Source organism: Mesoplodon mirus (assembly GCF_964341445.2).
Source record: "Mesoplodon mirus genome assembly, chromosome: 4".
NCBI lineage: Eukaryota > Metazoa > Chordata > Mammalia > Artiodactyla > Ziphiidae > Mesoplodon > Mesoplodon mirus.
In genome coordinates, this window is record NC_138979.1 from 25,888,329 (window position 1) to 26,001,859 (window position 113,531).

The 113,531-nt window shown below is 42.4% G+C and overlaps 3 protein-coding genes across 4 annotated transcripts; 1 reads left to right on the top strand and 2 right to left on the bottom strand.

Moving 5' to 3' along the window:
• Positions 1–22,453: 22,453 nt before the first annotated feature.
• NET1 (neuroepithelial cell transforming 1) lies at positions 22,454–77,275 on the bottom strand. Of its 2 annotated transcripts, XM_082617072.1 has the most exons (12): positions 76,989–77,275; positions 61,579–61,645; positions 56,947–57,006; positions 29,485–29,592; positions 28,908–29,075; positions 28,443–28,505; positions 28,015–28,111; positions 27,579–27,655; positions 26,482–26,739; positions 25,871–26,041; positions 24,695–24,881; positions 22,454–24,388 (listed from the first exon to the last, which is right to left on the bottom strand). In XM_082617072.1, the coding sequence occupies exons 1-12, from the start codon at positions 77,114–77,116 to the stop codon at positions 23,982–23,984; spliced, it is 1,791 nt and encodes a 596-aa protein (XP_082473198.1). In that variant the 5' UTR covers positions 77,117–77,275; the 3' UTR covers positions 22,454–23,981. The 2 variants fall into 2 exon arrangements, with proteins under 2 accessions (XP_082473198.1, XP_082473199.1); XM_082617073.1 differs by lacking the exons at positions 56,947–57,006; positions 61,579–61,645; positions 76,989–77,275 and adding an exon at positions 34,824–35,077 and having other exon boundaries at positions 22,455–24,388.
• Positions 77,276–90,044: 12,769 nt separating this feature from the next.
• Positions 90,045–98,817, top strand: TUBAL3 (tubulin alpha like 3; the record flags this gene model as incomplete). The annotated part of the gene is made up of 3 exons (XM_082619062.1): positions 90,045–90,342; positions 96,316–96,468; positions 97,877–98,817. Exons 1-3 carry the CDS (start codon positions 90,249–90,251, stop codon positions 98,815–98,817), a joined length of 1,188 nt encoding a protein of 395 aa, XP_082475188.1. The 5' UTR covers positions 90,045–90,248.
• A 7,620-nt stretch (positions 98,818–106,437) lies between these two features.
• UCN3 (urocortin 3) lies at positions 106,438–106,938 on the bottom strand (the record flags this gene model as incomplete). The annotated part of the gene is made up of 1 exon (XM_082618994.1): positions 106,438–106,938. One exon carries the CDS (start codon positions 106,936–106,938, stop codon positions 106,438–106,440), a length of 501 nt encoding a protein of 166 aa, XP_082475120.1.
• Between the last annotated feature and the right edge of the window lie 6,593 nt (positions 106,939–113,531).

Sequence of the window (113,531 nt, forward strand, 5' to 3'; positions counted from 1 at the left end):
GGATCTTCTACAGTAAAGGTGGCAGCCCCGGAGGACCGGCCCTGCCCCAGCTGAAGGAGGGCAGGACAGTCGGGAATGGGAAGGATAGAGGTGCTGTGATGGGTAAAGGGCAGGGGCTGCACTGGGGGGCGTTTCCCAGTCAGATCTGAGGAGGACCCGGCTCAGGGAGGAAGGGGCCCCCCAGACCTTTTGGCTGCAGCCTCTCAGGGCCTTTCTGTGGTGGGGGGCTCTGAAGTGGCTCCCAGGCTGGGGAGCGCCCATAGAGGAGCTGGGGGGGAGTCCAGACATGGAGATGGGAGACGAGGGTCTGCCTGCAGCACCCACCCCCCCATGTCAAGCTGAGGTGCCATTTGAACTTGGGTTTCTGTGCTGTTGCTCTGTGTTTTTTAAAAACTATCTTAGCCGGGGAATTCCCTGGCAGTCCAGTGGTTAGGACTCTGTGCTTTCATTACCCAGGGTATGGGTTTGATACCTGGTCGGGGAACTAAGATCCTTCAAGCCATGCAGCACGGCCAAAAGAAAAACAACAACAACAAAACACAAACCCCCAAAAAAACAGCAACAAAAACTCTCCTAGCCAGAGCCAAGGCAAAGGTTCTCAGCGCAGGGTGGGGAGAGGCAGAACCCGCTTACCTGAGGAGTTATTGCCAAGTACCTGCCCGGCCCTTTACCGCCCGCCTCATTCCGGCACGTGGGCGGGTGAGTGACAGCACTGTCCCAGTGCAGTGGGAGCGGGATCAGGCCACCCAGGTGCAGCAATGGTATCGATGAAGTTGTTCCATTTGGGGACAGTTTCAGTGGGTCACTCAGTCTCCCGTGACCACACACAGGGCTGCCGCGTCCATCCTAGCCCTGACTCAGGGTCTGGCCGAAGTCGTTTCCTCAGGCCTGGGTTGGAGGGTGGGAAGACAGAGAAGAAAGGCAGGAGGCTCCTGTCCCTGAGGGTTCCGAGGTGGGGGAGGGACTGTAGCATCTGGAGGAGATAAGATGGGAGACAAGAAGTGGGGCACAGAGCGGAGGAGGACGGCAGCAGCAGGCACCCATCCTGGATGGGGGTGGTTCCCCCCCCCAAGAAAGTCCCCATCCTCTTAGGGACACAGCTCATAGAAGTTAGTTTCTAAATGAGAGGTTCCTAAATGCCAGGCTGGTCCAAGAGGAAGTGTTCCAGGCTCTGTGTGGAAACGAGAAAAATAAAGACGTTTTGACGAACCTAATATATTCAGTTTTTTAAATTCTGAGAATATGCTCTTTCTATAGTTTCTGTGTTAAATGTCCTTTCTTTCATGAAGCGACTATGATGGTAGGTGATAATTTTGTGAGTTTTCTTTTTTCTTTTATGTACTTCCTCTGCAGTGTGGGAAATTCCACAAGTGCCCAACATTGAATTTTGACATCTTACTGTCCCATGAGACCCAAAGTTCTGAGGACAATGGCTCAAGTCTGTGGAGTATAAAACTGGTTTTCTTTCCTTAAAAACACTATTCAGTAAACTCCAAGTTTAGGACTAGTGCTTCCACTGGAGGAGGAGGAGGAGGAGGGATCCGGGAGGCTCTCGATCAATGCCTCAAGGTTTTGTTTCCTAGGCTGCCTGGTTCTAGGATGCTAATACAGGGATGCTATTTTATTCTCCATATTCTCGTGTGTGTAAAATATGTTCTACTGAGAACAATGCAAGCACTTCATGGACGGTTAGAACTTAAAGAGGGAAGGAGAGAGGTAAAGCCACCAGCAGCCCAGAGAAGTGGGGGTCAGGTTGGGGTGAGAGGCGGGACCCCTGAGGCTCATCCCTGCCGAGCTGTTGCCGAAAAGGGTTCAATGGGGCCACAAGGCAGGAAGAAAGCAGCAGAAATACCTCTTCATCTATTGCCTGGGGAACAGAACGGGAATCTGGGGGTCTGGGAGAGAAAGTGACTTATTTCAGGCCTCGGATGAGAGAAAGACCTTGATGGACCGCAGGACTCCACCTGCACAGCTGCTTTCCAGGGGGCGTCCCGGTGGGCCCACCCTTGGAGGGAGGAGCCCTGGGGAGGGGTCTGGTGGGGACCAGGGCTTCACCGTCTTCTTAAATCTGCCGGCCTGTGTTTTAGTGACTTTCTCTTTACACCTGACACTGCAGGGGACAGAAAAAGAGCTTCACATTGGCTCCAGGTGGCCTGGATGACCTTGGTGGGGTGTGGGTGTGTGTGTGTGCCAGGTTACCCAGCCTCTAGTCCTGAAGCTTCCCTGCCGAGAGGATAAGGAGAGCAAGCTAGAAGCCTCCCAGGAGCCAGTGTGGCTCGAGGCCACATCAGGAAACCGGGGGCTCTGAAAGCCACCTCTCTGAAAATCCATTTGCTGAGACTAGTTCTGCAAATGGTCCGCTTGCTGGTATTTCCCAATTTCCCAAAAAATTATTTCTAAAGACACTTCCTAGGATTACAGAGATTCACATTGGATAAGATGTTCTTAGCCTTTGCTGAATATTTCTCTGAAGTTTTGTTTAGTTTGATATTTTAGTTTTTAGTTGGACTGTGGCTTGGAAATTGTTTGAGTTGCTGTCAGTTCACCTAAACATTGAACGATAACCTGACAGAGATGAACAGTCTTTTTTTTTTTTTTTGGTGGGGGGGAGGGTCTGATTTTGGGGAAGGGGAACCAATTCATTTCAAGACGGAGTAGTTAAACCCTTGGAATCAGAGATGTGTGTAAGGATTATAGATGGGGTGGGTTTCTCTCCTCTAATAGATTTTCAACACAGACTGCTGCTTTGTCACTTCTTTCAATTCACAGATTTGTTAACTGGCTCCATCAAAGGGATATTTTTTGCATGGGTTTTAAGTATTTGGTAAATATACCAAAGTGCCTGGAATGTGAATCACACACAAAACTGACATTTGGCTGAGCAGAACTGAACTGATACATTTACGGGAACTGGTTGGGGTGAAACCACTTTGGTGAAAACAAAACTAATCTCAACTAAAGCAAAAATTCCTCCAAATCCTTCCAGGCATTAATTTTAATGAATTATGCTACCTCCGGTCAAAACAGATGTTTCAAATTCTATATACTAAATAATACATTTTCTTCACTGAATTGCCCCTGTATCTTCTAAATCTTAATTTAAATCTGTTCCTGACAGGCCTTCTGAGGGCCATATCAAATGCCTCCTCCTCCAGGAAGCCCTCCCGAATAGGACCTAGCATATTGTGGATCCTTAACATATACCCTTGGAGTGAATGACTAAACATCTCCCTCATAGTATGAGTCTCTCAAGGTGCATCTCGTATTGTAATTCCTTGTGAACAAGGCCAAGTCTCCTTCCTCAGGACCCCACATAACACAGTAAAACTCATCAACATTTACCCTACATTGTAAACCCATTGAGCTCAGGGCGTGTGGGTTTCTGGATTGGGGTTGGTTTAGCACAAACCCTCCCACCATCTGCACTAGATGCCAGGAGACCTGGCAGGCTCCCTCCCACGTGAGGCATGACCTCTGCAGGGAGGAGGTGGCTCCCGTGCTGCCGATGGGGTGAAAAGAAATCTCTACAACTTCACACTCGACGGGAAGATGTGTGACTGGAGAGAGAGGGCACCTTATGCCCCGGCTTCTAAGAACCATGAAGACAGTCTGCATAGGATCATAACATCCCAGCTGTTCTGTATTCGGGTTCTCCAGAGAAACAGAGCCACAGAACCGGTAGGGTCTGTAGAGACACAAGGAGATTTGTTATAGGAATCAGCTCATGCATTACGGAGGAGGCGGAGAAGCCTCAGGACCTGCGTGCTGTGGGTGGAGACCCAGGAGACCTGGGGACATAGTTCAGTCCAAACCAAAGCCTGAACCTCGGGAGCTGACAGGGTAAATCCTGATCTTAGTCTGAAGGCTCAAACCAGACCCGTGTCTGAGGGCAGGAGAAGGTGGATGTCTCAGCTCAAACCAGGGAGTGAACTTGCCCTTCCTCTCCCTTTTTGTTCTGTTTGGGACCCTCAGTGGATTGGATAATGCCTACCCACAATGGGGAGAGAAATCTGCTGAAGCTGGTCACATGCTCACGGCTGCTGGACACACCCTCACACACACACCCATTAACACTGTTTCCCCAGCTCTCTGGGCATCGTTTAGCCCAGCCAAGATGACACATTAAAGTCAACCATCACAAAGTTCTTTCCCTCTCGGTGTAGGAGGGAAATAGATTCCAGGGCAGGTAACTGGTAGGACAGACAATGATTTAGATGTCAGGCCACTTGTACCAATTGATAAGATTTCAGATCAATGCTTCTCTCTTCACAGTACCCCAACCCCCCCCCAAAAAAAGTTGTTAAGAGTATGTTCTCAATAGATACAGGCTATGCCCTAGATTCTCAGGAACAATCTAGATAAATTATCCAGCCCCATTTTCTGTGAACCTGTTCGGGTTCTGAGTTCCGGGGTCATGAATACGGCTGCTCTACCCCTCCCCGTCACCAGGACTCTGCTGGGTGGTCACGCTCCGGAGGGAGCAGCCCATGCCTGGGAAACCAGGGCCTGCCTCCCCACCCCCCTCCCCCGGCATTGCCCAGCACAGGTGACCTCACCTGCCCCTCCTGTGCTCTGCTCTGGCATTACCACAACTTGGGAAAGGGCCCGAGTGCCTCTGCAAGCTCTGTCTTGCTCACCTGCCGCTGTTTGCTATCTCGGGCGCTTGGGTCTCTTTCCCACTCAGATGACCCCGCCCTAGCGCGCCAGCACGGGCTTCCTGCGTCACCTCTGCCGTTCCAGCCGGAGCCTTACGTTATAAGCTGTGATTCTCGCTCCTGGTTGCCAACTAAAGCACTGGAGAGCTTTTGAGAAAGGCCACGTGTGGGCCTCCCCCTCCATGATGCTCTCACCCTCTCCTTGGTCCAGGGGTCCCAGGCTAAGCCACCTGCTTCATGCTCCCAGGGGCTTGTGTGGCCAAGGTTGAGAAGCCAAGAAGAGCATGAAGCCCTTAACCTGCCCCGAAGCCACGGTTCTGCCCAGTGCCCCAGGCCTGAGCCTCCTCTGGCCCGCTGGGCAGGGGGCGCAGTGCTGGGTGGCCGAGCGGGGCGGCAAGCACAGGCTCTGCAGCCCACACTGGGAGGCTGCTGTCGCCCAAATCCAGTCTGAGTCACTTTGGGAACAGACGGTGCTCTGCTGGGTGACCCATGTCCCCCCACCTGCTTTGCCCCCAAGAACCAACATGGAGCCCCCGCCTTTCTGACCTTTGGCTCAGACGGAAGTCAGTTCTCGGGGAGGGGGTGCCAGTGCTCTCGAGGAGTCTGGTTTTCCTGCATCCAGACCCGTGGGGTCACGACAGCGTGGTGGTGATGGCGGTGACATTCACTCACTCATTCATTCCTTCCACGGTGTTTCCTTGAGCCCCATGCCTCCCCGTGGGCCTGTGAGGATGGGGGGAAGGTCACAGCAGGCTCAGGGGGAGATGGGAGCCGCCCGAGTGTGCAAACAGGAGCCGACACTCCCCCCGAGAGCCGGGCTCTTGCTGGAGCTCAGGGATTCCTCTGTCCTTGCATCTTCCCCTCCTTCCCTCTTTTCTTCCTTCACCGTTATTTCCTGACACAGTGTCAGGCGCTGGTGATGCAAGAAAGCCTCCACTTTGAAAGCTCCCTGTATCGGGGACCAACGCGGGCACAGACGATCGCTGTTGGGGAGCTGGTACCCCCTGGAATGGGGACTCATCCTGCCAGGGGCAGAGGCAGCTGGACATGACGTCTCAGCTGGGTCTCTCAGTGTCCAGGACTTTGAAGACCACGTGGGTAGTGGGCATTTCAGGCCCGGGGAGAGTTCGGGGTTCACTGGAGCCGGGGCTGCAGAGCCTCCCTTTTAGGCACCCTCTGTGCCCACCTTTGGGCTCATGGTTCATCCTGCTCAGAAGCAGCCTCATACCTTTGGGGAGGGCACCAAACACCCGGACCCCGTGCTTGTCCAGAGAAGTGTGGGCTGCCTATACTGCTATATAATCCTCTCTCCTTGAAGCCACTGAAATTCTGGAATCTCTGTCTTTAAGGAGGAGCCTCCTTCCCAGGGCGATGACCTTGGGTGGCCCCGCACTGGCTGAGCTGCCCCTGGGCTGGCCCTGCTTCAGAGGCACCTGAAGTCTGGAGAGAGAAAGGAACCGGTGGGGCCTTTAGGAAGGGGGTGCGCAGGAGGGGGGCTCTGCTACCTTAGGGACTTTGCCTGAGCTGCTATCCTTGTCATTGGATCTCAGCCCAGAGCGCCTGCCTCACTATTGACGGTCGTGCTTCCACTCCAGGGAGCAGGCTCTGCTCTGGCCCTTGCTTGTCCCTCTGCACCCACCATTCCTCCCCGCCCCCCCCCCCGCCCCCGCCAGCTGGAACATGAGCGTCAGGACCACTGGACTCCATGTGTCCTGCTCACTGCTGTTATCCCAGCGGTGGGGCTGATTTCATAGGATGGATGAACAGCATGGACACGGCCATCGCTTTCATTTCCGGGCTCCTCACTTCTCAGTGAAGGGTAGAGATGGACTGGAAACTGCCCAGAGAAGGGTGACGAGGAAGACACTGCAGGGGGGCGTTCAGCCCGGAGCAGGAAGACCCAAACAGTGGCTGCTGTACAGCTGAAGAGCCGCCCCTGGAAAGGGATTTGGACCTGCTCCAAGCGGCCCCAGGGCCGGCATGTGTGCTGGGGACAGGGGGTGAGGTTGGGTGGGGAGCCGGACGGTAGCTCTGCAGGACGACGCTCCCAGACCTCAGGGCCACCTGAGGGGTCTGGGGCTGCCTCGGGAGACGGGGGACAGAGGCGTTCCCAAAGATGCTCGGGAAACATTTGGGAAGGACCGTGGAGGAGTCTCACCCATCCCGTGGGTCCTGGGCTGGATGGACGTTGATGTTCCTCCCGTTTCTGAAGTTCAACGGTTCTGTAGTTTGGGAATCGTTTACGAAGGTGGGTCTAAAGATCCTTGTTTTACTGGAAATACTGAGTGTTACGGGCTGCATTTTGTGTCCCCCCCCCCAGATTTATGTGTTGAACTCTAACGATGTGTGAATTTTTCTCTGGGAAACAGACCCTGGACAGAGTGGGGAAGGCCAGGGATGGAAGGGTTGCTGCTACAAGCCAGGTGTGCCGAGGATGCTAACAGCCACCAGCACCCCGAGAGGCGAGGAGGAGACTCTCCCCGGAGCCTCATGCCAGGGACCAGCCCCGCCTGCCCACAGACACCTGGCCTCCAGCTCTGTGAGTACAGAGCCACCAGGCTTGCGGTCACTTGTTCCAGCAGCTACAAGAGACAAATATAAGTGGGTAAAAAGTGTCCAGCACTTGCTCACAAATGCAGGTCGAGGAAGGAGCTCCCAGGCTCTCCAGGGCATCACCCAGCAGAGCCAGCAAGGTTCTCCTGATGCTTAGGGACGTCTGAGCAGCTCCGCCCATCCTTGATCACATCTGGAAAACAAATGATGCAGCAACTGTGGTTTGTTTGGTAAAAACACAGTTTGGGGAGTAACAGGGGTCCGGGGTGAGAGAAAAGTTGGGAGGCATCGGATGCGAGATTCTCGAAGATGCTCCACTGCGAGGCCACTGCAGTGGGGAGGACAGAAGCCTCCCAGGCTGTGGGGCAGCCACACGCCAGGCCCTGGAAATGAGAGCCAGGGGTTTGAGAAGGGCTGGGGGTGGTGGTCTTCACCCCCCCCACCCAAGGCCGAGCCCTGTTTGCCCTGGGCAGAGGGGTTGGGTGGCAGGTGGTCTTTGACGCGAGGACCCAACCCTGTAACTGGGGCCCAGCTGTTCCCTGGGGCTATGCCCCAGGCAAGGACGGGGGTCACGGTCCCTGATGGGAGAGAAGGCAGGACAGGGCTCCCCGTCACCAGGACAGGAGGCCCAAGGAAGTCTGTGGGCATGGCGGGGCGGGCTGGGGGCACCAGGGCAGAGGCCGACCCAGGCTCTCCCCCTGCAGCTCCTCAGAACCCACGAGTGGCCTCGGGGTTCTAGAAGGAAGGGCAATACATTTGGTGAGGACTTACTCATGCCCACTGTGGGTAGGGGAGCGAAGCTGACCTTGTTAGATCTCTGGCAGAGCTTTGGCCCTGGTTTTCTCGTTTACAAAATGGAGGTAGCAACAGCTCTTCCTCTGTGGGTTTTATCAAGTGGTAGTTGGACTCCAAACCAGCTCAGATCTGGTAAAACATGGTGCAGAGGCAACCGCACGGGGCCTCGGTTGTGTGTGTGTCTTGTCGCAGGCTCCCGGGTCCCTGCAAGTATGTGCAGAGCCCGTGGGCTTCCGGGCCCGAGAAGATGGTCTGGTTTCACTCCGACAACTTGGGGTGGAGCCTGAACAGTCCTCGGGGCTCCACTTCCTCCTCTGGGTTTTCCATGAGGCAGAGGGGATTTCCTGGCAGGAACCACCACGGTATCTGTCAGGGCCAGTGGGCAGAGATATTGGAAACACAGCCTGTTATCGCTCCCCAGACAATGCTGGTGTCTTGCTCCGTGGCTGGTACTAGCAAAAAAAGCGAAAAAACAAAAACACTTTTTTGGCATATGCATTTTTAGACCAGAGGATTGTGTTTGCATGTGTTATGATTATTACTGGGGGGGGGTGTGGAAGAGAGGGGAGGAAGAAACAGAAAAGTAACTGGTAGATTTTTTCTTTTAATTTTTTGGCCACGCTGTGTGGCACGTGGAATCTTAGTTCCCTGACCAGGGATCGAACCCGCACCCCCTGCAGTGGAAGCGTGGAGTCTTAACCACGGGACTACCAGGGAAGTCCTAAACTGGTAGATCTGAAAGGGAATCCGTTGTTGACCAAAGTTTGGGGCCTGATGGTACCTGAGATGATTTTAGGACTTAACCTGGCAGAGAGTAACAAAGGAGAGAGGTGACCTCCCTTTCCAGGCAAGAGTGTCTCGGGCAGGACTTACCGTGTTGCTTTCAGGATGCTGATTGTTATTGTTTCCTTCTGGTTATAGCGAGGGAAGCTGGTTTTCCACTTATAATCACCATCTTTTAAATACATTTACTAAATGCAGAATGTGTCGATTAAAGAATAATGGGTAGAGAATGGTTAAAAAAAAGCAGAATTGTGACTGTGGCTCTAAATGACTGGGCCTTGGAGACACGGATGTGCTCCAAACCTTCCATTATACTGAGGATGGGCTGAGGCCACGGAAGGGGTGGGCTTGAGCCGAGTCCCAAGAGGGAAAGATGGGTGGGGGGATGGTGTGTGAGTGCCTTGGAGAATGAGAGAGACAGAGGATAAGTGACAATGAGGGATGCGGGAGAGAACTTCACCTACACAGACTCTTCCGGGGGAGCCGGGGGCAGGGCAGGCACAGGTGGAGGCAGAGGAGCCCTGGGCCTCGAGCTCCTGCAGGTGCAGCCAGCCTGCCTACCTTGGCTCTCCCTCTGGGGAGGGGGCACAGCACAGGCACCTCCTGACCCTTTCTCAAGACCAGAGGGAGCTCAGGACTCAAGCCAGGGGCCAAAATCTGGCTGCAGCCACGAGGGGACCTTTCTAAAGATTCAGCTTTCAAAACTTCTGATTCATTTCCAAAGCTTTGCAAAAACTCCCCGAGGTCTCAGAACTTGTTTTTGCTCATCAAGAAGAGCACCAGGAACCACTTCCTACCTCGTGACCTGTAGGTTTCCATCCAACCCAAAGGGAGGTGGAGAAGCAGGGGCTGGGAGGGGGATGGGCACTGTTTGGCCTGAAGTGAGGAGAGAAGAGAGAGGGCTTGTTCTTCAGGTCCAGGGGAGGCGGAGAACGAAGGGCTGGTTCAGTAACTCCAGGAGGGAGTTCGGAAGGCATCCAGAAAATGTTCTCAATACGAATGAATAGGTGACAGCCGGCAGGTCATCTGGTAAACCTGCCCAAGCTCTGAAGCCAGGGACTCAGCCAAGTCACTGCTGGAAGCTTCTAGTGTACACAGAAGTCTGGATGGAAGTGTAGTGTGGAGGTACAGAGAGAGAGAGAGCCTTCCTGAGACTGCCGTGCAGGCTCTCCTCTGCATCTCAGTCTCCTGCTGGGCCTCCCAGCACGATGGTGACATGGCTGCAGAGCCTGGGAGACAGCCCTGCTTCGGAGGAAAGGGTCTCTCCAGAGACTGAAGAAAGGACGTCTCCAGGGACTGGGTGGCGAGGGTCCTGCCCGGGCCTGGGGGTGGGTGGGAAGCTGTGTAGCTGAGTTTAAGGGGTCCCTTGGGGAACACCAGATAGAACCTGGGGGAGATTGCAGACACCACCCAGGCTGGATGTTGAGTTACCTCCGCAATGAGGTGCAAGAGCCACCAGAAGCGTGAAGGACAGGCCGTTGGGGGAGTGACTACCGTCCTGTCCAGTAGGCAGGGGCAGGTGAGGCGTGGGTGAGGGAGGCGGTCAGCCTTGAAGCCAGTCCGTGGGGAAGTGCAGCCCGGAGCAGCTCGGCTGGAGTCAGAGGAACGGGGCGCAGCTCTCAACCCCGCGGACAAGTCAGTCCTCCGCTGTAAAGTCAAGAGATTGAGTAAGACTGGGGCTTTCAAGGTCAGCTTGTTTGCCTTGTCCAGTGGGATGTAGGATTCAGGGACAGAGGGCAGCAGGCCTTAGACCACAGCTACGTCTGGTTGATGTTTATGACCTACTCCCCTGTTTGGGGCCCCGGGAGATGAGCCTTGGTTTCTCTTCCTGAGGTTTGCACTAACTTGCTCTCTCTGGTTTGGTCCTAAACCCCAGGGCCTATGAGCCCCCTCGGACCGGGCTGTCCCCAAATCTCCCCATGACAGCTCCAACCCGCTATCAGGGTCTGTACTTACCTATCACTACGATAAGAAATTCCATAAAAACTGTTACTAAACCAGGCTCAGTTTGCGTAGCAGCCAGACACCGAGGCACTGAGGTTTGCAGCCGAGAAAGGGCAGAGACAGCCAGGCGAGGAGACCGGAGAAAAAAAGCTCAAATCTACCTCCCTGAAGGCGAGGGCCTGGGGTATTTATCGGGTAAGGAAGCAGCGTGGTCTGAGGCATGGGGCGTGGCGGAAAGGTGATTGGAAATAAGAAAAAGGTGAGTTTCATTGTTGTTCTGAGCAGGTGTTAAGCTGCAGGCTTTTCCACGGGAGCTGGTTCAGAAGATGGAGGAGTTAGCAGTTCTGAAGGTGGCGTTTTGGGCTCCTGATGACAAAAGGTTACCAAGCAGATACTTGTGCATGCCCAGTCGGAGGGTCAGTGGTCCTAAGCAGCCTTAGGTGGCTGGGGCTTGAACTAGACACAGCTGACTCCAAGTTCCTGGAAAACAGCTCGGGCAAACATCTTATTGTTTGGGCTCCGTGACATGTGGAGGATGTTCAAGTCTTTCGTGGCAGCAATGAAAGTGAGCTTCATAGGTGAGGGCAGGTACAGGTGCAATGGACTTAAGTGGCCGTCACCCTCGGCTTCAAAACCTTCATCAACACACACAATCTCACGATTTCTCCAGGAGCAAATTAAAGAGTGGTTCTGGCCCAGCATCTTTGATGACGTTGCAGTCAAGAAGCCAGCGGCTGAGGCTGCATCATCCAAAGGCTTGGCTTGGGGCGCGAGGTCTGCCCCCCACCCCGTGTCTCCCGCACGCGGTGGGCAAGCTGGTGTTGGCTGTGGGCACGAGGCGTCAGTTCCTCTGCCCGCGGGCCTCTCCACAGGCCAGCGTGAGTGTCCTCACAGCATAGTGTCTGGCTCTCTCCAGGACCGAGTAAGGCAGAAGTGGCTTTAAAGTCACATGCTGTCATGTCCATCTTATTCTGTTGGTCATGCAGACCAGCTCGGATGCATTGCGGGAAGGGGCTGGAGAAGGTCTGAATTCCAGGATAGGGGCTCACTGAGGCCTGGCTGCCACAGGACCGTCACGGGGCTGGAAGTCTTCAACCAGATCGTTTCCTGTAACACTGACTCTTGCTGAGGCAAAGCTGAGATACTTTAGCCTTCCTGGTTCCTTTAGCAAACTCGTCTGAGCACTTTCTCTACGTCAGGAGAACTGGTGGGTAGGACACAAAGACCAGTAATCTTACAGACGAGTAGAGAAGGTGATGCTCACACTGGAAAGTGTTAAATGTCACAGGGGCAGCCACAGACCCCCGGTGCCCTGGGGACGCAGCGGGGGGATGGGTCTACAGGGGTGTCAGGGGCGGCTGCCTGCAACAGGGGAGGCCTAGCTGGGTCTGAAGGATCAAAACCGAGGGTGATCATTAACTAACTCCATCGCACCAGCCTTTACTAATCAAGGTGGTTTTAATTGTTGCTACAAAAAACTTGCTTGTTCTCCAGGCAGCATGGAGCCTAAACAATAAGATGTTTGCTCCAGTTTTTTTCCAGAAAGTTGGAGTCAGCTGCGTCTAGTTCAGCTGAGCAAGAGTCAGCTGTGTCCAGTTCGAACTGAGCTGGTTAAAACTGGGTGGGACCACTGACCCTTCAACTGGGCAGATGCACGTGTCCACGTGGTGGGTGACCTTTTGAACGTGCAGAGGCCTGAGCTTAGTTACCCCTGCGCAGAACGACTATCATCACACCTTTTCCCAATCAGCTCTCTCCGCGCTCCCCATGCCTCAGCCCACCCTGCTTCTTTAGTCCTCATCCCTTAAATGCCCTGGCCGCTTGCCTTTGGGGAGCCGGATTTGAGATTTGTTTTCCTATCTCCTCGCCTGGCTGCCTTGCGAAAAATCCCTCTCTTTGCTGTAAACCTTGGCGTCTCAGCATTTTGGGTTGCTGTACACGGGGCAAAACAAGCCTGATTCAGGATGAGTAGGAGGTCACTAGACAGAGGGAAAGAGAGAGATGGGGAGGGAGGGGGGAACAGCTTCCCAGGTTGGGGAGCCAGCCTGGCTGCTGCAGAGGAGGGAGGCTCAAGGTGCCGGCATTGCCGGGTTAGGGTGTCACTTTTCACTGTTCTGATTTCAGCACCTTATTTCCCATCCCTTGGACCCATGCTGTTCAGCAGGCATATGCCAACAGCTGCACTTGTTTGTTACTGCAACAAAGAAACTCACTGGGAAGTTCTCAGAGATCCAGCCCCGGAGGACCTAGCCTGTAAGTTAGAGCAGCAGAGAATGACTGCAGAAATAGTTTCCTCTTGTGGAAAAGATTGTTTCACGCCCCTGCTGTGCAGGCAAACATCATTTCGTGTTGCAGGGACTCTGCCCAGTTGCTCTCAGATGGGAGGTGCGGGAATGTGTATTTACTTGCCTGTGTGTCATTTTCCTTTGTTTTGGGTGAGTGTGCTGCCCGCTGGGATCAGGCGTGCATAGGTCTGAGGGAACACACCTGACTCAGGCCTGCCGGTCCCCGGACCGCGTGAAGGCTGTGCTGGGTTTCCAGCTACCTCTGCTGCCCTGTAAGAGGCATGTACCTTTGACGCTGCAGAAACATCACCTGCTGGCTATTCGTCTATCCCTGTGGTTTGTGACGTTTGTCCCGTGTGGGTTTCATTGCTGGCTGTCTTGGGCCACACGTTCCTTTGGGGCAGAGACTCTGTGCGAAGGTGCCCCCCGCCCCTGTCCCTTGCCTGGAGGGCACTGAGTACAGGCCCTGGAAACAGGAGAGGAGCAGGAAGAAAGTGGGGGCGAGGGCTCCACCCTACACCTCATTTGCCTGTATCTGCAGCGTCGACCTCGGGGAATCGCCTGCCCTTCCCCCCCTTCCCCATCATCACAGCTTCCACGTGTTTTCTCTGACAATTGGGTGAAAAGCCGAGGGCTGAGCATCACACCTGGAGATGGCCCGAGATGAGCATCCAGGTGGGCCCGCGGGGGTGCCTGGTAGGCAGAAGGCGGACCAGCTTGAACTCGATGCTCGACGGTTGGCGAAGGTGCGCGATGTCAGATAACAGCCTTTTTCCAGTCCTGGGGCAGTTTCTAGGAGCGGAGGGGGGCCTGGTGCCAGCCTCTCAAGTCACGTTCAACGGGCAGCTATAGCCCGAGCAGCTGGAGGGGAGAGAATTACTTCAACCAGAGGGCTGCAGCCTGCTCCTTCCTCATCCCGTCCCCCAGCGCTGCCGGGGAGGGGGCGATTGGCAGCCCTGGGCCTCTGTCCACGGGGCACGGAGGAGAGGTCCCACTCGGGCTCCAGGCAGAGAGACAGAAGAGGCAAGGGCCTCTGCCCGGGGCTGGTCCACCCCTGCTCAGCTGGAACAGAGGCGGCTCCAGCCCAGACTCAACAGGGGTGGACAAAGGGCAGTTTGGAGCCCCTCCCACCCAGACTGTGGGCGCCCCGGGCACATGCTTGCCTTCGATCCTGACCCTTCAGGAGCTGGAGGTGCGGCTGCCCTGGGTGGGCGCGGCCTGCAAGTAGAGCCTGAGACCTGGCCTCTGGGTGCACAATGTCCCCGAGCAGCCGTGGGCTGAGAGCAAGGGCTCCTGGCCCGGTCACCCAGGCAGACGGGCCTGAATCACTGTGCTCGGTGCTCGCCGGCAATGTGTGCAGAACGTGTGCTCTGTCACTCCAGTTTTGATCTCTGAAGACAGTCCTTGAAGGATGTGTGCTCCTAGTGGCACATTGGGTCTGGGTAATTTTTTTCTTTCTCTTTAAAAAAAAAAAGACTCTATTTTCTTAGAGCAGCTTTAGGTTCACGGCCAAATGAGGTGGAAAGTGTAGAGTTCCTGCATCCCTCGTCCCTCATACCCACGGCCTCCCCCACCATCACCATCCCCACCAGACGGCACATTTATTATAACTGATGAACCTGCATGGACACGTCATCCTCACCCAGAGCCTATTGTTGACATTAGGGTTCACTCTTGTGTTGTACATTCTGTGGGTTTGGACAAATGTATAATGACAAATGGATACACATTTGTATAATGTACAAATGTGTATCCATCATTACAGTATCATTCAGAGCAGTTTCACTGCCCTAAAAACCCTCTGTGCCTCACCTATTCCTCCCTCCCTCTCCGTTAACCCCTCAAAATCAATGATCTTTTTACTGTTTGCATAGTTTCGCCTTTTCCATAACATCAGTATAGTTGGAATCATACAGCATGTAGCCTTTAAGTTTCCTCCATGTCTTTTTCATGGCTTGACAGCTCATTTATTTTTAGCGTTGAATAATATTCCACTGTCTGGATGCACTGTAGTTTATTTATCCATTCATCTACTGCAGCACATCTTGGTTGTTTCCAAGTTTTGGCAATCGTGAATAAAGATGCTGTAAAAGCATCCATGTGCAAGTTTTTGTGTAGACATAAGTTTTCAACTTCTTTGGGTAAATGCCGAAAAGCATGATTGCTAGATCACGTGGTAGGTTTTGTAGTTCGGTTAGACCGCCAAAACTGTCTTCCAAAGTGGCTGCACAATTTTGCCTTCCTGCCAGCAATGAATGAAGGGTTCCTGTTGCTCCACAGCCTCGTCAGCATTTGGTGTTGTCAGTGTTTTGAACCTGGGCCATTATGATGTCGAATATCTTTTCATATGTTTGCCACCCGTGTATCTTCTTTGGTGAGGTGTCTACTCAAGTCTTTTTAAACTGGTTTGTTCATTTTCTTATTGCTGAGTTTTAAGAGGTTCTTTTTAAGAGGTTTTTTTTTGTTGTTGTTGTTTTTTATTTTTTCGGTATATTTTTGGGTAATAGTCCTTTATCAGATGTGTCTTTTACAAATACTTTCTTCCAGTCTGTGGAGCCTGTGGAGTCTGAGATGAGGGTCTTCTCATTCTCTAGAGGCAATTTCTTTTTTATACTTTCCTGAGTTATCAAAATTTTCCATGATGAAAATGTATGATTTTATTTATTTATTTATTTTAGTTTGGGCTGCGTTGGGTGTTCGTTGCTGTGCTCGGGCTTCCTCTAGTTGCGGCGAGCAGGGGCTGCTCTTCGTTGCGGTACACGGGCTTCTCATTGCGGTGGCTTCTCTTGTTGCAGAGCACGGGCTCTAGGCACGTGGGCTTCAGTAGTTGTGGCTCATGGGCTCCAGAGTGCAGGTTCAGTAGTTGTGGCGCATGGGCTTAGTTGCTCTGTGGCATGTGGGGTCTTCCCGGACCAGGGCTCGAACCCGTGTCCCCTGCACCGGCAGGCGGATTCTTAACCACTGCACCACCAGGGAAGTCCAAAAATGTATGATTTTTAACAACAGAAGAAATTATTTTTAGAGCTCTAACATTTTGCTTTGAGATAAATATATATATATATAAATATATATAATATATATATTAAAAATATATAAAAATATAAAATATATATATATAAATATATATAAATAAAAAATATATATATATATAAATATATATATATTTTTTGAAGAGCAAATATCAATTCTCAGAGGAAATAGTTAAGTCTTCTGGATTGAAATAAGGACTATGCCACTTGAAACTAAATGTGAAAACAAGAGCAAGGAGTTAAAAAAAAGAGGATGTTTGTGCCTTACAAATAAAAACCACCCAGACAGGAACGAACAGGAGAGCAAATATAAGGACTAGGATATACAGCTGGCATAGACTATCACTGACCTACTTAAGGAAGACTATTATTGTTATCTAGGGTAGAAACATGACCTTTAAATTTATTATAAGACTTAGAAGAGAGCCTTATGTAGGAAATATACAGTTCAGCCCACCTCCAATTTTCCTTTCTTCAGGTACCATTCTAGCAAGTTGCTAAGATGTTTTGAAGGTGCGTTTTAAAGGTTTCCCTTAAAGACTTAGTGTTTAGGATAATGGCCTTGTTGTTTTCATGAAGTGGAGTACACAAAACCAAGAGATTTGATAACTTATCATGATCTGATTCTTTAGAAAGATCATTCTGGTTGCTGTATGGAGGGTGCATTGAGTGGCGAGGAGTGGAATGTAGGGACCAGAGCTTACTGCAGCTCACCCTGGGTGGGATTCTGAACGTGATGTGAAGTCAAGGTGACGCGGCTCAGAGTGAGTGGTCATGGCGTGTGAGTGAATTAGAGGAATCAAGGGTGGATGGACGGTGGTGTCATCTACTGAGATGGGGGAAGGTTCAGGGTGGCGGGGGAGAAGATTAGGGGTGGACAAGCAGTGGTCCTCTTGGGTCACGTCAAACGTGAGATCTTAGATTTCCAGGTGGGCACATGGGAGAGGCTGCCATGCCAGGTGGTGAGTCTGGAGCTCACGGGAGGGGTGAGGGCTGGAGGTGTCCTTTGGGAATTGTCAGGCACTGGTGACAGTAAAGTCATGGGAATGGATCAGGTTTCCCAGGAGCATAGAAGAAGAGGTCTGGGGACCGAGCCCTGTGGCTCTCTGCCATTTCAGGTCTGGAAGAGAAGGGCCCAGAGGAGAGAAGATGTGAGGGAGGAGGACCAGGGGAATGTGCTGGCACGGTGGCTGGAGGATGAGGGCCTTCAGGAAGGAAGGTGGCGCCTGCTCCCAGGGACCGAATCTGGAGAATTAACCCAGAGGGCGAGGCCTACCGGGGACGGGAGGGATGGTGGGTTTAAGTCAGCTCTTCTTAGAGGAAGCTGAGGGGTAAGGCACATGCTGCTCAGGGCCACGTGGGCCGCAGTGCGAGCTCCAGGTGCTCAGGGCCAGCGTGAGGGGCAGACGAGGCCTCCCGGAGGGGACCCCGGACAGTGGGAGCTGTGGGGAGAGACGCATATGGTCCTCGAGCTGTGCCCGCTGGTCTGCCGGGGGCGTGGGGCTGATTTTGCAGAGTGCTCGGAGCACAGCAAGAACGAAGACTCTCAGGTCCCGTGTTTGGGATTTGGCAGAGTGGGTCGGGGGAGGCACTGGAGACACCCTCCACCAGGAGCGGCTTGTGCCCTGGAGGGAGCGGGCTGGGGGGAAGGCAGGCTGGGCAGGGGCGGGCGGGCACCAGGCAGCAAGTTGGGCCTGTATTCAGAGGGACGAAGGAGCCACCTGATCACATAGGTTGTGGGTAACACAGCGGATGACACCAGGCGCTGGTCAAACCTGAGGGTGCGGGTCTCTAAACATGCAGAGAAGCCGGTGTTTGAGGGGAAAGAAAGGGAGACGGAATGTCCAGTTAAGCCTCTGCTTCCTAGTTCGGGGGGGGGCAGCACCCTGGTTGGAGGGCTGGGACCAACAGGCCTTGAGGCCTCGGCACAAGCAGAGAGCTCAGAGGCCAGGGCCGTGGAGCCCAGGTCAATCCACCCCCCATTTTCTAAACCAGAGAAACAGGGTCACATCTTTTCTTCCCCTTCACTCCCAACACTTCTGCCAGCCCTGCGCCACCCTCTTCCCTTTCAAACTGAAAGAGCACCTGCGGCCACCTGGGTGGGGGGACACCGACAGGCCACCCTCTGCCACCCCTTCCCCACACCCCAGCTTTAACATCCCTCCACCCCCAGACCTCCTGGGACGGGAAGTTGTGAACACAGTGAGTGGAGTGAACAGCACCAGCAGTCCGAGCCCAGTTTCCAGCTCCATCTTTGTCACCTGCCAGCTATGAGGCCCTGGGTGATGCTTTGATTCTGAGCCTGCACCTGCATAACAAGGAAGATGGCACTCAGTCTGAGAAGTATAAGGCATCAAGGCTGGAGAGAGCTCTGGTTTTTGGTTTCCGATCTGAGAACAGTGTCAGCTCCTGGGAACAGAATGAAACCAGTTTCTGCAGAGCTGTGTGAAGAGGTGAACTGACCAGGGTCGTACCTGCTGCCTATTCGACCCAGAAACGAACCTCTGCTGTGGTCACTACTCATGACACACTCGTTTCCAAGGTCTGCAGAAGTCCTCCAAGGCGGGTCCTCTGAGCCTCCGTGGGCTGGCAGCAGAGGCGGCATCTTCAGGGAACACACACAGGCCGGCACAGGCCTTTAACCTCAGCTCTGTCACACACCCGCCGGGTGATCCTGGGAGAGTCATGTGATGTTTCCAGATCTCAGATGCCTCAGCCGGTGAAGAGGGGATCAGACTAAACTCTGTGAGGTTCCAGGCCTAACTTTATTATTTGTCTCTCCTGGCCCTGCCCAGAGAAGGAGGGAAACAAGACCCCCACCCCTGCCCCCAGCAGCAGCTACAGAGAAATCTGAATTCCGTGGAAGGTTAGCTGAATTCTTCAAAGGTAGCTGATTTTGTCTCACCTTCTGGGCTACTCAGCAGCACAAACATTACCAGAGACTGTAATGCTGTCTCCTCTCTTAAGGGTCAGGGATGTAGTTAACCAGCTGGCCCTTGCTAGAAATTCTCAGGGTCAGGCCGCATGGAGTGGCTTCACTGGGGACCTGGGAACATCTTTCTCACTGCCTCAGCTCAGGGTGGAAAACACGTTCGTGTGCCTGGGAAAGAGGGCAGGTGAAGGAAGCAGATGATGGTAGAGGGAGGAAAAGGCTGTGTGGATTAAACCAGAATCCAGATTAGTCCGATCCTGTTGCCAAACTGTAACAGAGGACACATATGTTGAATTTAGGCAAAAGGTTTGTGTATCTGTGAGAGGGTAGAGAGCAAATCATCTACATTTGATAAACATTCTGCCTTTATTTTGAAAAGTGAAGACTGGGGGTTCAGAGTGGGTTAAGAGATTGAGAAGTTGGAAACATTAGGATCCTGGAATTTCATTAAGTTGTTTTTCTTTTTAACTTATGCTTTTTTAGTGAAAAATTTCACTTATCTTCAAAAACATACGCAAAGAATATAATGAATTCTCATGATCTCTCATCCTGTTTAAGCAATTCTCAACTGCTGGCCAATCTGGTTTCATTTTTATCCCTAACCATGCTCCTGCCCTGTAATTTTGAAGGAAATCTCAGACCTCATACAATTTTATCGGCGCAGTGCCCACGCAGGAGACATGGGTTCGAGCCCTCGTCCGGGAAGATCCCACGGGCCGCGGAGCAACTAAGGCTGTGTGCCACAACTACTGAGCCTGCGTTCTAGAGCCCACGAGCCACAACTACTGAGCCCACACGCCTAGAGCCTGTGCTCCGCAATAAGAGAAGCCCCCGCTTGCCGCAACTAGAGAAAGCCCGCGTGCAGCAATGAAGACCCAACACAGCCAAATATAAATAAATTTATATAAACCCCCTCCCATATCTAGGGGACTTTAAATATCCAGTATATCCTGGATATTTCGGATTGTCTCATTTAAAAACAATTTGATTTAGGATCCAAGTAAGTCCATACATTGCAATGGTTTGACATGTCTCTTAAGTCATAGATACCTCCATCCTTCTCTTTCAGTTTTATCTTGTTGAAGAAACTGTCATTTGTCTTAATTTCCTGCAGATGCAACTCAGGCTGATTTTCTTGGCAAGACTACTTAGGTGCTGGGGGGCACCACTGTCAGGAGGTACGCCGTGTCTGGTGGTCTTTATTTTTTTTTTTATTTTTTTTTTTTTTTTGCGGTATGCGGGCCTCTCACTGTTGTGGCCTCTCCCGTTGCGGAGCACAGGCTCCGGACGCGCAGGCCCAGCGGCCATGGCTCACGGGCCCAGCCGCTCCACGGTATATGGGATCCTCCCAGACCGGGGCACGAACCCGTATCCCCTGCATCGGCAGGCGGACTCTCAACCACTGCGCCACCAGGGAGGCCCTGGTGGTCTTTATTAATGGCTGAAATCTAGATCCATCAATCCACCAGGGCTTACAAAATGGTGATATTCTATCATGCCTTCTTCACTGATTAGCTGGGCTACTGCTATAAAGAAAATCTTCCATTCCTCAGCTGTTCAGTTACCCTGAGATACGGTTTGTAGAGGAAAGGGCAGAATAAATGCTTGATTTTTTTTTTTTATCAGTTCTCAACGGAGTAAGTTGGTTTCATGAGATACTCCAAAGGCGATTTAAAAGGCTGTGCTTTTTCTTACAGAATCATTTTGAAGCTATGAATTTAAACATTTATTTGTTACCCTAGTGGATGCTCCGATTGTCTCAAAGCGCACATGCTAAATAAGATTACGTACCACCAGACCTGAGGAAACCACCATATCTGGTAAGTTCCTCAGACTTGCAGTTGGTTCTGGAGTTGCTCAAATATGCAAGCAAAACCCCAAACTCCTCTGATCTAGGAAGTTCTAGACTCTAGGACTGAGGGAGATTTTCTTTGCTAGGATATTCCTCTCACGGGTATTAGCTTCAATGGACAAAGGAATGCGATTCTTTCAAGGGTGTTCGCTAATGCTGATTAAGAAAAGCCCAAGTTTGCAGGCTGAGGTATCACCTACTTTGAATCCCAGGATTTCTAACCCTAACAGACAATACTACCCACCAGTTTCCCCTTTAGGGACAGGCAGGAGTTCTAATAAGGAAGAGAACTGGAGAGATGCCCACTTTGGTCTGTATCTCAGTCATCAAGACTGACAGATGGTAGCCTTAGCCAGGCATTTGCAGATGGCTGTAAAATGAATTCAGTAACATTAGCGTTAGCCATACATATACTGTAGAAAACCAAGTACTGTGCTGGGTCTGCACGTTTACTCAAGCACTAAACATAAAGTAGAGCTAAGCCAGCACAAGAGTGGCCAGTCGCCTCCTGGATCAGCTGAGGAAATGCCAGTCTTAATAGATTCAAGGGTGATTTAGTGACACTGGTGTCCCACTGGCTGACAGTTAATCCAGATACCCGAGCTTCCCTTCCCACCTGTGTGCACACATCCTAGGTTGAGCCCTCAGTTTAGAGAGACTACCCTTTGCTCAAAATATACAAACACACTCATGGAAAGAAGTTAAAAGAAAAAACTGTACTTACTTCAACTCAGACTCTGAAGAGTTTAAAGGCAAACTGAGAAGCTAATAGATATATGTCAGTACTTATTATATAGCATTTACATAATGGCTACTGGCTAGACCAGTGATTACTAAGTGCTGACCCAAGGAATTCACTGTGTCAGAATCACTGGGGGGAGTGTTTACAAGTATAAATTATCAGCCCTCTACTCCCACCCCGCCAGATACTGACTCAGTGAAACAGGTGTGGGAACTGGGGGAGGGGAGCTAGGGGGTGAGGCCCAGTTACCCTTATTTTTTTCAAAGTACCCCTTGTGACTCTGATGCCCAAACAGGCTTGAGAACTACTAGGCTAAATCATCAGATGTTCTCAAATATAGATGCAATTTATGAAGAGTGTTCATTCTACACAATTATTCAGTTTCTGGGTCTTATTTTTTCCCTTGAGTGAACCCAAGGAAGCTAGAGTTTTCAGTAAAACATCATTTCATTAACAATATTAGAACTACTATTGTTTCTACAACTTGAGGCTGATCAAGGTAATTCTGGAAGAGACTGTATCTTATAGCATCTCTAGAAATGATTAGAAATCTTGCTGATTTTTCAGATCACAACCACTGGTATAATCTACACTACTGACTTTGAATTTCCAGAGTTAGAAACCTGAGATACCTAAGTTAAAATCTGAAATTAATCAAATTAATGAGGATGCTTTGCTAATAGCTTTACTATTGTATCCAGAAAGTGGCCAGATGTTCAGCTGTCTTCAATTTAACTGCTATTTCTGATTATAATGTGTTCTAAATGGTTTAATAAGATTCAAAAAACTTGACCTAATTGAATCTTTCTCTTACTTTCCAATGAATTTCAAAGGTGTAAGTATTTATGACTTTTAAAAGAACTTTGTGAGGCTTGCCATCACCTCCTTTGCTATACCAACGCATTCTGGCAAACGTCCCCCAAACATCCACCAGCCAAGAAACCTTTAAGGGTGATTATGTGTGTGACTTTCATTTTTTAATTGTATAATTCATTTATACAGAGAAATCATTTGGATGTAACTATTTACAGTCTTTTTCAATTTTCATTTCCACTGGCCAAATATAGTTCACATAATAGTCAACATTTACTTGAGCTGATCACCATTACAAATCTGCCATGACACAGGGCTTTTAGCATCCCCGCCTTAAAGACTACGATCTCATTTGAACAGAAACATTTCATAGTAAAAGATTCACCAGTCTCTTATGAATACATCTGCCAAAACTGATCTCATATGGTCAAATTTTCAACACATTTTCTTTTCAAACCCATTATTTGCAAGTATTGTAAACCAAGGCAAATACAGTTCACTTCCCTCAAGCCTTCTACAACTTACTACACACTCTCAAGTTTAGCTTTTACTATCTTTCATAAATGTCTGACACAACCAGACATTTTTTACTTTAAGACAAAACTACACTCTTTTTCCCTTTTTTTTAATACTTATTACCAGCTTCCTTCCCTCTTGCTTTTCAGACAATATTAACTTTCCATGAAATCCTTAAGGTGGTTTTCTTTCAGTAGTCCAGAATATACCGAGTCATTTCATGTATGTTCTAACCCTGAAATACTACACTTTAAAAACTGCAATTTTTTTAACTGGCTCAAAAACAGTATGGCTTGATTTCACTTGGTAAAGTTAATATGATTTAAAAATACACACACACACACACACACACACACACACACATTTTTAATCAAGGAAGAAAAACACTTTAAAGACATGCCAATTTGAAAAGGCATCAAAGTAAAAAAATAAAAGCAAATACTAAAAACTACTTTACAATGAAAAAATTAAATAATTGGCAGGTTAAATCAATGAAAAATGAGGAATGTGCAGTGAAAAACAAACTAATAAAAAGCATTCCAGTTGGTAAAATGGAAAACCTATTAAGTTTTGTTTTTCCAAGGAACTTATGTTTCAACATAAATTCTGAAATATTACAAACATATATTCCAAGTAGATCTTAGATGCCGATGTTAAAATTTCAAATTCTGCATGCAAAGTTTATCAAATAAACACTGGTAAAATCCTGGTATTTGCAAAATTTTAAGCTTTGGCCAATATTATAAATATCACAATTGGTATTAAAAAGTCATGATGAATGCAGAATGAAGAGAAAACCCATTTCATAAGTATTTCATTTGATTAAAAATACCAGACTTACATGTTCTAGATGATCTGAGGAACAAAAAAGACTGCAGTTTAACAGTAATCTGTATATATGTCTTTAGCTGCCATTAAAAAAAATTAAAAAAATAAAAAACAACCACCAAAACCCAACCAAAAACACAGAAAATGTGAAGACTGGTATTAAGTAACCCTGCAACGCTCCCATACTCACATTACAAGAAAGAACAACTGTACACAGTTATAAAGTCTCTCCCCTGGTTACCACAGAGCTTCCTTTACACCAGTGTCTCTTTCCGCTTGCCACCGACCTGGGCTTTGTCCCTGGCTTTTCGGAGGCCAGCCTGGGCTCGGGGCGCTTTCGCGCCCTTAGCATCGTCTGCTGTGTGCACCGGGGTGCCACTTTCGGAAGTGTCTCCATCAACTTCCACCTGAGTCACGCTGGATGCTGTGGACGCCCGTCTCTGGGCCCTGGCTTTGCTGGCAGGGGGGCAGTTCTCTCTGTACTCCTCGTGGGGCTCCGGCAAGCCCTGCAGCTCGGAGGGGCTGGTGGCCTGCCGGGAAGGGGCCATGGCAGCTCGGATACAATTGAACCACTGCTGCTTGTGGAACACATCATTAGCTTGTAGAGTATGGGACTGGCCTGGAGAGGGATCTTGGAAGCGAACTCGAAAGATATTTTTAGCTAGATAAAGAAAAATTAAAAAATGGAAATCAGACTTAAAAAGTTTATTCTAGATAAAGTGAATATGGGTGCTGGTATTTATACAGCATGCACATCTGTTAGATACATTACATAGTGCCTAGATGTTACTTATTAGGTACATGTGCTGGTGTCAGAGCAGCACAGCACCTGCCAACTCAAGGAGTGTTAATAGGTATAGGATGATGGAACCCATTTCATTTTTAGTTTTTTGTGTGGGGACAGAATTCTTAAAGATTAAAACTGAGTTTATGATTATTGAAACTATTTTAAAGCGTGTATTTTTACCTTTATCTGAATTGCTGAAAGCCCCTCGAAAGGACCCTCCCATCCTCACATCTCCATCCTGCAGGTCTTCCAAGACCAGCTCCTGGATTGGGATTGGCTGCCGGTAAACCTGGTAAGAGTGACGCTCGTTTCGTGTAACAGGCCGAGTCAAAACCAAGATGTCTTGAAACAGGAAAATGTAGAGTTTCTGGAGAAATGAGAAAAAAAAAATGCTTCCTAAATATGGAACTTTGTGACTTTAAGTGACTGAAATCCACTGTAAAAACAACTTGATTTGATCTTACTAATTTCATCAAATTGATTTACTAAGATCCCCCTTACAAATGACTTCATAACGATGGTGATTTAAAGCTATGCATGTTCTCCTTGGAGAGCTTTTGTCATCACAGACTATATGCAACTTTTTTATCCGTGTGTAACATTAGATTCAGCAGCAGCTGAGCAAACGCTACGCACCACAAAGACCTGACTGTCGGTGGTAACGTGACTGGAAACACCAGCACTATACACCACAGTCTTCTAACAGGGTGAGAATTTAAAAATGTAAGCTGGTAAAAATGTTAATTGTTCTGTTTTGTCCCACATAAATTTAAGCTTTTATAGAACAATGAGGCCTCATGATAGAAATCAGAGATGAAAGATTAACTCTTTTCCAAAAAAGAACCTCAGCTTACAAATTGGGCTTCTGAAAAGCACATAATGAAATAAAAATACCATCCCATGCTTATACTTAGTTCTAGCAGGTACCTTTGTAATTAAGATTTAAAAAACAAGTTTGCTCTCATTCAATCTGCTGCAAAAATTTGTTTAGTAGTGCTAAAAACTACTTCTATTACTATAAACTCTTCAAAAATTTTTTTGAAGGATATGCTTTTTTATTAAACATCATAAAACTAATAATTTAGAAAGGAACCCCTAGCCAAACAAGTTGATTTATGCTTCAAAACTAAAAAATAAATGATTACTGATTCTCCACCAAGACATTTAACTTATTCGGTAATGACAGAAACCAAATGTTTCCTTTACCAAAGGTGATAACATAAAATCCACTTACCTTCTTTCAGTATGTGATGAGTTTATTTTACAAACCTGCTTCATAATCAATGTGGAAAAAAATTAAACAGTGGGAAAAGGGCAGTAACTGCTCACTTCATGTTAGTGTCCAAATGCACTTACATGTCCATTTTTATTTTTCAGTTCCCCATGGCAAAGCAATACTTTGCTTGCTTCAATTCTAGGGTCCTTCTGCTTTTCATCCAGATACTCCAGCTTGTCAATGTAATACTGGCATTCCGATTCACCTTTCTTCAAGTTGATATCAGAGAGAACTCCTTGTATTATCAATATCTAAAAATAATCAAAAAAATTCAATGTAGCATTTTCAGCATATTAGTTTATCCTGTTTCCCTACGGGACTAAAATGTCACATTAAAATGATAAAATGTTAAAGCTTGAAGGGACTCTAGAAATTGGGTAATTCAGCCGTCCCTTCATTTTACAGCCTCAGCCAAATGGGTGATTTGCCCAAAGTCACATAGCTAGCTGATGGAAGAGGTCAGATTAGAATCCAGTCTTCTAACTAAAATATAAATATAAAATGTGTTATGTGTTACACATCTCTTTATTAGTGCACAGTGCAGTATCATACGAGAACTTAAAATGACTACAGAAAACTTCACTGTGCTGATTCAACATGCAGACAGTGTGAGAGTATCACTGTATATCTTTCTCAGGCAAGCTAATATGTAAACTTGAAAAACGTAAGAATCATTTATTGGACTACTTACAGCTTCCTCCAGAAGCTGAACATCAGAGTGGTCTTTTGGAGTGTGTCTAAGAATTTCTTTCAACAGTAAAGGGTATTTAACGAGGCGGCTTCGAGGAATATCTAGGAAGCTCCAAAGATCTAGTTTTCGACTGAAGGGAGACTCAAGACATCGCTGGAGGAAGTCTTGGACTCTTGGATCCTGTTTCTTTTGATCAAGAAGAGCTTTGGCTGCCAGCTGGTTACTGCAGTAGCCTTTGTAGGCATTCAAGCCTGGCAACTGAAGAGTAATAAGAGAAAACAAAGTATAATGAGTTCCTGTTACAATTTAGTCCATTAGTAAGACTGTGCATACAAAACACAAAACTTATAGCTATTCTTTTTTTTTGTTTTAATCAAAAGCTTATTATATGATCCTTTGAGGTTTATCACAGTAGTTCAGAATCAGTTTAACATTTGAAAAACCAACATAATTTACCAAAGAATACTTATAGCTATTCTTGAAAGTTTTAACAAGCTGTAAAAATTCTCCTGCAGGTGATAATGGGGGTTGGATAGTATTTCGGGCCAATCTGAGAATGCCCTTTTTCAACTTCCCTAATATGGCTAAATCCAAACAAAGACTCCTGCCTCCTACTTCCCCCAGCCTCAGTTACATGCCGGTCTCCTGTATTCCCAGGACACCTGAGTCCTCCTCTCTCACATTCTTCACCAGCCTTGAGACTGGTTATTTACTGACTGTTCTCTCACTTGACTATAAATGTAGAGACCATCTTTTATCACTGAATCTCTAGTCACCCCTCCTAGAACAGTGGCTGGCATCTGGAAGGCACTCAAATGTTAACTGAGAGAATAAAACAGATAATTGATGGTATATAATGTGGGAATTCTGTCTAAGGAGGAACATATTCTTAAAACAAATGAAACTGCATCATTCATGAAATATTTTTTAAACAGAGACTGTAACTTCCACAGCTATGTAAATTTGTTCAGTTTTAATGCCTTATTTATCTGATTTTAGAATCCAGTAACTGGATCAAATCAATGTGATATTGATCACAAATGACAAGTCTGGCACATCTGTATAAACCTATCTGAAGGCAACAACTTGCTACATACCCAGTTCACAAGAATGTGACCAATCTGCTCTACTGTTCCACCAGGCTTGGTTGCTTCTCCTATTCTTGCCAACAAATCTGAAGTGTAAAGAAGCAGAAATGCCAATAATAGGTTTATTTAAAAAATAATTCGGGGAGGAGCAAGATGGGGCAGGGGATTAAGAGGTACAAACTACTGTGTATAATATAAATAAGCTACAAGGATATATTGTACAGCACAGGGAATGTAGTCAATATTTTATAGTAACTTTAAATGGAGTATAATCTATTAAAAATCTTAATCACTATGCTGTACACCTGAAACTAATATAATATTGTAAATCAACTATACTTCAATAAAAGTTTTAAAAATATTCAGCACTAAGTTAGAAGTTTAGATTTAAAATTACTTGTTACTGCTGTTCAGAATCCTATGAAAATTAGGTAGCATATCTTACCTTCATGCAGGGGTATATAAGCGTCCAAATCACCAAATATCTGTGTGAGTTCCTCTTCTGACATAATAGACAACTTTAACATGGGGTCATGGTAGGCCTGTCAGAGGGGAGAAATGTGTCACACAAAGAGATCAAGCAAATAAAACACGATGAGAGATCTGTACTTGAATGCAAGCATGACCAACTATGTAAAACTAGTGTGGATTCTATTTTATACATAAAAGAAATTAAAGTATATGTTAAGCCCAAAATAGACTTACTGATATTCATATTTGAAGAGATGCATCTAATAAACCTCATCTAAAAGAAGTATTCACCAGTAGATATTCTCTACTTTTCAACTTCTAAAGGTAAGAAAATCATCCTTTAGAATTTGTGAAATGTAATTTTTAAAAACTATGGCGCATGATAGAAAGTTATTTACTGACCTTTCTTGCAAGCTTGAGATCCTCAATTAAATCCTGTTCACCTCGGGACATTTCATATATTGCCTAAAAAAAATCCAGCAAACATCATAGATCACTCCTCCCTTTGAGAAACAAAAATTATACACAACTGATATTTACCATTTAACTGATGTTTTGAACGGCACGTTTTAAAGTGACTCAGTCTAAAAACTGTAATTCAGAATGGAATCTCAAATTAGAGGATGCAGTAGGTTTCATAATTCTACCCCATCCGAGTTGTTAAACTGGATGTTAAACTGACCACCCCCCATCACAGGTGCCACTCAGCATGTGTTATGAACGGCATTCAAGTACAAAAATGCAAGTTTATCTTGCCATAGGCATTAGTTTGCTATTCCTCTGGCAAAACATATGTTTAAGAATCAGGGTCTATTTTTTTTTTAGTTTAAGCCAGTACACATGGTCTTGCTACTGAGCATGGCACACCTCCTGACGTTTGATCTCTCTGGAGGTTAAAGACTGCTTCATGCTGATGTCTAACATCTCCGACCACAGGGCACTGCTTCTCCTTTTGGTGGGCGCCGGGACTGTCGATCTGCTGGATAACTTCTGGGCAGAAGCGGGGGATCTGTTGTCACCACGAAGGGTAAATGACTGAAAAGAAAAGAAAGAGGTGAACGAGAAGAAGGTTTGGAGGATACAGGAATTATTATTTTTTTTCTTTAAAAAAAAATAGACAAATTAAAAGCAAGGTTCTGAGAATTTCTCTATGCATAAAACAATCATTTATCCAAGCTTCTATCCAGCAGTATTCTAAAATATTTATCAGTCAAAATTCTCTCTGGGAATAAAAACTATCCAAGATCTTGCTTTGATATAAGATACAAACTAATATAATGAGGTTATATAAATATTGTTCCGGCAACAATATGCCTTACCAGCATATTCCAAAAAAGGAAAGTTATGTTTAAGTATAATAGTACAAACCTGTTTGTATGACTCAAAGAAAATGCAAATTTTAGGCTTCTATAAAAAGTCCCCTCACTACATTACTTGTCCCTACCTGTATGGTTTGACCAAATCGTCTGACGGCTCCATTTCTTACAGGAGAGATTAAATTTGCCAAGGATGTGACCCGAGCTAGAGGTCGAACTCTTTTATTGCTTGGCTCCTGTGAAAACAAAAACAAGTTATACTAAATGTGTGTTTAGGTGTAATGATTTCAAACAAGTTTGGACAAAGTTAAGCCCTCTCAAAAACCAGATATTTGTACAGTATAAAATGCAGAAACATGGAACTCTGAAAATGAATGTTGTTTTTCATTGTTGAAATACAAAGAACACTAATGAATAACAGTAATTTATTAAATAATAAATGGTATAAGAAAGGCCAGTCAAATATCTGAACATCACTCTGAGAACATAACATACTATCATTAAACAGAAAAAAAACCAAAATTAAAACAAACAATTAGATTCTAAAATCCTTTAGAACCTTTTAGCTTAATATAGAGAGTAACTTTTAAAAAACACTTCCTTATTTAGAAAAATTTCAAACATACACAAAAGGGGAGCATAGCATAATGGACCTCATGTACTTATCACTCAGCTTCAACGGTTTTTAGTATAACAATTTGTTTCATCTCTGCCTCTACTGAAATATTTTAAAGCAAATGCCAGACATTCTATCATTTTACTCCTGAATACTTCAGTTAGAGAATAGCTTTTAAATGAACGCATCTGACATTGGAATGGGTCATCTCTAAAGGCAGTGAGGTAGGTCCCTGTTGTGGAGGTATTCTAGCACCGTTAGGACAGTGGTTAAGAAGACACTCAGCCTCTGGAATCACACTGACTGGGCCCAAATCCTGGTTTGGACACTTGATAGGAAACATCCTGGGTCCCAGTTTTCTCATCTGTAAAATGGGGTTAATATTAGAATTTCTCTTATAAAGGTGTTATGAAGATTAACGTATGTTTAAAGGGCTCAGAACAGTTCTTGGAGCATACTAAGTTTTAGCTATTACTAACATTCTTTTTTTTTTTTTTTCGCGGCACGCGGGCCTCCCACCGCTGTGGCCTCCCCCGTTGCGGAGCACAGGCTCCGGACGCGCAGGCTCCGGATGCGCAGGCTCAGCGGCCACGGCCCACGGGCCCAGCCGCTCCGCGGCACATGGGATCCTCCCGGACCGGGGCACGAACCCGCATCCCCCGCATCGGCAGGCGGACCCCCAACCACTGCGCCACCAGGGAGGCCCAACATTCTTTCTTAGGAATATTTCCACTTACTATGTAAACGTTGGTATTTATAAATAATTAGATCCTCTTTCATACATTTAATTAACTTCAAGGAAAAAAAATATAAAAATTCAGAAGACATATTATTTTACATGTATTGTTTTTAAAATAATAATATAGCAAACATCATTTATCATTCAAAGATCTAAAAATTTTACAAATTGCATTACTCTAATTTTACTGCTAGGAAAATGGAGGCATACCATTAGGTGACTCACACAGCTATTGAGATAAAGAAGGCCAGATCATAAAACAGGCCTATCCTTTATGATGTCTATGGAGCATAATTATTTGTTTGTATTTGGTGCCTTTGACAATTGTGGCATACTTGACAAAATAATTTTAATGAGACTTCAGAAGGATATACGATAAAAAATATATATAAAAATTACCACTTAAAAATAACAGATAAAAATTTTTTTCTCCTAAGAATTCTTTGATATGACCAATCAAAGAATTGATTGGTCATAAAAAAGAGACGAGGAAAGTGAGTAAAAATAATTCCCTAAGAATAATTTAAAAGTAAAGTGGCAGAAAGGGTTAAAATCCTCTGGAAAGAAACGTAAATGATTTGAATATTCAAAGAAGCAGTTGGACTTATTAAAGCTCCTAAAGGTATATACACATATGAGGAGGGAATGTGACCCACTAAGGTAAGGAGACTTTGTGGACAGCCAACAGAGTTCAGGCCCCTGAGTCCTTAAGAGGTGGTGCTGTAGACCAACCCTCCCCTGCCAAAATAATTAACTCCAAAGTAAAACTGTGACTATAAAGCCACTAATGTGCCAATGTTAAATGAACCGAAAAAGAAGCCTCCGGGATATGTAGTAAAATGACACACTGTGTGGCCAAGGCCATGTGTGGATGCCTTTACCAGACCCATCTGTGCGAGACTGAAGCGACACATGCATGGGCAGAAGGCGGCAGAAGGCATTCCTTTGTCTTGAGTAAAGACAGGACAAAGACGCTTCTGTTTGAATGGGGATATAATTACCTCACAAAGTAAGATATGCCAACGCCAACTAGAAACAAAGCAGTTGTCAGAAAGTTCTGTTCCATAGTTTGGAAAGAGGTTAATTCCTCTTCCTTGTTTAGAGCGTAACCAATTTGACTTCCTAGTAAATCATAAAATATTTAATTTCAATTTAAAAGTCTTTGGAAAGGTGCTCTTCCCAGTGAATTTGAAAGGAAACGTTAGTTTAGCTGGAAGGAAAAGAAATTTTGATATCTAATTTAATACATAAAATCAAAAAATTCTTATCTTTGGATCAGTACAACTATTAATTTCCTGGTAACTTAAAACTGTGATATTTAAAATTAAAACTACAGAATTTAGATTTAGATAATTAAATGTAAATATATCTAAAGCATCTTTCTGAAACTAAAACTCCGAAATGTGGATTCTGTCTCTCTGGGGTGGCAGGATATAATGCTAAGCAGTATTTTGTTATTAAATATGTTCCACAGTCCTTTAGAAACCCACCTATAGTCTCACTTCTTCACAAAGGAGATGTTAGTCTCAGGACTGTATCTAATCTAAAACGTCTGGTAAGAGCGCCTGGCTAGCTCAGTCAGTACAGCATGATACTCTTAAATCTCTCTGTACCAAAGTAGTGCTGAATCAGGAAGTACATGGGGGAGGGGGTGGGGTGGGAGGACACCTTGTACTTTTCACACAGGCTTTTAAGATCCAAGAGTAACTTTCCTGCCTTACTAAAAGTTCATATGTGATGAATGTTTGGCAGACGCAACACAAACTTTTAGCATATATATTTATTTCAAAAGTATGAAGAATTTTAATGAATAAAGTAACTCAAAAAGTATGACTGAAATGTAAAGGCATAATACTGAATATGGCTCACGACTTTCAGGATAAATACATTATTTGAAAAAAATCATACAGACAACTTTTGTGGAAAAGTGTTATGAACTACGCATTCATAGGTCACCTGTAGGGTAGGGACAAAAAATTGTCTCTTTATAGGTTAGAATTTGGTCCATGTGAGCTACAACCAAAAGCAGTTTTTCTTTAGAGGTCTAGATGAGCCACTTTATCTTGGTTTGGTGTTTTGAGAGCTGGGATTCTGCCCACCTCTGCCCCTTTGCAGACACAATGCAGGTACAGGGTTTGGAGGTAAAGAAGGAAGAGAGGAGTAGGACTCTACCTATCTTACCATCACCCAGAATAAGGCTTTCATAATGGTTTTGCTGCTGTGGTTGTTTATTTTTGTTTTGGAGCATTGTTAACAGCATTATGGTAAATACAAGAAGCTTAAAGAACGAGTACAGATACTGAAACTACACACCCTCCTCAAAAGACAATCTGAAAACCTCCGGGAATAGATAAAGAACACCAACAAGTTTTACATGCTCAAGGAACTTTCTACTGTAGGCAACCTTTCACCAGGGCTAGAGTTCACTTTACGAACTGTAATATTCATTTATGTTGTTTACTTAGGTTACCTTTTAACCACACTATCTAGTTTAGCCAGGCAATCACATGCATTGTTACAGGGAATCTGACTTGAGATCGAGTTTTTAATCAATCTATTTATTTTACTAATCCAGTTGTAGTCAGATTTTATGCCTTAAAATATTTTCTGGATATCTATAAACAGAAAATTGTTAATATCAATTTCAAGTCTTTTACTGGAATGTACCTTGCACATAAAAACAACAACATGGAAAAATTCTGTTGTGAACCCAGTTTTTTTGTAAAACCGTTTTTTTTCTCCTAATGATGTCACATAAGAGAATATATCCCAGGAGGGTCTCTTCTAGAGTCAACCAAATCAAGACACACAAAAAAACATGTGTCTGGGTTTACTCATTTGGGTTACTAGATAAATAATTTTCTCCTCTACCTGGCGAGAACTTTAAGAATGAAAAGAAAAAGTTATTTATAAAAAGATAAAGATGAGTTATCTCACAGGATGTCTTCCCTTTCCTCTTAGTAATAGAAATAGTCAAATTTAGTTATTTATTTAAGGCTGTGTTGCTAAAAACCTGACCACATTCCTGGTGTTTTTAATCTTTGGAATAAAGGTATGCCAAAACATGGCCGGTGTCTGATACCAAACAAAAAGACAAGTTCAAAAGACTAGTTCAGTTTTAGTATTTACACTGATGACCACTTTTGAGAAAACAGAAACATATAAACAAAAGCCAAAACCAAACAAATAGAAAAACAAAAACAAAGCCAAATCACACCAAATAAAAGCAAACCTTTGAAAGACGGCAGCTATTCTAACTACCAAAAGGTGTGCGTATGTATGATACACAGCTATACTGAGATATACAATACATTGCACATATTTAAAAAATATAATTAGATAATTTTGATATATGTATACAGCCACAAAGCCATCACCCCAGTGAAGATAAGAATAATATAGTATAACCATGGAGTGTATATATATTGTGGTGTGCTATATAAATAGAATGCCCACACAGTATTAAGTCAACTATCAAAATTAAATAAAATGGCATAAAAATCACTTATTTTGATAAATGTTCATAAAGACTTTAAAAAAGTACAACGACTTAGGTAATTAAAGCAAGGAGGGCAGAAGCACCTAAATAATGGTTCGTTGGCTTAAATACTTTAACACATTTTGCTTTCTTAAGAACAAAAGTCACACATAATGAACTTATTAGACGTGGAAAGAAAAATGAACACTAGGTCAGATGGCATTTTGTTCACTAGCACTAACTTGCAAGGAAGGGATTCTTATTTTCCTCTTACTCCACAAAGCAGTTCTTAAGACTTACTAGGTAATACAAATAAATGCAGGTCAAAACCCCTTCAAAACCAAAAAACCCCAACCAAACAAAAAACTGTATTAAGCATCAGAAATGTGACCAATTTAACCAAACTGAACAGCATATACATTTTAAATGTTTTTCTTTTGTATAAAAGTTTGTGTACACTCAAGCTACGCTATGCATAAATAGTTCCTAAACACATTTCAAACCTGCATGTAAATCAAAGTCATACATTTTAATACTCAGTGAGATCAAAAGTTAAGTTTAACAATATACTGTTAATAAACTGTTAAAAAGTTCCGTGGAGTCAGAAACCTTCCTTTGGCTTTTCAAGTCTCACCTCCTGCTCTCTGAAGGACTGGTTGTTCACATCGAGGACTCGTATAGTCCTTTTAATAGGTAGGAGACCTCCGACCTCATCGTGTGCCACCATGCTTTCCGAGTACCCTCACGCCCCCAGCCTGAGTCCTCCCGGAGTCGGCCGCCTGCAGGGAAGTTCCCGGCTCGGCCCGGTTCGGCTCGGCTGGGCGCTCAGCTGCCCCGCGCAGCCATCACCCAGTCTCCGGCGTAGCGTCGGCTTCTGCGGGCGCTCGAAACGCCAGCAGCACTCCAGGCTCTGTGGGCAGGGCCGGCTGGGCCGGGTCTAGTGGGCGGGCACCCGAGGGACACGTGACCGCCCTTAACTGACAGCGGGGCACACCTAGGCCTCTCCGCTTTCTCTGCCAGAGAAAGCTCTTTATCAAGAGGTTTGGAATTTCTATAGTGAGACCAGAGGGGAAAAGGAAACCGGGTTACTGTAAGGCTTTTCCTGATTTAAAAAGCATTCCCAAAGACAAATGAATTGCATATCTAGGTTACCTTTCTTAGTACTTAGCTGCACACAGGGATACTTTTTCTGTAAAACCCTATTTCCTAGAAAATAATTTAGAATGGACAACTTGACAACTTTAAGAAAATTGTAATTCAGAGTTAAATAATGTATATACTAAAGGAAAGCCTAATTATCCAGGGGCCTTGCTTTTATATTATGTAAGTGCAATTTCTAGTCTAAAGCCTTGCCTCTATGAAGCAACCCTACTTCTGTTGGTTTGGTAGGCCTGCAACAAAGCAGATTCTCTTCTTTAACAGTAAGTACTGTATTCTATTTCAAAAAGTAGGATTTCCTCTTAACCATATGCTACTATGAATGATATGATGCTGATAATTTGCAAAAACATTTCTATTCTTAGGATTTATTAGGGTCAGAGAAACCTGAGAAATCTATGTAGAAGGCACTATTCTAGATGCTATGGGTGATAGAAAAAAATAGGTTTCATATACACTCCTAAAGTGCTAACAGACCATTGTGTAAAGCTAGGCCACACGAAGAGATAAGTAATGCAAGACAGCTTTTGACAAGTCCAAAATAAGCTGTACAGCTAGCAAGGAGTTCAGGAGAAGAAACCACTTCTGGGAGATGAGATGAGGGTGGCAAAGACACTAGGGAAGAGGCTGTAACATGTTGTTTCAGTGCCTTGAAGGCCATGTTATGTTTTTCAAAGATCTGAGCAAGGGAAAAGTGCAAGGCTTTCCCAAAGGAGCACGAAAAGCGAACTCACAGCCTGAGGTCACAGGCTGTGGATAAAGACAGACGAGCAGAGGGTTTTACTGAGCACATGAGAGAGATAATGAGAGGTATGTTGTAAGGTGGTGTTTAAGATGGCTTAAAAGATGGCTGGAACCATAATGCAAAAATCACAGTCAGGGATCAAGAACTTTGCCTAAGGTAGGGCCAGCGGGAAAGGAAAAGGATATATGCAAGAGACAACATATGCAAGAAGTCAAAGATGCCAACGACTGTAAACTTAGGAAGGGTAACTGTTAATGCAAATAAAGAAATACAGAGGAATAAGCTTTGAAAGAAAATTCTGGGTTTCATTTTGATATACTGAGTCTTCGGTGGTGGAATAACATGCAAATAAAGCCACTGAGCTAGAACCTGGAAATGTTGGACAAGGACTTAAAGAGGTCAGAGGGTGGATTTAGACTGGGGAGTCAGAGACACAGGGATCAGAGGTGAAGCTTTGGAAGTGAATGAGATGCCTGGGGGAGAAAATCTGGACAAAAAGAAAAGAGGCCCAAGGATCTAACTTTGGAGAGATGCCAAGGGAAGGTGTTAGTTACAGCAAAAAGATTAAGATGGGTAAGAAAAGATTCATGGGTTTAGTGATTACAAGTTTAATGAAGACCTCAAGTGTGCTAGTTCAGCAGAATAAAGACAAAAGAGAAGCCACAGAGGTTTGAAGAGTGAATAGAGCAGAGTAACAGTGGGCATAGACTATAATGACAATCTATAAAAAACAATTTACTAAGGTTCGCAGGACAGTGTTACTTCTTGCAGGAAGGAAGAACGCTGCCCTTACATAAACACCAATGTGTTTTGCATTTGGGATGATGTTCTTAATTTGTCTTTCTGCTTTTAGACTTTTGAAAAAAGTAATGGTGATTGGTTATATTTCATCAACTATTCTTTATTACCAGGTCACACCTGGGCAACATGTGTGATGCAGTTGGCCTTAAGAGGCTGTTTGTGGTAGGTAGTTCTATGCTATACAGCATTAAAGTGGAAGAACGTTAGAGATCACGGAATCCAGTTCCGTAATTTTACAGGTAAGAACACTGATCTGCTTAAGCCCTCAGAGCTAATAAGAACCCAGTAGTCTGGTTCAGTTAGTTTCATCAGTTAAAAAATGGTTGCAAGTAAGGCCAATACTTTATGGCTACTCGCTTTCATAAGGGAATAAAGGACTTACGCAGAGTGGGAGTGAGGAAAGAAGTTGCTAGGGCATTCTCATGGTCTCTTACCTGATGTCTTTCTCCAAACTATGTTTTTCTATTTAGTTCTGATAGAGGTAAGGCCAAGGTAACCAGGGGAAAGGATATCTCTCATTTCTCTCCTTCAGTAAGGATCCGAAGGGTAAAGGTAGAAGTCTTAAATGCAGAAATAGCCTGCAAAAGCCAAGTAGGGTCTAATAGTGATAGTCCCAGTAGAAAAATCCCAGCTCACCAAACCTAAAATCTTAGTTTCATTTTGGATGTTCAGGTTTGTGGTCTAAATATAATTTAGACAACTGTAGACAGCATCTATAAAAGCAACAATGGACAAGGGATGTTCAGTTAGCACTCTGAGCCATGAGCCTGAGAGAATCTTGACTCTAACAATGCTCTATAAAATACGAGGGCTGAAAAGGTCCTTTGTGATCATTAATTCATCCTCCTCAGTTTTCTTAGGAGGAAACTGGACAGTGAGGAAAAAGAAAAAGGAAATGTGAGTCCTTACTCTGTGCCAGGAGCTTTATGCATATTATCTTATTCAACCAACTTTATGAAGTATGTATTATTACCTTCATTTTACAGATGGAGGAAACTCAGAAAGTTTAAGAAACTTGTCCCAAGTTGCATGGGTCATCAGTGGCTGGACAGGTTTGAATCTGGTCTGCTCAACTGTGGCTGCAACGTCTTTTCCCCGTGAGACAATCCATGTACCACCTTCAGCACCGGTCTGTACAGCTCAGTGCTCAGGCACTGCTAGTTGTCATTCTATGAGTTAGGAGCAGGGCTGGGTTTAAAACCCAATCTCCTAGTCCCAGGCTAGTTTTGCTAAATAACTGCCAACCACTTATAGAGAAGGAAAGCATAAAACCACAGTAGAGAGATTACTTGTATTACAGGCAGGTAAATAAAACGATAGTAACAAAATAGTTCCAGCTGCTTAAGTTTTAGAAGAGATCCTATTTCAATCAATGGTTTACTTTACTGATTACGTTATTAATAGCAATTATTTATATGACTTTCTACAATTGAAACACAGATTGGCTGAGTGTCTTTGTGTAGAAAATCTAGAGTTTATAAACTTAAAAACATAACTGTGTTATCTAAAAATAATAATGCAGCTTTGTTTAAGAAATCAAGTTTTTGATAAAATTACTGTTCTCCAAAAACCAGGTTTAGTTATAGCCTCTGTTCTTCTGTTTGTATGGAGCCTTCAATGCTTCCTTTCCTAAAATTTGAATAAGGTAAAGAGAAAGTTGTTTCCCTTCTCTACAGAAAAAGGACTATTACCCTACTTACCTTTTTTCTCCTTTTAATGTGAAATTAGAATTCTAGAATTTATAAATAAATTAAAGCTGAAGAATAATCATTACTTTTTTGGTATAGATATTTGTTTTTATTTACTTTTGTCTGGAACAATAACAAGCAATTGGAACTTAGGCTAGGAAAGCCTTATTATGGGTAAAGAAAAAACAAAAATCTAAGCTCTCTGCTGCCCTCTACAAGGGATATTGTGAAGTGCAATTGCCGACCTACTTTTTTCCACTTTATGTTTGTAAGGACCTTATATTGACAGTAAAATTTTTATCTTTAGCCCTGTGTAGCTCTCATGTTTTATATTAAATTTAATTTAAATTTAAATTAAACATATTTTTAATTAAACATATATATTTAAATTAAACATATATTTTAAAATCGTACAAGTGTATAAAAAGATTCCACAGTTCACAAGAAATATTTTAAGGACTTTTTCTAAATATAAAAAAACAATGTTCCACTTTAAAACTCTAGAGTTCAAGATTACAAATGACTACTATGTATCTCACTAAAAATAGGTTAGTTAAAAATAGAATTTCAAATCTTACTAAAAAAGGAAACACTGATTGAAATATTAACAAGATGGAACTTCTGAGGAATGAGAGTTCCAAAATATCTAGTAATGAGTTTAAAAACAACACCAAAACAGGCAGTTACATTTGGATGAGATGAGTATGAAAGAAGTTAGTAATGAAGTTATATGTGGATTTGAGTTCTTAAAAGTCATTTGGATTAAAATTTGAGCATGTCCAAGCTTTACTAAGAATTTACTTTGGGAAAAGATCAACTCAGATCAGTTAATACTATTAGAAAGACTATAAAAAGAATAGCTGACAGGCTAAGAAGCTTGGTGTTATCAAAACCATGGTTCTTTTTGCAATGATAATACAAGCAGCAAAGGAAATTGGGGATTGGTGCTGTTAGTGGTGACTTTTTATTTCAAGTACACAGGGATCTTCCAGTATCATGTAAAGATCGCTTACACTTATTTAACAAAATGTTGAGTGGGATTTTCTGCCTTTTTTCCCTGAAACTCAGCTAAGGTCAAAGCCTGAAGTCCAACAACACTGTCTCGCCCCCGGCCTCCAGTTTTCTCAGCCCATTTCTTACTCCAGTTGTTGCTGCAGCAACCAGCTCCACCTCCAACAGCTCCTGGCCTCAGCTGCGCCCCTCTTGCTTTCCACCCTGGGATTCTCGTAAGCCGAGTGTGGCATTTACACGTGTAGCCTGGAAGTGTGAGGAATTAACACCCCATGGGACAGCCATTAACTAATGGAGCACAGGAGCTAGTGGATAAAAGCCCCTCTTCAGACCCTTGAGAAGACAATTGTGTGGTGTATTTTACACGGCTCTTTAGAAGGTCCCATAATTAGACACTTCCATGAGCTGCCCCCTTGTTCCCTGGCACCACACCTGAAAACAGACTACCTGTCAATTATCTCGCGTCTCAGGCTCTGATTTCTGGAGGGAACACCGGCTAAGACACTGACACTGAGACTGGCCCTAGAGATTAGACACACCGGATGGGATTCTGGAGCTGGTCACTCATTGATAAAATGGTGATAAGGACCAAGATATGAATTGGGTACGGATGGAGCAGTGAAGCAATGACATATGTAGCAGTGGTGACAAATGAACAACATGGGGGCAACAGTAATTTTAAGGATTGCAGAATAGGCTGGCTTTTGTTAATTGCTTTAAAAGTCTGAAAAAGCAGGTGGTAACCTTTAAGTTCTCAGAGTCATTACAGAGGGAAAGGCCAAGTGGGAGCCTCCGAAATTTCGCCCCCTACACCTGGGCCAAGGTAATAAACCGAAGCAATAGAGCACACCGAGAGAAAACGCAGAGATGGCCATCAGAATTACAGCAGGTAGGAGTGGTAGTCTCTACTGTATCTCCATTCAGTTGATCTGTGTGCCTCCTACAGCGAAATGGACTGTGATGGCTAACAGTGGACCACTGAAAACTTAAGTGGTAGCTTTAATCTCAGCTGTTGTGCAAGATGTAGAACCTTTACTGGGACAGATCAACACATCTCTAGTATTTGGTATACAGCTATTAATCTAGCCTGTGTGTTCTTTTCAATAACCATTAGTAAGGAGCAAAAGTAGTTATCTTTTACGTGGTAAAGACAGCACTCTACATTTCATGTCCTGAGGCTGTTAACATTTTTGTTCTCTGTCATAGAGTCCACAAGGACCTTGACATCCCATAGAGCATCATGTTAGTCTAGAATATTGATGACATCATACTAACAGGATGTGGTGAATGGGAAATGGCAAGTATTCTGGACAGTCTAGGAAGTCAAATGCATGCCAAGAAAATTCAAGGGCTGCCATATTAGAAAAAATTTAATAGGTCCAATGGCCTGAGGCTTTCTGGGATCTCCCCTCCTAGGTAAAGGTCAAATTGTTGCACCTTGCATCCCAGCACTAAGAAAGAGGCACGGCACTAGGTTGGAGAGAGCAGATACTGCACTTGGAAATTCTGCTCTGACCCATTAGTGAGGTAATCTGAAACGCTCACAGTTTTGAGTAGGATCCAGAGCAAGAGAGGCCACTGTAGCAGGTCCAGGCTGGGTGTCAGGTGCCCTGCGGGCCATGTGAGCCAGTGTATCTGATCAAGCTTGAGATGTCTATGGTAGACAAAGATGCTGTGTGACGTCTTTGGCAAGGCCAAGAAGAGAAATTCAATGCAGATTCCTAGGGTTCTGAAGCTAGGTATGCTTTCCATGGCAGGAAACCACTTGCTGTTTGAACAGCAGCTCCTGGTGTGCTAGCAGCCTTAGTAAAGACTGAGGACCTGCCCGTGTTACATCATGTGACTAATGCAATTAGAGCTGCCCCAAATGAACAGGGCCAAGTATACCAACCGAGTCACAGGATTGGCCAGGTACCATGGAAATGGCCTATTTGGAATCAGGCCTGAGCCAGTCCAAAGGGCATAAGTAAATTACTGAACAGATTGCCATGTTACCCGGTACATTACACTGAAATTTCCCCTTCAACTCCTCATCTGTTGGTGGGGGTGGGGTGGGGTTCTCAATAATCAACTAACAGAGGAGAAAAACTTGGCCCTAGTTCACAGGTGGATTAGCTTCATCTGTTGTTTTGAGCACCATTATGGACCCATTTAGGGATAGTCCTGAAGGGGCATGGTAAAGGGAAATACCTCCAGTGGGTAGAGCTGTAAGCAGCACACGTGGCTGTGCACTTTATACAGAGGGAGAAAGGGCATGAAGTACTGATCCATACAGGCCCCTGAGAAGTGGTGAATGGTCTGGCTGATTGGTCAGGGACTTGGAAGGAGCAAAATCAGAAAGATTGAGACAAATTATTTTGGAGAAGAGGCATGCAGATGGACCTTTGGAGTGTGCACAAAGTGGGAGAATCCCTGTCTCATGTTAATGCTTATCAAGAGTATAGAGGTGCTAGTATCCTGGAGGCACTAGGTAAACAGGATGATTTATCTCGTGCATATCAGCAGGTCTCTCCCTGGGACTATCCCAGCAAAATAAGAAAAGGCCTGAGAAGTAAAGCTGTTTGTTGGTCTTTGGGGGCCTGCACTTTTCATGGAAAGAGATTATTCTCTCTTCTCCTCAAGCCCTCCTTCCTTTAGGGACTCTCAAGAGCAGAGAGGGCCAATATGGCACTGACTCCACATGAGTTTCTGGTTCTACCAGTATGAGGAACAGAGAAGAGACTGGGGAGATGGTCTTACTGGCATGGTTGCATCAGGGTAGGCAGACGCTACCCTGGGATGGTAGCATGCACTGGAAGGGCTGTTGGTATGTTGCTTGCTAAGGTCATCAAAAAGATGTGGCTAAATCTTGCAAGAGACTACCAATACCTAGGGGAGTTTCACAGAATGGATTCCTCATTAGCCATCACTCATTCTCATTGATCCCACAGAGGGAAATATAGAACAGAAGTTACAGCCAGCAATGAAAGGGATTGTAATCTCATCCAGTAAGGTAAAGAGACTATCTTATTTCCAGTCCTTTCTCCCTGCCTAACATCCTGGAGGGGACTGGGTCTTAAGGAGGTGAGGAGAGGTATTCAAACAGTAGAATACATGTCTCCCCCACAAATTTCTAGAGTCACAGACAGCTATAATCTATGCCCCCAGTAGGATGTAAGTAAGCTTCATGAGGGCAAAGACTGTTTTGCTCTCTGTGTCTGGCACATAGTAGGAGCTCCAAAATATATTGATAGAAATGAATGAGTGAATGAATGAATGAAGACCGAATATGCTGGGGAGTGGAGAAGAGCTACGAATCAAGTTTGAGATTAAAATTTTATCTTTAAGTACAGATAACAGAGGCTTAGAATGGCTATATAAGTTATAGTCAAACAACTAGTGACACACAACTGGTAAGTCCAAAAGTTAGAGTTCATAACTTCTAAACAAGCTTCACTGGCTGTAGCATAATTTCATTTGATTTATGGCTTATTTTATATTAGTTAGTAGAGCAAATAGAAGATGTTAAAAGAAATATAATTAATATCCCCAGAAAACTAATAGAGAAAATATATTAATTAAAAAAAGACTATTATGAGAAAACAAAACAAAGAACTAGAGATTGTGGAAATTAAAAAGAAATTGTCAAAATAAAAATGTCAATAGTTAGGCTAAATAGCAGAACAGACACTAATGAGAAATTAGCAAATTAAGGAATTCTCCCAGAAAATAGCACAAAAGACTAAGAGATAGAAGAATTAAAAAAAGAAAAGAAAAAATGGAAGAATAAAAGAGAGTAATAAACATATAAAGTAATTCAAGATGTTCCAGATATTCAAAAATTTTCTGAATAGGAGTTTTAGAAGCAGAGACCAGAGAATAAAAGGATGAAAATAAACTAAAAAACAAGAAAATTTCACAATGCTGAATTAAATATTAATCTTTAGATTAGGTAGGTTGGTAGGTTGTGTGTTTCTAGAAATTTGTCCACTTCATCTAGGTTATCCATTCTATTAGTGTACAATTGTTCACAGTACTCTTGTAATCCTTTTTAGTCCTGTAAATTGGTAGTAATAGCTCCACTTTCATTTCTAGATTTTAGTAATTTGAGTCTTCTTTTTTTTCCTTAGTCAGTTTACCTAAAGGTTTGTCAATTCTGATCTTTTTAAAGAAACACATTTTAGTTTCGATTTTTCTCAATTTCTCTCGACTGTTCTATTCCCTATTTTATTTAAGTCTACTCTAATCTTTATTGTTTCCTTCCTGCTGCTAGCTTTGAGTTTAGCTTGTTTGTTTTTTTCTGGTTCTTTAAGTGTGAGGTTAGGTTGTTGATCTGAGATCTTTCTTTTTTTTTAATGTGAGCATTCATAGCTATATATTTCTCTCTTAGCACTGCTTTTGCTACATCCCATTAGTTTTGGTATATTTTGCTTTCATTTTCATTTGTCTCAAGGTCTTTTCTAATTTCCCTTGTGATTTCATCTCTGACCCATCAGCTGTTTACTAGTATGTTGTTTAATTTTTACTTACTTTTGATTTTTCCAGTTTTCCTTCTGTTACTGATTTCTAGTTTCATTCCACTGTGATTGGAATAGTACTTTATATAATTTCTATCTTTTCAAATTTATTAAGACTTGTTTTGTGGCCTAAAATATGGTCTATCCTGGAGAATGCTCTATGTGCACCTGAGAAAAATATATATTCCGCTGTTTTGAGGGAAGATGTTCTGTATTTGTCTGTTAGGTCCAATTGGTTTATGGTGGTGTTCAAGTTCTCTATTTCCTTATTAATTTTCTGTCTGGTTGTCTATCACAACAATTGGAAAAAGATTTTAAATATTAATAAAATCCATGGCTAACAAGAGCATAGGGATATGTTTATTATCATAGACTGATGGAGAAGTGAAAATCTATCAAATTTTTCTGGAAGGCAAATGAACAGTATTATCAAACTGAAATTTGCAACCCAGCAATTCCACTTCTGGGTAACTGTATTAGAGACATAAGCATGGTCCCTCCTTTGTGCACAGGAAGAGGTACATTAAGCATTATTTTTAATGTGGAAAAAAAAAAAGAAAAATATACTAAAGGGCCATTCTTAAAGGACTGGTTAAGTAGACTACGGTACTTTAAAACTATGGAATACTATTTAAAAAAAAAAGCACGAGGTAGCCCTATATGTATTGATAAGATATAAATAGCAAAAGCAAGCTATAGCATAAGCACAGGATAATCATATATATGTCACCATTATACACACTGTGTGAAAGTAGGTAAATAAACAGAAAAGAACCTGGAACACATAACATAATAACTGGTTACTTCAGAAGATGGAGGTGCTAAGAGGGGACTTTGAAAAAGTTGTTTTACTTTTGTACAAGGACAATGCATTTGTGTGTTACTTTTACAATTAAAAAGCACACAAAAGTATTTAGATGCACATAGCAGTCTAGGGATGATTCATAGCTATCTAGGAATGATTAAGTTTAAGGATAAACAGCTCTGGATTAATGGCTTTTTAGAGCATTATCAGGAAAAATTGTTTTATATTTAATTTTTATATTTTAGGTTAAGAGGAAACATTTTGATATACCTTTGGTTTCTCTTAACTTTTATCACCTGTGCCAGCAGTTGGCTTTATTTTCTGGACTTTTGTCACAGAGAAACAATGTTTTATTATTTTACAGGGCAACCAGTAGAGATCACAAGTTATATCAAAATGCAAAGTGAAGGGCGGTAAGGTAGCCTTATTCATAAGTTAAGTCACCAGCTTTTGTGTGCCAGCTAGCTTCAAACTTTTCAAATCTGTGCCCCATGAAAATAACCAATTACCTGTCATAGTTATTAAGGAATAAAATACATAATTTAGTATTATGTTTAATCTAAAATTGCAGAGTACAGCAATACTCAAAATATAACACTTCAATAGGCTATTTAACTTTTAAGAAAATGAGATCCCCAAGTCTGAACGTTGAGGAAAAAAAACGAACCATTCATATATTTCAAAAGATTTCTTCTGAAGTGTTTTGGTTTGTTTTTTGATCATTGACTATCAGAGTTAAAGAACTTCAGTCATAAAAATATGGCTCAGTATTACTCATCCCAGTATTATTTCACATTAATAAAGTAAACAGTCTCTTTTGACTCTTCCTATCAGAAGAAAAAGGCAAGGTTATGGCTGCTAAGAAACAGAGCTGAGAAACACCTTTGGAAAACAAATACTGTGTTCTTTTTAAAATGAATAAACTTATACATACTGCAGTAGTAAAACAACCTGATAAAAGATAGTGCTGAAATTTTACTTAGAGACAAATTTGATAAGCAATCACAGCTTCATAGCCAATGATGCATCACATGATAATTCAATTAACATTAATATTAAATTCTTCATATAAGATATCCTAAGTCAAAATACATAACACAATGCTGTTGCATCCTTACCCAAATCCAAGGTCTTATTTCATTTATTTGACCAATATTACTTATCTTTCACTCATCAAACAGATGGCTATGAAATACAGAGGTCAATAAAGTGAATGATTTTCAGCAACAGGCATTAAATGATCATACGAACTGATTACATTTAGCTTATTACATACTAACTATTGTACTTAGATGAAAGCCCACGCAAAAAACAGGGGTTGGGGAGTTGACAGAGTATCTATTTTTGGGGGGAGGATAAGTTTAAGAATGCCATACTCTAACTCAGTATAAGTAAGAATCACCTGGACATCTTAAAAACAAACAAACAAAAAACCCAACAAATTCCCTCCTCCCCAGATGTTCCTAGGTCCCAGTGTCACCCACCCTCATTCCTTACCCCATCACCCCACTTTCACATAGTCTGGGATAAGGCCCAGCAGCACATTTCTTCCCCTAAAAGCTCCCAGGTGACTCTGACCTGCCGCCAGGGTTGGGCACCTCTGTTTTAGCCGGTCATTATTTTCAAGGTATAAATACAGCTTAATGCTACTGTGAACTTCATTGCTAACTTCTTTCCTCCTCATGGAATCCTAACTTGCTCCTTCCCCATTCACTTATCCCTACCAAGGGGCATATAGGAGAAGTAGCCACCCTAGGCGGGTGGGGGCATGAAATACACAAAGAGGGGTAAGACTCTGGGAAGGGCTCCTGGAGATAATGCCTGAATAGCAGATAAAGAGGCATAAGCCAGGTAAAGAAAGGGAATGAGGATGTGCAAAGGAAAGGGAATAGGAAGTATGATACGAAAAATTCTGGAGTAGGGAAGCTCATCATAAAGGGGTTTATATGTTAAGTGAAAGATTTGATTTTTACCTTTAAAGCAATAAACAGCTTCTGAAAGAACTCAAGCAAGGTACTAAAAAGACCAAGTTGTGGAGAAAGATCAATATGGCACCATAAAGAGGCTACAGGCAGGGAGGCCAGTTACAAACCCCTAGAAGCAACTGGATAAAAAGTTCTGAACATCAGGACTGTGATCTGGCTTAAGGATTCAGACTAGGAGTCATCAGTTTTAGACAGCAGCATCTACTGAGTGAATGAGTTCTCTGAGAAGGATTAACTAAGAAGAAAAGATTGATAAAGATGGAAGCTTAGGAATGCTGTTTTCATTTCCACAGCCATTACTCCAATTCAAGGCCTCTAGACTATACCAGACCATTACTAACCTATACCAGACCATTACTAACCTATACTTTCTATACAGATGGAAAGACTATACTTCAGAAAATCATTTCAAGAATCCAGAACGTTGTTTCTGTTGATTTTCATGGGAGATCAATAAATTCTTCAGCCTATCATTTATAGCCTTCAACTAAGTGGCCAATTAACCTTCTGTACTTCATTTCTTAGTTCTCCTATATTTCTTTGACTCTTTCCACATCATTTGTTCATCATTATTTAATTCTTGGTACTTGTAGATGCCCCTTCTCTATCTGGGCTGGTCTTCCCAAGTTTACGTTTGCTTTCATAAAAACCCAACTCCAAACCAAGACCTCTAAAATATCTTCTATTACTCTCATTCCTCCTTCTAATACCAACTGGTACTTCTGCACAGTCTATTGTAATCTATGCAGGTATGATTTTGTCAGAGGTTCTTGTTTCCTGTTTGTATATAATCTTATCTCTAAGGTCCAGTATGGTGCTTGGAACATTGTGGGTGCTCCATGAATGTTTGTGGAATTTAAAAAAAAAAAAAAAAAAAGAGGGCTTCCCTGGTGGTGCAGTGGTTAAGAATCCGCCTGCCAATGCAGGGGACATGGGTTCGAGCCCTGGTCTGGGAAGATCCCACAGGCTGCGGAGCAACTAAGCCCATGCGCCACAACTACTGATCCTGCACTCTAGAGCCTGTGAGCCACAACTACTGAGCCTGCATGCTGCAACTACTGAAGCCCACGTGCCTAACTAAAGCCTGTGCTCCGCAACAAGAGGAGACACTGCAATAAGAAGCCCGCATACTGCAACGAAGAGTTGCCCCTGCTCACCGCAACTAGAGAAAGCCCATGCACAGCAACAAAGACCCAGTGCAGCCAAAAATAAATAAATAAAAATAAATTTATAAAAATAAAATAAAATAAATAAAATTAAATTTAAAAAAGGAATAAAAGAAAGAATTTAGACCGACCCCAGTGAAATTTTGAGTATACAAAGATGATACTCAGTAAATAATTATTTCAAATTCATTCTTTCCTTATTGTAGTCGTACATGAATCCTTAGCTTTGGAAGAAACAGAGGCTGCATATCACTGCATCATTCTCTTTGCAGATGGGCATGTGTTTAATGTAACCAAAATTTTATAAGGATTTCTTTCTTTCTTTTTTTTTTTTTTTTTGCGGTATGCGGGCCTCTCACTGCTGTGGCCTCTCCCGCTGCGGAGCACAGGCTCCGGACGCGCAGCCTCAGCGGCCACGGCTCACGGGCCCAGTCACTCCGCGGCATGTGGGATCTTCCCGGACCGGGGCACGAACCCGCGTCCCCTGCATCGGCAGGCGGACTCCCAACCACTGCGCCACCGGGGAAGCCCAGGATTTCTTTCTTGAATATAATTACTCAATTTAAGGAAGTTAACAATAGTACGTGCAAAGGTACAAGGACTGCCCTAAAATGTACTAAACTTTGAAGGACAATAGAAGCCTATCTTTGCCTAGTTGATGAGTATTAGTTCATAATATAATATCTACCCTAAAAATTATAGTAACTCAAATAATTCCAGTAAATTCAATGTCAATAAAATCTGCTAAAATTACATTAGGTTTAGAAGAATGCTGAATTTGCCTTTCACCACACTGGGAACAAAATAACATGAGGCAGAATTCTGGGAATAAGGCGGTGGCAGTGGCATAGTTTTACAACTTTTCCAAATCCTTCCATAAAGACATGTAGAACAAGCACAGCAAAACCAAAACCCAAAGTCAATATGCACAGCACTCTGTAACAAGATACACATCTCCATGAATCCAAAAATACATGTTAACATGGATAAACTAACAACAACTCTAAGACCTATATGGTATTGGATGAGAAAGCAGAGAAAAATAACAAAGCATCTGTCAGATCTGAGTAGAGAAGAATCCCCAAAACTATTAACAGCTCCTCACTGCAGAGTGAGGCAAGCCATTCTGAGAATAGCAACTGAAACTGGAAAGGGTTTTATATACTCAAGGGTGACAGTAAGGAGCTTGTGACTAGAACACCTGAGCGTAATGGACTTCCAAAGCTCATTCCAGGACAAAGCCCTACACCATGGAGCAAGTTCTGGGAAGAGGTTTCAAATACAAACACAGTAGAGAAGAGCTGACAGATACAGGAAAGAAAAAGTTCAGATAAAAGTTGAGGAGAAAAACAGATCCTGGAGAACTCAGAAAGTATATCTATATATTTATCATTTCTTTCTTTTTTTTGGCCAGACTGTGCAGCTTGTGGGATCTCAGTTCCCCAACCAGGGATTGAACCTGGGCCCTGGGCAGTGAAAGTGCAGAGCCCTAACAGAAGAGGAATTTTTAGAGTCATGAAGCTCTCCTGACTCATTCCTTCTTTCTAAAACTATTTTCACATAACAATGACCAAGAAAAAGAATCATAGTCAAATCCAATACAAAGTTTTTATATTAAAAAAAGATATAGGGGAAAAAACATCCCTACAAAAAATAAAGGCATTGGGGCTTCCCTGGTGGCGCAGTGGTTAAGAATCCAACTACCAATGCAGGGGACACAGGTTCGAGCCCTGGGCCAGGAAGATCCCACATGCTGCAGAGCAACTAAGCCAGTGTGCCACAACTACTGAGCCTGTGCTCTAGAGCCCGTGAGCCACAACTACTGAAGCCCACGTGCCACAACTACTGAAGCCTGCGCACCTAGACCCTGTGCTCCGCAACAAGAGAAGCCACCGTAGTGAGAAGCCTACGCGTTGCAACGAGGAGTGGCCCCTGCTCACTGCAACTAGAGAAAGCCCGCGCACAGCAATGAAGACCCAACGCAGCCAAAAAAAAATTTTTAAAAATAAATAAATAAAGGCATGGTAGAAAAACATACTCACAAAAACTATAATATTCCAAAACTAACTATGAAGGAACATAAATCAGAATTAGAAAGGCAATAAAATTAAGGAAAGAATGAGGCAGAAAATACCAAAACTTGAAACCAGACAAAAAGGATGCCCGAATGCTTTTTCATTAGATTATCTCATTTTCTAGGGCTGTGTACCTTTTGCTTGATTCACTATTTGCTATTAAGTTTTTTTTTGTTACAACTCTGTAAGGGTAGATGTTAACTCTGTAGGGACTGATAGCAATGTAAATATATTTGGTAGGCAGACATGTAGATGAGGCTATTAATCTATTTTGTATCAAATTTAGCGATTGTACTCCACCATTCCTTCTTTCAGTGATTAGAATACTTCAGTGTTTCCTATAGTCCTTTGACCAGCTTTACCATTCTGTTGGCTTACTCATCAATACATTAATTCACTAATCTTTGACAGGTCTTCACTCTTTAAAGAAAAAGAAAAGTCAGATAGAGTGACTACCATAGCAAAACAGAAAACCCAATATACATCAAAAATGAGAGTGCTTCCCCCACACCTTTTGTTGGTCAGATGGAGGCAAACTGAACAGCTTTGAGACCCACATGGTTTCAGCATTTGTGCACAGAGAAGCAAAGGGAAGGCAACTGGACTTGTCTGATGGCCCCGAGAATAGGGGAACCCCCACAGTGGTGCACTGCGAACAGTGGCCTAAACTGGGAAGGATTCCAAGGATCAAAGCCTCACGCCACGGGCAAGAGCACTTCCAAGTAACAAGGTTTATTGGTGTTGGAGCAGTCTGGGCCACAGAAACTCTTGAAACTAACACTGCACTGAGAAAAACTTCTAGGAATAGGATCCAAATTGAGCAGAACAGGGTAACAGAAGCAAAGACAAGAAACAGTCCAGATAAAAGAGAAAGGGAGCAGAAACGAAAGATTTCAGAAAACATGAGGCCATAGTTTTTTTTAAAATAGATCTTTATGGGAGTATAGTTGCTTCACAGTACTGTGTTAGTTTCTGTTGCACAACAAAGCAAATCAGCCATATGTATACACGTCCCCATATCCCCTCTCTCTTGAGCCTCCCTCCCATCCTCGCTATCCCACCCCTCTACGTCATTGCAAAGCACGGAGCCAATCTCCCTGTGCTAATGCTGCTGCTTCCCACCAGCCAACTATTTTACATTCGGTAGTGTATATATGTCCATGCTACTCTCACTTCGTCCCAGCTTCGTCCCCCCACCCCATGTCCTCAAGTCCATTCTCTGTCTACCTCTTTATTCCTGCCTTGCAACTAGGTTCATCAGTACCATTTTTTTTTTAGATTCCATATATATGCATTAGCATATGGTATTTGTTTTCTCTTTCTGACTTACTTCACTCTGTATGACAGACTCTAGGTCCATCCAACTCACTACAAATAACTCAATTTCATTTCTTTTTATGGCTGAGTAATATTCCACTGTATATATGTGCCACATCTTCCTTATCCATTCAACTGTCAATGGACACTTAGGTTGCTTCCTTGTCCTGGCTATTATAGTGTTGCACTGAACACTGTGGTACATGCTTCTTTTTGAATTATGGTTTTCTCAGGGTATATGCCCAGTAGTGGTATTGCTGGTCATATGGTAGTTCTATTTTTAGTTTTCTAAGGACAAAGGAGGCAAGAACATACAATGGAGAAAAGACAGCCTCTTCAATAAGTGGTGCTGGGAAAACTGGGCAGCTACATGTAAAAGAATGAAATTAGAACACTACCTAACACCATACACAACAATAAACTCCAAATGGATTAAAGACTTAAATGTAAGACCAGAAACTGTAAAACGCTTAAGAGGAAAAACACCCTTTGACATAAACCACAGCAACATCTTTTCTGACCCACCTCCTAGAGTAACGGAAATAAAAAGAAAAACAAACAAATGGGACTTAATTAAACTTAAAAGCTTTTGCACAGCAAAGGAAACCATAAGACAAAGAGGCCATACTTTTAAAAATCACTTTGTGAAAACAACACAAGAGGGGCTCTAGAGTCATGAAGCTGAAAACAGGCTACCATGGCCCACTCCTCTCACCTAAAAATACAGGAAAGGAAAACTTAATGTACTTCATAAAAGAATCATGAAACCCATTTAAAACTACTATAAGAAAACAAAATGTGGAGTAGAATAATGTCTTTGTAGTCTAAAATAAATGAAAATTATAGAAGCTATGAAAGAACATAAAGTTCAGAAATTAGGTAAGTGGAGAAAGGAGGATTTGAAATGAGGTGATAGAAGGAAAGAATTAAAAATAAAATTATTTCAGAATAAAAAAAACCAATGACTAATGCATTAAGAGAAAAATAAGGTAAAAAAGGAAGATGAATTTAAAAATAAAAAAAGACAAAAAAATGTTTTGAAAGAAAGTGATAAAAAGATACAAAAAGAAGACCCAACCTAAGTATAAAGGGCAGGGAGGAGAGGCAAAAACAATAGAATAGAAAAAATAACAAAAACTATAATTCAAAAAAAAAATGCTCCTAAAACAAAAGATGACTTGAAACTATACACTTATTATAACTTTTCAACAGTGGCACTTTATACCAGAAAACAATGGAGTAAAATATTTAATATATTCAAGGAAAAAAAATATGAGCCTTAGATTTCATATTCATCCAAACTAACCTTCAAGTATAAAGGCTGCAAACAAACTGATATGAACATTCAATAACTCAGGGAATACTGCTCCCATGAACACTTCCTCTGAATTTACTCAACTCTAGAGCAGGGTCAGCAAACTTTTTCTGTAAAAAAAAAAAAACAGTAAATACTTTAGCCTTTGCAGGTCACATGGTCTCTGTCACAACTACTCAACTTCTGCCACTGTAGTGTTTTTAAAAGCAGCCATAAACAATATGTAAATAAATGGGCAGGTCAGATATGGCTTGTGGGCCACAGTTTGCTGACCCTTGTGCTAAAGAATGAGCTTCAGAAAACCAAAAATCTAAAAAGGTATAGATATAAGGACTGGTGCTGATCATTAAATATATATTTACCTGTAGAACTAAGTCTAAATGGTGGTTATCAGGGTACACAGCATAGTTTATAATGGCTCAATGTGCTGACCCTGGAGATACAGCAAAACTATTTTTTAAAAAATGGAGAATGATAAGTGTACATGAAAAGTAAAATAAACACTTATTACTTTAAATATATTAACTTAGAATAAAGAGAGATTACTTCAGTCAGAGGGGAGGAGAGGAGGGAGAAGAGGTGCTAGTTAATTAAAACAATGCTCACAGGAATGAACAAATCTACAATAGACAAAAAGAGGGAAGTGAAGGCATCAGACAAAGATAACCAATAGAACAAATAGATGGATCTTCCTAAATACTGAAAGATCTAACAAAGCTAAAACATACAAGTAAAACAAAAAGGAGAGAATAAAACAGAACACATAAGGAAAGATAACATGCTATTGTTTACCCAAGAAAGTGGGATATACAAACATATGCAATTACTTATAATTTTAAAAAGTGGAAGTATAAACCATGAAATTAATAAAAGGAAAAAAAACCATTTTGTATAGAAGAAAGAAGTAGGGTAGAAGAGCCAGGGATAGAAATAAGAATCTTGTAGAACTGACTTTGAAATTCTACACAATTTTGTTACATGGTTATAAGAAAAATTAAATTTAAAAAGCAGTAATTCTTAAAAATTGCAAATAAAGTGAGTTGGCATAATTACACATAGAAAAGAACTAGTTCAATAATTTTAAAACACAAAATTTATATATCATCACTATAACTTATATATAAAAACGAAAAATGTGAAACAAAATTTTTTCAGTAATTTTATCATTTGTAGTAATGTGGTAGTAATTTGTAATAATGTAGATTTGTCTTTGAACCAAGGGTAAATCAAGTGAGTAATTATGTCAGTGTCCCACAGAAACCAGATTTTCAGTGCAGATGAAAGAGATCTAGACAGTAAGATTAATGAGATTAAGTAAAAGATCCTTTAGAGTTGAATTTAAAATATCAGTATAAACTCATAATTTATTTTATCTTAAAAATTATATATATATATTTAGCTCTGTCCATTAAGAAGGCCTAAAAACAATGATCAACTGCTAGCAACAAGTGTTCAAAATGCCCAGATTTTAGCCTCTAAAATCAGGGCATTTAGAAATGACTGATTCCAGGTATGGAGCAGGAAAAAAAGAAATGTACAAGTTGGCTTGGAATAACCTGTCATCCAGGAAGAAAAGGAGGCCATTTAGCCTCTAGATATAAGGTGAGGGTCATGTCAAAAGGACATAGGGAATCAAAACGTTGTACACCTTAAATTTATACAATGTTATATGTCAATTATATCTTAATAAAGCTGGGGAAAAAGGACATAGGAGCCCTCCTGAGGCAGCACCCAGAGGCCAAAGATGGGAAAATTTGAGCATAGTTAAGAGTAATAACTAAAATGGATCAAAACACAAAAAATGTGTTCATATCCATGAGTTCATAATAATATTAAAAAGAAAAATCATTAGTTACTGTTAGAGCATTTTAATGAATAAAACTCATTATTCTTGAAAACTGATAAACAAAAAAGGAATCAAGCACTTGTCCTACCTTTATTATAAATCAGTACCTTTGAGTAACTAAGGCTGATGAGGGGAATTTTCTCTTTACAGAAGTATTCCAGTTAATAAACAAAGGACTGACAAAGGCACAATATACCCACTTTGCAACCTCCAATGAATAAATGGATCTAGGCAATGATAATTAATGTTGGGAACATCACAAAAAGACATTACATACCTTCTGAGGGAAGTACATAATAGCCCCAAACACTCTCTAGATCTAACTACCAATTTATCAGAAATACAGAGAAAAAAGGAACACAGGAATGATACCATGGGGATGCAGTCACAACTCTTCAGGCTGTGGAAAGCTCCCCAGGAAAAAAGACATGGTTCCCTCAACAACAACAAAAATTTGCAAGAAAACAAAGAGCTAAAGAGGAAACCTATTATTAAAAGGTACTAAAGAGATATAATCAATCTCACTGTATGGACCTTATATGAATTACAATTCAAACAGACAAAATGAACAAAAACAAAACAAAACATGTTTAAGACCATCAAGGAAAGTGAGAACAATGAATCTGATGATACAGATGAAATGATACAATGTCTAGGATTTGCTTCAAAATAATCCAGGGGAGGGTAGGTGAGTGGATAGATGATTTGAGACTGATCTGATGGTATATTAATTATTGCTGAAGCTGGGGTGAAAAAAAGGAGGATTGTCTTTAAGTAGATCTGACCATGGATTTTACTGTAGCAAACTCTTATTTCTGCGTATGATTTCATTTGAAGCATACCTAAAAATACTCAGGGTTGCCATTCACACCTTTTTCTTTCTTTGAAAACAAGATTTTAAAAATGTAACTAAAACTGTTTTGCAAAAAGCCTAACACTTAAAACACATAATTCTTCTGTAAAGACATGTACACATACCCACAAAATCTGGATTGCCAGATTTGCTAAAATGTTGATGGGCAGACTTATAAAATTTTAATTTTTAGAAAACACCTTGTCTTTAAAAAGAAGCAGGGACTTCCCTGGTGGTGCAGTGGATAAGAATCTGCCTGCCAATGTAGGGGACCCAGGTTGGATCCCTGGTCTGGGAAGATCCCACATGCCATGGAGCAACTAAGCCTGTGCGCCAAAACTACTGAGCCTGCGCTCTACAGCCCATGAGCCACAACTACTGAGCCCGCGTGCCCATGACTATTGAAGCCCGTGAGCCTAGAACCTGTGCTCCGCGACAAGAGAAGCCACCGCAAGGAGAAGCCTGCACAACACAATGAAGAGTAGCCCCCGGCTCACCGCAACTAGAGAAAGCCTGCGTGCAGCAACGAAAACCCAACACAGCCAAAAATAAATAAAAAATTAAATCTTAAAAAAAAATAAAATTTCTAACCCTTTAAAAAAGAAAATAAAAATAAAAAGCAGCAGCTGCCATCATTAAACATGATGTCAAACATTTTTTTTTTAAATCTTACTTTAAAAATGTATAACTTTTCCATAACAATCTTTTTAAAAAGGTTCCTTAAAACCAAGATGGTTCTGTAAAACTTGCCTACTGACAAAAATAAAATAAGTAATTTCAAAGATACCAGAGTTTTGGACTTAACTACAATTTTACAGAAAAGGATTATTTTTTGGGGGGGGCAGTTTTTAAAAATTATTATTACATTTTTCTTATTCTTTAAAAAAATTTTATTTGAGTATAATCGATTTACAATACATTATTAAATATAATTATTTACATAATTAAATAATTAAAAATAATTATTACAATTATTAAAAATAATTATTTTTAAGTTTGCACTGGGTTTTAGTTTATCATAGATCACACATTGGAAACCCCTGGGCTACATTTGGCTCGTAGACAAATTGTTTGGCTTGCGTGGTTTTTTAGAAAAAATTTGATCCAACATTTAAAATTTAGGAGATTTCACACAAAACCCCAGATTTGGGGGCTAGAGCACAGGAGCAGCTACCTCTCTTGAGGAGAGGCATGGTGCCCTTCTGTTCACCACAGTCCCCCACCTACTCCTTTCTCTGCATAGACTACAGAACAGGCCTGGTCTCCTTAGGCATGTGAGTCTGTGTTCACTATTATTTTGAGGGAGGTTTTCTACTTGTTCTTAACAAAGAAGTAGAACAGAAAAAGGAGGATCTGTAACAGCCAATACTATTCAGTTTTGCACTTAAAAAATGCAAAATGCAAAAATCCCAGCATTCATTATTTTTACAGCACAGAAATAAAATGCTATCTGCACACTCTTAAATGCTTTTCCTTGCCAGAGCAGTAAGGCTTACCTTCAGATCAAGGCTGCTAAGGCTTATGACATCATCATCTTTTGCTCTTCGTTTTCTTTTCTATAAAAAAGAAAAAATTTTATTCTTATATAGAAGGCATGCATGTTACTCCATTAAACAAAGACCACATACAACTAGAAAAATCAGTTTTAAAAAGTGAAGTCTTGGGCTTCCCTGGTGGCACAGTGGTTGAGGGTCCACCTGCCGATGCAGGGGACGCGGGTTTGTGCCCTGGTCCGGGAGGGTCGCGTGCCACGGAGTGGCTGGGCCTGTGGGCCGTGGCCGCTGGGCCTGCACGTCCGGAGCCTGTGCTCCGCAACGGGAGAGGCCACAGTGGTGAGAGGCCCGCGTACCGCAAAAAAAAAAAAAAGTGAAGTCTTAGGCTGTATTCATAAGAAAATTATTTTTATGAGGGATGCCCATAAATTATCGCTAGCACATACTATATACTTTCTAAAAAGTCCCCTATGACTAAATCATCCCTTGCTGTGAAGTGATTCCACCCTATTAAAAAACTTACTTATCTAAAGTTTTTCAGAACAGAACTCTTATGTAAGTCAAGTCTATACTTGTTAGAGAAAAAGTAAAATATGTTTTATATATAAAGATAATAAATCTCTTAAAAAAGGAACACATATTATTTATCCTATGGGGGGGTTGATTTCACTAGGAAAAAAATATCCTTTTCTCATGGTCCAAGTAATTAAGATTTGTTGCCTGAAGCAGGATTTATCAGGTGGAAAATGAACATGCATGTACCGGGAGTACCTTCCTGTTATCATTCATCACCTTCATTCAGCCCTACTGGTGCCAGTAGTGACAAAACTGTGTACATAGCTTTAAGTTCTGGCCCTTAATCAATACTGAAAAAGAATCCTTAAGTAACGTTTCTTCTCTTAAGCCTCAAAATAGCTTTTCAGATTACTTGTGATACAGCCTAGCTCTTGTAAACTCTCAAAACTGACAAGCCAGGGCTCCCTTCCAGGACCTGGCCCCACCCTGAGGAGAAACTGTTGAGAGCAGAATGGGGGCAACTGAGAAAAGGAAAGATAAAGTCCAGATAGAAGTGGGGGAAATATACGGAGCCTGGAAGTCTCAGAAGCAAGCCCCATGAAAACAACAAAAGAGGGAACTCTATGAAGTTAGAAAAGCTATCTGCACCAAGCCTCTTTGTAAAAGTTCAGGAAAAAAATGAACAGAAAATTCCCCAAGTCAAATTCTACACAAAATAACTGTAAGAAAAAAGAGAGAGTAAGGGGCAGAATATCATCCCTACAGGGAATGAAGTCACCTCAAAAGGAAATGCTCAAAGAAGCAGAGCAAACCTATAAAATACTATTTCAAATTTAGCTAAAAAGACATTAAGAAAATGATACAAGACATGGAAGAACAATATAAATCAGGACTGGGAAAAAATTAAAAATGAGGTGACAGAACTCAAGAAATCTCTACTGATTCTAAGGTTATATCCAGAAGATGCAGCAAAGTATGAATAATATGATCCTAATTTTGAAAAGCAAACTAAACAAAAATCCTGCTTATGTGTATCTTATCTGTGAGGTTGCGTATTTGTAAATAATTCTATGAGCAAAATATAGAGGGATACATACAGTGTTGCTGACATGGGTTAGCGTGGAACTGGGGGAATGGAAGGACTTACATGGGGAGAAGAGAGGAAAGGGGGAGGAAACTGCCAAGCAAAAAGAAGATTGTACTGAGGGAAAAAAAGCATGTACAGGATCATACTTATGTATTTATATAAAATCTATACATGTGTGGGCATATGTATAAAGAAATTTAACAGATTTTAAAACATTCTACCGTATTTTCTTTTAACTATTTTAAAGTTTCATTTTTCATATTTGTATATTCAACCCATCTAGAATTTATTTTTGTATGTATGTGGTACTAAGGTAATTTGGCCAACTGTCCCCACCCCTAACATCATTTGCTGAGAGCACCATTCTTTCATAACGCCTGTGATACAATAAGTTCTCATAAGTCGGTTTCTGGGTTCTCTATTTCATTCCAATGGTCTATTTATCTACACTTGCACCCATATTATGCTGTGTAATTTCTGTACCTTTGGAGTGAGTCTTAATAGCTTATACGCTCAGTCATAATGCTCCCTGATGGGTACACTACTTTCCCTGTCCTGGGCCTTCTATTTCTCTGCATGAATTGGGATCTATTACATTCTAATGAGATTTCTATCAGAACAGCATTGCCTTTATGAATTAATTTGGGAAGAATGTACATTTTTATGCTGTTGAGCCTTTCCTTGCATGAAATGGTATATCTGTCCATTTCATTAGGTGTCCTATGTTCTTTATTAATGCTTTCCAGTTTTCCCCATAAAATTGTCACACGTCTTTTCATAGATTTATTCCTAGTCTAAAATTTTTTTATTTCAATAAAAGCATCTTTAAAAATTACATTGGTTGGGCTTCCCTGGTGGCGCAATGGTTGAGAATCTGCCTGCCAATGCAGGGGACACGGGTTCAAGCCCTGGTCTGGGAAGATCCCACATGCTGCGGAGCAACTAGGCCCGTGAGCCACAACTACTGAGCCTGCGCGTCTGGAGCCCGTGCTCCGCAACAAGAGAGGCCGTGATAGTGAGAGACCCGCACACCGTGATGAAGAGTGGCCCCCGCTTGCCACTACTAGAGAAAGCCCTCACACAGAAACAAAGACCCAACGCAGCCAAAAATAAATAAATAAATTTTAAAAATTACATTTGTTTATTACTAATATACATACATGCTATTGATTTCTTTTTATAACTTCTATAAACTTGCTCAAACTCTTATTAGTCCTAATAGTTGCTATTAATATTCTCTTGGATATTTTATGTAGACAATCATATTGTCTCTCAGTAATGAAATCAGACTGTCTCTTCCCTTCTAATTTGTGTACCACTTGTTTTCCTGTCCTACTGTGTTGGCTAAGAGCGCTAGTACAATGCTGAATAAATATTATGACAGCATGCTTTTTTCTAAATTTAAAGGGACTGCCGCTCTCATTTTATCATTATGTATGTTGTTTGTGGTAGGTCTCAGGCTAAGGAAGTTCTATTCTATCCCTGGTTTGCCAAGAATTTTATCATGATTGGGTGTTGATTTTATTTTTTCCACTCTTACTTGTCCTCCTCTTTTCTTTGATTTACTCTATTGTTCTTTTTCTCACCTCTTGAATGCTTAATTTTTATTCTTTTCCCTTCTTAAACTATGTATTTAAAAAGTTATAAATCTCCCTCTAAGTATTCCTTAATCACATTCCAAAACTTTTAATACATGAACCGTTAGATATTTCTTTTGTCATGGAGACCCGTACAAAAGTGCTTTCCCAAGTGAGATGCAACTATCCCAGACGATATGCATGGTATCTTTCCTGGAGTACAGGAGGAAAATGTTAGAACTTCATTTTTATGTATTTCTTAATCCTTAAAAAATAAGCTTTACTAAAATTTAATACACAGATGATGAGCTCATCATCAACCACATTTAAAAATGTGAGTTAAAGATAATGGCAATCTTATCAAATCCATTTTAGAAGTCAGCCCCAAACTGAAATTATCCCAACTATTTGAAATATACATTTATGTCCACTATCATTAATCTCACCCTAAGTGGGTACTGAGCTTTGAGATATTAGCTAATAAAGTTGCTACATACCTAAAAATTATAAATAAATATATCAGGGGTAATGCTCAAAATATTTTTGCTGATAGGCTTGCAAAATCAAATTTGGAGACACTTCTCTACTAGTTTTTCTGTTTAAGTTTAGCTTCTTCAACTAGTAAGGGAACGGGACCAAGATGAAAAAAGTTTGAAAGGAAAATGTGGAACTGCATTAAAAACAGGAGACTCTTACCATGAATGCTTTACTGACCACTTAATGTATGTAAATGCTATTATTCACAGAAATCTCGAACAGGAGTCCCCAACAGAAAAACAAATTAAATACAAATGAAATGGCACATCATCAATACATGCACACATAGGTAAAGTTTGGCAAACTAGAGGCAGAATCGTTTTTGCTATTTCCCCCAAATAAGAAGAGCATAAGAATCATGTTCTATTTGTACATACTTTATTTATATGAGTATTGTGAAGTAATGAGTATTTAATTATAAAACCACCCAATTTTCTGGTGTCACTTCGCACAAGATTAGATGCCTCTGTAAAGTTTCATTCTAAAAATAATGGAGTCCCTCTATACTAAGATGACTAATAAAAGAAATGATTCATTCATTATATATATTATCTACAAGCATTTTTATATTTTTCAACCAAGAAAAAAGCTGTTAGAGTGTGTGCATAAAAATAGCCTCATGTTTCATTAATATAGTCTCTTAATTTTAACATGGGTAGGGATGAGAGAAAGAATTGCATAGAGTTAAAGATGAATAGATCTGATACTTTTCAAAATATATTTTATATTTAATTGAAATAAAAATTTCTTTCAGTTTGTTAGCAGAAAAGAATTAAATTAGGCTGCCAAAGATGGTGATAGAAACTCTGTACTTCAAGGTTTTCAGAGAAGTACAGACAACTGAGCTGTACACCAGACTGAAACACAACCCAGGAATTAACTAATGTCTTGAAATAAAAAACCTAGGTGTCTACTCACCAAAGTGAAGTCCCAATGGGGGCCAGGTGTTAAAAATGTGAAGGAGCTACCTCTCTGAAGGGAATATCTGTTAACAGAAAATTCAAACAATAAATACACTGAGAGTAACTTCAGTAAAATAAAGCACAAGACAGATAAAAAGCTATCTTCTTCATAGTTTCAAAACTGTTCAAAGTAGCCTTATTAGTCATTCAATTGTAGAAATAAGAGGAAGGATATGTAAAAAAAAAACCCCACAAAAAGTAAAAAATCAGGGTATAAGTTCTGGTCACTTTCAGAAACTTTACAAAAATGAAAGGACCTATATAAAATTAGTGAACAGATTAAGAGTACTTAAAGAAAATAATTCAAAACAAATAGAGTTTATTCTAGGAACATACACATGGCTCAATAATATGAAATATATTTATACAATATACTGCACTAATAGGTTAAATAAAAAACAGTAAATGATGCAAAAAATTACTTGATAAAATTCAGCATTCATGCTTACTATTTTAAAAATAAGAATAAAAGAATACTCTTTTTTTTTTTTTTTTTTTTTTTTTTGTGATACGCGGGCCTCTCACTGTTGTGGCCTCTCCCGTTGCGGAGCACAGGCTCCGGACGGCGCAGGCCCAGCGGCCATGGCTCACGGGCCCAACCACTCCGCGGCATGTGGGATCTTCCCAGACCGGGGCACGAACCCGTGTCCCCTGCATCGGCAGGCGGACTCTCAACCACTGCGCCACCAGGGAAGCCCTAAAAGAATACTCTTAACATAATAAAACCTAAATGCATTTATTTTGTATTTCATGTTTATATCTCTTCCATGTACTGATTTAAAAAAATTATGATTTAATAAACCAAACAAAAAGCTTTGAATAACTATATCTGAGACAAGGGTCTCAAGTAAGATTAAAATTTGACTAGGATTTTGTTCTTTACTACTAAGTTACACATTTTTATTCTGTGTCATCTTGTCATTCAATGTAAAGAAACAAAAGAATCCTTATGACAAAAATCTGTCTTCACCTTTATAAAATATAAACCTTTATGTTTATAAAACATGTAGAAAATCACAAAACATAGCTAGCATAGGAAATAAATTTTATAAACTATACTTATGAGAAAAGCAAAGGCTATTTATTCAGAGCTTGCTACGGCAAGGGAGATGGCCACCATCACTTACATAAGGCAGGCTGAGTAATGAGAAAGCTTTACAGTGGAAAACAGGGAAGGCTTCAGGTGTACCCTGACTGGCAGGGGGAAGCTGTAGGCAGGCTAACTAGGACTAGGGCATCCTATGTGATTTACTGGGTGCAGATTTGATTTGCTCTAGTTGGTTTTAAGTTGGAAGCAAGGACAAAAATTAGGGAAGCTGGCAGTTACTGATCAAGTCCTGGCCATCTGGGGCCGATTATTACAGAAGTTACTGCACTTAGCTTCCTGCGTTGTCAGGCCATTGTCCACTTGTATATTCTGTCTCTCACCCTTGACCCTCATAAGGGGTCTATAAGTTACAGAAAACCACAGATGGCTGTTATTTCTACAAATAGTTAGAAGCTTAAATCAAACACAGGGGCTTTTATACTTTTCTAAGCTAAATATAAAGCAGAAGTTTATTTGACAAGGAACACAAGTGAAAATGGCTACAAGGAGAAAGAGGATAGCAAAATGGCTTCAAAGAAGAATTAATATTAACTAATACTAAAGCTGAATCAAAGAGAAATAGCAATTAGCAAAGCATACAAGAGGGCTTTCCTGGTGGCACAGTGGTTGAGAGTCCGCCTGCCGATGCAGGGGACACGGGTTCATGCCCCGGTCCGGGAAGATCCCACATGCCGCGGAGCAGCTGGGCCCGTGGGCCACGGCCGCTGGGCCTGCGCGTCTGGAGCCTGTGCTCCGCAACGGGAGAGGCCACAACAGTGAGAGGCCCGCGTACTGCAAAAAAAAAAAAAAAAAAAAAAAAAGCAAGCATACAAGAGCCAGGAAGGCTCTGTGGGGAAAGGGAATAGTACGTGTTAAGGGGGAGTCAAATGAATTATATTCAGGAAACGGCAAGTAGTTCCTTATGTTTGAGTATCAAAGAAATAAAAAAGGGCTAGATCATGATAAAAGGCCTCACATACAATCCTTAAAGAGTATGGACTTGATCTTCAATATGTACGGCAACTGTCAGCAATTGAGTTCTAAGAAACAAGAAGGCTGGATTGGAGGAAGGCCACACTGGTCAGGTAGACAAGTTAAGAGGCAGTTCCAATATTGCTTACAACAGATAGTAAGGGGCAGAGGGACAGCAGCAAGGTGAGAGAGGAAAAGCAGACCAGAGAGAGGGCTCAATGGCATCACTGGATGGAGAATTCTCCTTTTCCTCCCTAGGCCTGTTCAGTTACTATTAAGGTTCCTGACATAGCGAAATAGGATGACACTAATAATAATTAGAAACAGATGTACAAAGATCTTAAGATATTTAAAGCAATCATTTCCTGAATAATTACTTGGAGCTCAAATAAATTTTTGAGGGCCTCTTTAGTGGAGCAGAATAACCTAAGGAACTGATGATTTCTTGCCGCTGCAGAAAAGTCAAGCAACAATGAAGAAAATAGCATGATTTTTGATAAAACACTAAGACATCAGCAATAAATTATAATTCATATGACTAAAGAATACACGGGGGGCTTCCCTGGTGGCACAATGGTTGAGAATCTGCCTGCCAGTGCAGGGGACACGGGTTCGAGCCCTGGTCCGGGAAGATACCACATGCCGCAGAGCAACTAAGCCCGTGTGCCACAACTACTGAGCCTGCGCTCTAGAGCCCACGTGCCACAACTATTGAAGCCTGCGTGCCTAGAGCCTGTGCTCCGCAACAAGAGAAGCCACCGCAATGAGAAGCCCGCGCACTACAACGAAGAGCAGCCCCGGCTCGCCGCAACTCGAGAAGAGCCCGCACACAGCAACGAAGACCCAACGCAGCCAAAATTAAAAATAAATAAATAAATAAGTCAGAAAAAAAGAATACATGGATATAGTATTATAGTATACATAGATAATATCAATAATATTATAGGCAAATGCCAAAAGATTACAGGGAAAACAGGACCTTCATACCTTATGAGTCCATAGAGCACACTTTTTAAACAACACTGCTCTAGGTAAGTGCTATCACATACTACACAGTTAAAAAGAGCCACCAGTAGGGACTGGGTTGAGAAGCAACAATTATGATTTTTCAGATTATTTTTAATGTAATAAAATATTCATTACAAAGTGGTAATCACAGTGGCACTTAAAACAGTCAATAAACACTTCCTTTCAGGTATAAGACAAGTATTAAGGAGAACACAAAACCAAAGCTATTCATTTCTTTATTCCCTAGAATTGTCCATACTGACCTCAGAATGAATTTGATGTTTGAAAGCTGGAAAGAATTAGCTGTTCGGAATTTTAAGCAGGTCAACAAACTGGAAAAATATTTCCAATCAGATGGCAAGATTCTTTCCAGCACCAGTTGTAATCAGCTTTACAGTAATGCTATTTTTTCCTATTTCAATAACAAGTACCTATTTATTTTGAAAACTCATGTAAAACAGGAACCCAAAAAACAAATTGTGCCCTGAAAGCATGTGAGTCAGTGCCAGCTTTCAAAAATCTCGGAAAGATATATAGTCATTTTTTTCACAGGGGTCAGACTCAAAATGTAACACAGCTATTTTAAATCCTTGTGGGAAAAATTTTTGATTTCATAAAACATTAAAAATGGCCTTTCTAGAAGGTACCCAGTACAGTCCATTTAAAAGGGAGCTCAAAGGCTGAAATAAGAAGTGACAGTTCTTCATCTTTTCAAGAATTTTTGTCCAATCCCCTTTCTTCATATATCCAAATAATTATAACATTTAAAGCATAAAGTAAACTAATACCTAAAGGAACTAGCTTGGTATATTAATTGTGTTTCCTATTAATCCCACTGTGATTATTCCTTGGCCTCTAACACATTTCCTTTTGTATCATTTGCTGTGTTTTCAAACTCTTATTTTTACACTAAACTAAATTTAGTCTAAACAAAGCGTAATTAAAATGGCAAAGTTGATGTTCAAAAGAAAATCATCCTGTTATTTCATTCTTAAACCAAATTGTATTTTCAGAGATTATGACTTGTGTCACTGCCCTCCTCTATCATGGCAGGTAATTAAGAGCTGAATTGGATTTATAATGGCAGATTTATAAATGGCAAAATTTTCATAAAGTGGACCAGACAATATAAGTGACTATTCTAATTAAAAAGGAAAATAAACCACAAAAATATAAAGATACTGGCTTATATTAAGATAGTTATTTAAGGTTTTACAATGAAAATAACCAAAATGAGTAAGCAAAGTAATATTTTTTAAAAAGCAAGCAAGGGCTTCCCTAGTGGCGCAGTGGTTGAGAGTCCGCCTGCCGATGCAGGGGACACGGGTTCGTGCCCCGGTCCGGGAGGTTCCCACATGCTGTGGAGCGGCTGGGCTCATGAGCCATGGCCGCTGAGCCTGCGCGTCCGGAGCCTGTGCTCCGCATCGGGAGAGGCCACAACAGTGAGAGGCCCGCGTACCGCAAAAAAATAAATAAAATAAGATAAAAAGCAAGCAAAATAGAAGGGCTAATGATAGGAGTATAGCAGAGTAGGTCATTGAAATTAGCAAAAAAGAAGACTTGAGGCATAGGGGCATTTGAAATATGACAAAGTATAATTGAAAAGTTTTTGGGATGCCTCCAGATCTGTTAAGAAAAATTACTTCCTATGTGAAAACAAGAAAGAACACAGTATTACTGATATGCAGCTGTTGGGTGCAACTCAAACACATTTCTCAGCCTGATTACAAACAACTATACATAACTCACAGATAGCTAAATTAAAAATGTAATCTGTAAATGCCAAGGGTACCATGAATGCATCAATCTTATAGAATGAATGGTGTAACTATTCTTTATAGATAACATTTGTTGGTATTTGGGGTGCTGAACTACTCAGGGTCTCAAGTGCTTTGCAAATTAGACAAACAATGACAAAATTCACTTATTTGGGTCTAATATCTGAGGAAGCTGACATCTCCTACTGTTTTGACTGCTTAGCATCTTAAGGGATGGTCTCCTCTCCACTTCGGAAAGAGTCTGGTGGAGCTGATAATCATGTAGACTATCTCCTCTACCACACTGGGGTTTTCTCACCTGTATCTGAGAGTCCCAAATAACAGATACATCTTGAACATCCCTAGTCCAGAACACAGCTGAGCATCTAGAAACCAGCATGCACACACACATTCCAGACATCACAATGTCCTACACTAAAGCTCAAGACTATCATTCAACGCCTTTGCGTTACGAATTTCTAATATACTTATCAGGTTGCCTTGCCCACAGCATCAGATTCAGGAGAGAGGGTACAGGGGATAATGCCAGCAGCAAGTAATAGTGAGGGAAGAGAAAAATATCTAAAAGCTACTTTGTTAAAAATCTAGTAGCCTTTGGAAAACAGTTTGGCAATTCCTTAAAAAGTTAAACATAAGCTTACCATATGACTCAGCAATTCCAGTTCTAGGAATCTACCCAAGAGAAATGAAAACGTATGTCCACACAAAGACTTGTATGTAAATGTTCACAGCAGCATTATCCATAATAGTGAAAACTGGAAACAATTCAAATCTCCAGCAACTGGTAAATGGAGTAACAAAGTGTGGAATATCCATTTCATATTATGGAATACTATTTAGCAGTAAAATGGAATGAAATACTGATACATGTCATAATATGGACAAACTGCAAAACATGCAAATGCAAAAGATTATATATTGTATAATTCTATTTATATGAGATGTCCAGAAATAGACATTTGTAGACATGGAAAGCAGATTAGTGGCTGCCTAGGTCTGGGGGTAGGAGCAAGGACAAACTGCAAACAAACCTGAGGGAGTATTTGGGATGATGAATGTTCTAACAGTGAACTGTGTCTATAAATTTACTAATCATCACTGAATTGCACACTTACAATGGGTGAATGTTATGATACGCAAATTATATCTCAATAAAACTGTTAAAAAGTACAGTCATTTCAATGTGGGAGGAAATAGCCTTAGGAGCTAGTGGGGGCATCCTTTTATTTTCAGCAACTCTTAATATAAATAGTAATAATAATGACAATCCGGGATTATCAAGGATTGGCTCAATTTGTGTTTATATGCCCTAATTTAGTTTTTTTAATGTTTTGAAAAATAGTCCACCCAAGAAGTTAAATTCCCTTAAAGGCAACAGGAGGGCCTCCCTGGTGGTGCAGTGGTTGAGAGTCTGCCTGCCGATGCAGGGGACATGGGTTCGTGCCCCGGTCTGGGAAGATCCCACGTGCCGTGGAGCGGCTAGGTCCGTGAGCCATGGCCACTGAGCCTGCGCTCCGCAACGGGAGATGCCACAACAGAGAGAGGCCTGCGTACCGCAAAAAAAAAAAAAAAAAAAAGGCAACAGGAATCTTCAGCTCTAAGTTAACAGAACAGCTAGCTTGGCTTAAGAATATACCTTTAACCCTGGATGTCCATTCTACAAATTCATCAGTTTCACTAGGACAACAAAAGTCAAAGATCTAGCATTGGTGGCTTCCCTGGTGGCGCAGTGGTTGAGAGTCCGCCTGCTGATGCAGGGGACACGGGTTCGTGCCCCGGTCTGGGAAGATCCCACATGCCGCGGAGCGGCTGGGCCCGTGAGCCATGGCTGCTGGGCCTGCGCGTCCGGAGCCTGTGCTCCGCAACAGGAGAGGCTACAACAGTGAGAGGCCCACGTACCACAGAAAAAAAAAAAAAAAAAAGAGATCTAGCATTGTGCTGTTACCAACTATACTGTACCACCTCTACAAAAACTGACAACAGAGCTAATTGCTAAATATTCCTTGATAGAGGGTAAGTAAGTTATAGCTCTAGTGCTTCCTGCAGAAAACGAAAATAATGACACAAGATTTCTGGAGTATTTGCTGTGTCTAGGTACTATCCTAATGTTTTACTTGAATCATCTACCATAATTTTCACAACCTTATGAGACAGATACTATATGAAGTGAGATTTAAAGAGATTAATCACAGCCTTATGAGATAGATACTACTAATGAGCTAGACACTATGAAGTGAGACTTAACAGAGATTAAGGCCTCAAGAGCAAGAGTTTGAACCCAAGGAGTCTGACTGTAAAGCCTAAACTCTTTAAACACTAATGTTTTATTTGGCTGTGGGTCACAGTCTCAAAGAGTGTACATTCCCAGAGAAAATAATTAGCTGAGTCAAAGCTGGGGCTAGAACAAACTCAGTGTCAGGAAAACTGGGCCAGAAAAGCAAGCCGCCTTCTGAGCTATGGGACGCGTGGTGGGGCCTAGGGCTGCCTGAGGACAAGACCCTGGTCTATTACTACCCAGAACAAAAAGAGAGGGACGGTGGCGCAGGGGCTAAGACTCCATGCTCCCAATGCAGGGGGCCTGGGTTCGATCCCTGGTCAGGGAACTAGATCCCACATGAATGCCACAACTAAGGAGCCCACCTGCTGCAACAAAGACCCAGTACAAATTAATTAATTAATTAAATGAAATAAAATAATAACTAAATAAAAATTTTAGAAAACAAAGAGAGAGGGACAGAAGAGGAAAAAGGAGCAAGAGGCCTGCCACATAAGAGGCAGCCGCACAGAAAGCTTACACCCCAGTGGATTCCAGATGTCTCCACTCTTTTCTCCCTAATTATCTTGCCCCTGCCATATCCTATAGTAGTCATCACACACATTATGTTCAAAAAAAATTTTTTACCTCAGTGTGAAGCAATCCCCCGTATCAATATTTAGCAGAGGCAAATCAGCTTAATAATCCGTTATTTAACTTAGTACAGATTTAAAACAGTAAGCCATCTCTCCTAGGCTCTGCACATCCTAGCCATTTCTACTCCCTGCTCATTCTCTAGTCTAGCCAGTTTCTTGCCTGGATGGCTGGGATTAATAATTAGCAACGGATGTGGCTGGAAATGAGCTCCAACCACGTGGGTAGGTTGACTAAAGGGCAGGCCCTGTAAACAGTAATATGCATGCAAATGTGTACACACACACACACACACACACACACACACACACACACGCTGCCTAGTTTCACTTTGAATTCCTGACCACAAATTTTAAGTGATCCTCAGTTCTGCTCAGCAATGCTATCAGACTTCCCTTGTCATTTCCTCACCTACCCTCTGAAATAACTATTTCAAACCTTTCTCTCTTTACTCTTCCAATACTCCTTCCCCACCCCCACCTCACTAACAGCTTTGACTCTGCACCTTATTATATTATATCCCACATATTTACACTGTCCGGTCTACCAACCATAGGCCTTTTCTTCTCTCTTGTTATAGTGGATAAGCTCTATTATTTAAGGCCAAGCCCTCCACTTGTACACTGGGTCATATCCTTGGTTCTCTACTCTTAAAAGCAGCCAGAGACAAAGAATAAGAATTAGATATTAAATATAAATGAATCAAGTGTAACAATACAAATTCCAGGGGAATATCCCTTCTGAATAAGGGAAAATGGCCAGTGTAATAAGGTTGTCTTGAGGAAAAGCAATTGTGTGATCAATCAGGTTGTCAACCAAATTAGCTTTGCAGAGAACAATATTTTTACTTCAGAGAATGACTAACAGATAAACTGTCATTCGGACTTGAGTATTTTGCAGACATTTATCTATAATGAAGTATTGCTGCTGCCAATGATAAAAATTTGAGCTTTCAAATGAAAATTAGAATTGTTTGAAAACTGTACCCATCACTATGAGTCTGGCATCCTCCCAATACTTAAAAGCTTTCACATGAGATTGGTGGTACTATTAATAATTGTGATTTTCTGGGCCTCCCTGGTGGCGCAGTGGTTGAGAGTCCGCCTGCCGATGCAGGGGATACGGGTTCGTGCCCCGGTCTGGGAGGATCCCATATGCCGCGGAGCGGCTGGGCCCGTGAGCCATGGCCGCTGGGCCTGCGCATCCGGAGCCTGTGCTCCGCAACGGGGAAGGCCACAACAGTGAGAGGCCCGCATACCGCAAAAAGAAAAAAAAAAAAAAAAAAAATAATTGTGATTTTCTGATAGCATGTAACAGTATGTATCAACCTTTAGAAGATCTGCTTAACTCCCTGTGCCAATATTTTCCAAATGAAAAATGCATAATGTCACAAAATCAAGGATGGGTAAAATAGATCTATTCAAAGTTTTAACAGACCAATGGATTTTAATGTAACAGAATGAAAAGTTCATTGCTATGGTTTCAGATTCTAAATTGCAGCCACCTGTTAAGAAACTACCACTTGTCAAGCTCTGGTGTATTATCAAAGAATATCCTCAACTATGTGAAAAGCCTATTAAAGTACCCATGCCTTACTGAACTGAAAATCTATGTCAGGGCAGATTTCCTTTATCTACTAATATACTTCATTCTTTATATACTTCAACTTTATACACTGCAACACATTATATACAAGGCGATAAAGAATCCAGCCCTCCTCTGTTAAGCTAGATTATCAGTGACGTCAAACTTATAGAACTGCTACCCTAGAGGAAACCTGCACAGATACACAGAGGAAATGTACCAAAAACAACAACAAAAAAAGAAACTAAAAACCAAATATACTGTATACAATATACCAAATAAACTCCATCTGAATTATGAAGAGATTTTAAAAACTATTATAGCTAATGATATTTCATTGTATAAAAGTATAATGTATTTAATTTTCTCATTTTTTCTAAACTTTTTACTATAAAAATGTGTTGTGATATACTTCCTTGTACATACATCTACATATGCTATGCAACTGCTTTCTTAAGATCAATCCCTATAATTGCTTGGTTTAAATATACACCTTATTAAAATGTTGTTTTATCTACCAGATTTCGCTCCAATATACATGCAGTGAGAGTACCAGAAGGAAAGGAGAGAAAGGAGCAGAGAAAAATATTTGAAGAAATAACGGAGCAGCGGAGCGGTGAGAGGAGGCAGAGGAGGGAGCCCTCGAGGGAGCGTCTGCCTGGCACCGTCCCCCTCGCCACAATGCCCGAGCTGCCATCATGGCTGCCGCTGGAGGAGGAGCAGAACATGGCTCTACATTCAATACTTTGCAATAAACAATAATGGAAAAGAATCTGAAAAAGAATATATATGTATATATGTATAACTGAATCATTTTGCTGTATACCAGAAACTAACACAACTTGTAAATCAACTATACTTCAATTAAAAAAAAAAGACAACCCACAGAATAGGAGAACCTATCTACCTGCAAACAATGTATCTGGTAAGGGACTTGTATCCAGAATAAAGAGTTCTTATATCTTAATAATAAAAAATATAAATAACCCAATTTTAAAAATGGGCAAAGGATGGCTCACTAAAATTGGCCACATGATTCTATTCATGTGAAATGTCCAGAAGAGGGAAATTCATAGAGATAAAGTAGATTAGAGGTTGGGGTAAAGCAAGAAAGGAGTGTTGGGGAGGGGGATGAATAACTAAAGGGTACGGGTTTTCATTCTGAGGTGAAGAAAATGTTCTAAAATTGCCTGGTGATGGTTGCACACGTCTGTGAATCTATAGGACAACAATGAATTATACACCTCAAATGGGTGAAACTACAGTATGTGAACACTGTTTTTAAAAAAGGTGATATTTTCCTTTTCCTGTATGTTTTTTGTCTTTCAAATTAGTGTACAGTGAGTTTGTCTAGAAAAAGTTTTAATATTTACCTTGTCATATACATCAATCTTTTTCCTTATGATTTCTGGATCTGATGTTATGCTTAAACAGTTGTGTCTTGCCCCACTATTAATTCACACTATCTTGTCACACTTCACATGTTCTTGTAGATGATCTTACATCCTCTCCCTCCAAGGTTCTTCTAACTTCATTACTCTCCTCATGCTGCCTTTGCCACCACCCTTTTCTCAGCTGACACCATTTTCAACCTCACACAAAAAACAGAACCCTGGTGGGAAAGCCCTCAAATTCCTGCTTACAACATACCCTATCCCCCAAACTTACCTAGCCCTTAGCCAGGCTAGATTCTCTACCCTTAATTTGGATTCCACCCTTTTCTGCCTTGCTGGTCACTTGATTCATCATCTCTTCTCTCTTGTCTCTTCAACCTCTCCCCGTACTTGCTTATTCCCCGCCGCCCCCACCCCATATCAAGTTTACCCCTTCTTAAGATTCTACCCCACAAGCTTGCGTTGCCTCCATTATTCTTTCTTGCTCTCCAGTTGCAGAGAGAGTTCTTGAAAGTGGAACCCACACTGAGCGTGTCAAGTTCTCCTATCTCATTGCCAGCCATCAGATTCAAATACTCATCTAGGCTACTGCAGATAGAGTTCCCACCAATTCATCATCTTCACTTGGAGGTTTTTAACTTCGTATCCATAGTTGGGCTGCAAGGGTCCACAAATCTGAAATTTTATGTATATGAGCACTTTTTAGGGAATAGTCTTCCTAAGATTTACTGTCATGGCATACAAGGTCCCTTCATGATGTGACTCTTACTTCTTCAGTATAATCTCTCATCACTACCTCCTCTGGGTCTGAGTCCTCTCTCCTACACAACTAGCGTCAAGCCACAGTGAACTCGTTATGATATCTAGAACTCATCATGCTCATTTGCTTAAGGGCCTTTTAACATTTAACATCCTTCCCCCATATGACGTCACCCATTTACACCTACGCTCTAAACTGGTCCTCCAAGACTTGGGGTTTACTACAGGGAATCATTTCCTGTCCTCTCCAGTCAGGGTAAGTTCTCCTTTTATTTGCATCTATGGCATCATATATATACAGCTATAGTAACTGTTGTCATACACTATTATAATTATTAACTTTCTTCCCTATACCATTATAAGTTCTTCCAGAGTAAGGACAGTATTTTCCATCTCCATACTCCTAGTGTCTAACGCTCACATATTTCCAGAACAAATCACACCTCATTCTCTTCTCAACCCACTACAAACATTCTAAATTCAATATTTTAACTGTTTCATGGAAACTATCCAAGGTTAATGGTCTTTTCATTCCTTATCTAACTAAACTTTCCAGTACTTCCTTATAAGTCACATTCGACATAGTTTACCATGTCCTTTCTCAAAATCCTTTCTTCCATTTGGTGTCCTGGATCCTGAGCTCATTTGGCTCTTTCTTACCTCACCAGCTGCTCCTCTGAGCATCCTCATTACCCCGACCTTTAAAGGTGGGAGTGCCTCATGGTTAAGTCTCCAATCTCTTCATTTTTTAAAAATAAATTTATTTATTAATTTATTTATTTTTGGCCACGTTGGGTCTTCATTGCTGCATGTGGGCTTTCTCTAGTTGCGGCGAGCAGGGGCTACTCTTCCTTGCAGTGCGTAGGCTTCTCATTGTGGTGGCTTCTCTTGTTGCGGAGCATGGGCTCTAGGCACGTGGGCTTCAGTAGTTGTGGCATGCTGGCTCTAGAGCGCTGGCTTAGTAATTGTGGCACACAGGCTTAGCTGCTCCACGGCATGTGGGGATCTTCCCGGACCAGGGCTCGAACCCGTGTCCCCTGCATTGGCAGGTGGATTCTTAACCACTGTGCCATCAGGGAAGCCCCCCAATCTCTTCTTTATTCAGACTCACTATATTCGCAATGCTGTGATTTCAAGTCTGCTTGCTGACAACCCCCCAATTTATACCTGGTTACACAGATGCATTCACTTCATGAAATTTCACTGAGCAAAAAACACTTATGATTCATGTCCTCTTTCATTTGGCTGTTATACTTCAATAAAGCAATTTTTTAAAGAGAAAAAAGCAGAAAAAAGAGAAAAGAAAAAGGAAAAAAGAAACTGGTGTGATGAACTCCTTAATAAGAGTCTTATAACGTATCCCAGGGCAAACTTCTCCCCAGGTCTTTCCTTTGTAGGAACATGGAAACCCATTCTTCTGGTGCTCAGACCAAAAACCTTGGAATCATTCTTCATTCCTCTATTTCTCTTAACTCCACATTTAATCCATTTGCAAATCCCGTCAGCTCTCCTTTAAAAATACATCCCAAATATGAATATTTTCCACCACATCTACCACTCAGATGTCTCAACTGCAATAGCCTTAGCTGGTGTCCCGGATTCTATCCTTGCCACATAACAAAGCGATCCTTTTAAAAGACAGATCACATAATTTCCTACTGCTTCCCAACCACGGATTCAAATTTAAAGTCCTTTTGGCAGTCAACCATATACTACCCCATCTGGCCCCAGCCATCTCTCCGACCTCATCGTCTACCTTTCTGCCCTGTTTCACTCCACTCTAGTGACCCTGGCTTCTCTGCAGTCCTTGAACATACCATATAGGATTCTACTTGCACTTACTGCCTTTCTCCCCAAATATTCACATGGCTTTGTTCCTTAATTTCTTCAGATCTCTGCTTAAATATCATCGCTATCGTCAAAGAGGCTTTTCCTTGTGATGTTTTAAAAACAGCAACATGACCCTCTCTTTATCTCTATCCCCCTTAGTATGCCTCTTCACAGCATGACCACCTGATATTTTATTATTTATTTCATTATTGTCTTTCCTCCCCAAGCAGACTTTAAGCTTCAGGAGAGCAGGGAGTTCATCTGTTCACCAGAATTCCCAGTATCTACAACAATGTCTGGCACTAGGCAGGCGCAATGAATTTAACACTGCCCCACTTGATGTTTTTGAAATTCTATGTTCATTTTCCCTTAACTAGGCTTTCCTGATTCTTTCCCGATTTTCCTATTTCTCAGTCTCAGAGATGATGACATTTCTCTCTCTGCTCTTTCACTTCTTAAAATAGACTGTAATCAGTATAAAAGTTTCAGGCAAGGGTTATCGTAAACTTCAAAATAAAAATCAGTATCTAATGAAAAAGATACTGTTCTCTCTGCATGATAACTTACAATGAGTTTATAAATGCCTTGTCCATGAAAGTAAGCTGTTTTCCTTTCTCTCAAAAAGGGATCGGTGGACCTCCCCGGTGGTTCAGTGGTTAGGAATCTGCCTGCCAGTGCAGGGGACACAGGTTCGATCCCTGGTCCGGGAAGATTCCACATGCCGCGGAGCAACTAAGCCTGTGTGCCACAACTACTGAGCCTGCGCTCTAGGGCCTCTGAGCCACAACTACTGAGCCCACGCACCGCAACTAACGAAGGCTATGCGCTCTAGGGCCCATGCTCCGCAAGAAGAGAAGTCACCGCAGTGAGAGGTCCGTGCACCTCAATGAAGAGTAACCCCTGCTCGCTGCAACTAGAGAAAGCCTGCACGCAGCAACCAAGACCCAATGCAGCCAAAAATAAATTAATTAAAAAAAAAGGGGATTGGCACATCCAGGAATGACTGGAATGTAAATTATGTAAGGAACTGTAGTTTATCTCAAGTAATAATGTGAAGTGGTCCACATTGCTTCTGAAAAGATGGAGGTGTGGAATTATAGATAAAAATCGACAAATAACAGTTAACATTTGTTGAGAGCTCTCTGTGTACAGGGTTACACACATGAGCTCACTGAATTTCACAACTTACAGGAAGTGGGTATTATTACAATCCCATTTGACGGATGAGGACACAACTTCAGGGATGTAAGGTCCAATCGCCAGTCACTGGAAACCCACTCCCTGCAAAACCGTGAGGGGAAAGCCACGCCTTTAGCACTTTTTCACCCTCTCCTCTTGCAGACACAGCCTCTGAAACCCTCGGCTACTGTCCTTCCTTTGCAGACACACGGGACAGAATGTGAAATGTGTCAACAGCTAAAAAGTCAGCGACCATCCTCTTCGCTCTCTTTACCCAGGAGGCTGGGGCCGTGAGCTGCGCTGAGCCCCGACTTGGCCAAGGCTCCAAAGGAGGGACTCTGACCTCGGCAAAACTTTTCATATTAATGCTCGTTTTTAGGTTAAAAGTTTGCTGTCTGGTAGAAGTCCTCTGGCTCCAGGGACGATTCCTGTCCTCCGACCCAGCAGTTCCCCGTGGGCATTTAGGAACCTTCCCAATTCCAGCCCGAAACCTGCCGGAAGTTTAGAGGATCTCCAAGGCCCACTAAGCGAGGTGGGGGAGGGGGAGGGGAGGAGACTGGAGGGAGGGGGCAGGGGAGAGGTAGGAAGGAGAGGAGTGGGAAAAGGAAATAAAGGACGAGGGAGAAGATGATAGGAAGAGGGGTAGGAGGGTGAGAGGAGGGGGAAGAGGAGGAGGAAGGAAAAGAAGGGGGAGGAGAAGGAAAAAGAGGGGGGAGAAGAGGGAGGGGGAGAAGAGGGAGGGGGAGAAGGGGGAGGAGAGTAGGCAGCCCGGCCCTCCCCTCCCCTGCCCCTCCCCTCCTCCCACCCCCTCCCCAGCCTCGGACCCGATGCTAGGGGTCCCCAGGCGCCGCCGCCCCCAGCGCTCACCTGCCGTCTGGCCCCGGCCCGGGGGTGTCGGCCGAAGGCTCTGCGGCGCCGCCCGCGCTGAGTCCCGAAGCCCGGCGGCTTCGCCTCCGCGGCCGGCTCTGCTCCTGGGCCGCCAGCTCGGGCTCCATGGCGTGAAGGGGGCGGCACGGTGGCCGGGTGCCCGGGAGGCCCGTTGGGAGCCGCACGGCGCCCGGCCGCTTCGGCCCGGTGAAGGGTTCCTGTCAGGAGGGCGCCGCCACCGCCGCCTCCGCCGCAGCCATCGCCATCTTCCGGGGTTTGAAAATGGCGGCCGCGCGGCGACCAGCCAATCAGGGGACGGCGCTCGGTTGCTAGGAAACGTGGAGTCCCGCCCCTCTCCTCCTACCTCCCGGCGCTTAACTTCATAGAAGCTGGAAGGGGAGGGTAGTCGAGGGGGTCCCCCTGCTGAAAACGCGTGACCTGGGATTTAGTTCTGACTTCATTCCTAAATCCCCAAAGCCCGATTAGTAGTTCACAGTTCATTAGGACTTTCACCACAAGCCAAGGCAAATTGGAAGCATTTTAGATCTTTCTTAGCATGTGGGGAGAGGTTGAAAGTAAAATGAGGTTTGCACACGCTGAATTATTCATGTGAGATAAATCCCTGGTCACCAAAGGTATTGGAAAAATGTGTTCTCAGGACTGTCTCTAGGAAACCAGTAAATCTGATTATGAGACCTCCTGTCTCCAGAGCAGAAGAGAGTCCAAGTGCCTTCATCCTCTAATTATAAGAAGGCACTACAGCAAGTAAAGGACCTTCTCAAATAAAAAGGAAAATTGTTAAATAGCACATTCTTTGGTTTAAAATACTGCTTTCTTTATGTCAAAGGCTTTAAAAATCACCTCCCCTTTCACACTCTGATTCCCTTTCTGGGAATCTATCCTAAGAAATAAAATTGTATATACATTGAAGGGTGGCAATATATGCCACCCCCAAACATGCCGCTTTGGCAGGAGGATTATTTTTAGCTCCAGGCACTTGAAGAACACCAGGCTCAAGAAGGGCCTTCTGACCTCTCCCTTTCTCCATGAAAGCAGGAGATAAATCTCCCCTGTGATAGCGGCCCTCCCCATATCAGGAGGATGGGGGGAGTCAGGGACAGAGAATTCTCTACAAACAGAACTTGTTTAAGTAACTCTTATCTTCCTTTGGTCTCCCCGTGTATTTTACTTACTCTTCCACAATTCCCTCTCATTGTCCAACCTCTTACATAAGCACTAAGGTTTTGCTCCTTCTTTGGGTTTTTATTTTCCTATGGAGGCTCCTCTGTACATGTAAAAATCTGTTTGCTTTTCTCCTGTTAATTCAAATTCTGTCTTTTTTTTTTTTTTTTTTTTTTGCGGTATGCGGGGATCTCACTGTTGTGGCCTCCCCCGTTGCGGAGCACAGGCTCCGGACGTGCAGGCTCAGCGGCCATGACTCACGGGCCCAGCAGCTCTGCGGCATGTGGGATCTTCGCGGACCGGGTCACGAACCCGTGTCCCCTGCATCGGCAGGCGGACTCTCAACCACTGTGCCACCAGGGAAGCCCAAGCTTGACCTAACTTTTAAGATCAAATCCACAAATGGCAGAGAAACGTGCCCAAAGCCAGGTGCTACAGGAAAGAATATTAACTCAGTTTTCAGAGCCATTTTGATTGAACTTCCATTTTTTCCATGTGTTCTCTGTTGGTCACTTAAACCGTAAGAGACACTCTTTATGCTTTACAGACAGGTACTTTTCAAGTTACCTTCTTAGATGTTGCTTTAGATTTCTTTGTGGAATAGCCCCTCTTCTTTCTCTTAATATTCTAATCATCTTGAATGTTTAACTAGAGCATGGGCATTGCTCAGCAAAAAATGAAACTATCCATTTATTTAGTGTTCCTCGTTTTGTACACTTGTTTTAGGTGGTTAAATGAAAGCGCATTGTGTGGGAAGAGACAATGTCAAATGATTTCTCAATAAAATTCTCATTATCTCCTTAATTATAGAGCAGGAAACGTGCTTTCTTGAGAGTATAACTGAGGTCATTTATTATGAAGTCATGAAAGATTCAGGATTTACTGTGGTTTTCCATTAACTTCTCTTTTGATATGCTTTTCCTTCTGCCAACTGTAAAATTATTACTTTTCTAACATATGGCTATTTGGAGAGTGCTGACATAAAAAGGAAGCATTTTTAACCATAAATAGTTTTAGAAATTACAGTATAAAAGTACAAAATAAGTCATTTCTGACTTGTTCCTCCTTGTTTATTTTAAATAAAATCAGGCACACTAAGAACAGATGGCAAAAACTGATAAGTGGTAGCCCGAACATGTTTAAAGAGGGGAGAAAGTGCCTGGACTCTCCAAAACTAGAGCATCCTGGGGCAGAATTTCTAATCCTTTGTGTGTTTTAAAAGTGGTCACCTGGGGCTTCCCTGGTGGCACAGTGGTTGAGAATCCGCCTGCCGATGCAGGGGACACGGGTTCATGCCCCAGTCCGGGAAGATCCCACATGCCGCGGAGCGGCTGGGCCCGTGAGCCATGGCCGTTGAGCCTGTGTGTCTGGAGCCTGTGCTCCGCAACGGGAGAGGCCACAGCAGTGAGAGGCCCGCGTACCGCAAAAAAAAAAAAAAAAAAAAGAAAAGTGGTCACCTGGATCCTACTACAGACCTACTGAAACAAGGTCCAGTGGCCTCGAGACATATATATTGAAACAGCTCCTCAAGTGGTTTTGTTGTCCCCTGAAAACTGAGGGAGAATCAGAGCCATTTAATGTTAGTCAAATGCACTTCAGTGAACAGAGCACAAAAAATAACACAATTTTTTGGCTTAGAGTCATCTCAGATTACGTGTGGCGTATTTTGTTTAAAACTAGGGAACTTATGCTCTATGACCCCTGAGAGAAGAGGTGAGCAGACTTGGGCCAAAGGGCCCCTCAGGCACTACCTGTTGTCTCTGTACGTCACTGCGCTGGCACAGGTGGGCGGCTGTGACTGAGGTCTGGCCCTTCACAGAAAAAATGTGCCAACCCTATCTATAGTATTTTGAATTTAAAAATTTTGATGCCTAAAGAAGAAACACTGGAGGTGTGTGGATCCTCAGGATCCTAGATAATTAAGATTTTACCCTGTGGTTTAACAAGTAGTTATTTCTGGCCAATTATAGTTTGAGAAATTGTGTGTGTGTGTGTGTGTGTGTGTGTGTGTGTGTGTTTAGGAGGGTGGTAGAAAGAACGGCAGTATGAAGCAGCGACTCACACTCTACATTTCCTCACAAATTCCAGGCCAGCCATATTGGGTTTCTTCTCTATATGAACCATTTTAAAGGTATTAACTAAATTACCTATAATTCAACATATATGTTGTCACTGTTTCTCAAGTGTTTTAATTTCATCCACTATAAGAAATATGTTTTAGGGACGTCCCTGGCAGTACAGTGGTTACAACTCCACACTTCCAGTGCACAGGGCATGGGTTTGATCCCTGGTCAGGGAACAAGACACCACATGCCACACAGCGTGGCCAAAAAATGAACAACAACAACGATGTGATTAAACCAGCCAAGATGACTAAATATAATACCACAAAAACTCAAAAAAAAAAAGAAAAGAGATATGTTGTATATTGTAGTTCATACATACATACTGAAACAGAAATTTCAGAAAAACATTTCAGAAAAAAAAATTTCAGAAAACATTTACCCTAACTATGTGTAATACAATCTGATATCTTCTGTTTCATTTAATAAAGAATTCTGGTTGCAGCCCATTAAGTTTATTTTATAATACACCCATGGATTATTGCATGCAGTTTGAGAAACATATCATTGAGTGATGCAAATAAGCAGGGCAGTCCCTGCAGGATCACCTGTTTCGTGTTTCTCCTTTTCCTTGCAGGACCTAGGTTGTGAGAGATGTTCCCCTCCTGCCCGTGCACACCTTAGGCTTCCCCTAGTCTTGATCATCTCATCTTATTTTCTTTCTCTTCTTAATTTAGTCTTAACAATTTTCCTGCTTGACTTATTTTGCCTTTTTTTATGCTAAAAATTTTAGAAATTGTAACCGGTATAAAATCAGAAGTCTTACTCTAAAAACAAATAAAACTGCTGCTTTATTGCCTTTAATAGTTCAGTAGGGAAGAAAATAATTAGACCCAGGGAAATGTACAACATTAAGAGAGTCTAAAAGCTTTTTTAAAAAACCATTTAGTTTTCTGACCTTCAAAAGAATAAAATGAAATTGGTCTCTTTTCTACATTTCACTAATAACCATCACATTCTGAAAGTGTTTAATATGTTTCCTGTTCTCCATCAATTAGAAATAGTATTTTCCATATAATGTGATTTTAAAATATTTGCAAACATTCACATGTGTGATTATTTTATATAGTCAATGGGGAAAACGTTTTCACAGGGAACATTTATTAACATTTTTTTTAACTCTTAAAGGATTGAAATACTTTCTGCGTGTGATACAAGCAGGTGGTTAATAGTTTTTTCTCCTCGTGTGCCTCCACCTTTAGTTCTTTCCTTCCTTCCCTGTGAGAAGTAAAACTGAGCATTTTGTAAGAGAAATGAGCAATTATAATAGATTTATAGGAAGTTAAATCAGAAGAGGACTTTCTTCAATGTACCTTCCTCTGTCTTAAGAGATGATTTTTCAGGCAGTGTTAAAGCTTTGGTATTTAGGTGTAGTGAAGGAAAATATGTAAGATGGCTCTTTGTGAACCTACAGTCTCTTCTCTACAGTGTGATCATGGTTTTAACCACATGGCTTTATGGGAGCTGTGTTGCTTTTGTGTAAATTGAATTATCCGTCACCCTGTGCTGTGAGCTAACATGTTCAGCCTTACCTGCCACATCAGTCAGCAAAGTTTATGGAATCTTTTTAAAAAATTAAGTCATGCCTTGTTTTTATAAAGTTATTACTCTGATATTTTTCTCCTAATCCTAATTAGGGATATAGACCAACACTTAGCAAGTTCAAAAATCTTTTAATGAAATACCCCAAATTTTATATTTTATTCCCCCTTATTAAAGTTACCCCCACCAAAACAAATCAAAGGAAAGCTATGCTGATAAACATGTGAGCCCCTTACCCCTTAAAAAACGGTGTCTTTTCTGCATAAGGTGCTGAAGTGCTGACTGCACAGTTTGGACAGACAACCAAATTGGATAGGAAAAACCAAGGAGCTCCTATTTCTAAAGATGTTCCAGTGTCAACGAATGCTAAAAGGGCAAGGAAACGAGAGACATCTTCAGTCAAAACTGTTCCAAGGGCTGAGCCACCTGTGAAGAAATCTCCACAAAAACAGAGGGTAAATATAGTAAAGGGCAATCAGAATCCCAGAATCAGAAAGCAGCCACAACCTGGTAAGAAATTTCTCTTCCTATAAATTTCAACACCGTAATACAGACTAATCGAGATTATAAGATAGCATATTGAAACAGTATAAGATCAGTTGAAATCTGTCACGTTCTTATGGTCTTCTTTAGGTCAGACACTGACAGGACAAGTAACTTGGTTTCCCATTGTGAATAAATTAGAAAGTGCAAAGATTCATACCTTCACAAATTAGACCCTACTTTTCATCTTGCAGAAAGCCTGAACATGAACTGTTTAGCAGAGTTAAAGTATAAATGGCCTTTTTTATGACTAAATTCACAAGCAAGTAGCATCTGGCAGTATTTTTCTGGACCATAATCAGTTATAAAAAGGAGATTATAAGTTTGTCCAGAGGGAACTGTAAAGACATGGTTCAAAGCAGTCAGTAATCCCGAATCCTGTATTTCGTTTGTTTTTTTGTTTTTTGGGTTTTTTTTTTTGTGGTATGCGGGCCTCTCACTGCTGTGGCCTCTCTGGTTGCGGAGCACAGGCTCCGGACGCGCAGGCTCAGCGGCCATGGCTCACGGGCCCAGCCGCTCGGCAACATGTGGGATCTTCCTGGACCGGGGCACGAACCTGCGTCCCCTGCATCGGCAGGTGGACTCTCAACCACTGCACCACCAGGGAAGCCCCAAATTCTGTCATTTTAACTCTCATGCCCAACTGGATACCCTAAGAGGGTAGAAGTAAAGTTTTGTTACCCCTAAAACATGAAGATATTAATGGCATTGTTGTTTATAATATCAGATAAAACAAAGACATCTAAATAAACAATAATAGGAAAATGATTAATTATGGTTGATCCACTGGAAAGAATATTTCAGCCAATAAAAGTTAACTATGAAGTGTGTAATAGAATAGTATATTGTAATTTTAAAAGAAAAACATGGAATATTGAGGTATATTCAGTTAGGAATTATAGAGATTTAACAGAGGAAAAAGATGAAATCAATGTATTAAAATTTCTCTAGGTGGTCAGATTTTGGGTATTAAATTTCTTTTTTAAACTTTCCTGTGTTTTATAATTTTTTTAAATCATGAGGTACTGAACTTGCACTACAGTTATGACACAAGGAAAAAAGTTATAGTTTTTTTAAATTGAAATATAGTTGATTTACAATATCATGTTAGTTTCAGGTATACAGCACAGTGATTCACTTATATATATATATATAATATATATATTATACATACATTACTTTTCAGATTCTTTTCCCTTATAGGTTATCACAAATATTGAAAAAAGTTTTAGCTTTAAAAAGGGTAAGAAGTTAGAGAGCAAGATGTCCATGGCTAAGAATCACTTCTATTCTATCTCTCCCCCAGAATTAAGGAAGACAGTATTGCTTTGTAGCAGTTAGAGTAAAACAGTACAGAAATGTCATCTAAGGAGTTGGTCTCCACCAGACAGAGCTTCATAGGATGCAAGGATTTAGATTGTACCATATGAAATTGCTGATATTTGACCTTTTTACTCACAGAAAGAACAATTTCATCCTTTCGACCTAGTACTTAGTTGAGATCATCCGAAGTTAGAATCTGTCCTCAGCTCTTCGATGGTATAAAAGATGATCAGTCCTTTGGGAACTTGTGATAATCAATTCCCACAGTGATAGGTAATCCAGAATGTTGATGTGGGGATTCTCAGTGGGGAGGGATTTCTTATCAGTGACTAGAATACTGTTGTTTTAGGCAGAGCATCCCTTTCCAATTTTCAGACACTTGTGAACTTACTACTTTGTTCAATTACTCACAAGTATTGTATTTACTGAATTCCTATTATAAGGTGCCCTGGCCTATACACTAGGAAAGCAATGAATAGAAGACAAATTTTAATCAGAAAATTTCTGGGTACCATAGAAACAGAGCAAAGGGTAGTGGATTATTCTGAGGGTTGGCTATTCAAGACATGAAAAGTCTGGTGAACTGCCTTGATCCTACAAGAGATCAACATTCTAGTGTCTGAATGCCCCTGTCCCCAAATGCAATGTCTTACCCTGCCTAGGAATACATGACAAATGTTCCCTGTCATATTAACGTATGAACAGGACAGGGTTTGAGGAAACTGTTTAACATATTCTTCAGGACAGAGTTTGAGGAAACTGATTAAATTTCAGTCCCTATCTATCTATCTATCTGAAATCAGACTCTAGATTTCCCTCCCTGAGAAGATATTCCTGTTATCTTTTTTTTTTAATAAAAAAATATATATTTATTTACTTATTTGGCTGCGCCGGGTCTTAGTTGCTGTGCTCGGGATCTTCGTTGTGGCATGTGGGATCTTTAGTTGCAGCATGCGGGGTCTAGTTGTCTGACCAGGGATCAAACCCGCTCCCCTGCATCAGAAGCACGGAGTCTTAACCGCTGGACCACCAGGGAAGTCCCTCCTGTTATCTTAATTGGACCTAAAGGTTACCCAAATTTCTTTAACCATAGATTTACAACCATAGATTTAGAAGTATTCTTAGGGGGGGATTTCCTCAAAGATTATTTCCAAAATCTTCAGCAGTTTGCAATGACACCGATCACTATGCAGGTTGATATTACATATATTCAAGAACTAGTATATGAATATAAATTAATATGTAAATCAAGCATTCTAAAATCCATTCCCTTATATTATCTAAATAAATCAAACTCTGTTTTTGTAAAACTGCTTATCAAGCAATACATATGCTGGTTTTCATACATTCTTAATACAAGAGGAGGATTCTTTCTTAAAGTCATTTGTTATTTTCAACCTAGGTATACGTCACAAGCAGATTTGGATAAGCTTTAGAGAATTCATCGGTACTTGTGCACAGACTTTATCACAGGGTGTTCAGGCAGGCCCATCACAGCTCCTCTGACACCAGAGAATTGAAAAACTGAAAAGAGGCTGTGCTGCTTTAAGTGTCTCAGCCCTCAGGTGGAGTCACTTCCTGCCCTTTGATAAAACTCACCTGGGTGGCTCCTCCTGTCAGTACCACTGGGCAGTGGGGCACCTGCAGATCAGCATGGTAAGTGGCTTCTATGTTGCTGACAGTGTTGCTGTCAACAGTTGTAGCAATTTTTTTTCATCGTGTGTGTCTCTCTTTTCTCCCACCAAACAATTCTTCATAGATTCCTGACACAAGAGAAGAAATTTTTAAAGAGGCATTTGTTTCTTTAAATATCTGTGTTTGGATCAGATTTGAATCTGCTCTGAATCTCATCTATTCATCTATAATTCTGCTGCTTTTAGGACAAGCTTTGTTGATTTGTAGTGGTTCACTGCCTTTACATTTGCTTTAGACTGAGTGTGCTGGTTTTTCTGTAGAAATCAGTGGCTTCGTTTTTAGTTATGCTTTCAGAGTTTCTAGGGACTTCAGACCCAGGTCACCATTGCTGAGCTCATAAATGTGAGGCTGGGTGAAGGGCAGGGACCTCTGTGTTGTCCTCTCTTGAGTCTAGTTCTTTGGGGACAATAATTAATACAGTTACTTACAATAATTCTGTTTGGGGACCACCTCTTATGACCCACTTTCCTTTCACTCTCTTGGTTTTTTATTTCTTTTGTTAATTGACTTAGAGTTGCTATACAATATTATATGTTACAGGTGTGCTATATAGTGATTCACAATTTTCAAAGGTCATACTCCATTTGTAATTACTATAAAATATTGGCTCTATTCCCCATGTTGTACAATGTATCCTTGTCACTTATTCTATACCTAATAGTTTGTACCATTTAGTCCCCTACCCCTAAATTGCCCTCCCGCCTTCACTCTACCCTCTGCTAACCACTAGTTTTTCTCTATATCTGTGAGTCTGCTTCTTTTTGTTATATTCACTAGTTTCTTGTATTTTTTTAGATTCCACATATAAGTGCTATCATACATGTTTGTCTCTGTCTGACTTATTTCAATTTTCCAAGTCCATCCATGTTGCCGCAAATGGCAAAAATTTGTTCTGTTTTAATGGCTGAGTAATATTCCATTGTGTGTGTGTGTGTGTGTGTGTGTGTGTGTGTGTGTGTATACCACTTCTTTATCCATTCATCTGTTGATGGACACTCAGGTGGCTTCCAGGTCTTGGCAATTGTACATAATGCTGTTATGAACACTGGGGTTCATGTATCTTTTCAAAGTAGTGTTTTTGTTTTTCTCAAATATATACCCAGGAGTGGAATTGCTGTGTCATATGGTAGTTCTCTTTTTAGTTTTTTGAGAAACCTTCAAACTGTTTTCCACAGTGGCTGCACCAATTTATGTTCCCACCAACAGTGTTATTATCTCTTATGTTCCAGTCACAGTAATTTTTAGTCTTAGAATTTTTAATTCTTAAATGGAAGCAAGCATTCCGGAAACAAAATTGCTTTTTCATCTTTGATCTTCTCACCCCATTGGACTCTCTCTCCAACATTTTAAGGATGTTTATTTTATATTGTGTTGCTCTTAAAAATTATGCCTTCCTACATCAGGGATCCTTGGAGTAATGGAAATGCTCTGTCTTGACTGTATCAGTTTTGATATTCTGGGTGTGATCTTGCAAGATATTTCCACTGGAGGAATACAGGTAAGGGATCCATGAGCTATTTCTGCATTATTTCTTATAACCACACGTGAATCTACAATTCATATTTATCTCAAAATAAAAAGGTAATTAAAAAATTGTGCTGTCCTAGTAATTCCCAATAAGCTTTAAAGCAGCATTTATTAATGTGCTGTGGCATCACTACTGATATTCAGTGGGCATTTTACAGTCTTTTTTTTTTTAATATAGTGTGACTAATATTTTAACAGATAGTTTGGAAAGGAGGAAAAGGCTAAGAATAAGGTGGAGATAGCCTTCTGTCCCTGGGACACAGTTATGAGATAAACTCAGCTGCTTCTCAAACCAGGATGGGCAAGATAGGTCCTTCTTGGGCCAAGTATTCCTGCCAAGTTCAAAAAGCTCAGTTTCCCTCCTATGTCTGTATCACTTGGGAGAACAGTCCCCATGAAGAGCAGCAATTGTTTTTCATGTTGGTGATTATTTTTACTGTGAATATTAAGAGCAAGTACCCTGTGTGCACGCCCTGTTGGACTGGGTGGGAAACAGCCGTGGAAGGATGTTGTGAGAGAAATCTACACGCAAGTGGTTTTAATGACGCAGAAGCAAGGAATTCGCCGCCCCCCTCCACCCCCACCCCTCCGCCACTTTTAAGTTTGTACCTAAATCTAGGAATTGGGGTAAGTTTGGATCTGATTACAGTAGCTAATGTACTGAGATCATCTTAAGTCCTTTGGGAGGAGAGAGGATGGAAGCTGTGCTTTGCAGACTCAGGTGTTAGAAGGCTGTTGATGATGGAATATGTTGTTTTGATTTTTCTGTGCCAGATAGAGGTTGGAAAAATTGGTACTAAGTGAAGTGCTTTGTAAACTGAGTTCACTGCCTTTGTCATGAGAGATATGGTTGTATACAAAAGAAATCAGAGGGAAGTTCTACTCAGGTAATTAATTCCTCATAAAGCACAGAGCGCTGTGTTATGCCCGTGACTCAAGGAGACAAAGTACAGGGTTTGTACGGCTGAGCACAAGCAGAGTGAGCAGAGTCCGGGTCAGATGGCAGGGCTGTGACTGGCCACGGAGACCTCCCTCCCCTCCTCCAATCGGTGGTCTTTTTGTGGTTGAATCTCTGACCTTGGGAAAGTGCAGCCACGGACAGACAGAGGAGGGCGGGGTTGCCTATCAGCATACCAGGCAGACAGCCTGAAGGGTCCTGATGATGCAGTAAACAGACTTCTCACCCTGTAAGACCCTCTGCACAGACTTGTTCCATGACCACTGGCAATCAAAACACAATGATATTAAAGCCAGCAATTGCTGTCCCTTTAGATTTTTAGGATTTAACTTTTTCTCCTCTCTCTTAGATGAGTAGATATTTAAATTACCAAAAAAAAGTTGTTTGCCTTAAAAAAAATAAAAGTGAACGGTAATTTAAAAGTGGGAGAGGAGAGGGGAGGCTAGTGAGGGTGAAGAAAATAGGTAAGTTTAAACAGGAAAAAAAATTCTACCCAGATGTAACTAGAGTTAATATTTTGATGCATTTTAAAGACTTTTTTCTGTGCTTATTTTTACTTTTATTTTATTTGTTTATTTTTATTGATGTATAGTTGATTTACAAAGTTGAGTTAGTTTCTTGTGTACAGCAAAGTGATTCAGTTATACATATATATATTCTTTTTCATATTCTTTTCTTTTCTTTTTTTTTTTTTTTGCGGTATGAGGGCCTCTCACTGTTGTGGCCTCTCCTGTTGCAGAGCACAGGCTCCGGATGTGCAAGCCCATCGGCCATGGCTCACGGGCCTAGCCACTCCGCGGCATGTGGGATCTTCCCAGACCGGGGCATGAACCTGTGTCCCCTGCATCGGCAGGCGGACTCTCAACCACTGCGCCACCAGGGAAGCCCTCATATTCTTTTCTATTATGGTTTATTACAGAATGTTGAATACAGTTCCCTGTGTCATACAGTAGGACCTTGTTGTTTACCTTGTTGTTTATCTATTTTATATGTAGTAGTTTGTATCTGTTAAACCCAAACTCCTAATTTATTTCTCCCCTCTTCCCCTTTGGTAACCATAAGTTTGTTTTTTATGTCTGTGGGTCTGTTTCTGTTTTGTAAAGAAGTTCGTTTGTATCATTTTTTAGATTCCACATATAAGTGATATCATATGATATTTGTCCTTCTCTGACTTACTTCACTTAGTATGATAATCTCTAGGCCCATCCATGTTGCTGCAAATGGCATTACTTCCTTCTTTTTTATGGCTGAGTAAGCTTATTTTTAAATGTATTTGACATCATACTTTATATACAGTTATATAACATACGCTTTCCCGTAACATTTTAACATAAGCATTCCCCATGTCATACAATTTTTTGTTAACTATTGAAGGTTTTCATAGCATGCCATTGTATCAATGTACTTTCCTTTAAATGCCCAACAATAGGTAGATGGTTAAGTAGATTGGTTCTTGGTTTTTACTCTTATACATAATGATACTGTGAATGCCATTGTGCCTAAATCTTTGCATTTTAGATCATTTCTTTCTTTTGTAATTCATTTGTTTATGTCATTTTCCTGTTTATCTAATAGATATCTCAAGTATTTTTAATTGATGTATTTAAAATTGCCTTATGTATAGCTCATATATGAAGGGCTATACATAAATCCTTTTTTATATACATCAGTATTTTTGTTTGTTTATTATAGTATGGAGTTTTTACATTTTGGGGTTATTAAATCTATAGCATGTTTCCTTGGTAAATTTTGCACTACTTTTAAGCTTAGAACATCCTTCCTTATTTAGAGCACATATGAACAGTAAATGTAAAATCTCAAGATATGAGATTTACTGCAGTGGGTTTTAACATATAACAGGCTGTACATTGATTTTGGTTTTATTCCTTTCCAATAACTAATTTTTTTTCCAGGTGAGAAAGCTTGATTTTATTCATATATGATATGTCTTAACTCATTCTTAGCTCGTTACACAATAGGTGCTTAATTTATGTTGTTTGAATTGGAGTCCTTGGTTTAATTGTTCCTGAAGCTTACCTGTACCTTGGTTTTTGGTTTCCATGAGACAGTTTTCATTAGCTTTATCACAAAGTTCTCTTGCTGGCATACGCTAGCCTGCTTTCTCTCAGCCCTGAGTGGACCTACTGAGTGATAGAGCTCGTGTTATCGTGTTAGGAAGATGCACAGCTGTAACTTAAACACTACGGCTCATTTCAGAGGGAGTGCCTGTCTGTCCACATCGGCCAAGCTGGCGTCCAGATTGGGGATGCCTGTTGGGAGCTCTACTGCCTGGAACACGGAATCCAGCCAGATGGCGTTGTTCTCGACGGCAGGCAGGATCTGCAGGCACGTGCCAAAACGGAGCCTATGGGTGCATCTTTCGATTCCTTCTTTTGTGAGACCAGAGCTGGGAAGCACGTGCCCAGAGCACTCTTCATGGACCTGGAGCCAACTATTGTAGGTAATGTACATTTTACGTTCTAGTGTACTTAACCAGGTCCACAACCCAAACAAACAAGTATCAGTGGGGTCAGATCATCAGATTATATGAATCTATCTGAATGGGATCATATGGCCCTTTTCCAAATTTAGAGCATCTCTCAGTGGACACTTGGGGTGATCAGCATGACAAACAAACCCAAAGGGAAAACTAGCTTAGCCTTCTTTTTCTGTGTGATGAAAAGAATGAAAACCTTGTTAGTTTTTCCACACAATCTACTGTAACAGAACATTAAATCTTTTCCTGGGTTTGAAAGCCAGTTGCTAGAAGCTTCTGACAAAGAAGCTGAAATTTGGCATTACCTGCTTTTAGAGAATAGAATAGTTGAACATGATTCCAAAGAAGGAAGGAGCTAAATAACTCATCTAATTGTGGGGAAATGATGATTAATGATTATAAGATGATTACTTATGATTATTAACAGCAGATGTTGTAGTATCTCATGCAAAAACACTTGAAATGGAGCTGGCGAAATGCTGGGGAGAGAAAGGGTCTTGCTGACTTCAGAGAAAACTACAGAGGAGGGTGGGTTTGGGTTTGGTACTCTATATCAATTATTTTCTGCTGTGTAATATATTGCTTCCAAACTTAGCAGTTTAAAACACCAACGACCATTACTTTGTCCATGAATCTGCAGTTTGGACAGGGCTCAGAGGACAGCTCCTCTCTGGTCCATATGGTCTCAGGAAGGTAGACTCGTGGGAGCCGGAAGATTCACTTTGAAAGTGGCTCACTCACTTGGCTGGCGATTTGGTGCTGGCTGTTGGCTGAGAGCTAAGCCAGGGCTGTGGGGTCTCTGTGGGCTGCTTGGGCGTCCTTGTGGCATGGCAGCTGGGTTCTAAGAACAAGCATCCCACGAGAACAAGGCAGAAGTCCATGGCATTTTAATAACCTGGCCTCAGAAGTCACGTTGTGTCACTTCAGCTGTCCTCCATGGGTTGAAGCGGTTACAAAGATCCATCCTGGGAAGGGATATAGACCTCACCTCTTGATTCAGAAGTAGTGAGGTTCTAGAAGCACAAGTGAGATAGGAAATATCATTACAGTCATCTTTGGAAAATACAATCTGGATTGGAGTTCATTTCCTCATCAGAACAAAGTCAGAATCAAGTAACAAACTGATGGAGAAAGTACGTTGATGTCAATGTGAGGGAAATGATAGAAAGGTTTTTTTTAATTAATAGGTGGAAGTTAAGAAATGACAAGGCCAAGATGTGTACTGACTCAGTATTACTCTGCTAAATGTTGTGAAAGAATTAAAAATAAGGAGCTACTGATGGTTTCAAGAACAGGCAAGACTAGTATGGAACCTGAGAGAGGCAATCACGTCATATTCTGACTTGAGTTATAAGTGCCCTAAGAGAATATCTGAATTTTTGTTTCAAACAAATGGGAGTTTGCAACTGTGAGCTTTAGTTGGAGTCTGGTGTGCCATGATCCTGGGCAGGGTAGAATACGTCCCCAGAGGACCTTGGTAAATGTAGCTGAAGGAGCAACGTGAGAGGCCACATCCCAGCATTATGAATATTGTAGCAGATATTTTAACTTGTGCTAATCCAAAGACCTAGGCAAATAGGAAAACCCAGGATCAGAAGCTAAGCAAGCTGGAGGAAAGACAGTCAGCAGGCAAAGACCAGAAGAAATCCCCCAATCCTCTAGAGCTCAGCCTGGAGGGAGGGCAATTTTGAGGATCTTGAGCTGGTCCAAACAAAGCACCATAAACTCCAGGGTTTAGAGAGGAGGCACTGATTTTCCTTGTTTTATTCAACATATAAAAGTGCCTCATATGGCTAGACACTATCTTGACATTGGAGAGATATATAGTATCAGTCTTCCTGGAGCTTACATTCTAGTGGGGTGCAGACCTATAAAAGCCAAATAGTGTGTCTGGTGGCGATTGGAGCATGGGGAAAAACAAAGCAGGGCCATAGGGGAAGGGAATATTGCATGTGGGCTGAGGGGGCTGTTTTTCAAAAGGAACGTCAAGGAAAGCTTTACTGAGGAGGTGGTGTGTAGGGATCTGAAGGAAGTGAGGCCTGAGCTTTACCTCTATGGAAAAGATCAGAAAAGACCTTATGGACCAAGTGATAGTTCCTCTGAGTCTGGAAGACTGGGCAGGAGGATTTTAATAGTTCACAGGTGAGAGAGAATGGAAACCATGAGCAAAGACACATCCAGACACCTGTGAGTGTTGTTTCAGCTTGAAAATGAGGAGGACTTTGATATAGGGGAGTCCTAGAAGGCTTAACCTGGAATGGAGGTAAGGAAGCCAAGGAACCATCAAATAATAATCATGTTTAAAAACCACCAAAGTGCCTGTGGATGCTGGTTAAGGATGCTGGGCCAGGTCTCTGAGCAGGGTGGAAACATGGCAGAAATTTGTGTACTTGTGAATGGTGGTGCTATATCACTGATCTCCCAGAAAGTGGATTTTACTGAAAGAATTTATGGAATTAACCACCCTCAGGAACTCAATTGGACATTGTCTTGAAGAAGCAGGCTTCCATAGATTCCTTACTTAAACTGAACTCAGCCTTATTGCTTCAGGTGAGAAGGAAGTAGTCTACCTGGAATTATATGCCCACTTGTTTGTAAATATATCTTTAAAACATCCCAACTTCGGTGGTTGTTTTTTGGTGTGCATATGTTAGTTAAAAGTAATTTCAACTCAGTTTTATTAAATTTAAACATGTAGGGGTGTACCAAATTGTGGTCATATACATGGTCATACACAGGAGAACAGGGTGTACTGAGGGGACCACCTTGCTCTTAGAAAATGAGTGCTTTTCCTCTTAGGCAGGAGCTTCTAGGTATCTGATGCCAAGGCCATTGGGGTACATCTGCATAAATACATGACATGAAGCCATTATCATTATTATTTATAATTGTTATATAGGCCATGCATCATACTCTGTGGTCTCTAATCCTCATGATAACTCACTGGGGTAAGTCTTGCTATCATCCTCATTTGTGAGAGGATATAACTGGGGCTTAGAGACACTAAGTAACTGCTCTATAGCTAAGTGAGGAAGGCCAGCCATGCACCCAGGAAATTGATTCTTGAGCACATGCTCTGAACTGCTATGCAATGCATATCCTGCCCCCTGTAACCAGGGCAACATTCTCAGAGCCTCCCTAGCCCTCAAATGCCCCTGTGTCTATCTTCAGGAATCACGCTGTTTGGATAATTCTAAGGTAGGAGAGTGTGACCTGGGCCTTGCACATACTGTGGTTTGATGTTTTCTTGTTTTAAAAGGGAATGAAACCAGCAAGGGTTGTGCTTGGTTGTATAGAATACTGACATCTTCACGCTATTTCACTGCTTCAGGCATTTGTGTTAACTGCACCGAGTGGTGTGGGCATTTGAGTTTGCATGCTTCTTTGTGAAAGCCTCTCTCTCTTTTTTTTTTTTTTTAACATCTTTATTGGAGTATAATTGCTTTACAATGGTGTGTTAGTTTCTGCTTTATAAAAAAGTGAATCAGCTATACATATACATATATCGCCATATCTCCTCCCTCTTGCGTCTCCCACCCTCCCTATCCTACCCCTCTAGGTAGTCACAAAGCACCGAGCTGATCTCCCTGTGCTATGAGTCTGCTTCTCACTAGCTATCTATTTTACATTTGGTAGTGTATATATGTCCATACCACTCTCTCACTTTGTCCCAGCTTACCCTTCCCCCTCCTCATGTTAAGTCCATTCTCTACATCTGCATCTTTATTCCTATCCTGCTCCTAGGTTCTTCAGAACCATGTTTTTTTCTGTTTTTTGTTTTTTTTTTTTAGGCTCCATATATATGTGTTAGCGTACGGTATTTGTTTTTCTCTTTCTGACTTACTTCACTCTGTATGACAGACTCTAGGTCCATCCACCTCACTACAAATAACTCAATTTTGTTTCTTTTTATGGCTGAGTAATATTCCATTGTATATATGTGCCACATCTTCTTTATCCATTCATCTGTCAATGCACACTTAGGTTGTTTCCACGTCCTGGCTATTGTAAATAGAGCTGCAATGAACATTGTGGTACATGACTCTTTTTGAATTATGGTTTTCTCAGGGTATATGACCAGTAGTGGGATTGCTGGGTCATATGGTAGTTCTATTTTAGTTTTTTAAGGAACCTCCATACCGTTCTCCATAGTGGCTGTATCAGTTTACATTCCCACCAACAGTGCAAGAGGCTTCCCTTTTCTCCACACCCTCTCCAGCATTTATTGTTTGTAGATTTTTTGATGATGGCCATTCTGACTGGTGTGAGGTGATACTTCATTGTAGTTTTGATTTGCATTTCTCTAATGATTAGTGATGTTGAGCATCCTTTCATATGTTTGTTGGCAATCTGTATATCTTCTTTGGAGAAATGTCTATTTAGGTCTTCTGCCCATTTTTGGATTGGGTTGTTTGTTTTTTTGATATTGAGCTGCATGAGCTGCTTGTAAATTTTGGAGATTAATCCTTTGTCAGTTGCTTCATTTGCAAATATTTTCTCCCATTCTGAGGGTTGTCTTTTCATCTTGTTTATGTTTTCCTTTGCTGTGCAAAAGTTTTTAAGTTTCATTAGGTCCCATTTGTTTATTTTTGTTTTTATTTCCATTTCTCTAGGAGGTGGGTCAAAAAGGATCGTGCCGTGATTTATGTCGTAGAGTGTTCTTCCTATGTTTTCCTCTAAGAGTTTTATAGGGTCTGGCCTTACATTTAGGTCTTTAATCCATTTTGAGTTTATTTTTGTGTATGGTGTTAGGGAGTATTCTAATTTCATTCTTTTACATGTAGCAGTCCAGTTTTCCCAGCACCACTTACTGAAGAGGCTGTCTTTTCTCCATTGTATATTCTTGCCTCCTTTATCAAAAATAAGGTGACCAAATGTGTGTAGGTTTATCTCTGGGCTTTCTATCCTGTTCCATTGATCTATATTTCTGTTTTTGTGCGAGTACCATACCATCTTGATTACTGTAGCTTTGTAGTATAGTCTGAAGTCCAGGAACCTGATTCCTCCAGCTCCATTTTTCTCGTGAAAGCCTCTTTTGAAGCATATAACTAATCATTTAGATTGGTATGCTTTTCCAGCACACAGCTGGCTCTTTATCTTAAAATGCAAAAGTACCATGCATGTGTGGTGGGTTGAATGTTGTCCCCCCAAAACTCTGCATCCACCTAGAACCCCAGAATATGAGTTTATTTGGAACTGGGGTCTTTGCAGATGTACATAGTTAAGATGAGGTCATACCTGATTAGGGAGGCCCTATGTCCAATGATCTGGTTGGATATATGGATGATATATGGCCCATATAACAATTATAAATAATAATGATAAAATTGGCTTGATGACATGTATTTATGCAGATGTACCCCAATGGCCTTGGCATCAGATACCTAGAAGCTCCTGCCTAAGAGGGAAAGCACTCATTTTCTAAGAGCAGGGTGGTCCCCTCAGTACACCTTATGAGAAGAGAGAACACACGGACAGGAAAAGGGGGCATTGTGATGGGGGCAGAGATGATGTGATGTAGCTGCCGGCCAAGAACTCCAAGAACTGTATGCAGTCACCAGAAGCTGGGAGAGAGGCATGTGGCAGTTTCTCCTCCAAAGCCTCCAGAAGGAACCAACCCTGCCGACATCTGGACATTGAACTTATGGCCTCCTGAACTATGAGGCAATAAATCTCCCTTGTTTTAAGCCACCAAGTTTGTTGTACTTTGTTACAGTAGCCCTGAGAAACTAATAAAGGGTGTATGATGGAAAAGCGTGCTTTCAATTTATATGGGGATAATTATACCTTCTCCTTGATTAAGAAAGGCCAGTTGGGCAGTTTAAATCCATTTCTTTATAGGACATTAGCAGAGAGAAAGCGGGTCAGGGTACAGGGCTGTGAAAGAGTTAGGGGTGGGATGGAGTAGACTGCACTGACCTCCTTTCCTCTTGGCAGACGAGATCCGTGTAGGCAGGTACCGCTCACTCTTCCACCCGGAGCAGCTCGTCAGCGGAAAGGAGGATGCTGCAAGTAACTACGCCCGTGGTCGCTACTCTGTGGGGCCGGAGATCCTCGATCTGGTGCTGGAGAGTCTCCGAAAGCTGGCAAGTGGCTCCTCTCTCCTTCCACAGGCAGTGCCTGTGTGCCTGTGACCCTGCGGGACCCGCCCAAGCAGCACTTTCTACCTACGCCTCCATCACCACCCAACCTCTCCCCTGGGAGCCTCCTGTGCATGCTCAAAGCTGGGCTGGTCCTGATGTGGGCACTGACTGCCTTCCTTACTAGGCAGGGGAAAGAAGCCTTTGCACTTACTATACAGCCCCCGTCGACTATTTTGTTTTTCTTTTTATATTTATGAGGAAATGTTTTATTTTATTTCCCCTCATTTTATTGAGGTATAATTGACCTATAACACTGTGTAAAGTTAAGGTGTACGTCATGGTGATTTGACACAGGAATATATTGCCAAATGACCACCACAATTAGGTTAGTTAATACATCCATCCCTCACATAATTACCTTTTTGTGTGTGTGGAGACAACAACATTTAAGACCTGTTCTCTTAGCAGCTTTCAAGTTTACAACACAGTGCTGTTAACTACAGTCACCATGCTGTACAATAGATCCCAATAACTTAATCATCTTATAACTGGAAGTTTATACGCTTTGAGCAGCATCTCCCCACCGACCCCAGTTCCTCACAACTACTATTCTACTCTCTGTTTCTATGAGTTTGGCTTTTTTCGATTCCACATATAAGTGAGATGATGCAGTACTTTTCTTTCTCTGTCTGACTTATTGCACTTTGCTTAATTGCCCACAAGTTCCATCCATATTGTCACAAACAGCAGGATTTCCTTCTTGTTAATGACTAGCCCCCATCTACTCTTGCTTCTGCTGACTCATGGCATATCTTTTTATCAGAGACTTCCAAAGAACTCTAAAACTTGTCATTTTCCAATAGTTACTAAGATCTGTAAAGTTAACAGGAGGCACATCCCACCTGGAGATCAGTTACTCTTTACTGACAGTTAATTCTTCCCTAAGGACCTGTGTCTGGAGAATCCTTTGTCTAGTAAAAATTTTGATGTTTGACCTAATCATTAGGGAATACAGTACCTTTTACACCAGCACAGTAGACTGGGTATAAAAATGAAACGTACTTCATCTACTGGCGGAGGGGGATTATATGACTTCAATATTTTGCTTGTCATTTTCTTTCTTATTGATAAAGACCTTACTTTAGATCACATACAGATAAATTCATCAAGTGTAGCAAAAGACAGTTGAATATTTATGTTTTGCTTACAGTAAAACTCTAAGCACTTCTCCTACTCCAGAAGTAACTTCTCAAGTATGTTTCAAAGTAAATATGTTTGTGATGAGTTAATGATGGTAAACCAGTTCTTTCTGAAAGTTTCTGTTTGTTTTGGGGTACTAGTTGTGTCCCACGGTTACCACTGCTTCTGGGTTTATTTGGCTGAATTCTTACGTCCCATTTACTTTCCCCAGGCAGAACAGTGCAGTGATCTTCAGGGATTTTTGATTTTCCGAAGCTTTGGAGGAGGCACTGGATCAGGATTTACGTCTCTCTTAATGGAGCAGCTCTCCATAGACTACAGCACGAAGGCTAAACTGGAGTTCTCTGTCTACCCAGCCCCCCGGATCTCCACGGCTATAGTGGAGCCTTACAACACCATCCTCACCACCCATTCCACTATAGAGCATGTGGACTGCACCTTCCTGGTGGACAACGAGGCCATCTATGACATATGCCATCGCAAACTTGACGTTGAACACCCCTCTTATGCCAGCATCAACAGGCTGCTGAGTCAGGCAGTATCTTCCATCACCACTTCCCTCCGGTTTGAGGGGGCCCTGAACGTGGACCTGATTGAATTCCAGACCAACCTCGTACCTTACCCTAGAATACACTTCCCCATGACCAGCTTTGCCCCCATCATCTCTGTTGACAACGCCCATCACGAGGAGCCTTCTGTGTCAGACATCACAGCTGCTTGCTTCGAGCCCTCCAACCAGCTGGTCAAGTGTGACTCTCGCCTGGGGAAGTACGTGGCCTGCTGCCTGCTCTACAGAGGGGATGTGGTCCCCAAGGACGTGAACATGGCAATTGCAGCCATGAAAACAAGGAACTCTGTCCAGTTTGTAGATTGGTGTCCAACTGGATTCAAGGTGGGCATCAATGGTCATCCCCCCCGGGCAGTGCCGGGAGGGGACCTGGCCGAAGTCCAGCGGGCTGTCTGTATGTTGAGCAACAACACGGCGGTCGTGGAGGCCTGGGCCCGCCTGGAACACAAGTTCGACCTCATGTATGCCAAGAAGGCGTTTCTGCACTGGTACATTAGGGAAGGCATGGAGGAAGGCGAGTTTGTAGAAGCCAGGGAAGACTTGGCAGTCTTGGAGAAGGATTACGAGGAAGTGGGGCGAAGTTTCTGATGCAGATCTGACTGGTGACAATGAATGCTAAGCTGAAGTGTCACGCTTTACACTTAAAGGCTAGAGTTCCCTTGATGAGCAGAAAAAGGAAATTAAGTCAAGCGAGACCCCGAGTTCCAATCAAATGGGTCAATATTAATAAATGAGCCCACATTTCCTTGTCTGTTAGTGTCACTCAGCACTGCTCCCTGTGAAACTTCTAAGATTTGGAGTCCTTTGAATTTCTGGGGCTCATCTTTTTTTTTTTTTTTTTTTGGTCAGAATGGAAACCTGACTTTATTCTTTGCTTTTTCAACCAAGTGACTGTGAAACCCTAAAGTGAATGCTTTCCCTTTCCTGTTCCTGAGGTAGAAAATAGCATGTAATGATTATTAATGTTATTTCCCCACATATATATTTTGTACATTGATTAAATAATGAATATTTTCAATATGAGTCTTTTCCTTCTTCCAAGGCCTTAAGGTCTCAGTTTGCTTTTTATATAGACAAACAAATAAACAAACAACAAGAATATTCTTGGAGTTTTCAGAAGTTTGAATCTGTGTGTCCTGCAGGTCAGAAGGTGAAAGATATTTCTTTCAGCTCCTCTGTCCTTGAGGACGTGTTCTGGAAGCATGGCCAGCAGAACCCTGCATGGGAGCCATTTAAGACATTGAGAAAAATTGCAGATTCTTGAGCTTCATTATGGACTTGCTAAATGAGAAGCCCTGGGAATTGGAGGGAGGGTCATCTGAGGATTAAGTTCAAAAACCACTTCATGGAATTAACTTTGGGTATTAAACTGACTCATGTTCAAACAGGTGATAATTTAAAATGGACGAAACAGCTATAAATGCACTAAAACGACTAGCTAGATTCTAAAGATCCATGATGTTTAGTCTACTAGTTGGAAGTAAGATAAGACACTGCAAAGGTGCTCGCTTGGGCTTAGGTGTTGCTCTCGAGCTGATTGTAGGTAGGTTTCACGTGCCTTCTTCATCTACAGGGCTGACCTTTCAGCCTGGGCCCTCCAGTTATGCTCTCTTGGTCTCCACGTGGTCAGTGCTTTTGGTCCGGCTGGACAACTGAAGGTAACAGGCTCTAAAGCCTTGGCTGGAGGCCTAACGTTGTGGTTCTTGTTGTGAGATTTATCAAAGTGCAGTGCTACCACCTTCTTTTTGCGTGTGCCACAGGGACCCGAGAACTGCCGCTCCATCTTTAACACTCTCCTGGTAGATGCTTTTACGAACCCAAATCACTGCGCTGAGATGTGGCCTTTAAGAGGTTCATTCCAACAATGTACCACTTTGCTTGTTTTCAACTCACACCGCTGTCACCACGGAGGCTAATGACTGCAGTTTGGTGGAAGTATTGTTTAGACACTCTTCACCGTGTTCGCACGCATTCCGTTCAAGCTAGACGGCTCACCCCTTCCCAGCACGTTTTTTTTTTTTCTTTTTTTCCTCTCTCCTCTGCCTCTGCTCCTTCTCACTACTTTCTCTCTTCTTTCCTTCTGTGACCGTTGGCTGTAATTCCGACTTCAAACCCAGATCAGATGTCACCGGTTGCCTGTGGCCTCTTGGAATATAGGGAGAATGGAGATACACTATGAGGTTTCTCACTATATTGAAAATACTGTAGTAAGTTCTCATTGATGAAATATATTTTTTCATGTGAATATCCTACATAGTAGTCTGAACGTTTAGTAGGCTTTTACTAAGAAAAAAAATGTTTTTATGTACATGTGTTATTCCTCTATTTGGACACTGGAGGGCGCCAGTGAAATGCTTAAATAATTGCTGTTCGTATTTTTTTTAGTGTTCTGGAGGGCATTTGAGTGTGTGTGTGTGTGTGTGTGTGGGAGTGCGCACATGTGTGAAAAGACATTTAGAAAATTCAGAAAAGAACATTTAGAAGTTTCCTTTTGTTTTTAAAAATTAATAAACTACTAAAATTAAGATTAAAATCCTAAACATTTCTTACATTTTTAAGTTCAGCTTGTAAATCTTATTATTTCTAAGTTTAGCAAAGTTAAATAATCACTTTTAAAGGGAACATGTTTGAATTTTTGGTGCCCTTTGCAATCTTAGATAAATGCTCAAATATTTTAGGTTGTATTTACAAATTTATTTTATTTTAAGACTTTTAATTGTCTGACAAACTTTCCCAAGTACTCTAATTCTTTTAGAATTTGAAAAAGAATAGGTACATGTATATGTATAACTGAATCACTTTGCTGTACACCTGAAACTATCACAACATTGTTAATCAACTATACTCCAGTATAAAATAAAAAGTTAAAAAAATCTAATTCTTTTAAAATCGAACAAAGGAAACTATAAATATGGTGATTCGTATTCCTATATGTTCCAGACTGTCTATAAACTAGCAAGATTTTTATTTAAGATCACAGGTGTAAATTATTTACTCAACTGACATATTTAACATTGGAATTATAAGGCTGACTATGATTCTTTTAGGCCACATACTCTTAAATATTATACATACTGCACTTTAAATGCTAATTATGCACAGATTCCTTGTCACAAGAACTTTAATCATCCTTATTTAATTAACTCATTCACCAGTTATTTACTGAGTGCCTGTCATGTGTTCCTCATTATTCTGACCACCGGGGATGAACATTAAGCCCTCCCGCCCCGCCCCCACAAAATCCCTGCCCTCATGGTTTATATGGTAGTGAAGGTGGGGTGAAAGATAATAAACATGATAAATAGGTAAGTTATATTGCATGTTAAAGGTGACGGGTACAATAGTGCACAAAGGAAATAATAGAGCCTGGTAAGGGGAAAGGAGGTTACAGTTTGAAATAGGGTGGTTACTAAAGGCCTCAGCGAGAAAGAGGCATTTGACAAGGAGTTGGAGGAAGTGACACAGGGAGAATGCAGATGCCTGGAGGAAGAACATACCTGGCAAACGGATAGGGAGGATCTATGAGAGGTTTGAGGAAAGAAGAGGAGGGAGAGAGTCTAGGACAGTAGGCATGTGAATGGTGTAGAGAGACGTGGCCTAATTGCTGAACAACTTTAAGAGCCCATTTGAGGCGTCTTGTCAGGATTTTAAAGTGAGATCAATCAGTGTATGTGTGTGTGTGTGTGTGTGTTAAGCTGTGTTCAGCTTCAAGGTGCAGGGGCGGTATGGTGGAGTGTTTGAATTTCTCAGGGTTTAATGAATTAGGCAAAGCAAAAGTGGAACAAGAGAATGACAGGTGTCTACAAAAAACAATGATAATGATTGAACACGGGGTTTAAACTGGTAAAGAGTGAAGAGATGTTATGAGCAGAGGGTGAGGGACAGTGAAAAGGTGGCAGGATCAACGGATTACTGGTTTCAGTGGGGCTGAAAGATCATTGGAGTTGGTGTCCTAGGGAAAGCGAGCTGGAGAGACAGGAGGGGCCGGTCCGACAGTTTATGATCTGTGAGGATGAAGTCTGGGGTGTGGCCATGGGATAGAGTGGCGGAGAGATGGTGTTGGACGGGGTCAGGGAGTAGACCTGAGACCTGGGATGTGGGGCAGGTCATCTTATGCATGTCAAAATCACCAATCGTCAGGGCAGGAGTGGTGTCAGAGAGGTTGGTGAGCTAAAATGATCAGGAACTGAGGCAGGCTGACCCAGGTGCTGGTAAAGAACAGTGTCAACAGGGTGGTTAGGCTGATTCGATCCTAAGACATGAGGTTCAAGCGGGGGGATGATGATTTAGGGAGGAAGGAGACAGGACTATCTCCTGGGGCTAAAGATGCTCGCTCCTTAAGAAAACACCATGTCATCCCATAGGCTTGGGGTTACCTTCCCAAGATAACTTTTTTGTCTTTTGCCTTCCCAGCTTGCCGAGGCTTCTAAGTGATGCTGACCAGGCTGTGACAGGATCTTTGCAGCTCTCATGGACGTGCTGAACCCTAGGCAACAGTCTATAACAGAAACTTCTTAATTAAAGGACGAGATGGGATCATTGCGTCCTATGCCTGAAACTAATATGACGGTGAATGTTGATTACACCTCAATAAAAATACGTTTAAAAAAGAACGAAGTGTCCCATAGCACACACTTAGATTTGAGTCTAACTGATCTAACTAAGGTTAATTTTCAAGTCTGATTCCATCTGTGGTTCTTACTAAGGTAGCTAGCTACACCATTTGATTAGGTTTTGTCTTTCTCTGGCTCTTAATATATAATCAATGTGTTTTAGTTTAATACTACATACTTTGTAGCTCATGTACCTCCCATTTCTTGGAATTACTTAAAATATCTGATTGAATTCTGGGTATCACTCGGCTTTCCCTGATTATTTGGTTACAGCTTCCAAAATTATTCCACTGCCATGAAGCAGGCACCGTTGTCAGCTGTTGGTATTTGTTTGCGGGGTTTCTTGTTGGGTAGAACATTTGGAGATCCTGTCATCTATGCCCTTGTCTTCTTGGAGAAGGTTCACTTGGCGTTTGAGCCTCACTTTATTTTAAAAAGAGCTTAAACCCGTTTTTTTCAAGGGAGCTCAATACAGTTCTCCCCCTTTCCCCCACCCCTGCAAATGATTTTACAAAGTGAATCTTGGTTTTACAAGGTGAACTCAAGGGTGGCAGATGGCAGCGGTGGTGATCTCTGGATGTGGACTTCTCCCTTCCCACATGTCGATGTGACTATGATGGGGTCCATTCTGGGGACTGGAGCTCGGACAGCAAAATGCTGGGCTCAGCAGGAGCCTCCGGCAGGAAACCTGTGCTTTCCCACTGTTCTTGGTGGGTCCAGCTTTGGCAAATTCTCCTTAGTTTATTAAGCAGATGCTTCTGCTCACATTTAAATCACCTGTAAGGCTCTGAGGGCATTCTAAACACCAGACCCACCTGCTGAAGACATAATAAGTCCTAGTATCTGTGTGGGGCTTTCCTAGCTGCTTCCACGTTTGTGGTTCACTGGGGCTCGTACTAGCCCTGTAAGGCAACAACATGGCTCATGTTTTTCTGCCCTTTGTGTATGTGAAGGGCCAGCTCTGCATGGAGGGATGAGCAGAGGCTTTGTGGCCAGAGAGATCTGACTGTCACTTACCAGCCGGGAGACCTTGGACAGTTCCCTCACTTCTCTGGGCTCCAATCTCTTGTTTCAGGTGCAAAGCTGAATCCTCTAGTATTCTGTTACAAATATGCCATTCCCCTTCCCCTGCCAGTAAACCTCACCACCTTAGATACATTTTAGCTTATACATGATGGTGTATTTGCAAAAAGAGCAAGAGAAAATCTGGCATTTGCAATGATCTGTGCCTTCTTTTATTTTTATCACCCTTTTGATTGGATCTTTTGAGATGCAGGTACCGTGATTCAAAACAAAATTTTTTAAAGCCGCTTATCAAAGGCCGCTAGAGGCTGCTGTTATCAAGGCTTTGCTCACCTAGCCAAAGGTCCTGAGGAGACAGCTGTGAACTTGGGCATGCTTGGGGGTACCAGCTGCAACCTTTAAGTTCTCCTAGTTTTTGGTTGTTCATGGAAATGGCACCAGCTGCAACCGTTAAGTTCTCCTAGTTTTCGGTTGTTCATGGAAATGGCACACCTGCTTGATTTTTTCCTTAGCCAAGCTAATCTCCTGCTTCGTGTCCTTTGCACCTCTGGCGTGAACAGAATATGCACTATTAAAACAAAAATAAATATTAAATGCAAATTTTAAGAAATCTTCAAAATGGAAAAAAATAATAGTTACCTTAAAATATACTCATGAGAACTCCGTGAGGTCACATTCATAAAGAGATTTCCTGGAACATCAGCACTGAGGCAAGTTAAAGGATTTGCTCAGAGGTACATAAGAAAAGGAACCCAGACTCAACGTAGGTATTCTGAGTCTCGGGCAGGATTCTTTCTGCTCTATCACGAAGTTTTTTTCCCAGGATGGAAACAATGGTTGCATTTCGGTTTTTTGAACATTGGTTCTGTTAAGAGATGGGGTATTTTTCATTTCAAGTTTAGCTTAACATTTCAAAAAATGCACAGTTTCGCTTTTGCCAATAATGTCCACCAGAAGCAGGATTGTTGAGTTAAAGGTAAAGTGAACTTGTGATTTTAATAAGTATTTCCAAACTGCCTCTCAGAGTTTATATTCCCACCAGCCAGCAGTGGAGGAGGGTGGCTTTTCACCTCATCAATCACCGTGTGGGCCAATTGTCAAACAGGGACATTTGCCTATTTGATGGGTGACAAATTCTATATGAGTGCAGGTTTAATTTGTTTTCTTAGCAATGAAGTTTAGCATCTTTTCATACATTTAAGGATCATTTGTATTTGTGTGTGTGTGTGTGTGTATGATCTATTCATCATGTCCTTGCTTATTTTTTGGGGGGATTGTTCTTTTCAGTTTTTAGTAACTCTTTATATATGTGATCAGTAAGCCATTTGTGTTTTACATGAGTGGCAAACATTTTTCAAATCTGTCATTCATTTGTCTCTTGACTTTCTGTCTGGTGGTGGGGGGGTTAGTTGCTGGTGTGTGTGTATGTGGTTTATTTTACCATGCGGAAGTTTCTTTTATGTATTCATGACTTGTCACCATGCAGAAGGCTTTGCTGCCAGAGGCCATCAGAGTTCTTGCCAATGTCCATTTCTAGTGAACTTTTACTCTATTAAAACTTCTCATCTTGCTCTGAATTCCTCATGGTTTTTTTTACACTAATTGCTATCACGTTGCCATTCATCACTTATATACTCCCTGGTGGTATCTACTTCTTTTCAAATTTCGCTTTTGTCTGTTCACTTAGACTGTTGAGTCATGGAGAGCAGAGGCCTTGCCTCCCACATCAATATCCTCTGTTGGGTCCAGCACTGGGCTGGACAGTGACCATGGGTTCAAGAAGCACCTATTAAAGATTGGTGGCCCAATCCCTAGCAAGCATGGAGGAGCTGGGGATGTCTCCCATTAAACCCAGGGGCCCACTCAGTAGCAGATCCCAGGCTGTGTCCCTGGGTGGGACCAGGCCATGTAGATGGCTCTTGATCGAATGACAGCCGGCACAGTCCTGCCATTTGGCCTTTCCCAAACTCTTCTTCAGCCCCCCTAAAACCTCCAGGAACCATTCCTGTCCTGGGAGAGTTGGAAATGGACTCACATGTAACCTCCCTCACTAGCTGTCCCCTTTCCAAGTCCGGAGGCCTGAAAGCAGCCGGCTGAAGGAAGAGGAATTGAAACCAGCCAGGGTTCAAGAAGCCATCGGTTTTAATGGGGGTGAGAGGGGAGGGAAGGGAATGCTGAGTGCCCTCATCTTCTGGCCTTGTCTGGGGAAGGTGGGTGTGTGGAGGGGAGAGGGGCTCTGCACGCCCTCTTCTCGGGCATTGGGTCATGAGGGAGCAGCATGGAGGGCAGGAGTGCATGACCTTTGCCTCTCATCGTGGGGAAGAGAGAGGAGATTCAGAATGTAGATGGAGACATCAATGGCCTGGTATCTGTGAAGCGGGGACTATACTGCATTGGTGTGTGCATGTACAGAGGAGCAGGGAGGTGGGCCAGAGGCAGGAAGAAGCAGAGAGGTTGAGCAGTGAAGCAGCCTGGAAAACAGGGCAGATTCTTCCAATACGAACCAACCCTCCCCTCCACCCTGACCTCTGTCCTTGTCCCAGATGGGCCGCCCTCCTGGTGGCCTCTGCTTCTACTTCTTCCGCCCAATCTGGGCCATCAGGTGGGCGTTGGCAGCTGCCTTGGCTTGTAGGTTCTTGGCCTTGGCGATGTTGAAGAGGATGTTCATGATGTTAGTGGGGACATCGAGGGACAGCGTGAACTTGGTGCGTCGGTCACTCTTGGCCTTGTCCTGGTACGGCCTCCGCCGGAGCTGCGCCTGGGACAGGTATTTGTGCCGGGTACTTGTAGCCCCACCGCTGCCCCCAGAGCCAGGGTAGGTCCTTTTCCCCTTGTCTTCCTCCTCCTCCTTCTCCTGGTCTTCTCCTGAGAGTGAGTCTTGGCTGGGCAGGGGGGGGAAGCTTCTCTTGCTCGGCAGGGGCACATCCTCCAGCTGGCTCTTCTTGGCCTCAGACAGGGCTGTGTTGAGGCAGCTGAAGATGGGCTCGGCTTTGTACAGCTTTTGGGAGAGGCCTGTCCTGGGGGACCCTAGGAGCAGCAGCAGTAGCAGCAGGAAGTGGGTTGGTATCAGCATCTCTCCCTGTAGCAGAAAAGAGCAATGTGGGAAGAGGGTGTGAGAGGGGGCTTAGGGCTCAGGAGGAAATGGATCAAATCCAGTAGGGCTTTGTTCATGTTCAACTTCACTGGTTGTCAAAGTGTGGTCTCTGGACCAGCAGCATCATGTGGAAATTTGTTAGAAATGCGAAGAATTCTCAGGTCTTGCTCCAGAGCTAGTCAATCAAAAACTCTGGGGCCAGCAATCTGCACTTTCACAAGCCTGATGATGACTGATCCTTGCTTTAAATAATCCAAATGTATGAACTAGCTGCGTAGCACGCAGGGAAAGCAACACAGACTCTGCAATTAGTCAGGCGTAGGCTCAACTTCCAACTTGGTCCTTATTTGCCTGAGGGCGGTGGGCAGATTGGTTAACCTCTGAGAACGTCAATTTCCTCATCTGAAAATCGGGGATAATAACAACTACCTCATAAAGGTTAAGTGAAAGATTAAATTAAAATGGAAAAGCTCCTGGTCTAACCAAATACTTAATGAAGATGGTTGGTTCATAACTGCTTATATATAAATCATCTACAGGTCCTATTAGGATAAGATTCAGTACACACACAGCCATCTCAGAAGTGATCTGTCTATATCTATATATCTATAAATATACTATAAATTATATAAATAATATAATATAAACATAAATTATATAAATTATATCAATATAATATAAATATAGATATACAAATATGCCAGGTAATTGGATCCTGCAGACCAGTATCTTTGTTGTGTTGTGTTTCTGGCTTTTCCTTTTTGTCTATACACCATTTGCTCCATCCTAACCCAGACAGACTCTCCTTGCCTTGAACTCATTCTAAGTCAGTGGTTCTCAAGCTTCAGAGTGTTTAGAATCATGTGAATGGATTGTTCAAACACCAGCTGCTGGGCTCCATCCTAAGAATTTCTGAATCAGTAGGTTTGGGGTGAGGCCTGAGAGTCTGCATTTCTAACACATCCCTAGACGATGCTGATGCTGTGGGTTCATGGACCACACTTTGAGAACCACTTTCTCAGTGTTCCAATCCATCTCTGAGCTCCTTAGAATTGTGTGTCCAATTCCCTGAGAACATTTTACAGGGGTGTGTGTTGACTGTGGAAAAGTGGACTTTTTTTTCCTGTCAATATTGTATCAATAACCAGACTTCCTGCTTTATCATTTACCGAGGAGCTCCTTAGTAAAAGTAAAAGTAAAAGTGGCATGAATTGTGGCTTAGCCTAGAATTAGCTGCCTCACACCTTGGAGGCATCTTAAAGCCTGGAAGAACTTTCAAAGGGCTTGTTAAGGCTGAAAAGATTTAAAAAACCAAAAACTAATTGACAAAGAAAGGGTTAACACGGGTGGAGAAGTTGTCTTCTCTGTCACTCTATTCCTTTGTACCCTGCTCCTTTCATGGACCAGACTCAGCCCTGGCCTCCCACTAACTTGCTCAGCAATTAAATGCTCTGGGTGTCAGTATTTCCATCTGTGAGATCAGGGGATTGAGTTCCAGGCTCTTCCCTCTCTCTCTATCTCCTTGTTTAGTTTTGTTTAGCATTTGCAGTATAAAAGAACAGAAATCCTTTTCTCCTCACTAAAGTATGATTCCTAAGCAAGTTTCTCATCTTATGTTCTTTGGATTCTTTTGCCGTTACCCTAGTGCAACAACACAAAGGTTTAAGATTTCCCTCCTACCTGCTCTGAAAACAAGTGGTCCCCACCTAGTTAGATTTAAGAGGTAAAGTTCTACATCTTTATTTTTCTCATTTGGATACCTGAAACTGAGCCATTCTTTGGCGTTATTATAAGCAGTGCTTCTCTGAAGATACACGCTTACTTCTGAGAGCTGTGACAGCCACGTCACGCCCTAGGATGAGAGGCACTGAGGAAATTGGGGTGGCCTGAAATTCAGAGCACCTGCAAAGGAGAGAGTGCGTGAAGGAAAAAAGTGAAGCGAGAAGGCAAATGCACGACTCTGTGGCTTTGCCCAGTGCCAGCCCCGTTTTCTAGCAGTGAGGAAGGCGGAGATAGTCCCCATGTTACCCAGCTCGTCTGCAAACACTGATAAGACGTTGAATTAGAAAACACTTTATAAAACGTAACTGCTGAACCTAGGGGGCATTAAAGCATTTCAAAAGGTATTATAGTAATGAGCTGTGGACTCGTGGAAGCGCTTATGTGTCACATACACACACACAGACTTCCAAGCAGTTCACCCTCAAGTGAGCAGAGAGGGTTCACTCATGAAAGACCCTTCCCCCCAAGAGGGAAGAGCAGCCGGGAGAAAGTTGACACGTTACAGATAACACTTGTCATTGGCAGCATTCGCATTCATGTTCTTACTTCATTCATTCTCAGAAGAGGGGTGTGCGTGTGTGTGTGTGTGCGAGTGTGTGTGTGTATGGGTGTGTGTTTGCTGGATTGCTATGTTAGAGGAGAACATTGCAGACAGGATTTCTCAGAAGACTTGGACATCAGATGGAGACAGCAAACATCCATCTTTAGGGTCCCCCCCTTCACAGGTGGCACCTAATCATTACAGACATCTGTCCCCTCCCTCCAGTGTCCCCAGTATAGCCAGGGGAAAAGGGCTCTAGGCTTTGAGGGCAGAAGACCTGGGCTGGGAAGCTCCCCTACCCTCAAATGCCTTCCATCAACCACTTAACCTCTCAGTTGTCGCATCCTAAAAAGGAGACATTACCTGCCTCACAGGTGCATCAAGAGAATGAAAGGAGATGCCCTTGGTAACCAATAAATGCAAGCATCCTCTGGCTCGGGCAGGCAGCGGGGCATTGTACCCTGACGTTTCTACCCCACACCTTCCCCCATCCACCCCATCTGTAAACACGATTTTCATATTCACAACTAGACTCTGTTCAGAAAAATACATTTGTAAGAACACATTCTGCCTCCAGTCTATTACCTTTTGCAAAGCAGGTCTCTCTACCAACGAAGGGAGGATCATTTTGCCCCCCCTGAGAAACTTCCCTATGGTCCCTTTAGAGCCAACTTCTTATTTAAAACACAGACCTTTGCATTCAGCATGGTGCCCCCAGGGGCTTTTGCAACTCTCATCTCTTACCCCGTCCAGTCCCCAGCACCTCCTGCCTAATTTAGGGCAAATCAATTTATCCTTCATAAAGAAGTCCCCAACAAAAACCTTACCTGTGAGTGGGCTTCCCTCCGGAGTGGAAAAGCGCAGTGAGATGTGCAACAGCTTCAGGGCCGAGAGGTCTGCCCCAGGACCATCCCCCCAAACTTCTGTCTACGCTGGGGTCGCTGGCTCCTTTTCTTGTATTGTTCGTAAGTGGGCCGTGATATTTCCTCTCTATGGAAACCACTCCACTCCCTCGTGTGTGTGTGTATATAGAAGTGACAGATCACGGGGTGGATCGTAAATCCAGACGCAGTGTCTACACTGGGATGCGATTCCGTTTAAAATACAACCAAAGCAGCTGTCCGCATCATGGAGATGACAGGCTGCCGGCAGCCTCGACCCCTCCTATCCACCTTCCCTCCCAGCCCTCCCATCACTTCCCCCTGCCCTTCCTGCCCTAGCAACTTGATTCACTGATAAAAAGGAAAAACACTCTGTTGAACTGAGAAGCAGCTTCTTTGAAGAGTTTTATTACTCACCTTAGTTCTCATTAACTTCAGCTTTCCCGCATCCCTGTCTCTCTACCCCTCCTCTTGGAAACCTGGCACCAAGACCTGCTTGAAAGTAGAGAAGAAAGGTCCTCTGCTGTCCTGTGATTCTTGTGGGTTCTGACTTGCAGGGTTCTCTCTGGCTGCTTACAAGGCTCTAGATGTTTGCGTTCATCAAAGGGCACGCAGAGGGGGTAGACACCTACCTAGAGTTTTTGGTGGGAAATCACTGGAACTTTATCCATTTTATTTATCTATTCATCCAATATCTTTAGAGCAACTGCTGTGTGCCAGGTCTTGCCAGGACCCTCAGGAATTCAAAGTGAATTAAGACCCCAGTTCTTATAAGGTATCGGCAGTTTAGAAAGATATGTAAAAGCAGGATAATTTCTGTGTGGCAAATGCCCTAGCACGGAAGGGAGCATCCCTGTCCTGGAGACTCGAGACAGGTAATGTACCAGAGCAGAGCAGAGGGACTGCAGACAGAAAGGAGGTCTGGGATGGAGAACGCAATGCAGAGAGCGACCTGCAGGAGGCAGGTGGGCAGGAGGTAGGGGGACTGCATGCGGCAGAGGCCAGGCTCACACTGGGAGGTACTATGAGTTGAATTTTACTCTAAATGTAATGGTGTAGGTGTAAGGGGATTTAGGCAGGTGACCCCCTATTTTCACAGCTGAGACTGTGAGAGAAGTGACATGTGGGGATTACACAGGTGCTTGGTGACTGAGAATCCAGGTCTCAGGTGGGCCCAGATCTCTTTTCACAACCACCTTGAACCTCGGGCTTGACCATCATGAAGGGCCGTGCAAGACCTCGTTCTCTCCAGGTCTCCAGGCCAGAACACGGCTCCCATCCTGGATGGGCACTTTTAGATCTTGAAATTCCTCTATGATGATGAAGAGGTGAGTGGACTTCTGGAATTATCAAAACTCTTCAATGTTCACAGGTATCTGTGTGAAACACACGGAAAGCCCTTATCCAGAAGGACCCCAAGCTCTGGCAGCTTCAGCCGTCATTGTGACTCCGTGGGGATTGGACCTCACTCCCACTCCTTCTTTTGGAGCTGCCTGTCTCTCTGGCCGGCCTCCTCTTGAGATTAGTGGCAGCATGAAACTAGGACATCTAAATTCATTCGTTCGTATATTCTGGTCTTTGGGAGAAGGTTGTTGTTTTTGTTTGTTTGTTTTTTCCATTTCAGATCCTGAGGCAGTAATGGAATTTGTGTGGGCTGAGGGGTAGAGAGATGGAAATTTGAGTTTCACTCCTTCTTCTGCCTTTCTGAGCTCTGACATGCCAGGAGGGCAGTCTTGTGAGGATACCAGATGTTGCTCCACTAGAGCAGGGATCCTCAGTCTTGGCCCTCCTGACGTTTGGGGCCAGGTGATGTGGAGGGGCTGTCCTGATGTTTGAAAGCTTCCCTCTAGCTACTTAATGAAGTATCAGCCCTCCCCTGCCCAGCTGTGATGACCAGAAATATCTCCAGATATGTCCCCTGGGGGCAAAATTGCTCCCTGCCCCTCTCCCACGCCATGAGAACCACTGCCCTAAGGTATGGGGTTTAGAAGGAGAGACATTGGACGTTGGCTTCTCTTTTTGTGATCTGCCCTGACTCCTCTCAACTTCCTAGGAAACCTCCCCACTTGACGCTGGAGCTCCATGGCACCAAACCATCTTTGTGTCAGGGGCTGGTGGCTGTCTGCTGAGCCTGTTGGCCCGTGTCCAGACAGAGATGGGCTCCTGCGTTCCCACTGGCCCATTCCAGGTCACCTTTGGGATTGGCTGCTGGCTCCCGGGAGCTCTGAGGGTGTGAGCAGGCAGGCTCCAGATGGGATGCTCACAGACCTAGGCAGTGGGGGAGGGTCCTAAAGGTACTTTTCTTAGAGAAGAAAACTTCAAGAAGCAGTCTGTTTGCTTTATAGCTTGAAAAGTGCCTCTGGCTGCATCTGAGGGCGGATTGGAGACAGTCTTGGAAAGAAAGAGGACGATTAGTGAGCAAAAATCGCCAGCGTTTTGGTTCATATAAATGATGATTTCCCTTCCCACCTTTCTCTGAAGTGCACGTGAAGCATTCTGCTATGCTGGCCCATTTCTCTGGCCTTGGTGAGCCATTGGTATTGAAGCCGAATCCAGCCTCCGTACCCTGACACCGAATTAATTCTCAGAGCAGAGTTTTGCGTGAAGAAAAGAATAGCTTTATTGTTTTGTCAGGCAAAGGGGACCACAGCGGGCTGATGCCCTCAAAACTGTGTGTCCCAACCTGGAGGGGGTAGTGAGGAGTTTTATAGTAATGGTTCAAAGAGGGCGTGATCAGCTTGTGGACATTCTTCTGATTGGGTCGTGGTGAGGTAAGTGGGAGTCAGCATCATCGACCTTCTGGTTCCAACCGGTCTGGGGTCTACGTGCTTGTGGGCAGCACACAGTTAACTTCTCCCACCTGGTGGGGGCTTCAGTGTCTGCAAAACAGCTCAAAGGTATTGTTATGTGTATCCCTCGAGGGGGAACCAGGACCCTGCCCCAAGGCTGCACTATTGTTTCTTGACTGCTCCTCCCCTGTCTCCCGGTCCCCTCCCTTCCCAGATTAACATCTGTTTGAACCTACCCGTTGGAACTCAGGGAAGGTCATGGAGGCTGAATGAAGCCTATTTCCTGTTATCAAGAAATGGGGGACACAGAAAGGCTTTTGTGCCTAGGAGCCCCACAAGGCCCTGCTCTGTATCGGTATCTTCCATGAAGTCATCCCTATGAATGATGGATGTAAATACTCGGTAGAGAGTATGTGGAGAGCCCAGGTGGGGAGAAAATCTGATCAGCTTCATATATAGATAGAAATGGCTCTCACTTATAAAGCTCATTTCACCAAAGTGCCCGAAGCACTTACACATAATAACATAATTATTTTCTTAACATCTGAGCTAGGCAGGAAAAGAAAAAGGTAAGAAAAA

What these genes read in the sequence shown, in the direction of transcription:
- NET1 (XM_082617072.1), bottom strand. Translation starts at nt 77,116, where the DNA reads ATGGAGCCCGAGCTGGCGGCCCAGGAGCAGAGCCGGCCGCGGAGGCGA. An exon ending in TTAGCAGCCTTGATCTGAAG is followed by an intron (nt 29,593 to 56,946) that starts GTAAGCCTTACT and finishes TTGTTTTCACAG; the next exon opens with GAGCCAAGCAATAAAAGAGT. An exon ending in ATCTCAAGCTTGCAAGAAAG is followed by an intron (nt 28,112 to 28,442) that starts GTCAGTAAATAA and finishes CCCCTCTGACAG; the next exon opens with GCCTACCATGACCCCATGTT.